This window comes from Bufo gargarizans, chromosome 9 (genome assembly GCF_014858855.1).
Source record: "Bufo gargarizans isolate SCDJY-AF-19 chromosome 9, ASM1485885v1, whole genome shotgun sequence".
Classification (NCBI taxonomy): Eukaryota; Metazoa; Chordata; class Amphibia; order Anura; family Bufonidae; genus Bufo; species Bufo gargarizans.
The window spans coordinates 20,397,249-20,519,144 of NC_058088.1; the positions used below are offsets into that span (position 1 = coordinate 20,397,249).

A 121,896-nucleotide genomic window follows, 5' to 3' on the forward strand; every position below is an offset into this window, starting at 1 on the left:
GATCGGACCCTGGAATAAGAGTCCTGGAAACACTGGAAGAGTCCAGTAATCTCCTGCTGATAAGTTGAGAAGTAGAGAAAACCAGGCCCTTCTTGGCCAATAATGAGCGATCATGATTACCTGCGTCTGTTCCTCTGCCACTTTCATAAGAGTTCTTGGAATTAAGCTGTAAGGGGGGAATGCGTATAGCAGCCCTTTTGGCATTGGGCGAGATAGGGCATCCAGAATCTCTGGTTGATCCTGTGGGGATAGAGAACAAAATCTCTGTACCTTCTTGTTGCCCCGATATGCAAACAGGTCCAGGATTGAAACTCCCCATCTTACTGTTATCTGATGGAAGACATCGGGATCCAAGGCCCATTCTCCTTCTTTTATTGTCTGCCTGCTCAGAAAGTCGGCCACAAGATTCTTGCTTCCTTTTAAATGGACTGCTGACAAGGAAGTCAGATGCTTTTCTGCCCAGAGAAAAATTTTCGCTGCAGTTGCGGCAAGAATCTTGCTTCAAGTGCCCCCCTATCTGTTTATGTAGGCAACTGTAATTGTGTTGTCTGATAGGATTTTTACATGACTTAGAGTTATCTTTGAATGGAATGCCAGAAGAATCAGAATCTTGAGAACTGCCGTAAGTTCTTTTTTGTTTGACGAGGCATTTGTCATGGAATTGTCCCAAACTCCTTGAACTATTAGGTCCACGGCGTGACCACCCCAGCCTCAGTTGCTGGCGTCTGTAGTGACTACTAGCAGATCTTCTTGATGCCAGTAGACCCCTGTCTATAATTTTTTTCTTATTTTCTACCAGGTTAGGGACTGCAATACTTTTGATGGAAGACCTAACCTTTTGTCTAAGGAGGTCTGAGTACCGTCCCAGGAATCTGGGAGAAAGGACTGTAGAACCCTCGTATGGCTCTGTGCCCATCTGACTGCGGGTATTAAAGATGTCAGATGACCCAGAACAGTCATAATATTCCTGATGGTTGAGGTTTTTAACCTGAAAAACTGAGAGATTTTCTGATACATGGTCGATTGTTTTTCCTCTGGGAGAGAAGACATCAGCAGACGTGAATCGAGAAGAACGCCTAAGAAGACTTTTTGTTGACTCGGGATGAAATCAGACTTTTTGAGATTTATTATCCTAAATCGAGGAAGGTCTTTTTTACCAGGTCTAGATGGAGTAGGAGAAGCTTTTCTGTTCCGGACGTAATTAAAAAGGTCGTCTAGGTAGGGTATTATAAGAATTCCCTGTAGATGAAGGTAGCCTGTTACCTCAGCTATTACTTTTAAGAAGATCCTTGGAGCATAAGAGAGACCAAAGGGAAGAGCTTGGAATTGAAAGTGACAAAGGCGACTTCCTATGTACTGTAGGTGGCAATTCTCAAACACTTTTGGTTTTCTCTGAGGATGGGCACATGATAATAAGCATCCTGTAAATCCATAGTTACCATATAGCAGTTCTGGTGAAGGAGGTTTATGGTCGATTTGATGGTTTCCTTTTAGAATTTCTTGTGGGTTAGCCATTTGTTTTATCTCTTTAGATTTATATAAAAGTAAAGAGACACCGCGCTCAGCCTATTAATCCTGACCCTTATTAGGCTGAGCGCGGTGTCTCTTTACTTTTATACAAGTGATTTGTTTAGCCCCTAATAACAGTTATTGCGGAGCTGTTTTGGACACTGCTGCTTATTTTGTGTAATTAGCGCCGGTGGTGTATTCTTTATAGTCTCTCTTTAGATTTATATTGAGCCTGAATGATCCCTCTGGTTTTTTGATCAGAAACACTGGAGAATATAAATACTTTTTGAGTTGGTCTTCTGGGACCGGAAGTAATACCTTTTTCTGGAGAAGAATGGAGATTTCTGACTCCAGGGACAGTTGCTTTTCCCTCTGAGGCAACAGCTTGTTGATTTTAAAGTAATCTGTTAGACAGGTATCGAATTCTAGACTGAAACTGCTTTGAATGGAAGCCAGAACCCATGGTGAGGTTCCTATTTATTTCCATTCTGGAACAAAAAAATGTAATCTTGCTCCAACTTGATATCTGGCGCCATTGAGAGGATTTTGCAGGATTGTCCGTATTGAAGAGAAATCCTTTCTCTCTTCCTCTTGAGGTCTGTCACCTTTCTGAGTAATCACTTCTCTTCCGGTCTGTCTTCTGCTTGTTCTTTTGATTCTGAAAGGACCGCCTCTGATGAAAAAATCTGCTCTCTGTAGGGAATCCTTTTTTCTTATCATAAGCCTTCTCCAAGATGTCAAGGACTGATCCAAAAAGTTGATCCCCTTCACAGAGGATGGAACAAAGGCAGTTTTTAGATGCTTGTTTCAACCTTGGTAAAGATGTAAAAATTTCCTCCCTAGAGGTTCCTGCTGCCAGATGATCCTCTAATTGACCCAGCCATACTGACAAGGACCTAGCTGTGCATGTGGAAGAAATACTGGGCCTAAACATAGCGTATTTGTCTCCCATGCCTTTTTAAGTAAGCTTTCGTATTTTTTTCCATGGGGTCACATAGCACCCCAATGTCCTCAAACGGAAAGGAGATTATCTTTAAAATGCTGGCTACAGGTGCATCGATCTTTGGAGTCTTATCCCAAAGATTTGAATCAGAATCCGCAAAAGGATATTTTCTCTTAAAAGAGCTTGTGACATTGGCTCTTTTCTCAGGAGCTCTCCATATGGTTTTTAGAAGACTTCCGAGGAGTCAGAGCTGTCATCAAGGATTTCTCCTTCATCTACATCAAATCCATATTGTGGAATTTTTGAGAGGTGGAGGATTGTGGAGATAAGGGAGGCAATCTTGATTCCACCGCTGCATTTACTTCCTCTCATCATGATTCTTCTGACACTTTTTCTGTGCACTTCACACATAGTGACTTCTTGGATTTAGATATAAAGGATTTCCTGCATATGGCGCACTTTTTGTGTCCTGAATCTCCCCCTGGTGTCTTGGAGGTGGAGGTTACTCTGTCCTAAAATAATCAAGATTATTTAAAAAAGGGCCTAGCAAAAAAATCTTTTTAAACCACCAGCACCAGACAACCTATGAGTGCATGAGAAAAGAGCCTCACACTAGAAAAAATATCTGACCAAATTTGCAGGAGAGGAGGCTTATCGGGCTAAGGGCGCTGGAACCAGGATCCACAGGCTTGCGGGCCGAGTCTGCGTCCTGAGGAGCCGACATGCTGCAGCAGGGAAACGCCACCAGACTCTGCTGTGGCCATCTTCTTTAATATCCCCTTACGGGCGCAGGGACACCTGGGTGCGTGCGCACATGACGTGCCGATGTCACTGTGCACTGACGTCCCACTCCGCCGGGAGCCTCCTCCGCCCCTGAGAAGGCCCCGCCTGCCGCATCGGATCCACAACCTCTGCATATAGGTAAAAGCCCGGGGCTGCCTTCATTTGGAAGGGCTTATGCCCAAGGACGGGGAAGGGAGGCACAGTGTCCCCGGAGCCCCCGACCTCTGCATTGGCCCTCCCAATCCTGGGGAAACATTGGTGAATATTTCGGCATACCAGCCAGAGCAGGAGCTTCTGCGCTCTCCGGGGACAGGAAACAACACTGGCTTAGGTAAGGAGAGGAGGCCTTTTAAATCTGGCGCTTCAATGTTGCTTCCTGTCCAGGGGCAGGGACCCCCTCCTGTCAGTGCCGTTGTGGAGGCGCCGGGGAAAAACACTGATGGATGAAGGGAAGAGGAGGGGTTTTAACTTCTCTGGATGTGTTTTTCCTGTCCCTAATAATGGAGGAGCAGCAATCTCAGGTGTGCTGATGTGGAGACGACGGGGAAATGTTATTGTAATAATCACAACAGTAAAAGTAACACAAAAAGACAATTGTGATGTTGGTGTAAATGGACTTTATTGATAAATCATCATCACATCAGTAATCAGGAAATACTGTAAGATTTACCCCCCCCCCCCCCCACCATAGAGGCTCTTACATTCTCATCCAGTTTATTTACACAGCGATAATTATTCTCTATGTGAATAACAAGCTCCTGGCGGCAGAAGATGAGGATGATACGTTTCTTCACAATTTAGCCTCTTCCATCTCATGCAGTGCTCCAGACAAAAAAAAATTACCAGGAGCCATTGGCTCCTAAACTAAAAAAGTTAGGAGCCAAATTACATTTTTTAGTCGCCAAATTTAAAATGCATATAATTTAAAAAAAAGGACTTTGAGAAGATGAGACGCAGGTCACAGTAGTGAGAAAGCACTACATATAGGAGAAAACAGCACCACATACCTCTCACATCCAGTGACATCTTCTGGGGGACAAGGTGACTTAAAAATGGCGAATTGCGTGGTTTAGAGTTTCTTTTTTTTTCTGTTACGGCCTTCACCGAGCGGAAATATTTTTTTATATTTTAATAGCTCACACTTTTTGGGACGTGGCGATATGTAATATGTTAATTCTTTATTGTTTGTAAATTTTATATGTAAAACTGGGAAGGGGGCCATTTAAACATTTAGTATTTTGGTGTTTTTTTTGTTTAACTTTTTATTTAATAACCATTTCTTCCCTTAGGACTAGAACCTGGATCTTTTCATCCCTTGTGCTATTCACCCTGATAGAGATCTATCAGGGTGAATAGGATCTCACACATCTCCCTGCTGCCCTGTGCTCTGTACACACAGCAGCAGGGAGCTGAACATGGCAGCCAGGGCTCCAGTAGCGTCCTGGCTGCCATGGTAACGATCTGAGCCCCAGCAGTGTAATCTGCCACTGCCACCAATGGAGGGGATGGGACCCTGTGGCCACCATATAACAATGGGGGAGGGGGGGGACTTGTGGCCAGTGATAATGGGGGGGATGAGGCTTTGGGAGGGCGCACTGCATCACCAATGAATGTACGGTAATTAAAGAGGACCGTTCATAGGTACAAAGAATATGAACTTATTAGTAGTAGGCTGCATAGAGCGGCGCCCAGGGATCTAAGTGCACTTACTATTAGTCCTGGGCGCCGCTCCGTTCACCCGCTGTGGCCCCCGGTAATTTCAACATTCAGAGCAAGGAGGAGGAGACGCCAGTGTCTGTCCTTCCCCCTGACAGCAGCGCTGACCAATCACAGCTCAGAGAGAGGAAGAAAAAAACAACTCCCTCTCTCTGAGCTGTGATTGGTCAGCGCTGCTGTCAGGCGGACGGACAGATACTGGCGTCTCCTCCTCCTTGCTCTGAATGTTGAAATTACCGGGGGCCACAGCGGGTGAACGGAGCGGCGCCCAGGACTAATAGTAAGTGCACTTAGATCCCTGGGCGCCGCTCTATGCAGCCTACTACTAATAAGTTCATATTCTTTGTACCTATGAAAGGTCCTCTTTAACTCCTGTCGGCAGCGGTATAACAGACCCGGCACCCGGCCTCAATAACAGGGCATGCGATCTGTGGCACCTGAGGGGTTAATTACCGCAGATCGCATGCCCTGTTATTGAGGCCGGGTGCCGGGTCTGTGATACCGCTGCCTATACTTATGTTTTACATTCATTGGTGGGGCAGTGGCGACAGCTCCTCCCCTCCTCCTCCCTGCTATCTGCCCATTGGTGGTAGTGGCGGCCGCGTCACAGTGGAGAGGGAGGGACTCCTTCCTTCTCCACTGACTGTGCTACGAGAACATAGGCTGCGCAGGATCGCGGCGGTACAGTCGCAAATGGCGACAAGACTAAAAAGTCTTGTCGCCATCTGCAAATTTTAAGGCGCATTGGCGACCGTTTTGGTCGCCATCTGGAGCCCTGTCATGACTGGAATACTATGTAGCGGTGTGATGTCATCTTTCTTAGTGCTGACTGCATTACATCCAGCTTAGAGCCCCACAGCGTCCATGGACCACAATGTGTCTGCTGACTGTGCTTATACATGTATAATATGGGATATAACGGCCTCTGACTTCCATTAGCCACAACTGCCCCTTCTATCTGACTGCTGTTTTCTAACACTGCAGCTACTTGGATGATTTCTCTGCATCCATCTATGAGATGACGATGAAACACTGCGGATGTGACAACTACAGGAGTAACAATGGCAAGTTGCCCGGTAGTCACCATTTGTGTTCATAGAAGCTTGTCTCCACTTTTGCACATGGCTCACGTTCTATCACCAAACTGCTCATCTCCTGCACAACCTGAGCTTGTTCCTCCATAGGAGACACACAATCCTGGTGTATGACTGAGTACAACTAATCAGTGGACATATCTCAGTACAAAAATTAAGTAACATTCCCACGTACTTGCTGTCAATATCCTCTGCACTATGATCGCAACCTAATCGCTCACTGGCATCAAATTCACTTTCTGATTCACTGAAATCTTTTACAAAATCATTCTTACACAGTGGATGGACCCAGTCTACCGGCATCACTAAGTACCCGACCCCCACTCATCCTCTTCACGCTGGGATCATATGAAGCAAACAGCGATGTGTCACTGTACTGTGAATGTGAGGTGACTAATCAGTGCGGAGCGGACAGTGGGGGGCGCTCTTGTATGGGGTCTCCACAGAGTCATGAGTGGAGGAAGAGGAACAGGTCTTCATTTGTCTATTTACACCAGACATTTACCTGTGTAATATGTAAGAACGGATAACTGCACCTCTAATTACCGTATTTTTCGCACCAAAGAGCGGGGGGAGAAATTATAGTGCATCTTATGGAGCAAATACTAATGACTCTGAAAGTGGACATCAGTGTGCAGGAGGCACGGGGAGCGGTGAGTGCAGTTCTGCTCTGGCTGGTCTTCTGGGCGCCACACTGCACGTGTCCGGACTGCTGGAGGAGCTTGGGAGTCTCATCTGAGGAGGAGTGGGGGTCTGAGGAGGAGGAATGGGGGTCTGATACAGAGGTCTGAGGAGGAATGGGGGTCTGATACAGAGGTCTGAGGAGGAATGGGGGCATAATAGGGGACTGACCTCAGTAGAAATGGGGTCTGATATGGTGGTCTGATGGAGCTTGAGATTTTTTTTTCTTATTTTCTTCCTCTATATCCTATGTGTATGTATATATCTAACAAACTTAGAATAAAACTTAAACTACAGTAAAATGAAATCCAAAACCTGACTGAAAGTATGAAGCGACTATAAATGTGAAAAGCATGAATTAAAGCGGCATAACGTTCTATAAACTGATTTTGTCCTTATATAATGCACTTTTTATTGCGAATAACTGTAAGATTGTAAAATGTAAAGCCTTAACCCCAAACCTTATTGTAATTATCCAGAAAATTTAAAGGAAAGTCAAAAGGTATGCAAACAATCCGATTATGTATTGAAGAAAACCTGCCATATAACAAAATTTACCGCTAATGCCAAAGCATTTCACTAAATTATTGGATCCGCTTAATATTTCAAGTGCCTCTTTTACGCTGCCATTGCCACTTTTCCAAAAGAGGGTGTAACGAGGATGGGAAAGTGTTGTGGCCAACACCTGAGACAAAGTTATTTTCATTTACACCAGTTTTCTGGAACAAATGAAGTCAAAAATCTACAGTAGCTCAAGGCTCCCGCAGATTTCTGTTTAGGCGCACAGACTGTCGGAGGAAGCACTTAATTTATGACGAGACCTGTGCCTTGTCATAAGTTAGGTGCATCCCCCGGCAGCACAGGAGATATCAAGGCTGACACAGAAAGCGCTGGTCTTGATAAATCTCCCCCTAGGTGCCTAATCTTTCTGCTCGTCTGTGGGTGAAATTGTCTCAGCAGCCATTTTATTCCAGGATTAGGCTGAATAGAAATCAGATGATTGTATGTGGCAGGTTTCTTCTACATTACACACAATGAAGGGAAGTGATGACAGATGGAAAGGTGAGATTCCTTGTCTTCTAGAAGAATGGAAGCTCATGGCCAATCGTCTGGATCTGTAGAGACAAAATACAAATGTTCTCATTAGAAGTCATTACACTGATCCAATAATATCCTAAAAACGATGACTAACCTTCTATGGCTGAGGACACTATAATGTATTTATATATTTGTTGCTATAGGAGTTTTATAACAACATAAAGTGAAAACCACATATTAAGTAAAGTGTGAGATCTCCTGTGAGCGCGGGTTTTATAGTAATAGAGACATTTACATAATTATAGATTTATTACTTTACTTATTCTGCACTGGTCCAGATTATGTTATAGCTAGTGATGAGCGAAGCAAGCTTCAGGTGTCACATCCGAATTCACTTTGTTCAAAACTTCGGATTAATACTATATGGAGATCCGTCCTCGTACAGTATTAAAATGTATGGGCTCCGATGAGCCGGAGTTAGTTATTCGCCCATACATTTTAACAGAAGGACCTCTGTACAGTATTAATCCGAAGTTTTGAATGATTCGTCTTCGGATGTGACATCTGAAACTCGCTTCGCTTATCACTAGTTATAGCCCTAAGATGGCTTTCACTGGAAACAGTCAGCACCTCAAACATCTCAGCTCCTATATACCGTAGGGGCAGATTTACTGATCCTATAGATCGGGGGGGGCACAACCTTTTCTGGTCTGGGGGCCGCATTGTCACATTCTGCTATTTCAAGAAACTGCAAAAAAAACATGTGGATCTGCGCTGGTTCATATCAGTCTATTACACAGGAAGATGGAAAGTGAATGGGGAGGAATGATCACTACGGCTGGGTTCACATCTACGTCCTTAATTCCGGCAGTGTGTTCTGTTGGGGGAGCAGACTGCCGGAATTCACTGTATCCGGTGTATATGCAGCATTTTCTGTCTGGTTGAAAGCCTGCGCATACGCCGGTAAGCATCCGGATCCTATTATGGTGGTATCCGGCGGAGGAACAGACTGCCGGAGACAAAACCGCAGATGTGAACCCAGCCTACTGCAGTTGTTCCTCCCTCGTTCAGTTCTACTGATTATCGGCAGCACATTCCGGATCACATCGGCGATGTGCTGCTGATAATCGGGCATCATTCACACTGATAAATGATGAAAATCTGCTGATAAACAAGCGTATGATGATTATACAGCCAGTTATCAGGAATGTGCGCTCCTATGAACACTTATTCCCAATAATTGGCCCAAATATTGTGCAGAGTAATAGCGGCTGAAGTGGTGACATTTCCTTCCTGCCTTCTATTCATAAATGAGCGATTTTCTCCACAGCAGAGGACGGCGCTCATCAGTCATTACTGTCTCCTACCCCTCATTTACAGCTTACATCTGTGCGGCAGGCGCCATGTAGTAACCACTTCCCCTTAGTAGCTCGGAAAGCGCTCATTGGTTAATGGCCAGGTCTGAAAAGGCCTTAAAGGGGTTCTACAACTTTGAGGGGGTTCGTAAACCCCCCTCCCGAGCAGGCCTGTAAAGGAAAGCATACTTAGCTGCTTCCTGGCACTGACTCCAGACTCCTTCGTCCTCCTGCCTCCTCTGCTCCAATCGGCTTCCTGGATGTAAACTTCCTGTTTGATGCCGCTTCAGCCAATGGTCACATGATACAAGGGGAGGAGGTCACCGCTGTGGCCAGCAATTGGCTGCAGCAGCATCAAACAGGAAGTTTACATCCAGGGACAGAGGAGGCAGAGAAAGAAGTAGCTGGGATGTAACTAAGTATGCTTCCATTTGCAGGTCTGTCTGTGAGAATGTGGAACAACTCTGCCTGTATAATGTTTGTGCCTAAATTGTATTGAAACTGTCATTTGGCATTCCGGGCACTAGAGGCCACTGTTTGCAGCTACAACCAGCACACTCTGGGATTTGCATATGTAAAGCAGGTGATGGCTTCTGAGTGAACCAGGAAGTCTGAGCTGATCTGACATGAGGGAAGGATTGTTCTGTGAGAGACTGAATCCAATTCCATCCTGGCTTGCGGATGTCCGGGAGTGAATGGACACGCAGAGGAAGGAGAGTAGCTGTTGTCCCCTTACTGGATCCAGCTCTTTGAAAGAGAGATTATCCCAGGAAGACCATTTACAGTGTGTGGACAGAAGCCTTATTATCAAGCAAGGCCGCACGGTTGCTGAGAGGTTGGTGGCCATCCCGGGTAAGCGGCATCCTCGGGCCCAGAACGGACGCAGGTCAGTACACCTGGATACTGATTGTATTATACTGTGTGGCGCCTGAAGTAACAGACTAGCCTAGGCCTTGTATTAGTTAGATAGTTAGGGTTATATCTTTTGCTAGGCCTTACTGTACTGGACTGCAGCGCAGTAATTGACTTGCAGGCTCTGCTGCGTCTGCCACCGGCTAGGTGTGTCCTCTGTAGCGGCACAGCACGACTTGCAGGCTCTGCTGTGTGCGCCATCGGGCTAGGCCTGTCCCTCGGACAGGGACGGCGACTGTGGGCCTGGGGGATAACTTAGTCTGTGTATACTTGTATTGTTGTGTTATTACTATTGTTAAAGTAAAGTTTCTGTTTTTGCATACAAAGCTGGTGTCAGTGTCGCTTTTCTTGTCTGTGACTTTGCTGTATCCTGGGGAGCCAACCCCGGTACACGGCTTACATGTCCAGGAGGGGCCAATATCAAACCTCCCCCAAATTTGAACAACTTCTTTAGTGAGCAGACACGTTTTTGTGATCTAGCACATGTGGTGGTTTAACAGTTGTAACTTTGTTATATGTTGCACTGCCCAAAAAATGTTTGCAACTTTTTTTCATTTTATGGGCGTTTTTATATGTCTTTTAGCAATTTTTTTCTTTTTTAACTTTTTTAAATTGCAAAGTAAGAAAGTCTTTTTTTTTTTTTCAAACTATAGCTGCTTATTCTTTAAATAAGCAAACTGACACAAAAATAAATTATTAAAATGAGTTCACTATTTTGTGACGGTCATTTTGATATAAAAATCTGTATAGATTCATGTAAATGGGGCAATTATGCGGTTTTGCTTTGTAAGGGCATTATTTTTTTTAATTTTATTTGTATTTTATTATATTTATATTTTATCTTTAATATGTCCCCCAATAGATTATTTAAAAGACCTCTGGGGGACACTAACTTTTTTTCTTTTTGCACCAAAAAGAACCCCAGTTACAGAGGAAAATAGCGCCCTGTGGGGCCATTGAACACAGGCAGAGCTGATCAGTGTCTACTAGGGCCCTGCAGCTCTTTTATACCAGAGACCCCTGGTGAACACGTTATCGCTGGGTCCGATAGAGGAAACGGTATACACGCTTCCTCTACTCACCGATTAGCGCTGTGCACTAAGGAAAGGAGACGGCAGAAGAGGTAATAAACAGCTTCTGTCTTCTCCTCGGGGTCCCCACTTACACTGACAATAGAGGACCCGACCTGCTCCTGCTAGATTGCAGGAACTTTAATCGTGAGCCATGCGGAGCTGTGGTCAGAAGCACAGCTGGTCACACAGGCAGAAGATCAGCTGTGTTTCTGTCCGAGCACGGAGAGACATTTATCTCTTTACTATTGGTTGGCTTATGTTGAGACATAATTTTCTGCCAGAATTGTGCCGCAAAACACGGGACCTTGGCCACGCCCCCTTCCTGCAAAGACCGACTTTTCCGTTAAACCACACCCCCTTTCACACCAGGCACATTAACTTTCTCTAAACGTAGATACGCCAAATTATGCCACTTTTTGGAGCAATTTATGCCAAACTCTGGGTGCACTCATATTAGTAAATGCGGGCCACAAATCCCTGGGAGCCCCAGCTTAGCATTAATAAAGTCACATATTCCCTTAACATACGAGGCAAGGGGAATGCCTGATCGATTTGATAAAATCTGGGGCCTTTGGGTCCAAGCTGAGGGTACGACTTGAAGTCATCGGCGTTGGCGACTGTATCACCCAATGTGTGTTTGAGAGTGTGTATGAGGTTTGAGTGAGTTCTAGAAGCAACTTAGTGATGACAGGGATACCTTGTATTAAAGTCGCTTTTCTGTCTTTTATGGTCAAGATATATGTTGACGGTGAACTTGCTAATGCGAGTGCGTGTGTCATGAGGAATTGTTCTTCTTTGTTCTCCCTTTGGGAGTGTTGTATTACATGCAAAAATGTCAAATAAACGCTATTAAAAAAAAATAAAAAAAAATGCGGGCCATAGCTTCTGGGATGTCCTGCACAGCAACGCATATATATGGAGACATTATCCCCTGCCATGTACTTGGACAGGTGACACAAGGGGTTAAGCCAACCAGAGTGACGGAGAGGTGGCAGCCGAGATGCTGGAATGGCAGATCTGTGCCACTAACATGGTGTCTCACCCCTTATCTCTCTCATCCCAGTAGGTTTCTCCTAATCTTTGTTCCCAGATTTCATTACATGGCGGAGTCACTTACATCAGACATAATCACTCACCGTTAGGCTTTAGCGGCATTAGCGGACGCGTCAGATGACGAAGTGTCTGAAGCTGTAAAAACAGGAAATTATTTAAAGCTAAATTTCACATTTTAACAAATTGTCGCTCGTGAAATGTGAATATAAAGTGGAGAATCTTTGTAAATTTGCTGCTTTACTGTTTTTCTATTTTCTGATTTTTAGTTTTTTCAGTTTTCCTCGTTCTTGTACACAGCGATATCAATACTCTCTCAAAATGTTTCTGGTTTGGCTTGGTTCAGACTTCCCATGAAAAGGGTCTCATAAACACAACCCCTGTCCACATATATTATTAGGTGCTATGGCATCACGAACAGGATACGGTCCGGTGCCAGCAGCGCAATGTGGAGGTACCGTTATCGTTTACCAGCCCAGTGTTCGGTGCGGTCCGGGTCAGCGTGCCAGTGAAAAACAAGGGGAGCGCCCAGCCCTACATGTCTGAGATCTGCGGCCTAATCACAGCACCTGCTATTCTGCTCTGCCCCAGTGGTGACCGGCGATGACCATTCTGACAACCACCCTGATGTCTGCTCATAACTATTCTGAGTGTGTCGGAGATGCCACAGTTAAGGGAGGGGAGAATGTAGTGCCCTGGAGCAGGGGTACATTGGACATTATGCTCCTACTGCTATTATACAAAGCCATCAACTCACAACTTTTTTGCATTTTGAAGGGTTAACTTGCCTGTGATTTATGCTGTTGTGTGCACTTATGCTGCCTCATATTGTTGAGCTGCATTTATATGTTTACTGCAATATTTCCTGTTCATTTGCACTGTTATTGCATTATATCTGCACTGCACTATGGAAAGGGTTAATACACTGCCAGCTAATAGTGAGAGACTATATGCAAAATTTTGGCAGGTAAAAAAACAAACACTGACCTTCTGTTTATTCATTCCCATAGACTTGCATTGAAACTCTATACAATTATGTGACAGAAACTGCAACATTGTATCTCTAGGCTGTGCTTCTCCACCCCACTCCTCCCAGGTTCTAGCTCAGTTAGCAACTGTATATAAACAGGGCAGTTAGCGCCCCTAGTGGTTTGCAGAAAGGGATGGGTGCTTAGTAGGAGAGACTCTGCCAAACTGCAAGAGTGACCAGAAGAAGACATTCAGATGGGGATACTCTCACAGATCCCGGATAAACACTAGTTTACTGCAGACCCTGACTCTCTGGATATATTTCCCATTGAGGTGCACCACGCCTTACAATCCTCTCCGGAGAGCAGCAACACGTGGTGGCACATTGACAGTGTCCAGGGGACCCAGTGTAGTGTTGGGTCCACCCCAAACTCACCCCCACTTTGATCCCATCCTCTATAAGCCATAATGGAGATCCGCTCTGTAATAGCACCCCGCCCTTGTGGTAGACTCAAGCTATCTATATATTTCCCTGATGCTAGAGGTAAATATGTGACTGGTCACAGCTTTACCCAAAAATTCTGTCAAGATGGCTCCTATATTAGAAGAGTTGTCTGTGTTGTGTGGTGACAGAACATTTTTAAACAATGAAAAATTTCACTTAAATCCTATAAACTAAATCACAGCGATCGCCTATACACAGAGTAGAGGGCTCACACTACATACATCACAGCCTCCTCTCATATACCGCCACATACTGTCCTCCATATTTACAGGACACCAGTCATCGTTACATCTAGTGACATCTCATCAGAGACACATATACAGAATACTCACTGCTGGTCGTCTTGTAGCCGGCTTTCTTCCCTAAATTAAGAAGAGGAGATGGAATTAGTAACAGGAGCCTGAAGATCCATCATCATTGGGTCTATATAAAGGAACATAATGGAGGACGGCTGAGGGGGGAGGACGTACAGACGGAAGGTCACCGGGTTATGTGTGTGGCAGCAGCTTTTCAGACAATTTTTATGGAACGTTCCAGTAAAATCATCGCCATGTCGGCTGATTAAAGCGCAGGTTTCACATTATTAGATTTTCTTATTTTGCTGGTTATTTTGGGCTATAATATCAGAAATGTTATCATGTTTTTGGTATTTCCCCGATTAGTGAGGAAATACAGAGAAAGATGAATAATGACTGGAAACCTTTTATACACCTCTGTTCACACTTAGTTTCTGTACTGCGCTCGGTGTATGGGCCGGTAAAGCTTTGAGAGGGTGAGGATATACCCTTAAGTGGACCTTCATGTGAATTGGAATTATTTGCAGGGTGCTCCTATAAAAAACACACAGGCTGCATCAGTTCAGCGTTAGGAACTTATAAACTGTTATTGCCAGCAGTACTAACTCCAGCCACCATATGCCGCTGTGTCCTTTGTGAGCTGGCTGGAACTGTGTTCAAAGAGACTCTGTCTGTGCTGCAGGAGTCAGAGAGATTATTCTGTGAAAAGGACTGTTTTTCTGAGGAGCTGTGCTGGAGTTCTGGATTCGTACAGTAACTAATACCAGTAGCAGTAGCTTCCCTGTGGTGACTTCAGGAAGGAAGGGTATCGCCAGCACTGTGAGCCATAGCAGATCCAGGGAGTAGTGAACAGCGTGCACGCTAAAGGTAGAGGATCAACTTGTTTCTGTGTAGGCCTACACCGGTGACTCAGCGGCACAGTATCGACTTGTAGGCTCTGCTGTGCACGCCACCGTGTTAGGTTCGTCCGGTCGGACATGAAAAGTGACTTTGCGTCTGGAGTATAAGGTACTCAGTGTATCTCTGTATTGCTGTGTGGCGTTTTGGTCTATAGAGGTTCCGGCAGGTCTGAGTCCGATACTCTGCTGGGTGATAAGATTGTGAACCCTGTGCTGTGCCACCGGCGGATGGTTCTGCAGACACTACAGCGGATCTATAACGCTAAAGGGAGATAATATAGTTCTGGCAGTCGTACACACGTTCTTGCCTATAGTTAAAGGGTCTATGTCATTATATGTATTAATAAAGGAGTTACTTACTTTCATACTACCATTTTTGTCGTGCACAATTAAATGGTGAGGCCTATAGTTAAAGGGGTTGTCCGGACATACCCTTATTTTCACCCCGGCAGCACCCCTGATGTTGGCATCAGAGGATCTCATGCTCCAATGCGCAGGGTACGGGCTCTTTTGTTTACAATAACATACTCCTGCCCGGCATGGTGTTCGGTGACGTCACTGGCTCTTAAGGCCCATCAGTGCCGGCGACGTCACTGGGCTTCCTGGCAGCCCCATGGAGAGCCTGGTACGTAACCGGAACTCTTGAAAATGCCTTTGCCCTGTGCAATTTAGCGCAAGGCAAAGGAGAGCATCGGAGCATGAACTGCTCGGATGCTCAAGTCAGGGGAGCTGCTGGGGTGAAAATGGAGGTATGTCCGGGTTCAGCTCTAAACCCGGACAACCCCTTTAAATTGGGAAACACCTTTGACTACATATTCCGGCGAGTGGCGCAGCACCAGGGTGAGTACTCCCAGAACTGTAAATACATTTATTGCCATACTGTTGTTTCCTAGGTTTGATTTGTTAGGAATAAAAGAACAACGTTTCCTCATTAACCCGCGTGGCCTTGCTGTATACTGGTGTATACTGGGGAGCCCTCACTGTTCACGACTTACAAAGCTCCTGCTGCATATGGGGAACATTTCCTGAGGCCTCATTCACCTCGTATCTGCCACAAATACCAGGATTTATGGTTTTCCTGGTGTGGCTATTCCGTACAGAGACACACCGTAAAGTCTATAGGGCTGTACACTGTTTATACTTCGGAGTCCTATGGGTGACGTATGATATTGGAGATCTATACAGGAGCAGATATCGCAGTCTTCTATCAGAGGTATATGCCGATGTCTACGTCTGATGAGAGGCCATAAGAACGTGCAGACAGTATATAATGTATTCCATACCAGGGCTGCTATACCCTCCTGCACTGACTCCATATACCACACCCAGGGCGGCCACATGCGGCCCACAGGCTTCTTCTGTGCGGTTCCTGACTCCTCAGCCCCATAACAGTAATGTCCAGGATTCAGTGACGTAGTCCTCAGTCCCCGGCATTGTCCCAGGACGTCAGACATCTGTCCTGATAGAGGAGATCAATCACAGATCACTTCTGACTGGTGGGAATCTCCAGCGCTGATCTCTGTAGAGCGACACGAGAAGTGACCACTGATCTAATGGACGTCCTGGTGGTAGAGAGCAGAGCAGGACACACAGGAGACCATGGCTGGTGTATTAAGGGCGCTGTGCCTGGCACATTTCTATGGGCGCTGTGTGATCCTGGTGATATGACGGGCACAGATTTATAGGCGATTCCCTGTAGGGGGCACAATGCTGTCAGCAGCTCCATGTGGAGTCATGACTGGAGGACACAGCAGTGCGGATTATATGTAACATGGCTCCGCTGTGGAGGGAATGTGTGACATCAGTCTGGAGAGAACCATACAATATGGAGGAAATCAGAGGACAAAGTGTAACAGCCGAACATATAACCTCTACATGTAATATCTATACACATACGTCCTGAGAGAAGCCGCGCTGTATTCCTGATACTTACTTCTGTATAGGACAAATCCACCAATGGCAGCAGCAAGAAGAATGAGGACCACCACAGCCACGACCACAGCGGTGACCCAGACACTCGGATTACTTGGTTCTGGTTAGAAAACAGAGAGGTGAGTATTATACTGAGAGCTTCATGTATCACAGACTCTACACATGTGCACGGTCCAGGCTGAGAAACATCTGCTCTAGACTTAGGTTCTCCTCAGGTTCATCTGACTTCATGCCTGGTGACCACTATGTGAATACATGGAGCTACGTGCACTGAACCCGTCACTACTTCTGACTACTTGTCTACATCGTGTTTTTGCTCCATGTTTGGCAAACACTTCTCCAAAAACGCAAGGAAAAACACAAATGTATAAAACCATCACTTTACTAATTCATAGGAAATACAAAGGAAAAATTAAAAAATTAGCAATGACAGGTAAATAAGAACACACAGGGGAGAAACCCGTGGTCTGAGGCCGGTCTTACATTATATATACACCCCTATAGTAAAGTATACATCGCCGTATATAACAGCCTATGTCCAAAGTGCCAATGTAACGTGATATTTTACCACAAAGGCCCAGGAGAAGCATAAAATGGCGCAGTGTAGGGGTACGACCACACAGCGTGGGGTGATCCGCACCTTCAATACCGCACAGCCAATAAGAATTCAGACCGCCTATACAGTTCATTAGCTTAATATCAGGCATCTGTGGCCTAATTGTTACGACACGACCGGATTACAACTGCGGCGTGTGGTCGTATCCTAACATGTAACTACACACAGAGGGGGAGATATAAAACAGTAAATACCGACCGGTGTGTCACCGCGCCCCGACGCGCTGCTCGTATCTAGCTAAGTCAGGGGGTCGCCTGATTTGTCCCCTGTGTGTTGTTATGCCTGTAATGGCTAATTTTTACATTTTTCTTTTGTATTACTTGTGAGTTAGTGAAGTGATGGTTTTATACATTAGTGTTTCCCTGTATATACATTTTTGGAGGAATGCTTGATATGTATTCTATATATTCGGGGTAGTGTCGTTTTCTAGTTACCCTTTCTATTTTGATAGGTGATATCTATGCTTAGTGCGTACAGTATCCGTCTGGCCGCTATATGCAGGACTTTTTTCCCGTCTAAAATGACGGATGTCAGACAGAAATGACTAAAAACGGATGTCAAATGTGAATAACGGAGGCTTTAACTACAGGATCTTTTTTTTCTGTTCTTCTGATGGATCAGAAAAACTGAAAAATAAATGGTGATGTGAACAATAGGTCATCGTCTGGTGACACATTCTCTTTAACGGATTGTTCTAGATATACTCCATAGTCTTACTCCCATCATCCGCCCAGTACGGATACAACTCACCCCACACAACGTTCAGCGGCTCGTCCAGGCTGCTGTGATCCACATAACAGGAGTAACTCTCGCCCTCTTTGGGGATCACTTCCGCACTGACCCTGATCTGATAGGTGCCGTCAGGATTGGGGAGGGTCCGTGTGGTCTCATAGTCGGGAACGTCGTCCCCGTTCTTCATCCACTTCACGTGCACAGCTCGGGGGTGAAATCCGTACACCTGGCAGTGAAGCATCATGGTGTCACCTTTCTTCTGACCGGAGACCTTCACCTGCGGCTGAACTGAGAGGGAAGAAGAAGAAAATATAAATGGACTCCGTGTACCGGATCTGATCTGTCCTATACTCCGGCAGTCTGTACAATCAGCAGAGCCCCCTGTACTGTGTATAACACTAAGGAGACCCCTGTGCTCCTCACATAGAAGAATAGACCTCCATGACTGAGACCTGTCACTGCGGACTGGAATAGCAGAGGGGAACCGGCTCTGTGTCCTTCTCCATAACGTACAAATACTGTTCTAATACTTCCTATTACAGACACATCATAGGGCGTTATCAGATATCGCTCGCATACGCCATAACCCTGTGATTGCTGGGGTGTGACCTCTGGTCCCCGCGGGTCTGGACACAGGGAATGGGGCTGTGTTATAGTAGTGGATGGTCGGGGCATCGCTGTGAAGGAACCATAACCCTGAGCTAATGCTATTGCCCCCTCCTTGTGAGGATCAGTGGGGGTCCCGCCCGATCAGTGTAGCAGTACATGTCCAATGAGCAGGACCGTGGTACGGTTACACTGACGCCAAATTATGCAGTGGGTCAGGATATGGGTTTAATAGTCTATTGTTTGTTCGTGACGCCAATTGCAGCGTGCGCAGGGTACGGTCACAGGGCCCTTTAAAGTGTTGTAACTCACGCACCAGGTTAGGAATGCCAGAGTGGTGTAATGTCTCTGCATGGTAGTAATAATGGTGTCAACGGTGTCTCCTACCTGGGTACGAATGGCTCACTTGCAATAAAATTTGTGTGGTGCTAGTAGGAGTAATAGAGGGATTTGCAGCAGTAAACGAGATCCAGACCCTTGGTAAAGTTCAAACTTGTCTTTACTGGTTGTAGCTTTTTTGATCCAAGCAAGATACAGCTTTAGTCTTAGGTCCCAGCAGGTATTGGCAATGGTTGGCAGGAACTTATCTTCTGCTCTCTCATGTACCTGGAGCTTGCAGGAAAGAACGTCTGCTTTGTAGCTCTATACTATGGCAGGAATTTGGCTTCTGCACTCTCTATCTTCTGCTGTCTGGGGACTGACTAGCTGAGGAGGAATGGCTTCTCCTGGGGTCTCTGGACTTTACTCACAGCGATCTTCTCAGGGTATGGTTCTTAATGGAACTGGAGTTGCCTGCTTGCATCTTCCAGCTGAGGCTGAAGGGCTCAGGCTGGGGATGATGATCAATGTCTCAGCCGAAACAAGATCCTGGCTTGATTCTCTATATCTGGGAGCTCCTACATGCACACAGCCTTTCCCTAGCAGGGGACAGGGGTGGCTGGCACACTGACTCTAACTTCCTTCTCCACCCATGAGGCAGGATGTGGGTGCAACCCACAGAGGGGGGAGCTGAACTGTAATAAACTATTCCAGCCTAGAAACACTAAACTGAACCTAAGTCCTTGCCAGAACATTGCTGCCACCTGCTGGTGAACATGAAGAATGACAACAATATACATTTAACAAGGCTTACAATACACATTTGTGAGGATGTTATGTGAAATTACATGAGATGACAAGGTTAAGGCTCTTAACAGATTGTAGCGGGGTAAAAGAGTTTAGTAACACAACTCTAGGGTGTTACACATGCACCATCACTTACTACAGTGGGAGATCCCTTTAATCCATAGTAATATAGAGGGAAAGGAATCGAGGCCCTTGTTACACTTACAGCAGACATGGAGGAAGTTACATGTATTTATCAGCGTCTTCTGTAGATTTATGTAGAAATTACATTAAAGTAGAAATAATTAACTTAACCCCATAGGGACACAGCCTTATTTCACCTTAAGGACCAGGCCATTTTTTGCAAATCTGACCACTGTCACTTTAAGTGATGATAACTTTAAAACGCTTTGACTTATCCAGGCCGTTCTGAGATTGTTTTTTCGTCACATATTGTACTTCATGACACTGGTAAAATGTAGTCCAAAAATTTTTTTTTCTTGCACAAAATAATACCTAATTTACCAAAAATTTTGAAAAATTAGCAAATTTAAAAGTTTCAGTTTCTCTACTTCTGTAATACATAGTAATACCCCTAAAAATTGTGATGACTTTACATTCCCCACATGTCTACTTCATGCTTGAATTATTTTGGGAATGATATTTTATTTTTTGAGGCTGTTACAAGGCTTAGAAGTTTAGAAGCAAATCTTGAAATTTTTCAGAAATCCAATTTTTAGGGACCACTACAGGTCTGAAGTCACTTTGTAAGGCTTACATAATAGAAACCACCCAAAAATGACCCCATTCTATAAACTACACCCCTCAAGGTATTAAAAACTGATTTTACAAACTTCTTTAACCCTTTAGGTGTTGCACAAGAGTTATTGGCAAATGGGGATGAAATTTTAGAATTTCATTTTTTTGCCAAATTTTCCATTTTAACCCATTTTTCCACTAACAAAGCAAGGGTTAACAGCCAAACAAGACTGTATCTTTATTGCCCTGACTCTGCCGTTTACAGAAACACCCCAGTTGTGGTCGTAAACTACTGTACGGCCACACAGCGGGGCGTAGAGTGAAAGGTGCGCCGTTTTGATTTTGGAGGGCTGATTTTGCTGGACTGGTTTATTTACACCATGTCCCATTTGAAGCCCCCTGATGCACCCCTAGAGTAGAAACTCCATAAAAGTGACCCCATCTAAGAAACTACACCCCTCAAGGTATTCAAAACTGATTTTACATACGTTGTTAACCCTTTAGGTGTTGCACAAGATTTAAATTAAATAGAGATACAATTTCCAAATTTGACTTTTTTGGCAGATTTTCCATTTTAATATTTTTTTTCCAGTTACAAAGCAAGGGTTAACAGCCAAACAAAACTCATTATTTATGGCCCTAATTCTGTAGTTTACAGAAACACCCCATATGTGGTTGTAGACCGCTGTACGGGCACACGGCAGGGCGCAGAAGTAAAGGAATGCCATACGGTTTTTGGAAGCAGATTTTGCTGGACTGGTTTTTTTGACACCATGTCCCATTTGAAGCCCCCCTGATGCACCCCTAGAGTAGAAACTCTAAAAAAGTGACCCCATTTTAGAAACTACGGGATAGGGTGGCAGTTTTGTTGGTACTAGTTTAGGGTACATATGATTTTTGGTTGCTCTATATTACACTTTTTGTGCGGCAAGGTAACAAGAAATACCTTTTTGGCACAGTTTTTTTTGTTATTTACAACATTCATCTGACAGCTTAGATCATGTGGTAATTTTATAGAGCAGGTTGTCACGGATGCGGCGATACCTAATATGTATACAATTTTTTTAATTTATGTAAGTTTTACACAATAATTTCATTTTTAAAACAAAAAAAAGTTTTAGTGTCTCCATAGTCTAAGAGCCATAGTTTTTTCAGTTTTTGGGCGATTATCTTAAGTAGGGTCTTATTTTTTGCGGGATGAAATGACGGTTTGATTGGCACTATTTTGGGGTGCATATGACTTTTTGATCGCTTGCTATTACACTTTTTGTGACGTAAGATGACAAAAAATTGCTTTTTTTACACCGTTTTTATTTTTTTATGGTGGTCACCTGAGGGGTTAGGTCATGTAATATTTTTATAGAGCCGGTCGATACGGACGCGGCGATACCTAATATGTATACTTTTTGAAATTTATGTAAGTTTTACACAATGATTTCATTTTTGAAACAAAAAAAATTATGTTTTAGTGTCTCCATAGTCTGAGAGCCATAGTTTTTTCAGTTTTTGGGCGATGATCTTAAGTAGGGTCTCATTTTTTGCGGGATGAGATGACGGTTTGATTTGCACAATTTTGGGGTGCATATGACTTTTTGATTGCTTGCTTTTACACTTTTTGTGACGCAAGATGACAAATAATGGCTTTTTTTACACCATTTTTATTTTTTTACGGTGGTCACCTGAGGGGTTAGGTCATGTGATATTTTTATAGAGCCGGTCGATACAGACGCGGCGATACCTAATATGTATACTTTATTTTTATTTATGTAAGTTTTACACAATGATTTTATTTTTGAAACAAAAAAAACATGTTTTAGTGTTTCCATAGTCTAAGAGCCATAGTTTTTTCAGTTTTTGGGCGATTATCTTGGGTAGGGTATGATTTTTGCGGGATGAGATGACGGTTTGATTGGTACTATTTTGGTGTACATGCGACTTTTTTGATCACTTTTATTACCTTTTTTGGGAAGTAAGGTGGGCAAAATTTCTATTTTCTCATAGTTTTTATTTTTATGGCGTTCAAAAAAATCATGTTTTAGTGTCTCCATAGTCTGAGAGCCATAGTTTTTTCAGTTTTTAGGCGATTGTCTCATGTGAGGGGTCATTTTTTGCAGGATGAGGTGACGGTTTGATTGGCACTATTTTGGCGTACATGCGACTTTTTTGATCACTTTTTATTTTTTTATTTTTATGGCGTTCACCGTGCGGGGAAAGTAACATGACCGTTTTATAGATCAGGTCGTTACGGACGCGGCGATACCCAAGATGTGTAGTGTATTTTATTTTTTTAATTTTTTTTCACTGATAAATGTGTTTTTTTTTATCTTAACTTTTTTCACTTTTTTTAAATTTTTTTGACCCAGACCCACTTGGTTCTTGAAGATCCAGTGGGTCTGATGTCTGTATAATACAGTACAGTACACTATATAGTGTTTTGTACTGTATTTTACTTACACTTTGAACAGATCTCTGCCTTTAGCACAGATCTGTTCAGCACCATGGACAGCAGGATGCCTGAGAAGGCGTCCTGTTGCCATGGGAACCTTCCCCGTCTGCTCAGTTGTGGCCACAACTTCGCAGAGGGGGAAGGGTAAGGACGGGGCTGTCGGGGGGCTCTCTCCCTCTCCATCGGGGGGCTGCAAAGGCACAGCAGCCCCCCGATGGGAGAGGGAGGGAGCTCCCTGACAGTTAACCTTTTCCATACTGCGGTCCTTACGGACCGCGGTATGGAAAGGGTTAAATGGCTGATATCTGTACAGATGTCAGCCGTTTATACCAGAGTGTCAGCAATGTGCTGACACTCTGGTATAACCACTGGCCACCAATGAATTTTCAAGATGAGGCGGGCGGGGGATCGCGATCCCGCTTGCCGCACCGCCCGCCTCCCGCACCGCCCACAACCCCCCCCCTGCACCACCCGCCGGCATAAAATCATGCAGGGGTGCAGGGGGGGTGAAAAATCTTTATTTTAGGCACACTAAAGTTTCTAATCCCCGCGGTCCCTGATCAGAAACTGCAGAAAGCGTAGGTCTGAATTGACCTGCGGTTTGCGGCGATCGCCGATACGGGGGGGTCACATGACCCCCCCCCCGGCGTTGTGACAGGATGCCGGCTGAATGATTTCAGCCGGCATCCTGTTCGGATTAACCCCCGGGGCGCCGCAATAGCGATTTAAACTTAGGTACGCCCTGAGTCCTTAAGGACTCGGGAAATAGGGCATACCGTTACACCCTAAGTCCTTAAGGGGTATAGAAAGAACCAGGTCCTGGCCGGCCGCCTTCCCCAGCATTCCTCCTGTGATGTCCTGTGTGGTAGGCTGTCAGCACACATATCCCTCAGTCATGAGTAAAAGGGGCGATTTATCAGAGTTGCAAAAATTATGATTATTGGCTTTTGGGTTGAGGGTGGCGGTATTTCTGAACTGTTCGCATGCTGCAGTGAAATTTATAATGAATGGACAAGTGGCACCATTATGAATAAGTGATGTGGAAACTGCGGAGCACCACGTGTCACTGATGTGAGAGGTGAACGTCAGCTATGAAGGTGCACAAAGGCGGACAGACACTACAGGAGCAGCTCACCCCCATAATGACCCACGGGGCGACCAGACGTTTTTAATACAACAGTTCAGCGAACCCTACTGCAAATTACCCTGAAATGAGTCAGAGCTTGAAAATATGACTCTTCTCTGGTCACACACGTAAGATATGATTCTTTTATGTTAATTTGCATATGTATCAAATCGTTTTTTTTACACAATAAAAGCACACAGAGCTATGGGGACTGGGTATTGCGGATGTACTACCGACCATCTAGCAACCCATGTCCTCAGCTCTATACACAAAATCCCGGTGACAGGTTCCCTTTAAGCTGTTTTACAGGCTAGGGCAGCGCTATAGACTGCCCATTAGTGCGGTGACGTCACCGTGCTCACGGCAAGCAGGGGCCTCCACCCTAGCATAGCCCGGTACGTCACCGGATCCGCAGAAAAAGCCCTTGCCTTGTGCAATTCAGTGCAGGGCAAGAGACAGCATCAAAGCAAGAAATGCTCCACTCATAAGGGCTGCATGGGGGAAGAAGGGGTTATGTCCGGGCTCAGGTCTGCCTTTAAGAACTGCCTTGTTACATCTCTGCAATAAAGGGACAGTGTTACTGGGTGGGGGGCACGATCTCTGCTGGGGCAAAATGGGACACTCTCCCAGTGTGAGGCTAAAGAGGGGCACTATTTTCAAGGAGATCATAGTCATACCAAATAATAGACTGCTATTAAATTTAAGTAACAGTATTTTTGGACTATTAAAAATGTATTAGGGTCTATGAGAAAATAAAGTTCCCTTTGAGAAGAACTATTAAAAAGTGTAAAAAAAAAAAAAACATTTTAAATCACACAATTTCCCTAAAATTAAAACAAAAATACATAAACAATAAATAAAAAATGGTATAAACAAAACCAGTCCTGCAAAATCTGCCTGGCCCAACCCATATGGTGTTCCCCTCCTTCTATGTCCTCCCGTTTGGCCAAACAGTAGTTTACGACCACATATGGGGTGTTTTTGCAAAACTATAGAATCAGGGCAACCCATATTGAGTTTTGTTTGGCTGTTAACCCTTATTTTATTGCTGGAAAAAATGGGTTAAAATGGAAAATTTCCCCAAAAATAGAAATTTCAAAATTGTTTCTCCATCTGCCATTAACTCTTGTGGAACACCTAAAGGGTTAACAAAGTTTGTAAACCCAGTTTTGAATACCTTGAGGGGTGTACTTTCTCAGATGGAGTCACTTTTTTGAAATTTCTATTCTAGGGGTGCAAGGGGGGGGGGGGGGGGGGAGGGGAGGGGGGGGCTTGAAATGGGACATGGTATAAACAAAACCAGTCCTGCAAAATCTGCCTGGCAAAACCCATATGGTGTTCCCCTCCTTCTATGTCCTCCCGTTCGGCCAAACAGTAGTTTACGACCACATATGGGGTGTTTCTGCAAACTACAGAATCAGGGCAACCCATATTGAGTTTTGTTTGGCAATTAACCCTTGTTTTTTTCCAGGAAAAAATTGATTATATTGGAAAATTTTCCCCCCAAAAATCGAAATTCTTAAAATGTATGTCCATTTGCCATGAAATCTTGTGGAAAACCTAAAGGGTTAACAAAGTTTGTAACAAAAGTTTTGAATACCTTGAGGGGTGAAGTTTCTAGAATGGGGTCATTTTTGGGAGGTTTCTATTATCTAAGCCTCACAAAGTGACTTCAAACCTGAACTGGTCCATAAAAAGTGGGATTTTGAAGATTTCTGAAAAATTTCAAAATTTGCTTCTAAACTTCTAAGCCTTGTAACATCCCCAAAAAATAAAATATCATTCCCAGAATGCTACACACATAAAATAGACATATGGGGAATATAAAGTCATCACAATTTTTGGGGGTATTACTATGTATTACAGAAGTAGAGAAACTGAAACTAAAAAATTTGCAAATTTTTAAAAATTTTGGGTAAATATGGTATTTTTTTATGCAAAAAAATTAACTTTTTTGACCCAATTTTAGCAGTGTCATGAAGTAGAATATGTGACGAAAAAACAATCTTAGAACGGCCTGGATAAGTCAAAGCGTTTTAAAGTTATCAGCACTTAAAGTGACACTGGTCAGATTTGCAAAAAATGGCCTGGTCCTTAAAGGGAGTCTGTCACCACATTTGACCATATTAGACAGATCCTATAGCGTTATATGTGCCACCCAGCAGTTAAAAACTGTACCTTTGTTGCATATAACCGAGTCTTCTTTCTGCCAAAAATGAACTTTGAAGATTGTGTAAACGAGCCCTCTCAAGTGCCCAGGGCGGTGTCTCAATCGTCCGAGCCCAAGACCGGACCTCCCTAACGGCTCATAACCCTGCCCTCCTTGTGCCTGTGCCCGCCCGTTTACTCCCCTCCCCTCGCCTTTTCCATCGAGACTCGTAGCTGGCGCATGCGCAATGCGATGCCCGGTCCTGGCAGGGCATCGCAATACCTACTGCGCATGCGCCGGCTACGAATTTGTCCGCGCAGCCGCAATGGAAAAGGCGAGGGGAGGGGAGTAAACGGGCGGGCACAGGCACAAGGAGGGCAGGGTTATGAGCCGTTAGGGAGGTCCGGTCTTGGGCTCGGAAGATTGAGACACCGCCCTGGGCACTTGAGAGGGCTCGTTTACACAATCTTCAAAGTTCATTTTTGGCAGAAAGAAGACTCGGTTATATGCAACAAAGGTACCGTTTTTAACTGCTGGGTGGCACATATAACGCTATAGGATCTGTCTAATATGGTCAAATGTGGTGACAGACTCCCTTTAAGGTGAAATAGGGCTGTGTCCTTAAGGGGTTAAATGATGGGGCAGAGCGCTCACACCGCACTTTGCTGGATCAGTGAGAGGTGTGTGTCTCCCTGCCCGACACTGATCTATGTGACCGCTGCAGGCAGGAGAGGAGGCCGAGCGACCGTTCAGCACATGGAGAGGCCAGTGAGGAACACAGCCGTCTCCATCCTGAAGGTCCTCAGGCTAAAGTCAAAGGAGATGATAGCATACCTCCCAACTTTGAAAACAAACAAAGACTAGAGGCCACGCCTCTAACTCCGCCCAAAACATAACTATACACCTAATCCCAACCAGTCCCCTATATGCCCCCACATAGTAGTTATTCCCCCTTCATGCCACCCCACAGAATTTATGCCCACATTGTGCCTACTTCACAGAATTATGCACAGTTATATGCCCCCAGTAATATGCCGTTAGGTGCCCCCAGCCGTGGCGTACCTCCAATAGAGGCAGACCACGCAGCTGCTATAGGGCCCCTGGGGGAAGGGGGCCCACAATGGAGGATAGGCCCCTCTCACTAATTACACTTATATAGCTACTACCTGGATACCTGCTAAAAGAGGATGTAAGAAGTGGAGAAGGACCTTTGGTGATGTCATCAACCATGTGACCAGTGCAGGAAGCCAAGAAGTCTGAAGGACCTTTGGTGATGTCATCAACCATGTGAACAGTGAACAGGACTGGTGAAAGACCTGTGAGATGTGGCTGTGAGGGGGCGGAGCTTCTGTGTTTTGCCAGGAGGAGAGGTTAGTTATGTCCTGGGATGACCCATATAACAGCCTATAAAAGCTGGGAGTTGTAGTTCTGTTCTATTATATCCCTCTCCATGTAATTTCAATGTATGCCCTAGTACAGTCTGGTAATTCTAGGAGTTGTAGTTCTCTCCTCTTATACCCCATCTCTGTAATGTATACTGATGCCCCATAATAAGTCTGGCCATATTGGGGGTTATAGTTATTTCCTTTTAAAGCTCTCAGCTAGTACAACTAGATTAGGGCTGCAACGATTAATCAAAGTTATCGATAATATTTGATAACGAGATTCGTTGTCGACGAATCCCGTTATCGAATAATCGGGCCGAATCCAGTTATCGAATAATCGCGCCTGCGTCATTCATAAAGTGGGCGGAACAGGCGCGTCATGTGAGTAAGTGACGTCACGCTGCCTCCGGCTCTGCCTGTTACCGGAGCTTCATTGTAAGGTAATAAAGATGCGCTGATTTAAAGTTCAAGTAAAAGTTACTGCCAGTTAAGCAATAGTCTACTGCTGTGAGTGGCGGGGCCGGGGGATCTGTACACTGTTATGGGGAGGGGGATCTGTAGATGACACACTGTTATGGGGGGGGAACTGTGGATGACACACTGTTATGGGGAGGGGGATCTGTGCACTGTTATGGGGAGCGGGATCTGTGGATGGCTACCATCCACAGATCCCCCCATAACAGTGTGTCATCCACAGATCCCCCCCCCATAACAGTGTGTCATCCACAGATCCCCCATAACAGCGCCAGCCATAATTTGTTTTAATATGGCCTTTGAACATAATTTTTCAAGTAAAATCATATAAACCCCTTTTTTTGTAATTTTGGTGTTTTTCCTAATTAATCGATGAAATTATCGACAACTAATCGATTATTCAAATAATCGTTAGCTGCAGTCCTAAACTAGATGATGCCCAATAATAATCTGGACATGCTGGGAGTTGTAGTCCTCTCTTCTTAGGCTGGGTTCACATCACCATTTAGTTTTCCGTTTTGCATGCAGGACTTTTTTCTGTCTAAGACAGGGTTCTCACCTCCGCTCCTCAGGACCCACCTACCGGTCATGTTTTCAGGATTTCCTTTGTATTGAGCAGGTGATATAATTGGCGTCAATGCATCAGCACTTACCACAGGTATTCATTCTGTTGGATATTCTCAAATCATGACCAGTAGGTGGGTCCTGAGGACCGGAGTTGAGAACCACTGGTCTAAAATAACGGATCTAAAACTCAGGAATGTGCAGAACTGATGCTTGAAATACAGGATCTGCTATTTTTTTTCTTTATTTTTCTGTTCTTATGACAGATCAAAAATATAGAAAACTAAACTGTGATGTGAACCCGGCCCTATACTCTGTGTGTAATATCACTTCTATCCAATAACAGCCTGGGCATGCTGGGAGTTGTAGTTCTCTCTACTTTTACCTCTCCCTTTGTTGCCCCCTAATTTCCAATAACAATAATCTGGTGATGATGAGACTTGTAGTTCCCTTGTCACTATTATAATTTACTGCAGCAGCTGAGGTGTGCATTAGGAGGTTCTGCAGCAGCTGAGGTGTGCATTAGGAGGTTCTGCAGCAGCTGAGGTGTGCATTAGGAGGTTCTGCAGCAGCTGAGGTGTGCATTAGGAGGTTCTGCAGCAGCTGAGGTGTGCATTAGGAGGTTCTGCAGCAGCTGAGGTGTGCATTAGGAGGTTCTGCAGCAGCTGAGGTGTGCATTAGGAGGTTCTGCAGCAGCTGAGGTGTGCATTAGGAGGTTCTGCAGCAGCTGAGGTGTGCATTAGGAGGTTCTGCAGCAGCTGAGGTGTGCATTAGGAGGTTCTGCAGCAGCTGAGGTGTGCATTAGGAGGTTCTGCAGCAGCTGAGGTGTGCATTAGGAGGTTCTGCAGCAGCTGAGGTGTGCATTAGGAGGTTCTGCAGCAGCTGAGGTGTGCATTAGGGAGGTTCTGCAGCAGCTGAGGTGTGCATTAGGGAGGTTCTGCAGCAGCTGAGGTGTGTATTAGGAGGTTCTGCACCAGCTGAGGTGTGTATTAGGAGGTTCTGCACCAGCTGAGGTGTGCATTAGGAGGTTCTGCAGCAGCTGAGGTGTGTATTAGGAGGTTCTGCAGCAGCTGAGGTGTGCATTAGGAGGTTCTGGAGCAGCTGAGGTGTGCATTAGGAGGTTCTGCAGCAGCTGAGGTGTGCATTAGGAGGTTCTGGAGCAGCTGAGGTGTGCATTAGGAGGTTCTGCAGCAGCTGAGGTGTGTATTAGGAGGTTCTGCAGCAGCTGAGGTGTGCATTAGGAGGTTCTGCAGCAGGTGAGGTGTGCATTAGGAGGTTCTGCAGCAGGTGAGGTGTGCATTAGGAGGTTCTGCAGCAGGTGAGGTGTGCATTAGGAGGTTCTGCAGCAGCTGAGGTGTGTATTAGGAGGTTCTGCAGCAGTCAGAGAAACATCAGTTGTGACTGGATTAAATCATTTAGTTTTCGGTGTCTGCACTTTGCAAAATGTCCCTGTCCTGTTCCTCTGCCGCACGCGTCGCACTGTGACCTGACTGACCAGTCCGGACCTGACCTGATCCAGAAGTGTCGCCAGTCCAGACTCCAGTCCAGCTCCATGAGGATCTGTCCTAGGCCCTGACCGCGCTCTGCCAGCAGCACAAACAGTAAGGGCTGTTTCACACGAGCGAGTCCATTGCGGGAATCCCGCTCCGTGTGTGAGTGTGATCCTCCGCTCTGGACTTGCAGGAGCGCACGGCATTATCATGATTTATAATGCTATGTGTCTCTGCAAGGCCTTTTTTCCACACAATCCTAGTGACATAAAGCTGTCAGTATAATTCTGTAGAAATACGGTCAAGCAGAGGCACATAGCACACACGGAGCGCGATTCCTGTAATGGACTGGCTCGTGTGAAACAGCCCTAAGTCAGCCTCGGGGCGGAGGTGAAGCAGCAGCGGGCACAGTCCACGGGGGAAGGATGACATTATATAAAGTAGCAGCAGCAGACAGTTCATCGGGTGAGGCTAGGTTAAGGTGTGTATTGTGAGCTTCTGCAGGAGCCGAGATGTGTATGTAGTAGTGCTGTGTATGTATACATATATGTCAGCTGTGCATGCAGCAGTGCATAATGTAATAAGTGTGCTGCAGAGCAGTGTCTGTACAATAAGTGTGCTGCAGAGCAGTGTGTGTACAATAAGTGTGCTGCACAGCAGTGTGTGTACAATAAGTGTGCTGCAGAGCAGTGTGTGTACAATAAGTGTGCTGCAGAGCAGTGTGTGTACAATAAGTGTGCTGCAGAGCTGTGTCTGTACAATAAGTGTGCTGCAGAGCTGTGTCTGTACAATAAGTGTGCTGCAGAGCTGTATGTAAAAAAAAGTGTGCTGCAGAGCTGTGTGTGTATAATAAGTGTGCTGCAGAGCTGTGTGTGTATAATAAGTGTGCTGCAGAGCTGTGTATGTATAAGTGTGCTGCAGAGCTGTGTATGTACAATAAGTGTGCTGCAGAGCAGTGTCTATACAATAAGTGTGCTGCAGAGCTGTGTCTGTACAATAAGTGTGCTGCAGAGCAGTGTCTATACAATAAGTGTGCTGCAGAGCAGTGTGTGTACAATAAGTGTGCTGCAGAGCAGTGTGTGTACAATAAGTGTGCTGCAGAGCAGTGTGTGTACAATAAGTGTGCTGCACAGCAGTGTGTGTACAATAAGTGTGCTGCAGAGCAGTGTGTGTACAATAAGTGTGCTGCAGAGCTGTATGTATAATAAGTGTGCTGCAGAGCTGTGTCTGTACAATAAGTGTGCTGCAGAGCTGTGTCTGTACAATAAGTGTGCTGCAGAGCTGTATGTATAATAAGTGTGCTGCAGAGCTGTATGTATAATAAGTGTGCTGCAGAGCTGTGTCTGTACAATAAGTGTGCTGCAGAGCTGTGTCTGTACAATAAGTGTGCTGCAGAGCTGTATGTAAAAAAAGTGTGCTGCAGAGCTGTGTGTGTACAATAAGTGTGCTGCAGAGCTGTGTGTGTATAATAAGTGTGCTGCAGAGCTGTGTGTGTATAATAAGTGTGCTGCAGAGCTGTGTATGTATAAGTGTGCTGCAGAGCTGTGTATGTACAATAAGTGTGCTGCAGAGCAGTGTCTATACAATAAGTGTGCTGCAGAGCTGTGTCTGTACAATAAGTGTGCTGCAGAGCTGTGTCTGTACAATAAGTGTGCTGCAGAGCAGTGTGTGTACAATAAGTGTGCTGCAGAGCAGTGTGTGTACAATAAGTGTGCTGCAGAGCAGTGTGTGTACAATAAGTGTGCTGCAGAGCAGTGTGTGTACAATAAGTGTGCTGCAGAGCTGTGTCTATACAATAAGTGTGCTGCAGAGCAGTGTGTGTACAATAAGTGTGCTGCAGAGCAGTGTGTGTACAATAAGTGTGCTGCAGAGCTGTGTCTGTACAATAAGTGTGCTGCAGAGCTGTGTCTGTACAATAAGTGTGCTGCAGAGCTGTATGTAAAAAAAGTGTGCTGCAGAGCTGTGTCTGTACAATAAGTGTGCTGCAGAGCTGTGTCTGTACAATAAGTGTGCTGCAGAGCTGTGTCTGTACAATAAGTGTGCTGCAGAGCAGTGTCTGTACAATAAGTGTGCTGCAGAGCAGTGTCTGTACAATAAGTGTGCTGCAGAGCTGTGTATGTACAATAAGTGTGCTGCAGAGCTGTATGCATAATAAGTGTGCTGCAGAGCTGTATCTGTACAATAAGTGTGCTGCAGAGCTGTGTCTGTACAATAAGTGTGCTGCAGAGCTGTGTGTGTGTATAATAAGTGTGCTGCAGAGCTGTGTGTGTATAATAAGTGTGCTGCAGAGCTGTGTATGTATAAGTGTGCTGCAGAGCTGTATGCATAATAAGTGTGCTGCAGAGCAGTGTGTGTATAATAAGTGTGCTGCAGAGCTGTGTATGTACAATAAGTGTGCTGCAGAGCAGTGTCTATACAATAAGTGTGCTGCAGAGCTGTGTCTGTACAATAAGTGTGCTGCAGAGCTGTGTCTGTACAATAAGTGTGCTGCAGAGCTGTGTCTGTACAATAAGTGTGCTGCAGAGCTGTGTCTGTACAATAAGTGTGCTGCAGAGCTGTGTCTGTACAATAAGTGTGCTGCAGAGCTGTGTCTGTACAATAAGTGTGCTGCAGAGCAGTGTCTGTACAATAAGTGTGCTGCAGAGCAGTGTCTGTACAATAAGTGTGCTGCAGAGCTGTGTATGTACAATAAGTGTGCTGCAGAGCTGTATGCATAATAAGTGTGCTGCAGAGCTGTATCTGTACAATAAGTGTGCTGCAGAGCTGTGTCTGTACAATAAGTGTGCTGCAGAGCTGTGTGTGTGTATAATAAGTGTGCTGCAGAGCTGTGTGTGTATAATAAGTGTGCTGCAGAGCTGTGTATGTATAAGTGTGCTGCAGAGCTGTATGCATAATAAGTGTGCTGCAGAGCAGTGTGTGTATAATAAGTGTGCTGCAGAGCTGTGTATGTACAATAAGTGTGCTGCAGAGCAGTGTCTATACAATAAGTGTGCTGCAGAGCTGTGTCTGTACAATAAGTGTGCTGCAGAGCTGTGTGTGTATAAGTGTGCTGCAGAGCTGTGTGTGTATAAGTGTGCTGCAGAGCAGTGTGTGTATAAGTGTGCTGCAGAGCTGTGTGTGTATAAGTGTGCTGCAGAGCAGTGTGTGTATAAGTGTGCTGCAGAGCTGTATGTATAATAAGTGTGCTGCAGAGCAGTGTCTGTACAATAAGTGTGCTGCAGAGCTGTATGTACAATAAGTGTGCTGCAGAGCTGTATCTGTACAATAAGTGTGCTGCAGAGCTGTGTCTGTACAATAAGTGTGCTGCAGAGCTGTGTGTGTGTATAATAAGTGTGCTGCAGAGCTGTGTGTGTATAATAAGTGTGCTGCAGAGCTGTGTATGTATAATAAGTGTGCTGCAGAGCTGTGTATGTATAAGTGTGCTGCAGAGCTGTATGCATAATAAGTGTGCTGCAGAGCAGTGTGTGTATAATAAGTGTGCTGCAGAGCTGTGTATGTACAATAAGTGTGCTGCAGAGCAGTGTCTATACAATAAGTGTGCTGCAGAGCTGTGTCTGTACAATAAGTGTGCTGCAGAGCTGTGTCTGTACAATAAGTGTGCTGCAGAGCTGTGTCTGTACAATAAGTGTGCTGCAGAGCTGTGTCTGTACAATAAGTGTGCTGCAGAGCTGTCTGTACAATAAGTGTGCTGCAGAGCAGTGTCTGTACAATAAGTGTGCTGCAGAGCTGTGTATGTACAATAAGTGTGCTGCAGAGCTGTATGCATAATAAGTGTGCTGCAGAGCTGTATCTGTACAATAAGTGTGCTGCAGAGCTGTGTCTGTACAATAAGTGTGCTGCAGAGCTGTGTGTGTGTATAATAAGTGTGCTGCAGAGCTGTGTGTGTATAATAAGTGTGCTGCAGAGCTGTGTGTGTGTATAATAAGTGTGCTGCAGAGCTGTGTGTGTATAATAAGTGTGCTGCAGAGCTGTGTATGTATAAGTGTGCTGCAGAGCTGTATGCATAATAAGTGTGCTGCAGAGCAGTGTGTATAATAAGTGTGCTGCAGAGCTGTGTATGTACAATAAGTGTGCTGCAGAGCAGTGTCTGTACAATAAGTGTGCTGCAGAGCTGTGTCTGTACAATAAGTGTGCTGCAGAGCTGTGTCTGTACAATAAGTGTGCTGCAGAGCTGTGTCTGTACAATAAGTGTGCTCCAGAGCTGTGTCTGTACAATAAGTGTGCTGCAGAGCTGTGTCTGTACAATAAGTGTGCTGCAGAGCTGTATCTGTACAATAAGTGTGCTGCAGAGCTGTGTCTGTACAATAAGTGTGCTGCAGAGCTGTGTGTGTATAATAAGTGTGCTGCAGAGCTGTGTCTGTACAATAAGTGTGCTGCAGAGCTGTGTCTGTACAATAAGTGTGCTGCAGAGCTGTGTGTGTATAAGTGTGCTGCAGAGCAGTGTGTGTATAAGTGTGCTGCAGAGCGGTGTGTGTATAAGTGTGCTGCAGAGCTGTATGTATAATAAGTGTGCTGCAGAGCAGTGTATGTATAATAAGTGTGCTGCAGAGCAGTGTCTGTACAATAAGTGTGCTGCAGAGCAGTGTCTGTACAATAAGTGTGCTGCAGAGCTGTGTCTGTACAATAAGTGTGCTGCAGAGCTGTGTCTGTACAATAAGTGTGCTGCAGAGCTGTGTCTGTACAATAAGTGTGCTGCAGAGCAGTGTGTGTACAATAAGTGTGCTGCAGAGCAGTGTGTGTACAATAAGTGTGCTGCAGAGCAGTGTGTGTACAATAAGTGTGCTGCAGAGCAGTGTGTGTACAATAAGTGTGCTGCAGAGCTGTGTCTATACAATAAGTGTGCTGCAGAGCAGTGTGTGTACAATAAGTGTGCTGCAGAGCAGTGTGTGTACAATAAGTGTGCTGCAGAGCTGTGTCTGTACAATAAGTGTGCTGCAGAGCTGTGTCTGTACAATAAGTGTGCTGCAGAGCTGTATGTAAAAAAAGTGTGCTGCAGAGCTGTGTCTGTACAATAAGTGTGCTGCAGAGCTGTGTCTGTACAATAAGTGTGCTGCAGAGCTGTGTCTGTACAATAAGTGTGCTGCAGAGCAGTGTCTGTACAATAAGTGTGCTGCAGAGCAGTGTCTGTACAATAAGTGTGCTGCAGAGCTGTGTATGTACAATAAGTGTGCTGCAGAGCTGTATGCATAATAAGTGTGCTGCAGAGCTGTATCTGTACAATAAGTGTGCTGCAGAGCTGTGTCTGTACAATAAGTGTGCTGCAGAGCTGTGTGTGTGTATAATAAGTGTGCTGCAGAGCTGTGTGTGTATAATAAGTGTGCTGCAGAGCTGTGTATGTATAAGTGTGCTGCAGAGCTGTATGCATAATAAGTGTGCTGCAGAGCAGTGTGTGTATAATAAGTGTGCTGCAGAGCTGTGTATGTACAATAAGTGTGCTGCAGAGCAGTGTCTATACAATAAGTGTGCTGCAGAGCTGTGTCTGTACAATAAGTGTGCTGCAGAGCTGTGTCTGTACAATAAGTGTGCTGCAGAGCTGTGTCTGTACAATAAGTGTGCTGCAGAGCTGTGTCTGTACAATAAGTGTGCTGCAGAGCTGTGTCTGTACAATAAGTGTGCTGCAGAGCAGTGTCTGTACAATAAGTGTGCTGCAGAGCAGTGTCTGTACAATAAGTGTGCTGCAGAGCTGTGTATGTACAATAAGTGTGCTGCAGAGCTGTATGCATAATAAGTGTGCTGCAGAGCTGTATCTGTACAATAAGTGTGCTGCAGAGCTGTGTCTGTACAATAAGTGTGCTGCAGAGCTGTGTGTGTGTATAATAAGTGTGCTGCAGAGCTGTGTGTGTATAATAAGTGTGCTGCAGAGCTGTGTATGTATAAGTGTGCTGCAGAGCTGTATGCATAATAAGTGTGCTGCAGAGCAGTGTGTGTATAATAAGTGTGCTGCAGAGCTGTGTATGTACAATAAGTGTGCTGCAGAGCAGTGTCTATACAATAAGTGTGCTGCAGAGCTGTGTCTGTACAATAAGTGTGCTGCAGAGCTGTGTGTGTATAAGTGTGCTGCAGAGCTGTGTGTGTATAAGTGTGCTGCAGAGCAGTGTGTGTATAAGTGTGCTGCAGAGCAGTGTGTGTATAAGTGTGCTGCAGAGCTGTGTGTGTATAAGTGTGCTGCAGAGCAGTGTGTGTATAAGTGTGCTGCAGAGCTGTATGTATAATAAGTGTGCTGCAGAGCAGTGTCTGTACAATAAGTGTGCTGCAGAGCTGTATGTACAATAAGTGTGCTGCAGAGCTGTATCTGTACAATAAGTGTGCTGCAGAGCTGTGTCTGTACAATAAGTGTGCTGCAGAGCTGTGTGTGTGTATAATAAGTGTGCTGCAGAGCTGTGTGTGTATAATAAGTGTGCTGCAGAGCTGTGTATGTATAATAAGTGTGCTGCAGAGCTGTGTATGTATAAGTGTGCTGCAGAGCTGTATGCATAATAAGTGTGCTGCAGAGCAGTGTGTGTATAATAAGTGTGCTGCAGAGCTGTGTATGTACAATAAGTGTGCTGCAGAGCAGTGTCTATACAATAAGTGTGCTGCAGAGCTGTGTCTGTACAATAAGTGTGCTGCAGAGCTGTGTCTGTACAATAAGTGTGCTGCAGAGCTGTGTCTGTACAATAAGTGTGCTGCAGAGCTGTGTCTGTACAATAAGTGTGCTGCAGAGCTGTCTGTACAATAAGTGTGCTGCAGAGCAGTGTCTGTACAATAAGTGTGCTGCAGAGCTGTGTATGTACAATAAGTGTGCTGCAGAGCTGTATGCATAATAAGTGTGCTGCAGAGCTGTATCTGTACAATAAGTGTGCTGCAGAGCTGTGTCTGTACAATAAGTGTGCTGCAGAGCTGTGTGTGTGTATAATAAGTGTGCTGCAGAGCTGTGTGTGTATAATAAGTGTGCTGCAGAGCTGTGTGTGTGTATAATAAGTGTGCTGCAGAGCTGTGTGTGTATAATAAGTGTGCTGCAGAGCTGTGTATGTATAAGTGTGCTGCAGAGCTGTATGCATAATAAGTGTGCTGCAGAGCAGTGTGTATAATAAGTGTGCTGCAGAGCTGTGTATGTACAATAAGTGTGCTGCAGAGCAGTGTCTGTACAATAAGTGTGCTGCAGAGCTGTGTCTGTACAATAAGTGTGCTGCAGAGCTGTGTCTGTACAATAAGTGTGCTGCAGAGCTGTGTCTGTACAATAAGTGTGCTCCAGAGCTGTGTCTGTACAATAAGTGTGCTGCAGAGCTGTGTCTGTACAATAAGTGTGCTGCAGAGCTGTATCTGTACAATAAGTGTGCTGCAGAGCTGTGTCTGTACAATAAGTGTGCTGCAGAGCTGTGTGTGTATAAGTGTGCTGCAGAGCAGTGTGTGTATAAGTGTGCTGCAGAGCTGTGTGTGTATAAGTGTGCTGCAGAGCAGTGTGTGTATAAGTGTGCTGCAGAGCTGTATGTATAATAAGTGTGCTGCAGAGCAGTGTCTGTACAATAAGTGTGCTGCAGAGCTGTGTCTGTACAATAAGTGTGCTGCAGAGCTGTGTCTGTACAATAAGTGTGCTGCAGAGCTGTGTGTGTATAAGTGTGCTGCAGAGCAGTGTGTGTATAAGTGTGCTGCAGAGCGGTGTGTGTATAAGTGTGCTGCAGAGCTGTATGTATAATAAGTGTGCTGCAGAGCAGTGTATGTATAATAAGTGTGCTGCAGAGCAGTGTCTGTACAATAAGTGTGCTGCAGAGCAGTGTCTGTACAATAAGTGTGCTGCAGAGCTGTGTCTGTACAATAAGTGTGCTGCAGAGCTGTGTCTGTACAATAAGTGTGCTGCAGAGCTGTGTCTGTACAATAAGTGTGCTGCAGAGCTGTGTCTGTACAATAAGTGTGCTGCAGAGCTGTATGCATAATAAGTGTGCTGCAGAGCTGTATCTGTACAATAAGTGTGCTGCAGAGCTGTGTCTGTACAATAAGTGTGCTGCAGAGCTGTGTGTGTGTATAATAAGTGTGCTGCAGAGCTGTGTGTGTATAATAAGTGTGCTGCAGAGCAGTGTGTGTACAATAAGTGTGCTGCAGAGCTGTGTCTGTACAATAAGTGTGCTGCAGAGCTGTGTCTGTACAGTAAGTGTGCTGCAGAGCTGTGTGTGTATAAGTGTGCTGCAGAGCGGTGTGTGTATAAGTGTGCTGCAGAGCGGTGTGTGTATAAGTGTGCTGCAGAGCTGTATGTATAATAAGTGTGCTGCAGAGCAGTGTATGTATAATAAGTGTGCTGCAGAGCAGTGTCTGTACAATAAGTGTGCTGCAGAGCAGTGTCTGTACAATAAGTGTGCTGCAGAGCAGTGTCTGTACAATAAGTGTGCTGCAGAGCTGTGTCTGTACAATAAGTGTGCTGCAGAGCTGTGTCTGTACAATAAGTGTGCTGCAGAGCTGTGTCTGTACAATAAGTGTGCTGCAGAGCTGTGTCTGTACAATAAGTGTGCTGCAGAGCAGTGTCTGTACAATAAGTGTGCTGCAGAGCTGTGTATGTACAATAAGTGTGCTGCAGAGCTGTATGCATAATAAGTGTGCTGCAGAGCTGTATCTGTACAATAAGTGTGCTGCAGAGCTGTGTCTGTACAATAAGTGTGCTGCAGAGCTGTGTGTGTGTATAATAAGTGTGCTGCAGAGCTGTGTGTGTATAATAAGTGTGCTGCAGAGCAGTGTGTGTACAATAAGTGTGCTGCAGAGCTGTGTCTGTACAATAAGTGTGCTGCAGAGCTGTGTCTGTACAATAAGTGTGCTGCAGAGCTGTATGTAAAAAAGTGTGCTGCAGAGCTGTGTCTGTACAATAAGTGTGCTGCAGAGCTGTGTCTGTACAATAAGTGTGCTGCAGAGCTGTGTCTGTACAATAAGTGTGCTGCAGAGCTGTGTCTGTACAATAAGTGTGCTGCAGAGCTGTGTCTGTACAATAAGTGTGCTGCAGAGCTGTGTCTGTACAATAAGTGTGCTGCAGAGCTGTGTCTGTACAATAAGTGTGCTGCAGAGCTGTATCTGTACAATAAGTGTGCTGCAGAGCTGTGTCTGTACAATAAGTGTGCTGCAGAGCTGTGTGTGTATAATAAGTGTGCTGCAGAGCTGTGTATGTATAAGTGTGCTGCAGAGCTGTATGCATAATAAGTGTGCTGCAGAGCAGTGTGTGTATAATAAGTGTGCTGCAGAGCTGTATGCATAATAAGTGTGCTGCAGAGCTGTATGCATAATAAGTGTGCTGCAGAGCTGTGTCTGTACAATAAGTGTGCTGCAGGGCTGTACAATAAGTGTGCTGCAGAGCAGTGTCTGTACAATAAGTGTGCTGCAGAGCTGTGTCTGTACAATAAGTGTGCTGCAGAGCTGTGTGTGTATAAGTGTGCTGCAGAGCAGTTTGATTATAAGTGTGCTGCAGAGCGGTGTGTGTATAAGTGTGCTGCAGAGCTGTATGTATAATAAGTGTGCTGCAGAGCAGTGTATGTATAATAAGTGTGCTGCAGAGCAGTGTCTGTACAATAAGTGTGCTGCAGAGCTGTGTCTGTACAATAAGTGTGCTGCAGAGCTGTGTCTGTACAATAAGTGTGCTGCAGAGCTGTGTCTGTACAATAAGTGTGCTGCAGAGCTGTGTCTGTACAATAAGTGTGCTGCAGAGCTGTGTCTGTACAATAAGTGTGCTGCAGAGCAGTGTCTGTACAATAAGTGTGCTGCAGAGCTGTGTATGTACAATAAGTGTGCTGCAGAGCTGTATGCATAATAAGTGTGCTGCAGAGCTGTATCTGTACAATAAGTGTGCTGCAGAGCTGTGTCTGTACAATAAGTGTGCTGCAGAGCTGTGTGTGTGTATAATAAGTGTGCTGCAGAGCTGTGTCTGTACAATAAGTGTGCTGCAGAGCTGTGTTTGTACAATAAGTGTGCTGCAGAGCTGTGTCTGTACAATAAGTGTGCTGCAGAGCTGTGTCTGTACAATAAGTGTGCTGCAGAGCAGTGTCTGTACAATAAGTGTGCTGCAGAGCAGTGTCTGTACAATAAGTGTGCTGCAGAGCTGTATGCATAAGTGTGCTGCAGAGCTGTATCTGTACAATAAGTGTGCTGCAGAGCTGTGTCTGTACAATAAGTGTGCTGCAGAGCTGTGTGTGTGTATAATAAGTGTGCTGCAGAGCTGTGTGTGTATAATAAGTGTGCTGCAGAGCAGTGTGTGTACAATAAGTGTGCTGCAGAGCTGTGTCTGTACAATAAGTGTGCTGCAGAGCTGTGTCTGTACAATAAGTGTGCTGCAGAGCTGTGTCTGTACAATAAGTGTGCTGCAGAGCTGTGTCTGTACAATAAGTGTGCTGCAGAGCTGTGTCTGTACAATAAGTGTGCTGCAGAGCTGTGTCTGTACAATAAGTGTGCTGCAGAGCTGTGTCTGTACAATAAGTGTGCTGCAGAGCTGTATCTGTACAATAAGTGTGCTGCAGAGCTGTGTCTGTACAATAAGTGTGCTGCAGAGCTGTGTGTGTATAATAAGTGTGCTGCAGAGCTGTGTATGTATAAGTGTGCTGCAGAGCTGTATGCATAATAAGTGTGCTGCAGAGCAGTGTGTGTATAATAAGTGTGCTGCAGAGCTTTATGCATAATAAGTGTGCTGCAGAGCTGTATGCATAATAAGTGTGCTGCAGAGCTGTGTATGTATAACAAGTGTGCTGCAGAGCTGTGTCTGTACAATAAGTGTGCTGCAGGGCTGTACAATAAGTGTGCTGCAGAGCAGTGTCTGTACAATAAGTGTGCTGCAGAGCTGTGTCTGTACAATAAGTGTGCTGCAGAGCTGTGTGTGTATAAGTGTGCTGCAGAGCAGTGTGTGTATAAGTGTGCTGCAGAGCGGTGTGTGTATAAGTGTGCTGCAGAGCTGTATGTATAATAAGTGTGCTGCAGAGCAGTGTATGTATAATAAGTGTGCTGCAGAGCAGTGTCTGTACAATAAGTGTGCTGCAGAGCTGTGTCTGTACAATAAGTGTGCTGCAGAGCTGTGTCTGTACAATAAGTGTGCTGCAGAGCTGTGTCTGTACAATAAGTGTGCTGCAGAGCTGTGTATGTACAATAAGTGTGCTGCAGAGCTGTATGCATAATAAGTGTGCTGCAGAGCTGTATCTGTACAATAAGTGTGCTGCAGAGCTGTGTCTGTACAATAAGTGTGCTGCAGAGCTGTGTGTGTGTATAATAAGTGTGCTGCAGAGCTGTGTGTGTATAATAAGTGTGCTGCAGAGCAGTGTGTGTACAATAAGTGTGCTGCAGAGCTGTGTCTGTACAATAAGTGTGCTGCAGAGCTGTGTCTGTACAATAAGTGTGCTGCAGAGCTGTATGTAAAAAAAGTGTGCTGCAGAGCTGTGTCTGTACAATAAGTGTGCTGCAGAGCTGTGTCTGTACAATAAGTGTGCTGCAGAGCTGTGTCTGTACAATAAGTGTGCTGCAGAGCTGTGTCTGTACAATAAGTGTGCTGCAGAGCAGTGTCTGTACAATAAGTGTGCTGCAGAGCAGTGTCTGTACAATAAGTGTGCTGCAGAGCTGTGTCTGTACAATAAGTGTGCTGCAGAGCTGTGTGTGTATAATAAGTGTGCTGCTGAGCTGTGTGTGTATAAGTGTGCTGCAGGGCTGTGTGTGTATAATAAGTGTGCTGCAGAGCTGTGTATGTATAAGTGTGCTGCAGAGCTGTATGTATAATAAGTGTGCTGCAGAGCTGTATGTATAATAAGTGTGCTGCAGAGCAGTGTCTATACAATAAGTGTGCTGCAGAGCTGTGTCTGTACAATAAGTGTGCTGCAGAGCTGTATCTGTACAATAAGTGTGCTGCAGAGCTGTGTCTGTACAATAAGTGTGCTGCAGAGCTGTGTGTGTGTATAATAAGTGTGCTGCAGAGCTGTGTGTGTATAATAAGTGTGCTGCAGAGCTGTGTATGTATAAGTGTGCTGCAGAGCTGTATGCATAATAAGTGTGCTGCAGAGCAGTGTGTGTATAATAAGTGTGCTGCAGAGCTGTGTATGTACAATAAGTGTGCTGCAGAGCAGTGTCTATACAATAAGTGTGCTGCAGAGCTGTGTCTGTACAATAAGTGTGCTGCAGAGCTATGTCTGTACAATAAGTGTGCTGCAGAGCTGTGTCTGTACAATAAGTGTGCTGCAGAGCTGTGTCTGTACAATAAGTGTGCTGCAGAGCTGTGTCTGTACAATAAGTGTGCTGCAGAGCTGTGTCTGTACAATAAGTGTGCTGCAGAGCAGTGTCTGTACAATAAGTGTGCTGCAGAGCTGTGTATGTACAATAAGTGTGCTGCAGAGCTGTATGCATAATAAGTGTGCTGCAGAGCTGTATCTGTACAATAAGTGTGCTGCAGAGCTGTGTCTGTACAATAAGTGTGCTGCAGAGCTGTGTGTGTGTATAATAAGTGTGCTGCAGAGCTGTGTATGTATAAGTGTGCTGCAGAGCTGTATGCATAATAAGTGTGCTGCAGAGCAGTGTGTGTATAATAAGTGTGCTGCAGAGCTGTGTATGTACAATAAGTGTGCTGCAGAGCAGTGTCTATACAATAAGTGTGCTGCAGAGCTGTGTCTGTACAATAAGTGTGCTGCAGAGCTGTGTCTGTACAATAAGTGTGCTGCAGAGCTGTGTCTGTACAATAAGTGTGCTGCAGAGCTGTGTCTGTACAATAAGTGTGCTGCAGAGCTGTATCTGTACAATAAGTGTGCTGCAGAGCTGTGTCTGTACAATAAGTGTGCTGCAGAGCTGTGTGTGTATAATAAGTGTGCTGCAGAGCTGTGTATGTATAAGTGTGCTGCAGAGCTGTATGCATAATAAGTGTGCTGCAGAGCAGTGTGTGTATAATAAGTGTGCTGCAGAGCTGTATGCATAATAAGTGTGCTGCAGAGCTGTATGCATAATAAGTGTGCTGCAGAGCTGTGTATGTATAATAAGTGTGCTGCAGAGCTGTGTCTGTACAATAAGTGTGCTGCAGGGCTGTACAATAAGTGTGCTGCAGAGCAGTGTCTGTACAATAAGTGTGCTGCAGAGCTGTGTCTGTACAATAAGTGTGCTGCAGAGCTGTGTGTGTATAAGTGTGCTGCAGAGCGGTGTGTGTATAAGTGTGCTGCAGAGCTGTATGTATAATAAGTGTGCTGCAGAGCTGTATGTATAATAAGTGTGCTGCAGAGCAGTGTATGTATAATAAGTGTGCTGCAGAGCAGTGTCTGTACAATAAGTGTGCTGCAGAGCAGTGTCTGTACAATAAGTGTGCTGCAGAGCTGTGTCTGTACAATAAGTGTGCTGCAGAGCTGTGTCTGTACAATAAGTGTGCTGCAGAGCTGTGTCTGTACAATAAGTGTGCTGCAGAGCTGTGTCTGTACAATAAGTGTGCTGCAGAGCTGTGTCTGTACAATAAGTGTGCTGCAGAGCTGTGTGTGTATAATAAGTGTGCTGCAGAGCTGTGTGTGTATAATAAGTGTGCTGCAGAGCTGTGTATGTATAAGTGTGCTGCAGAGCTGTATGCATAATAAGTGTGCTGCAGAGCAGTGTGTGTATAATAAGTGTGCTGCAGAGCTGTATGCATAATAAGTGTGCTGCAGAGCTGTATGCATAATAAGTGTGCTGCAGAGCTGTGTATGTATAATAAGTGTGCTGCAGAGCTGTGTCTGTACAATAAGTGTGCTGCAGGGCTGTACAATAAGTGTGCTGCAGAGCAGTGTCTGTACAATAAGTGTGCTGCAGAGCTGTGTCTGTACAATAAGTGTGCTGCAGAGCTGTGTGTGTATAAGTGTGCTGCAGAGCAGTGTGTGTATAAGTGTGCTGCAGAGCGGTGTGTGTATAAGTGTGCTGCAGAGCTGTATGTATAATAAGTGTGCTGCAGAGCAGTGTATGTATAATAAGTGTGCTGCAGAGCAGTGTCTGTACAATAAGTGTGCTGCAGAGCAGTGTCTGTACAATAAGTGTGCTGCAGAGCAGTGTCTGTACAATAAGTGTGCTGCAGAGCTGTGTCTGTACAATAAGTGTGCTGCAGAGCTGTGTCTGTACAATAAGTGTGCTGCAGAGCTGTGTCTGTACAATAAGTGTGCTGCAGAGCTGTGTCTGTACAATAAGTGTGCTGCAGAGCTGTGTCTGTACAATAAGTGTGCTGCAGAGCTGTGTCTGTACAATAAGTGTGCTGCAGAGCTGTGTGTATAATAAGTGTGCTGCAGAGCTGTGTGTATAATAAGTGTGCTGCAGAGCTGTGTGTATAATAAGTGTGCTGCAGAGCTGTGTGTATAATAAGTGTGCTGCAGAGCTGTGTGTATAATAAGTGTGCTGCAGAGCTGTGTGTATAATAAGTGTGCTGCAGAGCTGTATGTATAATAAGTGTGCTGCAGAGCTGTATGTATAATAAGTGTGCTGCAGAGCTGTGTGTATAATAAGTGTGCTGCAGAGCTGTGTGTATAATAAGTGTGCTGCAGAGCTGTGTGTATAATAAGTGTGCTGCAGAGCTGTATGTATAATAAGTGTGCTGCAGAGCTGTGTCTGTATAATAAGTGTGCTGCAGAGCTGTATGTATAATAAGTGTGCTGCAGAGCTGTATGCATAATAAGTGTGCTGCAGAGCTGTGTGTGTACAATAAGTGTGCTGCAGAGCTGTGTCTGTACAATAAGTGTGCTGCAGAGCTGTATCTGTACAATAAGTGTGCTGCAGAGCTGTGTCTGTACAATAAGTGTGCTGCAGAGCTGTATGCATAATAAGTGTGCTGCAGAGCTGTATGCATAATAAGTGTGCTGCAGAGCTGTGTATGTATAATAAGTGTGTTGCAGAGCTGTGTCTGTACAATAAGTGTGCTGCAGAGCTGTGTCTGTACAATAAGTGTGCTGCAGGGCTGTACAATAAGTGTGCTGCAGAGCAGTGTCTGTACAATAAGTGTGCTGCAGAGCTGTGTCTGTACAATAAGTGTGCTGCAGAGCTGTGTGTGTATAAGTGTGCTGCAGAGCGGTGTGTGTATAAGTGTGCTGCAGAGCGGTGTGTGTATAAGTGTGCTGCAGAGCTGTATGTATAATAAGTGTGCTGCAGAGCTGTGTATGTATAATAAGTGTGCTGCAGAGCAGTGTCTGTACAATAAGTGTGCTGCAGAGCAGTGTCTGTACAATAAGTGTGCTGCAGAGCAGTGTCTGTACAATAAGTGTGCTGCAGAGCTGTGTCTGCACAATAAGTGTGCTGCAGAGCTGTGTCTGTACAATAAGTGTGCTGCAGAGCTGTGTGTATAATAAGTGTGCTGCAGAGCTGTGTGTATAATAAGTGTGCTGCAGAGCTGTGTGTATAATAAGTGTGCTGCAGAGCTGTGTGTATAATAAGTGTGCTGCAGAGCTGTGTCTGTATAATAAGTGTGCTGCAGAGCTGTATGTATAATAAGTGTGCTGCAGAGCTGTATGCATAATAAGTGTGCTGCAGAGCTGTATGCATAAGTGTGCTGCAGAGCTGTATGCATAATAAGTGTGCTGCAGAGCTGTATGCATAATAAGTGTGCTGCAGAGCTGTATGTATAATAAGTGTGCTGCAGAGCTGTATGTATAATAAGTGTGCTGCAGAGCTGTATGTATAATAAGTGTGCTGCAGAGCTGTGTGTATAATAAGTGTGCTGCAGAGCTGTATGTATAATAAGTGTGCTGCAGAGCTGTGTATGTATAAGTGTGCTGCAGAGCTGTATGCATAATAAGTGTGCTGCAGAGCAGTGTGTGTATAATAAGTGTGCTGCAGAGCTGTGTATGTACAATAAGTGTGCTGCAGAGCAGTGTCTATACAATAAGTGTGCTGCAGAGCTGTGTCTGTACAATAAGTGTGCTGCAGAGCTGTGTCTGTACAATAAGTGTGCTGCAGAGCTGTGTCTGTACAATAAGTGTGCTGCAGAGCTGTGTCTGTACAATAAGTGTGCTGCAGAGCTGTGTCTGTACAATAAGTGTGCTGCAGAGCTGTGTCTGTACAATAAGTGTGCTGCAGAGCTGTGTGTGTATAATAAGTGTGCTGCAGAGCTGTGTATGTATAAGTGTGCTGCAGAGCTGTATGCATAATAAGTGTGCTGCAGAGCAGTGTGTGTATAATAAGTGTGCTGCAGAGCTGTATGCATAATAAGTGTGCTGCAGAGCTGTATGCATAATAAGTGTGCTGCAGAGCTGTGTATGTATAATAAGTGTGCTGCAGAGCTGTGTCTGTACAATAAGTGTGCTGCAGGGCTGTACAATAAGTGTGCTGCAGAGCAGTGTCTGTACAATAAGTGTGCTGCAGAGCTGTGTCTGTACAATAAGTGTGCTGCAGAGCTGTGTGTGTATAAGTGTGCTGCAGAGCAGTGTGTGTATAAGTGTGCTGCAGAGCGGTGTGTGTATAAGTGTGCTGCAGAGCTGTATGTATAATAAGTGTGCTGCAGAGCAGTGTATGTATAATAAGTGTGCTGCAGAGCAGTGTCTGTACAATAAGTGTGCTGCAGAGCAGTGTCTGTACAATAAGTGTGCTGCAGAGCAGTGTCTGTACAATAAGTGTGCTGCAGAGCTGTGTCTGTACAATAAGTGTGCTGCAGAGCTGTGTCTGTACAATAAGTGTGCTGCAGAGCTGTGTCTGTACAATAAGTGTGCTGCAGAGCTGTGTCTGTACAATAAGTGTGCTGCAGAGCTGTGTGTGTATAATAAGTGTGCTGCAGAGCTGTGTATGTATAAGTGTGCTGCAGAGCTGTATGCATAATAAGTGTGCTGCAGAGCAGTGTGTGTATAATAAGTGTGCTGCAGAGCTGTATGCATAATAAGTGTGCTGCAGAGCTGTATGCATAATAAGTGTGCTGCAGAGCTGTGTATGTATAATAAGTGTGCTGCAGAGCTGTGTCTGTACAATAAGTGTGCTGCAGGGCTGTACAATAAGTGTGCTGCAGAGCAGTGTCTGTACAATAAGTGTGCTGCAGAGCTGTGTCTGTACAGTAAGTGTGCTGCAGAGCTGTGTGTGTATAAGTGTGCTGCAGAGCAGTGTGTGTATAAGTGTGCTGCAGAGCGGTGTGTGTATAAGTGTGCTGCAGAGCGGTGTGTGTATAAGTGTGCTGCAGAGCTGTATGTATAATAAGTGTGCTGCAGAGCAGTGTATGTATAATAAGTGTGCTGCAGAGCAGTGTCTGTACAATAAGTGTGCTGCAGAGCAGTGTCTGTACAATAAGTGTGCTGCAGAGCAGTGTCTGTACAATAAGTGTGCTGCAGAGCTGTGTCTGTACAATAAGTGTGCTGCAGAGCTGTGTCTGTACAATAAGTGTGCTGCAGAGCTGTGTCTGTACAATAAGTGTGCTGCAGAGCTGTGTCTGTACAATAAGTGTGCTGCAGAGCTGTGTCTGTACAATAAGTGTGCTGCAGAGCTGTGTCTGTACAATAAGTGTGCTGCAGAGCTGTGTCTGTACAATAAGTGTGCTGCAGAGCTGTGTGTATAATAAGTGTGCTGCAGAGCTGTGTGTATAATAAGTGTGCTGCAGAGCTGTGTGTATAATAAGTGTGCTGCAGAGCTGTGTGTATAATAAGTGTGCTGCAGAGCTGTGTGTATAATAAGTGTGCTGCAGAGCTGTGTGTATAATAAGTGTGCTGCAGAGCTGTATGTATAATAAGTGTGCTGCAGAGCTGTATGTATAATAAGTGTGCTGCAGAGCTGTATGTATAATAAGTGTGCTGCAGAGCTGTGTGTATAATAAGTGTGCTGCAGAGCTGTGTGTATAATAAGTGTGCTGCAGAGCTGTGTGTATAATAAGTGTGCTGCAGAGCTGTATGTATAATAAGTGTGCTGCAGAGCTGTGTCTGTATAATAAGTGTGCTGCAGAGCTGTATGTATAATAAGTGTGCTGCAGAGCTGTATGCATAATAAGTGTGCTGCAGAGCTGTGTGTGTACAATAAGTGTGCTGCAGAGCTGTGTCTGTACAATAAGTGTGCTGCAGAGCTGTATCTGTACAATAAGTGTGCTGCAGAGCTGTGTCTGTACAATAAGTGTGCTGCAGAGCTGTATGCATAATAAGTGTGCTGCAGAGCTGTATGCATAATAAGTGTGCTGCAGAGCTGTGTATGTATAATAAGTGTGTTGCAGAGCTGTGTCTGTACAATAAGTGTGCTGCAGAGCTGTGTCTGTACAATAAGTGTGCTGCAGGGCTGTACAATAAGTGTGCTGCAGAGCAGTGTCTGTACAATAAGTGTGCTGCAGAGCTGTGTCTGTACAATAAGTGTGCTGCAGAGCTGTGTGTGTATAAGTGTGCTGCAGAGCGGTGTGTGTATAAGTGTGCTGCAGAGCGGTGTGTGTATAAGTGTGCTGCAGAGCTGTATGTATAATAAGTGTGCTGCAGAGCTGTGTATGTATAATAAGTGTGCTGCAGAGCAGTGTCTGTACAATAAGTGTGCTGCAGAGCAGTGTCTGTACAATAAGTGTGCTGCAGAGCAGTGTCTGTACAATAAGTGTGCTGCAGAGCTGTGTCTGCACAATAAGTGTGCTGCAGAGCTGTGTCTGTACAATAAGTGTGCTGCAGAGCTGTGTGTATAATAAGTGTGCTGCAGAGCTGTGTGTATAATAAGTGTGCTGCAGAGCTGTGTGTATAATAAGTGTGCTGCAGAGCTGTGTGTATAATAAGTGTGCTGCAGAGCTGTGTCTGTATAATAAGTGTGCTGCAGAGCAGTGTCTGTATAATAAGTGTGCTGCAGAGCTGTATGTATAATAAGTGTGCTGCAGAGCTGTATGCATAATAAGTGTGCTGCAGAGCTGTATGCATAAGTGTGCTGCAGAGCTGTATGCATAATAAGTGTGCTGCAGAGCTGTATGCATAATAAGTGTGCTGCAGAGCTGTATGTATAATAAGTGTGCTGCAGAGCTGTATGTATAATAAGTGTGCTGCAGAGCTGTATGTATAATAAGTGTGCTGCAGAGCTGTGTGTATAATAAGTGTGCTGCAGAGCTGTATGTATAATAAGTGTGCTGCAGAGCTGTGTATGTATAAGTGTGCTGCAGAGCTGTATGCATAATAAGTGTGCTGCAGAGCAGTGTGTGTATAATAAGTGTGCTGCAGAGCTGTGTATGTACAATAAGTGTGCTGCAGAGCAGTGTCTATACAATAAGTGTGCTGCAGAGCTGTGTCTGTACAATAAGTGTGCTGCAGAGCTGTGTCTGTACAATAAGTGTGCTGCAGAGCTGTGTCTGTACAATAAGTGTGCTGCAGAGCTGTGTCTGTACAATAAGTGTGCTGCAGAGCTGTGTGTGTACAATAAGTGTGCTGCAGAGCTGTGTGTGTATAATAAGTGTGCTGCAGAGCTGTGTGTGTATAATAAGTGTGCTGCAGAGCTGTATGTATAATAAGTGTGCTGCAGAGCTGTATGTATAATAAGTGTGTCCGGTGTCCGCCGTGTGCAGGCGCCGGGGTCCGCTGTGTAGACGCCTGTGATGTCACAGCTCCGCACACACACACAGGACATGTGACAGGTGGTGATGAGCACTTACCTCTCCTCTCCAGATCTTCTCTCCCGTTCTCCACATGTTTCTTCAGCCAGTCTATACAGATATTCTCCAGATAATTCTTGTTTCTCTGCCCCACTTGTTCCTCCTGACTGTTCCATCTCTGTGCGGTGATCTGAGCCTGGGACATGGTGGGGATAAATGTCCACGTCTGTGTGTCCAGGGACATGAACTCTCCTCCATCATATCCGTACTGCATGTATCCTGTGACGCCGTCATCTCTCCGCTCACAGCCGTACATCCACTGGACAATATGGAAACCTGCAGACAGCAGAGGAACATGTCACACAGAGCACATGTATGTATCATGTATGTGCAGTGTATGTGTGTGACGTGTGTAATATATGAGGGAAATCCAGGCTACTGCCGGGGCCCGAGCCTCCAGGGGCCCATGAATCCCCCTCATGTCTCCTGACTACACAGGGTCACGTGGTGTGGAGCAGGTAATGATCAGTCATCTCATCCTAATGATGGGGTAGTGACTAGAATGGAGTTGCTCCTGGCAGGTATGATGTCATAGGAAGAGGCGGAGTCTTGTCATCCATGGGGCGGGGCCTCAGGATTTGCAGGAGACTCTACAGAGCAGATTGTTGGAGAAAGGAGCGGATTCTGCAGGAGAACAACCAGTGGTAGTTACTTGGGGCCTTTTTGCAGGGAATGAAGGGAGGAGGAAGGATCTCTGTACTGGAGACTGGGTCTGAGGGGGGGCTGGTATTATTTACATGGGACTGTATGCTGGGGGGATGAAGACATGGGAGTGATGTATTTTACTTGGGGCTGTAGACAGGGGTGTGATGTATCTTGTATGGGACTGTATATTGAAGGGGAGTGATGTTATTTAACATTTATTCAAAAATAAATATAAAACTAATACATGAAGACACAGTGTGTGCACCAACACACGGGCCACCAACACAACAACTGATTGCCAGATGTCCTCTATATCAACCAACAGTCACCAACCAACCAGAGACGTGAGGGTTTCCAAGTACAAAAAGGAACAATCTTACCGGTAGGTCGGAAACGTCTGGAGCCAAACTTGAAGCGTATTGGGTTTTAGGCAAAGCCCTAGGTACAAGTGGGGGCATATGGAGGCCTCCGCTATCACAGTGCAATAAGATGCCACACGCTCTCTTACTTTGGGCAATACCTTGAGCCCTGTGGGCAGTGGAAATTGGAGCCATATGCCCCCACTTATCACCACTGATCACTGTTTCTTAAAGGCCGCGGTCTTTCAGTGACGTCATAGGGGCCGGCGCGCTCTGACTGCTTGTAACACAGCGGTATGCCGCACAGTTAGGGGACTTTCACACTAGCGTTGTTGGATTCCACTGCCACCGCCTGCCGGATCCGGAAATCCGTATGCAAACAGATTTCATTTCTTTATGGATCCGTCTATCTAACAAATGCATTGAAATACAGGATCCGTCTCTCCGGGGTCATCCAGAAAAAGGGATCCGGTATTTATTTTTTTTAAATTTTTAAAGGTCTGCACACGCCGGAAGACCGGATCCATCAATGCGGTAATTTTAATGTCGGATCCGGCACAAATACATTTTAGTGGAAATTAATGCTGGATTCGGCATTCCGGCAAGTGTTCCGGAATTTTGGCCGGAGAAAAAACTGCAGCATGCTCCGTCCAAATACCGTAAAGGGACGGAACGGAAGACATCCTGATGCAACCTGAACTGATTGCTCTCCATTCAGAATGCATTAGGACAAACTGATGAGCCCCTAGGAGGGAACTCAATACCGGAAAACTATAACGCTAGTGTGAAAGTAGCCTAACATGGACTAGAGTTCAGTGCTGGGAGCCCGCACCTCCGCTATACCTGCTCGGCTTTCCCCAGCAGCCGTAGAACAGCGGGGGCGGGGCCAGAGCGGAGCCAATCAGGGAGAGGCCGGGAGGAGCCATGGCAACTGCACAGAAGAGCAGGTAAAGGCTGAGGCAGGGGCTGCTGGGAGGGAAATGTGGGGCAGGAGGGGGCGGAGCCTGGGAGCGGACAGTACTCCGACCATGTAGGCTGTGCTGTACAACATCTGTATACACTGACCCTGCACCCTGTATACACAGTGCTGTACATCTGTATACACTGACCCTGCACCCTGTATACACAGTGCTGTACTGTACATCTGTATACTCTGACCCTGCACCCTGTATACACAGTGCTGTACCCCATATACCTATATATACTGAGACTGCACCCTGTATACACAGTCATGTACCCCATGTAACTGAATACACTGAAGCTTTACCCCATATACCTTAATACACTGACCCTGCACGCAGTATACACAGTGCTGTACGCCATATACCTGTGTATACTGTCCCTGCATTCTGTATACATTGTGCTGTACCCCATATACCTATATATAGACTTTGCACTCTGTATACATTGTGCTGTACCCCATATAACTGTGTATACTGACCTTGCACCCTGCATACACTGTGTTGTACCCCATATACCTCTATATATATATAAAGATGAAATAACGAGGCAGCACTTCCAGCTTTTAGTGTACGGGTGTAGACCCCAAACTTTAATCCAAGCGACGTTTCGGCCTGCTCAATGAGGCCTTTATCAAGCTATCAGCTTGATCATTGAGCAGGCCGAAACGTCGCTTGGATTAAAGTTTGGGGTCTACACCCGTACACTAAAAGCTGGAAGTGCTGCCTCGTTATTTCATCTTTATATATCGTGGAGGAAGAGCCTACCTGTCACAACCAGACAGCTGAGAAGCTCTGACAGAGGCCTTTCAGAACCTCCTCCTTGAGTTTCTGTGTTGTGGTATTCAGCTCCTCCTCTCGTTAGCCTCTCTCAGCTGTCATGTCTTGGACTAATTGCTTCCCTTTAAATAATTCCCCAGAAGGCTTTTCTGGGCGGCTTATACTTCTTCCTGGAGTGTGTGTGCTGGCTGACTCTGTCCTCCTGTTTGCTTCAAAGCTAAGTGTGGTACCTTTATCTGTTATTTTCTGTTTGCTGGATCCCAGGTGACCCTGACTCCCTCCGTATCTTGTGTAGGGAGCCGGTGGTCGTGTCCCCTCACTATTGTAGGGTGCCCAGGGCTTTATAGTCAAGGTTCGTGGATATGCAAACCTCCACCATTCGGATCTTTGCATAGGCTGAGCAGCCAGGGAAAGTGCCAGGTCTTCTGCAGGGGTCTCCCTTGGTTCCTTAGTTTTGGGATCCAGCGAGTCGTTTATACATGTTGCTTTGCCTTGTTTCCTGTACACCGTCCGTGACATTATAAGCCGCCAAAACCGTCTCAAGCATGGATCCGGTTTCACTTTTGGCTGAACGCTTCCAGGGTCTTTCATTGGAGGTAGCTGACCTCCGTAAGACTTTTTCTCAGCTTCAAGTGACCGGTTCAGCTGGCGTTCATGGAGCTTGTTCTGAGCCTAAGATCTCGCTCCCGGATACGTTCTCCGGGGGTAGTGAGAATTTTGTGCGTTTTAGAGAGGCTTGCAAACTCCATTTTCGCCTTCTTCCCCACTCTTCTGGTGATGAGGAACGGAGGGTGGGGATCATTATATCGCTGCTCAGAGGTAACGCTCAGTCCTGGGCCTTTTCGCTGCCGGAGGGGGCACGGCCTCTCCGTTCAGTGGATGAATTCTTTTTAGCCCTGGGTCAGATATATGATGATCCGGATCATATTGCTCTGGCTGAGTCTAGACTACGTCTATTATGCCAGGGTAAACAATCCGCAGAAATATACTGCTCAGAATTTCGGAGATGGGCAGTTGATACTGGTTGGAATGATGCTGCGCTCCGAAGTCAATTTTGCCATGGTCTTTCAGAGGGATTGAAAGATGCATTTGCCTTTCATGAGAGGCCTATTTCTTTGGACTCTGCTATGTCTCAGGCCGTTCGTATTGACAGGCGTCTTAGAGAGAGAGGAGAGATGTCCCCTTCCTGTCATACTCAGTCCCAGGACAGTGCAGCGGTCCCGTTCTGTGCGCAGGGGTCTCAGTCGCCGTCAGCCCCTTCTGAGCAGGAGCCCATGCAGCTGGGGTTGATTGCTTCTGACAATAGAAGATTCAGCCCGCATGGGAGGGTTTGTTTTTGTTGTGGAGGTATAAATCATTTGGCAAATATTTGTCCCTCTAGGAGATTCAGGCAGTTTTCTGGGAGTAATAAAGAAACAAACAGGAAAAAATCTTTTAAAAATGTTCCGTCTGTTACTATTGGCAGGGTTGAGGCGGAAATTGAAGGTTTTCCATTTGCTTGTAGTTCCCGTTTTGTCCTGCCGGCTAGGGTGGCGCTAGAGAGCAAGAACATTTTTTGTGAGATTTTTGTGGATAGTGGAGCAGCGGTTAATCTCATTGATAATCAATTTGCGATAACTCATGGTTTCCAGGTGCGCACTTTGGGAAAGGATATTCCTGTTTTTGCTATCGATTCCGCTCCACTTTCTCAAAAATCATTAAAGGGCATAGTTCACAATATCCGTTTAATTGTGAGTGATGCTCATGTTGAGGATGTGTCATGTTTCGTCCTTAGTGGTTTACCCACCCCTCTGGTGTTGGGGCTGCCCTGGCTCACTAAGCATAACCCCACTATTGATTGGCAAGCGAGGCAAATAAATGGTTGGAGTGACTTTTGCAGAGAGAATTGCCTCACGACATCTGTTTCTGAGGTTGCTACTAAGACTGTACCATCTTTTCTCTCTGAATTTTCGGATGTCTTCTCTGAGAGTGGAGTTCAGGATTTGCCCCCGCACAGGGAGTACGATTGCCCTATTAATCTCATCCCAGACGCCAAGCTGCCTAAATCTCGTTTATACAATCTTTCCCAACCTGAGAGGATCGCTATGCGTGCTTATATCTCTGAGAGTCTGAGAAAGGGACACATACGACCCTCGAAGTCACCTGTTGCCGCTGGTTTTTTCTTTGTTAAGAAAAAAGATGGTTCTTTAAGACCTTGTCTGGATTTCAGGGAGCTGAACAATATCACAATTCGTGACCCTTATCCGCTTCCTCTGATCCCGGACCTATTTAACCAGGTTGTTGGGGCTAAAGTCTTTTCCAAATTAGATCTAAGAGGGGCATACAACCTGGTCAGGGTCAGAGAAGGGGACGAATGGAAGACGGCCTTCAATACCCCTGAGGGCCATTTTGAAAATTTGGTTATGCCTTTTGGTTTGATGAATGCCCCAGCCGTTTTTCAGCATTTCGTGAACAGCATTTTTTATCATTTGATGGGAAAATTAGTATTGGTGTATTTGGATGACATTTTGATTTTTTCTCCCGATTTCAAAACTCATAAGGAGCATTTACGTCAGGTCTTGCTCATCCTGCGGGAGAATAAATTATATGCGAAACTGGAAAAATGTGTGTTTGCGGTTCCAGAAATTCAATTTCTGGGGTTTCTTCTCTCCGCTTCTGGTTTTCGCATGGACCCCGAGAAGGTCCGCGCTGTGCTTGAGTGGGAGCTTCCTGAGAATCAAAAGGCGCTGATGCGTTTTTTGGGCTTTGCCAATTATTACAGGAAGTTCATTTTGAATTATTCTTCTATTGTTAAACCACTCACTGATATGACCAGAAAGGGGGTAGATTTTTCTTCTTGGTCAGTAGAGGCGCGTAAGGCTTTTTCTGATATCAAGGAGAGTTTTGCTTCCGCTCCCATCTTGGTGCAACCTGATGTTTCGTTACCCTTCATAGTTGAGGTTGATGCTTCTGAGGTGGGTGTGGGGGCGGTCTTGTCTCAGGGTTCCTCTCCTGCCAATTGGCGACCGTGTGCCTTTTTCTCAAGAAAACTCTCCTCCGCAGAGAGAAATTACGATGTGGGAGATAGGGAATTGTTGGCCATCAAGTTGGCTTTTGAGGAATGGCGCCATTGGCTAGAGGGAGCCAGACACCCTATTACCGTATTTACTGACCATAAAAATCTGGCCTACTTGGAGTCAGCCAAGCGTCTGAACCCGAGACAGGCCAGATGGTCGTTGTTCTTTTCTAGGTTTAATTTTGTTGTCACGTTCCGCCCTGGAGTTAAGAATGTGAAGGCAGATGCCCTGTCACGTTGTTTTCCGGGAGGCGGGAATTTTGAAGACCCGGGTCCCATTTTGGCTGAAGGTGTGGTGGTCTCTGCTCTTTTTCCTGAGGCAGAGGTGCAGGCAGCCCAGTCAGAGGCTCCTGATCTTTGTCCTCCTGGGAGGTTGTTTGTGCCTCTCGCTTTAAGACACAAGATTTTTAAAGAACACCACGATACGGTCCTTGCTGGGCACCCGGGGGTAAGAGCCACACTGGATCTCATCGCTCGGAGATTCTGGTGGCCTGCGCTTCGTAAGTCGGTTGAGGGTCTTGTGGCAGCCTGCGAGACTTGCGCTCGTGCCAAAGTCCCTCATTCACGGCCATCAGGTCCTCTCCTTCCCTTACCCATTCCTTCCCGTCCTTGGACACATTTGTCCATGGACTTCATAACTGACCTGCCTCGTTCCTCGGGGAAGACTGTGATTCTGGTGGTGGTGGACCGTTTTAGCAAAATGGTGAATTTCATCCCTTTTCCTGGTTTGCCCAATGCTAAGACGCTGGCGCAGGCATTTGTTGATCACATTGTCAAATTGCACGGTATTCCTTCAGACATAGTCTCCGATAGGGGCACGCAGTTTGTTTCCAGATTCTGGAGGGCTTTCTGTTCTCGCTTGGGGGTTCGGTTGTCATTCTCTTCTGCTTTCCACCCGCAGTCGAATGGCCAGACAGAGCGCGTCAATCAGAATCTGGAGACATATCTGCGTTGTTTTGTGGCGGAGAATCAAGAGGATTGGTGTTCTTTTTTGTCCCTTGCTGAGTTTGCTTTAAATAACCGTCGTCAGGAGTCCTCTGATAAGTCACCATTTTTTGGTGCATATGGGTTTCATCCACAGTTTGGGACTTTCTCGGGAGAGGGGTCTTCTGGTTTACCTGATGAGGACAGATTCTCCTCGTCTTTGTCATCTATTTGGCAAAAGATTCAAGTTAATCTAAAGAGCATGAGTGAGAGATATAAGCGTGTGGCAGATAAGAGACGTGTGCTTGGTCCGGACCTGAATGTTGGTGATCTGGTGTGGTTGTCTACCAAGAATATCAAATTGAAGGTTCCCTCCTGGAAGTTGGGTCCTAGGTTTATTGGGCCTTACAAAATCCTGTCTGTCATCAATCCTGTTGCATACCGTCTTGATCTCCCTCAGACTTGGAAGATCTATAATGTTTTTCATAAGTCCTTATTGAAACCTTATGTTCAACCCATTGTACCCTCGCCTTTGCCTCCTCCTCCGATTATGGTTGATGGGAATCTTGAATTTCAGGTCTCTAGGATTGTGGATTCTCGTCTTGTCCGCGGTTCTCTTCAGTACCTTGTTCACTGGGAGGGGTATGGTCCTGAGGAGAGGATGTGGGTCCCAGTGACGGACATTAAAGCCTCTCGTCTCATCAGGGCTTTCCATTGGTCCCATCCTGAGAAGGTGGGTTCTGAGTGTCCGGAGTCCACTCGTAGAGGGAGGGGTACTGTCACAACCAGACAGCTGAGAAGCTCTGACAGAGGCCTTTCAGAACCTCCTCCTTGAGTTTCTGTGTTGTGGTATTCAGCTCCTCCTCTCGTTAGTCTCTCTCGGCTGTCATGTGTTGGACTAATTGCTTCCCTTTAAATAATTCCCCAGAAGGCTTTTCTGGGCGGCTTATACTTCTTCCTGGAGTGTGTGTGCTGGCTGACTCTGTCCTCCTGTTTGCTTCAAAGCTAAGTGTGGTACCTTTATCTGTTATTTTCTGTTTGCTGGATCCCAGGTGACCCTGACTCCCTCCGTATCTTGTGTAGGGAGCCGGTGGTCGTGTCCCCTCATTATTGTAGGGTGCTCAGGGCTTTATAGTCAAGGTTCGTGGATATGCATACCTCCACCATTCGGATCTTTGCATAGGCTGAGCAGCCAGGGAAAGTGCCAGGTCTTCTGCAGGGGTCTCCCTTGGTTCCTTAGTTTTGGGATCCAGCGAGTCGTTTATACATGTTGCTTTGCCTTGTTTCCTGTACACCGTCCGTGACACTACCTCTGTGGGGATTTGCACCCAGTCCACCAACTCTGACTGTGCTGCTGCATTATCTGTGTTTTTACCTCTATATATATATATATATATATATATATATATATATACTGACCTTGCACCCTGTATACACTGTGCTGTAGATGCTGGTGAGTGAAAGCCCTGTTCACCGCTCGCTCCCTGGCCCGGGGCTCATTACATGGTGTGGACCACAAGGAGGCATTACTATAATGTATGGGGGCAACACGGAGACATTATACTGGACAAGCCCCATACAGTACAATGTCTCCATGTAGCCTTTATAGGACAGCAAGCCTGGGCGGCCCGAGGACGAGACAGGACAGTGGAAGTGGGCGGAGTCTGTCACCAAATGTCCAGCATGTCTTGAGTGTTTTTCCATCTAAATTGGGTATTTATCATATATATCGTTATCGCAATAAATTTCTTAATATCGATATCGTGGGATTATTTTTTATATCGCCCAACCCTAATGGGGGAGTGATTTATTTTACATGGGACTGTATGCTGAGGGGCTAAAGGAAGGGCAGTGATGTATTTTACATGGGACTGTATGTTGGAGGGGCCAAAGGCAGGGGGAGTGATGTATTTTACATGGGACTGTATGTTGAAGGGATAGTGGTGTTTTTGTAGTGGTGAAGGTAGGGTTGGGCGATAAACAGTCATCTATGATATACCGCGGTATTAATAAACAGCAATATCACTATTGCTTAATTACCACAGTATATTAGTGACGTCAGGCCCGCTTCTACCATGAGGAGGCCTGAAGCCCATGAGGCAGTAGAACGGTGCAGATGGTCGTGATAACATCATCACAAACTGCTGCGCCAGGTCACGGGCGGCGCAACAACGCGGTCACATGCCTATGTCATCACACTGCCTGTGACCTGGAGCAGGAGGTTGGGGTGATGTCATTGCGACCTCCTGAACCAGGAAGCACCTGCGTCTCAGACCGATACAGGTGAGTATAATCTTTGTGTATTTTAATATATCTATGTATGACACTACAGGGGGAGGACAGCATTATATATGGGGGCATTATACTAGAGGGGAGAGCATTATATATGGGGGCATTATACTAGAGGGGGAGAGCATTATATATGGGAGCATTATACTAGAGGGGAGAGCATTATATATGGGGGCATTATACTAGAGGGGGAGAGCATTATATATGGGAGCATTATACTAGAGGGGGAGAGCATTATATATGGGGGCATTATACTAGAAGGGAGAGCATTATATATGGGGGCATTATACTAGAGGGGGAGGGCATTATATATAGGGGGCATTATACTAGAGGGGGAGAGCATTATATATGGGAGCATTATACTAGAGGGGGAGAGCATTATATATGGGGGCATTATACTAGAGGGAAGAGCATTATATATGGAGCATTATACTAGAGGGGGAGAGCATTTATATATAGGAGCATTATACTAGAGGGGGAGAGCATTATATATGGGGGCATTATACTAGAAGGGAGAGCATTATATATGGGGGCATTATACTAGAGGGGGAGAGCATTATATATGGGGCATTATACTAGAAGGGAGAGCATTATATATGGAGCATTATACTAGAGGGGGAGGGCATTATATATGGGGGCATTATACTAGAGGGGGAGAGCATTATATATGGGGGCATTATACTAGAGGGGGAGAGCATTATATATGGGGGCATTATACTAGAGGGGGAGAGCATTATATATAGGAGCATTATACTAGAGGGGGAGAGCATTATATATGGGAGCATTATACTAGAGGGGGAGAGCATTATATATGGGGGCATTATACTAGAGGGGGAGAGCATTATATATGGGGGCATTATACTAGAGGGGGAGAGCATTATATATGGAGCATTATACTAGAGGGGGAGAGCATTATATATGGAGCATTATACTAGAGGGGGAGAGCATTATATATGGGGGCATTATACTAGAGGGGGAGAGCATTATATATGGGGGCATTATACTAGAGGGGGAGGACAGCATTATATATGGGGGCATTATACTAGAGGGGGAGGACAGCATTATATATGGTGGCATTATACTAGAGGGGGAGAGCATTATATATAGGAGCATTATACTAGAGGGGGAGAGCATTATATATAGGAGCATTATACTAGAGGGGGAGAGCATTATATATGGGGGCATTATACTAGAGGGGGAGGGCATTATATATAGGGGGCATTATACTAGAGGGGGAGAGCATTATATATGGGGGCATTATACTAGAGGGGGAGAGCATTATATATGGGGGCATTATACTAGAGGGGGAGAGCATTATATATGGGGGCATTATACTAGAGGGGAGAGCATTATATATGGGGGCATTATACTAGAGGGGGAGAGCATTATATATGGGGGCATTATACTAGAGGGGGAGAGCATTATATATAGGAGCATTATACTAGAGGGGGAGAGGTGTCACAGCCTTTGGTTTTCGCTGTGCCACTTTTTCCACACTTGTGGTTGCCCATGGCAACGTGTTGCTTTGAGAGCATGCGGTGGCAGTGTCTCGGCCTTCTGGGTGATTGCCACACATGCTGTTGCCGGTGGTAACGTGTGGTTTGGTATGCTTGTGTGTGCACTTCCCCTTTAAGTGGCTTCCTTCCTCTGTCTGGTGTTGGAAGGGTTAACTCCCTTCCTAGTGTGGTGTGAACACTGGGTTTATGTGTGTGGCTGCTTGGGCTATTTAGCCTCTGCTGGATGCCTGAAGCTCAGTGTTCCTCCAGCCTTGGTGTATGCTGGTGGTTCACTGTCCCTGGCTTTTACCATCTGTCCAGTGAGGGCCACCCTTGTGGTCATTGATGTTATTATGGTGTCTCTTTCCCTTCTTATCTTTTGGTTTGCGTGGGTTCTGTTCAGGGTGTTGAATGTCTGGTGTGGTGTTACACGGCTGGTGATGTTTGGGGTCCAGCATGTTTGATAGACATTCCCCTGTCTCACGTTTATTGCAGCTATGGTTATCCTGGGTTCCTGGGTGGTTGTAGTTTGTGCTGTGTCCTTAAGGGTTAACCCTTTCAGGACCAAGCCATTTTTCACCTTAAGGACCAGGCTATTTTTTGCAAATCTGACCAGTGTCAGTTTATGTGTGAATAACTTTAAAACGCTTTTACTTAGGCCCCATGCACACGGCCGTGTTTCACCGCCGTGTGCGGGCCGTGGAACCGCGGCCTGGATCCCTCCTGAGAGCAGGAGCACACGGCGTCACTGGTTGCTATGACGCCGTGCGCTCCCTGCTGCCGGCACAGTACAGTAATACACTGGTATAGATCATACCAGTGTATTACTGTATTGCGGCGGCAGCAGGGAGCGCACGGCGTCATAGCAACCAGTGACGCCGTGCGCTCCTGCTCTCAGGAGGGATACAGGCCGCGGTTCCACGGCCCGCACACGGCTGTGAAACACGGCCGTGTGCATGGGGCCTTATCCAGGCCGTTCTGAGATAGTTTTTTCGTCACATATTGTACTTCATGAGACTGGTAAAAAAAAAAAAAAAAAAAATTTGCACAAAAAAAATACCTAATTTACCCAAAATTTGGAAAAATTAGCAAATTTCAAAGTTTCTGTTTCTCTACTAACGTAATATATAGTAATACCCCCAAACATTGTGATGACTTTACATTCCCCATATGTCTACTTCATGTTTGTATCATTTTGGGAATTACATTTTATATTTTTTGGTGACGTTACAAGGCTTAGAAGTAGTGATGAGCGAACTTCTGTTTTAAGTTCGGCGTCTAAAGTTAGGCTTCCGGTTAGCGGAGAATCCCGATATGGTTCCCGATATGGATTCCGACTTCCGTTGTGGTCCGTGGTAGCGGAATCAATAATGGCCGATTATTGATTCCGCTACCACGGACCACAACGGAAGTCGGAATCCATATCGGGATTCTCCGCTAACCGGAAGCCGAACTTTAGACGCCGAACTTAAAACAGAAGTTCGCTCATCACTACTTAGAAGTTTAGAAGCATTTTACGGAAAATTTCCAAAACCTATTTTTTAAGGACCGGTTCAGGTCTGAAGTCACTTTGTGAGGCTTACATAATTGAAACCACCCAAAAATGACCCAATTTTGGAAACTACACCCCTCAAGGTATTCAAAACTGATTTTACAAACTTTGTTAACCCTTTAGGTGTTCCACAAGAGGTATTGGCAAATGGAGATGAAATTTCAGAATTTTAATTTTTTTGCAAATTTTCAATTTTAATCCATTTTTTCCAGTTACAAAGCAAGGGTTAACAGCCAAACAAAATTCATTATTTATGGCCCTGATTCTGTAGTTTACAGAAACACCCCATATGTGGTCAAAAACTGATGTACGGGCACACGGCAGGGCGCAGAAAGAAAAGGTGCGCCATATGGTTTCTCGAAGGCAGATTTTGCTGGACTGGTTTTTAGACACCATGTCCCATTTGAAGCCCCCTGATGCACCCCTAGAGTAGAAACTCCATAAAAGTGACCCCATCTAAGAAACTACACCCCTCAAGGTATTCAAAACTGATTTTACAAACGTCGTTAACCCTTTAGGTGTTCCACAAGAGTTATTGGCAAATAGAGATGAAATCTCAGAATTTCAAATTTTTGGCAAATTTTCCATTTTACTTATTTTTTTTTCCAGTTACAAAGCAAAGGTTAACAGCCAAACAAAACTCATTATTTATGGCCCTGATTCTGTAGTTTACAGAAACACCCCATATGTGGTCGCAAACTGCTGTACGGGCACACGGCAGGGCGCAGAAGGAAAGGAATGCCATACGGTTTTTGGAAGGCAGATTTAGCTAGACAGTTTTTTGGACACCATGTCCTATTTGAAGCCCCCCTGATGCACCCCTAGGTTAGAAACTCCAAAAGAGTGACCGCATTTTGGAAACTACGGGATAAGGTGGCAGTTTTGTTGGTACTATTTTAGGGTACATATGATTTTTGGTTGCTCTATATTACACTTTTTGTGAGGCAAAGTAACTAAAAATAGAAATTCTGAAATTTCATCTCCATTTGCCACTAACTCTTGTGGAACACTTAAAGGGTTAACAAAGTTTGTAAAATCAGTTTTGAATACCTTGAGGGGTGTAGTTTCCAAAATGGGGTCACTTTTTGGAGTTTCTACTCTAGGGGTGCATCAGGGGGGCTTCAAATGGGACATGGTGTCGAAAATACCAGTTCAGCAAAAACTGCCTGTCACGGCCATGCCCATGACCGTGACTCCTTGACCGCATGCGGTTGCCTGCGGTTTTGTATGGGTGTTCAACCATGGGTGAGGGCCGCTGGTGTGTGGCCTCACTTGTGGTTGCCGCGGGCAACTAGCGTTGTATTTAGCAGCAGAACAACCTGAGCGTCACTAGGCAGCTTGCTGCCCTGGCATGCGGTCTCTCCTGACGTCTTTTATGTGAGGTGTGTGTGTTGTGTGCACTGTATTTTTGTATTGTGTGCACTTCCCCTTTATGTGTGTTTTCCCTTCTGTGGTGCTGGAAGGGTTAACTCCCTTCCCAGTGTGTGTGATGTCACTGGGTGTGGTTGACCGGTGGGTGTGGCCACTTGGGCCTATATAGCCCCTCTCTTAAGCATGGCTCAGTAGGTTGCTTCAGCCTTGCTAGCTGGAGCAGCATCCTGTATTTTTCTATCTGCCTGTGAGAGCCACCACTGAGGTCTAGGTCTATGTTTAAGTTTGCCTGTGTGTTTATGTTGTATGTTATATTCTGTTGGGACTTTCCTTTGTATTTGGTGCAGCATACGGTTCTGGATTCCAGTCTTCTTAGGGATCCAGTCAGCAAGGCTGTGGCAGGTTGGTGAACTTGTTGTTCGCCTGCCATTTCCATATTGTTGTTTCTGTTCCCCTTTTCCCAACAGCTTGGCCGTTGAGACTCCTGCTCCTCCGTTCCCAGGAGGAGTAGGTCGTCTTACCCAGCTCCTAGCGCAGGTATCTGCGGAGGGTAAGACAAGGCTCCGAGGTTCCTGCGCATGGGTCCTCCTACCTTTTAAGGTCGGCCCATGCAGGTTAGGAGTTAGGGTCAGGGTAGGGACGCTGTAGGAGGTGACCTGCTCCCTATCCTGTTCGCATGGCCGAGTAGCCTGTACAACACCTGGCATCTCACGGCTGAGGGTTTCCCCCATTCTCAGTCGTGACACTGCCTTCCAAAAACCATATGGCGCACCTTTCCTTCTGTGCCCTGCCGTGTGGCCATACAGCAGTTTACGACCAAATATGGGGCATTTATATAAACTACAGAATCAGGCCAATAAATATTGAGTTTTATTTTGCTGTTAACCCTTGCTTTGTTACGGGAAAAAATGGATTAAAATGGAAAATTTGCCCAAAAATAGCTGTTTTGGCACTGTTTTTATTTTTTATTATTTACAACGTTCATCTGACAGGTTAGATCATGTGCTATTTTTATAGAGCAGGTTCTTACGGACGTGGCAATACCTAATATGTCTACCTTTTTTTAAATTTGTCTAGGTTTTACACAATATCATTTTTGAAACAAAAAAAATCATGTTTTAGTGTCTCCATAGTCTGAGAGCCATAGTTTTTTCAGTTTTTAGGCGATTGTCTCATGTGAGGGGTCATTTTTTGCAGGATGAGGTGACGGTTTGATTGGCACTATTTTGGCGTACATGCGACTTTTTTGATCACTTTTTATTTTTATGGTGTTCACCGTGCGGGGAAAGTAACATGATTGTTTTATAGATCAGATCGTTACGGACGCGGCGATACCTAATATGTGTAGTGTATTTTATTTTTTTAATTTTTATTCAGTGATAAATGTGTGTTTTTTTTTTTATCTTTACTTTTTTCACTTTTTTTTTTACATTTTTTTTTTTGACCCAGACCCACTTGGTTCTTGAAGATCCAGTGGGTCGGATGTCTGTATAATACAGTACACTATATAGGGTATTGTACTGTATTTTACTTACACTTTGTCTGAACAGATCTATGCCTTTAGCACAGATCTGTCCAGCACCATGCCTGAGAAGGCATCCTGTTGCCATGGGAACCTTCCCCGTCTGCCACAACTTCGCAGACGGGGAAGGGTAAGGTTGAGGCTGTCTGGGGGCTCTCTCCCTCTCCCATCGGGGGGCTGCAAAAAGGTACAGCAGCTCCCGATGAGAGAGGGAGGGAGCTCCCTGACTGTTAACCTTTTCCATACAGCGGTCCGTACGGACCGCGGTATGGAAAGGGTTAAACGCCTGACATCGCAGCACAGATGTCAGCTGTTTATACCAGGGTGTCAGCAATGTGCTGACACCCTGGTATACCCACTAACCACAAACGATTATTCATGGGGAGGCGGGCGGGGGATCGCGCTGAAAAATCTTTATTTTGGTAATTTTAAAGTCTCTGATCCCCGCGGTCAGGGACCGCAGGGATCAGAAACTACAGAAAGTGCTGCGAACCGCAGGTCTGAATTGACCTGCGGTTTTCAGCGATCGCCAATACGGGAAGGGGGTCACAGGACCCCCCCTCGGCATTGACCCTGGGTGCCTGGCTGTGTGTAACAGCCGGCACTCAGCGCTGTCACCATGTCTGCAGACATGGTGACAGTTTAACCACTTCAACCCCGCTAGCTGAAACCCCCTTAATGACCAGGCCACTTTTTACACTTCTGCACTACACTACTTTCACCGTTTATCGCTCGGTCATGCAACTTACCACCCAAATGAATTTTACCTCCTTTTCTTCTCACTAAAAGAGCTTTCATTTGGTAGTATTTCATTGCTGCTGACATTTTTACTTTTTTTGTTATTAATCGAAATTTAACTTTTTTTGCAAAAAAGACATTTTTCACTTTCAGCTGTAAAATTTTGCAAAAAAAAACGACATCCATATATAAATTTTTCACTAAATTTATTGTTCTACATGTCTTTGATAAAAAAATAATGTTTGGGCAAAAAAAAATGGTTTGGGTAAAAGTTATAGCGTTTGCAAACTATGGTACAAAAATGTGAATTTCCGCTTTTTGAAGCAGCTCTGACTTTCTGAGCACCTGTCATGTTTCCTGAGGTTCTACAATGCCCAGACAGTAGAAAAACCCCACAAATGACCCCATTTCGGAAAGTAGACACCCTAAGGTATTCGCTGATGGGCATAGTGAGTTCATAGAACTTTTTATTTTTTGTCACAAGTTAGCGGAAAATGATGATGATTATTTATTTTCATTTTTTTCTTACAAAGTCTCATATTCCACTAACTTGCGACAAAAAAATAAAAAAATTCTATGAACTCGCCATGCCCCTCACAGAATACCTTGGGGTGTCTTCTTTCCAAAATGGGGTCACTTGTGGCGTAGTTATACTGCCGAGGCAATTTAGGGGCCCATATGTGTGAGAAGTACCTTGCAATCAAAATCTGTAAAAAATGACCGGTGAAATCCGAAAGGTGCACTTTGGAATGTGGGTCCCTTTGCCTACCTAGGCTGCAAAAAAGTGTCACACATCTAGCATCGCCGTACTCAGGAGAAGTTGGGGAATGTGTTTTGGGGTGTCATTTTACATATACCCATGCTGGGTGAGAGAAATATCTTGGCAAAAGGCAACTTTTCCAATTTTTTTATACAAAGTTGGCATTTGACCAAGATATTTATCTCACCCAGCATGGGTATATGTAAAATGACACCCCAAAACACATTCCCCAACTTCTCCTGAGTACGGCGATACCAGATGTGTGACACTTTTTTGCAGCCTAGGTGGGCAAAGGGGCACATATTCCAAAGAGCACCTTTCGGATTTCGCAGGCCATTTTTTACACATTTTGATTGCAAACTACTTCTCACACATTTGGGCCCCTAAATTGCCAGGGCAGTATAACTACGCCACAAGTGACCCCATTTTGGAAAGAAGAAACCCCAAGGCATTCCGTGAGGGGCATGGCGAGTTCCTAGAATTTTTTTATTTTTTGTCACAAGTTAGTGGAATATGAGACTTTGTAAGAAAAAATAAAATAAAAAAAAAAACATCATTTTCCGCTAACTTGTGACAGAAAATAAAAAATTCTAGGAACTCGCTGTGCCCCTCACGGAATACCTTGGGATGTCTTCTTTCCAAAATGGGGTCACTTGTGGGGTAGTTATACTGCCCTGGCATTCTAGGGGCCCTAATGTGTGGTAAGTAGTTTGAAATCAAAATGTGTAAAAAAAAAAAAAAAAATGACCTGTGAAATCCTAAAAGTGCTCTTTGGAATGTGTGCCCCTTTGCCCACCTAGGCGGCAAAAAAGTGTCACACATCTGGTATCGCCGTACTCAGGAGAAGTTGGGGAATGTGTTTTGGGGTGTCATTTTACATATACCCATGCTGGGTGAGAGAAATATCTTGGCAAAAGACAACTTTTCCCTTTTTTTTTTTTTTTTATACAAAGTTGGCATTTGACCAAGATATTTATCTCACCCAGCATGGGTATATGTAAAATGACACCCCAAAACACATTCCCCAGCTTCTCCTGAGTACGGCGATACCAGATGTGTGACATTTTTTTGCAGCCTAGATGCGCAAAGCGGCCCAAATTCCTTTTAGGAGGGCATTTTTAGACATTTGGATCCCAGACTTCTTCTCGCGCTTTTTGGGCCCCTAAAAAGCCAGGGCAGTATAAATACCCCACATGTGACCCCATTTTGGAAAGAAGACACCCCAAGGTATTCAATGAGGGGCATGGCGAGTTCATAGAATTATTTTTTTTTTTTTGGCACAAGTTAGCGGAAATTTTTTATTTTTTTTGTATTTTCGCACAAAGTCTTTCCGCTAACTTGGGACAAAAATTTCAATCTTTCATGGACTCAATATGCCCCTCACGGAATACCTTGGGGTGTCTTCTTTCCGAAATGGGGTCACGTGTGGGGTATTTATACTGCCCTGGCATTTTAGGGGCCCTAAAGCGTGAGAAGAAGTCTGGAATATAAATGTCTAAAAAAATTTACGCATTTGGATTCCGTGAGGGGTATGGCGAGTTCATGTGAGATTTTATTTTTTGACACAAGTTAGTGGAATATGAGACTTAGTAAGAAAAAAAAAAAAAAAACAATTTCCGCTAACTTGGGCCAAAAAAAATGTCTGAATGGAGCCTTACAGGGGGTGATCAATGACAGGGGGGTGATCAGGGAGTCTATATGGGGTGATCACCACCCTGTCATTGATCACCCCCCTGTAAGGCTCCATTCAGATGTCCGTATGATTTTTACAGATCCACGGATACATGGATCGGATCCGCAAAATGCATACGGACGTCTGAATGGAGCCTTACAGGGGGGTGATCAGGGAATCTATATGGGTGATCACCCGCCTGTCATTGATCACCCGCCTGTAAGGCTCCATTCAGACATCCGTATGTGTTTTGCGGATCCGATCCATGTATCCATTGATCCGTAAAAATCATACGGACGTCTGAACGGAGCCTGACAGGGGGGTGATCAGGGAGTCTATATGGGGTGATCAGGGGTGATCATGGGTTCATAAGGGGTTAATAAGTGACGGGGGGGGGGGGGGAGTGTAGTGTAGTGTTTTGTGGTACTTTACACAGCTATCTGTGTCCTCTGGTGGTCGATCCAAACAAAAGGGACCACCAGAGGACCAGGAATATTAGACGCTGTTATCAAAACAGCGTCTAATATACCTGTTAGGGGTTAAAAAAAATCGCATTATACTAGAGGGGGAGAGCATTATATATGGGGGCATTATACTAGAGGGGGAGATGCGTTATATATGGGGGCATTATACTAGAGGGGGAGAGCATTATATATGGGGGCATTATACTAGAGGGGGAGAGCATTATATATGGGGCCATTATACTAGAGGGGGAGAGCATTATATATGGGGCATTATACTAGAGGGGGAGAGCATTATATATGGGGCCATTATACTAGAGGGGGAGAGCATTATATATGGGGAATTATACTAGAGGGGGAGAGCATTATATATGGAGCATTATACTAGAGGGGGAGAGCATTATATATGGTGAATTATACTAGAGGGGGGCAGCATTATATATGGGGGCATTATACTAGAGGGGGAGAGCATTATATATGGGGCATTATACTAGAGGGGGAGAGCATTATATATGGAGCATTATACTAGAGGGGGAGAGCATTATATATGGGAGCATTATACTAGAGGGGGAGAGCATTATATATGGGGGCATTATACTAGAGGGGGAGAGCATTATATATGGGGGCATTATACTAGAGGGGGAGAGCATTTTATATGGTGAATTATACTAGAGGGGGAGAGCATTATACAGTCAGGTCCATAAATATTGGGACATCGACACAATTCTAACATTTTTGGCTCTATACACCACCACAATGGATTTGAAATGAAACGAACAAGATGTGCTTTACCTGCAGACTGTCAGCTTTCCTACTACCCTCGGTTCCTCCACTGTCAGCACTCAGAGCTGCACTGAAGTACAGAATCTGATAAGAGCCTGACATATGTATTCCAGCATTGTCCCGCCCCCCAGGATTATACTGCCAGCATTGTCCTGCCCCCCAGGATTATACTGCCAGCATTGTGTCCCCCCCCAGGATTATACTGCCAGCATTGTGTCCCCCCCCAGGATTATACTGCCAGCATTGTGTCCCCCCCCAGTATTATACTGCCAGCATTGTGTGTCCCCCCAGTATTATACTGCCAGCATTGTGTGTCCCCAGTATTATACTGCCAGCATTGTGTGTGTCCCCAGTATCATACTGCCAGCATTGTGTGTGTCCCCAGTATCATACTGCCAGCATTGTGTGTGTCCCCAGTATTATACTGCCAGCATTGTGTGTGTCCCCAGTATTATACTGCCAGCATTGTGTCCCCCCCAGTATTATACTGCCAGCATTGTGTCCCCCCCAGTATTATACTGCCAGCATTGTGTCCCCCCCAGTATTATACTGCCAGCATTGTGTGTCCCCCCCAGTATTATACTGCCAGCATTGTGTGTCCCCCCCAGTATTATACTGCCAGCATTGTGTCTCCCCCAGGATTATACTGCCAGCATTGTGTCTCCCCCTGTATTATACTGCCAGCATTGTGTCTCCCCCTGTATTATACTGCCAGCATTGTGTGTCCCTTCCAGTATTATACTGCCAGCATTGTGTGTGTGTCCCCAGGATTTTACTGCCAGCATTGTGTGTCCCCCCAGTATTATACTGCCAGCATTGTGTCCCCCCCAGTATTATACTGCCAGCATTGTGTCCCACCCCAGGATTATACTGCCAGCATTGTGTCCCCCCCAGTATTATACTGCCAGCATTGTGTCCCCCCCCCCCCAGGATTATACTGCCAGCATTGTGTGTGTCACCCCCCCCCCTAGGATTATACTGCCAGCATTGTGTGTGTGTCCCCCAGTATTATACTGCCAGCATTGTGTGCCCCCCCAGTATTATACTGCCAGCATTGTGTCCCCCCCCCCCTCAGGATTATACTGCCAGCATTGTGTCCCCCCCCCCCCAGTATTATACTGCCAGCATTGTGTGTCCCCCCCCCCAGTATTATACTGCCAGCATTGTGTGTCCCCCCCAGGATTATAAGGCCAGCATTGTTGTGTCACTAATTTGATTTAAAAAGTGGCTTCAGTTTAAAGATTTATACTGTTAAAGAGCAGCTGTCAGCAGGTTCAACCCTAATTTTACTATATGTAACCCATGGTAGTGCAATGTGGCATTACCTAAGATTATTAAAACCGTCCCTCTTCCAAGAGCGCTTCCCCCTAAAAGGAGTCCGTGGACACGGTCTTGGACTATTATCTGCAGTAATATATCAGTAGTCCTGTAGATAAGGAGTCCAGATTTTCATTTTCCTACTACCCTCGGTTCCTCCGCTGTCAGCACTCAGAGCTGCACTGAAGTACAGAGTCTAGCCTGCTGTGCTAGCCCTAACAGGGGTCTTCTCGATTAGCATGGCATTGCAGTCCACGGTGTGTATTTCAGTGCAGATTTGAGCGCTCAGTGGCATAATGGGGAGCATTAGTAAAAACTGATCCTGAATCCTTATCTGCAGTACTACTCATATTACTGCACGTAATAGTCCAAGATCTTTCCGACAGATTCCTTTACCTTATATACTGCCTATTAGGGTTGATCAAGATGAGCCCTATGTTACTGCAATCTCATGTATGGTTGCAGCAAAATGTTTAATTTTGCAAATGAGGTGCTCAGAGCCCTGGGAGGCAGGCCTAGTCCCTCGGAGCACCACTTCACCTTCTCCTCTCCCCCCATTGCAAGTCCTGTCATGGCCTGTTTCACAGGGTCAGGCATCTCCATTGTTTGGAAGCCCAGCCCTGAAATCTTGTGCTTGCATCAATGAGATACTTTGGCACATGTATGGTTGATCTCACAAGGCTCTGCCAAATGAGACCTGTACTGCGCAAGCGCTGATGTTGGTTTCCTCCAAAAGGAAGAAGAGTCTTCTGAGAGCAGACAACATTATAGACACTTACCTAGTGCAGATCTCAGCAGGAAAAGCCTCGTGAGATCAGCCGCATATGTGCCAATGAAGTCTCACCGGTGCAAGTACAAGATTTCAGAGCCAGGCTTCCGAACAATGAGGATGCATGACCCTGTCAAATCAGACCATGAGGGAGAGAGGAGGAGGTGAAGTGGCGCTCCGAGACTAGGCTAGCTCACCAGTGCTCCAATCACCTAATTTGCATATGAATCACTTAGGGCAGGGGGGTTCCATCAGCTGTTTCTGGAAGCTGCTGCGCTCACCGCTCAGCTGGCAGCTCTCCAAGCACAGCTCCGTACATCGTATAGTGGCTGTGCTTGGTACTGCATCTCAGCCCCATTGACTTGAATGTCATTGGCCGAGGAAGAGGCTGCAGCACTCATGGACCGCCGGCTTCTTTTAACAGCTGACTGGCAGAGTCCTGGGCGTCGGACCCCCACTGATCTGATATTAATGACCAATCCAGAGGACAGGTCATCAATATAAATTCCCAGATAACCCATTTAAGTCACCATGATCAATTCTACCAGGCAGTATGAATGCTTTAGTGCGGTGATCACGGGGACAGATGCCTGTTAAGTTTTATATTTAAACATTTCTATCTTGTGTGATTTATGAAAATAAGAAATTCCGCAGCACATCCAGGTAGTAAGAAGGTAAAAAAAAGGCTTTATTCACCAAGCATGCGACGTTTCAATCCTCTCAATGGGATTTTCCTCAAGCAGTGACATAGTGGGCAGTGCAATGTGCATATTTAAACACTTTCACATCATTAAACAATCAATAATTCAAATACATTCATTAAAGAAAATACATTTAAAAATAGTGATACAGACAGTACTGTCAATATACTGATACAATCACATTATGTCTCCGATCTAAATACAGCGATACAGTGTTAATCATTCCCATGACCGATCCGACATATCATATATAACATGAAATACTTTAATTATAGCAATAATCAATTCAGGTGTATATCTTCCATAAAACTAAAATGTGCAGATGTACCTTCAGAAGGATGATGAACTAGATCACAGGAGTGTGCGATGGGGTAGATGCATGTGGGTCAGGATGATCATGTGATCGGAACCCCTAGGAAGGTCCTTTGACATGCGCAATGGTATACCTGGGACGCCGGGACCCACGTGCACCTACCCCATCGCACACTCCTGTGATCTAGTTCATCATCCTTCTGAAGGTACACCTGCACATTTTAGTTTTATGGAAGATATACACCTGAATTGATTATTGCTATAATTAAAGTATTTCATGTTATATATGATATGTCGGATCGGTCATGGGAATGATTAACACTGTATCACTGTATTTAGATCGGAGACATAATGTGATTGTATCAGTATATTGACAGTACTGTCTGTATCACTATTTTTAAATGTATTTTCTTTAATGAATGTATTTGAATTATTGATTGTTTAATGATGTGAAAGTGTTTAAATATGCACAGTGCACTGCCCACTATGTCACTGCTTGAGGAAAATCCCATTGAGAGGATTGAAACGTCGCATGCTTGGTGAATAAAGCCTTTTTTTACCTTCTTACTACCTGGATGTGCTGCGGAATTTCTTATTTTTATACATTTTTGGAGGTGGATCGCCTACTCAGCCGCTGGCACTCCGCATACACCTTACAGACAGTGGTGCTGCCCACACTTCCTTGTTTATATTGTGTGGTTTATGGTTATATATTTTAATAAAAAGTTGAATGAGAAAGTTTTGATATTTTTTTCCATTTTATTACAACAATAAAGCTGGAATTAAACTACTTTCACGTCTGCGGCACAAATTCAGACAGGCTATCCTGGCAGAGCCGACAACAGCCTACCGGAGTTCTCTGAATCCAGCACTGCCGGATAATACCTGAATGCCCGCCAGCCCAATTAAGGCCTCTTGCACACGACCATATGTATTTTACGGATGACGTCCGTGTGCATTCCGTATTTTGAGGAACAGAACAGCAGGCCCCTAATAGAACAGTACTATCCTTGTCCGTTATGTGGCCAATAATAGGGCAAGTTCTAACTTTTAGCGGAACTGATATACGGAAATGGAATGCACACGGAGTACATTCCATAGTTTTTTGCGGAACCATTGAAATGAATGGTCCTGCATACGGACTGCAAAAACTGAAAGAAAATACGTTTGTGAGGCCTAACATTAATAAACTGGAGAGGGATCTGGCAGGTAAGTAATCATTTATGGGGTCATTTATTAAACTGGTGTAGAGTAGAACTGGCTTAGTTGCCCATAGCAATCAATCAGATTCCACCTTTCATTTTTGATAGCTCCTTTGGAAAATGACAGGTGGAATCTGATTGGTTGCTCTGGGCAACTAGACAAGTTCTACACCAGTTTGATAAATGACCCCACTACTCTTTATTATGCTGTATGGAGGACCTCCCTATTACAACTACCATCTGCCCAGAAATAATGGACCTCCCTGCAGCAACTCCACTCATTTCAGAAGTGAACCAGCTAGAATGGAGTTGCTGTATGGAGGACCTGCTAGGCGTAGGGCTCATGCACATGAACGTATTTTTGGTCGACATCGCATCCATAATTTTTGTGGGTCGGATGAGGACCCATTCACTTCAGTGGGGCCGCAAAAGATACGGACAGTACATCCATGTACTATCTACATCCGTATGTCGGTTCCGCAGCCCCTCAACAAAATAGAACATGTCCTATTCTTGTCCGTATTACCTACAAAGGTAGGACACTTCTATAAATTGCGGAATGCACACGGCTGGTATCCGCAGTTTTAGATCCGCAATTCGTGAACCACAAAAACAGCAATGGCTGTGCCACTTCAATGGGTCCAGTGCAGTGCGGAACGTAGGCACGGACTGAAAGCCTACGGAAGCTCTACAGAGTGGTGGGATTTCTGTCTGTGCACCCACTACGCAAATAAGTAGTGCATGCGCTACCTTTTTGCGTTGCAGAACCTAGATGCAGATGGCAGACCGCATTCAAGCAAATGTGTCTGCAGACGGTGGGTACACAGATGGTGCCTGTGCACTGCGGACCGCAGCACGGATATGGCCGGCACACATTTGTATGAATATGGCCTTAACCTGAGACACAGCTTCATCGGCAGCCTGTCACAATCCTAGTCACTAGTAACAGACATCAGAAAATCTCAGTATAGGTCCCCTAAAAAAATTCAAGACACCCCCTTTCCTAATTCTACATATAAGAAACAATAATAAAATTTAACATAATGGGTATCTTCAAGTCCAAAATGTCCAAACCATTAAAATTAAAAAGAAAATACATTTACAAAGTGCTATTAAAAAGTAAAACCCGCAAAACACAGATCCGCAAAAAGCAATGGATGACATACGTATTGCATTCATTTTTTTGGGCAGATCCATTGTAACAATGCATGTTCTCGAATAGGACGTGTTCTATTTTTTTTTGTGGAACGGACATGCAGACATACGGAAACGGAATGTCATTTCTGGTTTTTTTTCCTTTGCTGACCCATTGAAGTGAATGGTTCCGCATACAGACCTGTACAAAAACGGACCAGAAATGGAAAAAAAATACGTTTGTGTGCATGAGCCCTAAGGGCTACGTGAAAAGAAAAGTAAAAAGATATGGATCTTGGAAGGCAGGAAGGAAAAAACGAAAACGCAAAAATGAAAAATTTACTTTAAATAAAATTCATGTAAACCAGAATAGAAATAAAAAAGGATGAAAAAGATAAAATTCCGATTATATGTAAAAAACATATACAGATATATAATTTATACCTATAAACTGCTCTGCAGCAATATTGATAAATGTGCTTCATTTTCTCCTTTCTCCAGGACCCTCCATACAGAAACTCCACTTTAGCCTTTTCTGTAGAGAACTGACTAGAATGGAGTCTCTATGAGCAGGTCCTGCCAGCAGCTCCATTCTAGTCCTGCAAGCAGTGATCTGTCTAGATTGGAGTGGTTCCTGGTAGATCCTGCCTCCAACTCAACTCACCAGTGATGTGTCTAGAATGGAGTTGCTGTAGGGTGGACCTGCCAGGAGCAACTCCAATCTAGCCGCAACCCTAATGCTGGGGATCGGGGAGGAGCCGGGGGAGGCTCAGGCTTCGAATGTCACCTGACCCTGTGACGTCAGGAGGTCCTTAAAGCGCAAAGGATTCATTACCTCATTATAATCTGCCCTGTGCTGACTAGTCTCTAGCAGGACCTTAATGACATTACAGTCACATGATATTCGTGGCCAATGAAAAAGAACTCGAGTCACATGACTGATGTCCGGAAGGTCCTTCTGACCGTCAGTGGCCCCGCCTATGAGGTAACTTGTTCTGTGCTCTGTGACTGACAGGTGACTAGGAAGGAAGGGGTTATGTGAGGCAGGTATTATAGGCGGCTGTGAGGACTGTATTAGTACAGGGATATGTACTGCAGACATTATAGGGGCCCCGGCAGAGGATGACGTGTGGCTGGGACCAGCACTGGACGCCTCGGGCTGGACTGGGACATGTGGATCTAGCGCTGGGGATTCATTTCTAATGGCTGCACAGGTAAGGCCTAGTTCACACATCAGTGTTCGGTCAGTGATTTCTATCAGTGATTTTGAGCCAAAACCAGGTGTAGATCTTCCCCTAAGGGCGCATTCTCTCGACCGTAGTGTTTTGCGGATCCGCAATACACGTATACCGGCTGTGTGCGTTCCGCAATTTGTGGGCCACAACTATAATAGAAAATGCTCTCTCTTTTTTTGCAGGGCCGCGGAACGGCACCGCGGATGCGGACAGCACACAGTGAAATGATTGGGTCTGCACCCATTCCGCAAAATTACGGAACGGATGCGGACTCATTCATACGGCCGGCTGAATGAGCCCTTATACCTGTCTGTGGAGACTTCCCTCCTGGTTTTGGCGCTCACAGTCACTGATGGAAATCACTGATCAAATAACTGAAGTGTGAATTCAGCCTAACGCACTGCTCCCCGGACTGAGATCTCCCTGCTGTAACAATCCGGCGTGGTCTGACACGTTAGGGCGCCCTCACACACGGCAGATTTTGTTACAGAAAATTCTGCGACTGAAAATCTGTTCCATTCACCTTAATGGAACTTACAGAAATCCATGTGCTCGCCGCTCCTATTAAAATGAATGGAACTGATTTTAAGTCGCAGAATTGTATGCCACAAAATCTGCCGTGTGTGAGGGCGCCCTTATCCGACACCTGCTCCCACCTCACATACTGATAAGCAGTGATGGTCAGTTTGCAGTGTTCGCCAGTGAACACATGCGGGCTGCCATCTTTAGTAAGGTAGACTCACCCGTCCGGCGATGCACAGGTAAGCTCTTACCTGTGCCGGGAGCCGGTCTGAAATCAAATGCAGTCACCGGGAGCAGGCAGTTCCGCTGGGGGCCTTCATCGGGCTGTTCTCGGAACTGCCTGCTCCCGGTGACTGCATTTGATTTCAGACCGGCTCCCGGCACAGGCAAGGGCTTACCTGTGCATCGCCGGACGGCTGAGTCTACCTTACTAAAGATGGCAGCCCGCATGTGTTCACTGGCGAACACTGCGAACTGACCATCACTGCTGATCAGTGCTGCATCCTCTTCTGGGTTTTCACTGCAGAGCAGCGCTCCCGGCTGTGCAGGATGATGCAGCACATTGCAGCAGCTCCTCTCATGGAGGTCAAAAAGGTAAGCCATTGTGGACCCCTTTACTAGGGCCCTCCTACCATTCACTACCTTGCAGGCCAAATATGATCTCCCACCTTCCTCCAACTTTTTCTATATCCAGATTAGGCACTTTGCCCAGTCCATCTTTTCGGGGGTAACGGTTTCCCTTCCGACCTCCTTTGAGCGCATATGCAGGGAAGGGGTACATGCGAAAGGTTTATTCTCTGAGATTTACTCTATATTGCTGACTCCCTTCCCTGACCGGGCCCAAAGGCATTCCTACATGGTGAAGTGGGAGGAGTACTTGGGGAGGGTCTTACCGGACTCGCTCTGGCACCTTATATGGAGGAGGGCAGCAAAATCATCTATGTCGGTACTTCATCAGGAGAACCAGGAGGATCCTAATGTACTGGTACCACACTCCTGACCTCCTCCATAGAATGAATCCAGTGGTCCCGGGTGATTGTTGGAGATGTGGCTTACATAGGGGTACATTGCCTCACATTTTCTGGGATTGTCCCAAGATAGGCCCTTACTGGTCTGAGGTAGGCGCTCTCCTGACCGACATTTTTGGAACCGAAATCCGACCGGAACCTATGTCCTTCCTGCTTAATGTGGTCCCCAAACAAGTCAAAAAACACGCACTCAAACTGCTGCTACTGATACTAACAGCAGCTCGTTGTCTAGTTTCCCGATCGTGGAAAAGCCCCGACCCACCACGGGTCTCTGACTTGTATGCCAGGGTAATGGAGGTCCGAACAATGGAGTATTCCACTGCTATGTATCAGGACAAAATGGCACTCTTCAACGCCATATGGGACACTTATTGGGCTAATAGGCAACCTTGAGGAATCATGGTGAAGGGTTGGGTTCCTCTCACCTCCCCTCCCTTCCCTCTCTGTCTTTGTTTGTGTCGTTTGTCCTGTCTGTTGGCTATTTGTTTAAGATATTTTGCACAGCAGTCTTTGTTTTCTTCTTCTTAGACTGGTTAGTGATGGACACAATCTCAGTTAGATCAATCCAACGCTTTATTTTTTGTCTGGTCTTTAATGCTCCGTCACTGAATATTGTCAAGTGTTACATATGCTCATCCAATATGTATGTGATGTGTTTTGTGTATTGCTCCTCCTTGGAACTTCTGTGCACTATGACATTGTAAGAGTGTATTCACGTTTTTTGTTTTATATACCATAATAAACATACAATTATAAAAAAAAAAAAAAGGTAAGCCAGCACTCCCCATATTACCTCTTATCCAAGGACTTGGTCCAGTCCGTAATATGATCCAGGAAAACAACAAAAAATGTCCAGCACTGAGATGAATAAAAAGTCTTCAATCTTTATTCCATAAATTTATAAGAATCCAATTTTTCACATGGACAGCGGTAACGCCACCAACGCATTTCAATCTATGAGATCTTAATCATGGTATGGGTAAAATGCAAGTATAGTATAGAACTCTTATATACCTGGAATGAAAGTGGCTCCACCAACCAGGTTGGAAATGCCATCACCACACAGGTGGTTGTAATATCAGCGATTCCTTGCATTTAACCCCTGCTGTTCACAATTACACATAAAAGCAACGTCATATAAAATAAAATAAATGTGCAGCAGAACATCTGACACCCGGTTGCGTATGTTTATAAACTTTGAGGCAAATCCAAACATGCACAACTCAATATAAAAAGGAAATTGCCCTTTATAAACGGGGATGGTACATGAGCGTATATAAACATGCTTAGCTATGGGAAATGACATTATTTCTCTGGCTCGGGCAGGATCCACTGAGGCACATAAGCATATCAGGGCAACTATATTGAAATTATTATGTGCCTCAGTAGACATGCTGGAGATTTTTCATTGTTTTCCAGCAGTTCCTCTCACCTGATGGCTCCTCGCTGTAGTCCCCGCACTGCTGGTGTCCAGGGGCCGCTGTGCAGGGGGAGCAGCACTGATCCAGCAGAGTGCCTCCTTCATGGTCATGATTAGTGTTGAGCGAACTTGTGTTTTAATTTCGGCGTTCAAGGTTCGGGTTATTTAAGAATTTGATCAAAATATTGAGGAATTCCGTTATGGATTCCGCTACCATGGACTATAAGTTATGGTCTGTGGTAGCGGAATCCATAACGGAATTCTTAGATAATCCGAACCTTGAATGCTGAATTTGAAACCCAAATTCGCCCAACAATAATCATGACCAATGTGGGGTCCTAGAGATCAGACCCCCACTGCTCATAGATTGATAGCATATCCCAGCCATGTGACAGGTGTACAGGGGGTCCGTCTGTACGGTGACTACTCGTCTCACCAGGAGACATTTCTACTTTAGCTATAAGGAGCCTCCCTCTGTGTCCCTTCTCTCTATTTAGGACAATGTTCCTCACCTCCAGTCCTCAGGGCCACCTACCAGTCATAATTTGAGAATATCCCACAGAATGAAAACCTGAGGTAAGTGCTCATGCATTGACACTAATTAGCAGTTCTACCTTCATCTCAGTGACCCGATAAATTTATTCCATAGACACCTCCGCACCTGTGTCCCCCGGTCCAGTTTAACCCATGTGTGACCCTGGTCCAGCTTAACCCATGTGTGACCCCGATACAGATTAACTCTTAAGGACACATGACGTACCGGTACGGCATGTTGTCCTGGTACTTAAGGACACATGACGTACGTCATGAATAGTTCCGATCACCGCCGCCCCCCAGGCGGTAATCGGAACCCGGTGCCTGCTCAAATCATTGAGCATGCACCTTGGCTAGATGCGCCGGGGGGTCCTGTGACGCCCCCATGTCGGCGATCGCAGCAAACCGCAGGTCAATTCAGACCTGCGGTTTGCTGCGTTTCCGGGTCATTCGGGTCTCTGGGGACCCGATAACCCGGAACAGGATGGTGATCGGGGGTGTGATAATACACCACCAATTACCATCCTGCAATCCTGAGAGGTGATGGTGACATCACCTCTCAGGATCGCCTCTGATTGGTAGGTGGGCGGGCCGGCGGGAGATTCAAATCATAGCAGCGCTCCTCTCCTCCTCCTTTTGTGTCCGGAGCCCGAGGAGAGAGGAGCGCTGCAGTGCACGTGTGGATCTGAGCCAGCATCACCCCATCTGTGCCCCAGCACCCATCCTTGCCCCAGGACTCTATCTGTGTCCCAGCACCCCCCATCTGATCAGCCAGGTAATTAGGGAAAGGTTGGGCTAGGCAGGGATATAAAAGAGAAAGTTAGTGGTAAAAAAAAAGTTTTATTGCATCACCCTAAGTAGGGTGTCTGGGGTCCACAGCACAGCTATGTGACCCTAGACCCCCCAGGGGTGCTGCCGCTTGCCCCCCTGCCCCCCCACAACTTTTTTGGGGCGCAGGCAGTTCTTTTTTATTGTGCGTACGCTGACTGTGACCGGCACTCTTAGCATCCGGCCACTGTTAGCGCATCGCACACCCCACCGTTGATCAACTTCGGACGGTTGATCAGCGGTTTTGAATTTTTTTATTTTTATTTTTTTCTCATTTTTTACCATTTAGTTAGTCTTTTTTTTTTTCTGTTAGTTTTAGGGATAAGTCCACGAACACCCGTGCCCCCACACACACGCACACCAAACAGATTTACACGCACTCACATACACACGCAGACACACACTCCCCTTTGGCCCGCAGGATGTTCTCGGCCGAGGAGGCATACGCCCAGCTTGCCTCCCGAGTTCGAGAGTTCCACTTTCCTGTTCTCATCCGCTTCCTCCTCATCATCTAGCGATGATGATGAGCCCCCAAGGCGGAGGAGCAAGGGGACTGCCATGTTAGGGACCCTGTGGCCCACCCTAGTACGAGCAGCTCTGGGGCTCGTACTAGTTTTCCGACCCACCAGTTAAATCCACCGGAGCCCCCTGCCGGTGAACTTGTCTGGTATACCCCAGAGCGATTTGAGCCCGTGATTCCTGATTTTGTAGGCCAACCAGGAATCCAGATTTCCACAGTGGGCTTCACTGAATATGACTTTTTTAGTCATTTTTTCAGTGACCAACTGGTAAATCTAATGGTGGAGCAGACGAACCTGTACGCCCAACAGTTCGTTGCTCAACACCCGGGCTCCTTTTTGGCTAGGCCCGGTGGCTGGGTGCTGCATATGGGCCTAGTCAAGAAACCTAGTGCCAGGCATTACTGCAGTGGGGACGTCCTCTACCAGACCCCACTTTACAGTACGGCCATGACACGCTCCCAGTTTGAGGCCATCCGGAAATGCCTGCATTATTCAGATAATGCAGCATGTCCCCCCTGAGGTGATCCTGCCTATGACCGCCTGTACAAAATCAGGCCGGTCATCGATCACAATGGGGGCAAATTTGTACAGGCCTATGTACCTGGAATGCAATGCGCAAAACCCGGGCATGGTACAGTTGCGGTCTACTTGGTACAGGTTGCCTTGTACAACTCTTTTGTGCTGTCCCGGAGCGCTGGCAACACAGGGAAATTCCTTTGTTTCTATGAGGCAGTCCTCAAGGCCCTGATCTTTTCGGACGGGAAAGAGCAGGCCAGAGTACCTCGGGAACTGGAGACGCCCGGATCGTCCCTGGCCAACATTTTCCAGGTGTGGTCCCCCATACTAGAAAGAAGGGATGGACCCAAAAAAGGTGCAGAGTGTGTCACAAGAGGGGGATACGGAAGGACACCACTACTCAATGTGACACGTGCCCCGATCATCCGGGCCTCTGCATTATTGGTTGCTTCAGGGAGTATCACACTTCCATGGAGTACTAAATTTATATCCCAATTTAGCCACCGACATCGGATAAAAAAAACTATGGTTCTCAGAATTTTTAAAAACTAAAATAATAAAAAAAAAGTATACAAATTAGGTATCTCTGTGTCAGTAATAATCTCCTCTATAAAAATACCCCATGACCTAACCCCCCAGATTAACACGGTCCAAAAAAAAAAAAAAAAGAAACGGTGCAAAAAAAGTTATTTTTTTGTCACCTTACATAACAAAAATTGTAATAGCAAGCGATCAAAAAGTCATATAGCCCCCCAAATAGTGCCAATAAAACTGTCCTTTCATCCCGCAAAAAATGGGATAATAGGCAAAAAAACAAAACAAAAAAAAGACTCTTAGGCCTCTTTCACACGGGCGTCATATTTTTGGCCCGGATAAGAGGCGGGTGCGTTCCGGGAAAATGCGCAATTTTTCTGCCTGAGTGCAAAACATTGTCATGCGTTTTGCACTCGCGTGACAAAAATCGCGCATGTTTGGTACCCAAACCCGAACTTCTTCACAGAAGTTCGGGCTTGGGATTAATGTTCTGAAGATTGTATTATTTTCCCTTATAACATGGTTATAAGGGAAAATAATAGCATTCTGAATACAGAATGCATAGTAAACCAGCGCTAGAGGGGTTAAAAAAAATAAAAAATAATTTAACTCACCTTAGTCCACTTGATCACGAAGCCCGGCATCTCCTTGTTTCTCCTCTGCGCTGAACAGGACCTGGCGTGAGCTGCTCCATTAAATACAGGTTAAGGACCTTCGATGACGTCACTCCGGTCATCACATGGTACGTCACATGATCTTTTACCATGGTGATTCACCATGGTAAAAGACCATGTGATGACCGGAGTGACGTCATCGAAGGTCCTTAACCTGTATTTAATGGAGCAGCTCACCCCAGGTCCTGTTCAGTGCAGAGGAGACACAAGGAGATGCCGGCTTCGTGATCAAGTGGACTAAGGTGAGTTAAATTATTTTTTATTTTTTTAACCCCTCTAGCGCTGGTTTACTATGCATTCTGTATTCAGAATGCTATTATTTTCCCTTATAACCATGTTATAAGGGAAAATAATAATGATCGGGTCTCCATCCCGATCGTCTCCTGCCATCCGATTTTCACACACCCCATTCACTTCTATGGGGCCTGCGTCACATCAAAATCGGACAATATAGAGCATGCTGCGATTTCAACTGAACACTGAACAAGTGATGCGTTAAAAACAACGCTCATGTGCACAGCCCCATAGAAATGAATGGGTCAGGATTTAGTGCGGGTGCCATACGTTCGCCGCACGGATCGCACCCGCACGGAAAACTCGCCCGTGTGAAAGGGGCCTTAGACTTTAGAGATACAAAAAATTATTTTTGGTATCAAAAAGGATAATATAGTCTAAAACCTAAATAATTGTAAAAAAGTAGACATATTAGGTATCGCCGCGTCCATAAGAATCTCCTCTATAAAAATACCCCATGACCTAACCCCCCAGATTAACACGGTCCAAAAAAACCTAAAAAAACAAACGGTGCCAAAACAGCTATTTTTGGCACTTTTCCATTTCAATCAGTTTTTTCCGGTAACAAAGCAAGGGTTAACAGTCAAACAAAACCTAATATTTATTACCCTGATACTGCAGTTTACAGAAACGCCACATTTGTGGCCGTAAACTGCTGTATCACTAAAAGGCAGGGCGCAAAAGGAAAGGACCGACATGGTTTCTGGAAGGCCGATTTTGATGGCCTTTTTTATTTACACCATGTCCCTTTTGAAGCCCCCCTGATGCCCCCCTAGAGTAGAAACTCCATTAAAAGTGACCCCATCTAAGAAACTACACCCCTCAAGGTATTCAAAACTGATTATGCAAACTTTATTAACCCTTTAGGTGTTCCTCAACAGTTAATGGCAAATGGAGATGAAATTTCAGAATTTCAATTTTTAGTAACCTTACCTCACAAAAATGGAATATAGAGCAACCAAAAATCAAATGTCGCCTAAAAATAGTCCCAACAAAACCGCCACCTTATCCCGTAGTTTCCAAAATGGGGTCACTTTTAGGGAGTTTCTACTCCAGGGGTGCCTCAGGGGGGTTGAAACAGGACACGGTGTAAATAAACCGGTCCATAAAAATCAGCCCTCCAAAAACCAAACGGCGCACCTTTCACTCTATGCCCCGCCGTGTGGCCGTACAGTAGTGTACGACCACATATGGGGTGTTTCTGTAAACGGCAGAGTCAGGGCAATAAAGATACAGTCTTGTTTGGCTGTTAACCCTTGCTTTGTTAGTGGAAAAAATTGGTTAAAATGGAAAATTTTGCAAAAAAATGAAATTCTCAAAATTCATCCCGATTTGCCAATAACTCTTGTGCAACACCTAAAGGGTTAACAAAGTTTGTAAAATCAGTTTTGAATACCTTGAGGGGTGTAGTTTTTAGAATCGGGTCATTTTTGGGTGGTTTCTATTATGTAAGCCTCGCAAAGTGACTTCAGACCTGAACTGGTCCTTAAAAATTGGGTTTTTGAAAATTTCTGAAAAATTTCAAGATTTGCTTCTAAACTTTTAAGGCTACTTTCACACTAGCGTTCGGGGCTCCGCTTGTGAGTTCCGTTTGAAGGCTCTCACAAGCGGCCCCGAAAGGATCCGTTCGGCCCCAATGCATTCTGAGTGGATGCGGATCCGCTCAGAATGCATCAGTCTGGCACCGTTTGGCCTCCGCTCAGCAGAGCGGATTCGTCCAGAGTTACAATGTAAGTCAATGGGGACGGATCTGTTTGAAGTTGACACAATATGGCTCAATTTCAAACGGATCCGTCCCCCATTGACTTTCAATGTAAAGTCTGGACGGATCCGTCTGAGCTACTTTCACACTTACAATTTTTTCTGAAATATAATGCAGACGGATCCGTTCTGAACGGATCCCATCGTCTGCATTATAGGAGCGGATCCGTCTGTGCAGACACCAGACAGATCCGCTCCGAACGCAAGTGTGAAAGTAGCCTAAGCCTTGTAACATCCCCCAAAAAATTTAATATCATTCCCAAAATGATCCAAACATGAAGTTGACATATGGGGAATGTAAAGCAATAACTATTTTTGGAGGTATTACTATGTATTATAGAAGTAGAGAGATTGAAACTTGGAAATTTGCTATTTAAAAAAAAGAATTGGTACATTTTGTATTTTTTTATAAATAAAAATTCTTTTTTTGGACTTCATTTTACCAGTGTCATGAAGTACAATATGTGACTAAAAAACAATCTCAGAATGGCCTGGATAAGTCAAAGCATTTTAAAGTTATCACCAATTAAAGTGACACTGGTCAGATTTGCAAAAAATGGCCTGGTCCTTAAGGTGAAATAAGGCTGTGTCCTTAAGGGGTTAAGGACTCATTCAAACGGCCGTAAGCTGTCTGCAAAAATGCGGATTCGTTCAGTCGTCACGGTCACCAGCGCCGTACATGTATGGCGGAGGTCCTCTACTGGTTAAAAAAATTAAAACAAAAAAGAGCACAGTGAAGAGTCGGGTAAATGTGTGAAGCTCTATGTTTGTCCTGGAAATCCTGAGCGAGACTAAATAGGAATAAAAGACGCATGTAAAATATGCGGCTGCTATATTTGTGGTAGTGTCTCAATCCCATGCGCTGTAAGGACCTTCTGATGTCATGGGGTCATGTGACATGGTAAAGTCATGTGGCTGTGAAGCAGACGCGGGATATAGGAGCGGGTAATGGCTACATCCCATGTGCAGTGGTAATAATGATTAGTAATAATCACTAGTGCTAAGGATGCTGTGTTCACTGAGGAGCAGGGTGAGTTTGGGATTGAGGCTTTAAATGACATGTGACCCTGTGATATCAGAAGGTCCTTAAGACGCATGGGATTTAAACAGTACCCTATATTTACTGCTTGCCTTAAAGGGGTTGTCTCACTTCAGCAAATGGCATTTATCATGTAGATGCAGTAAATACAAGCCCCTAATGTATTGTGATTGTCCATATTGCCTCCTCTGAATGCAGCGCTCCCTGTACTGGGTGTACTCGCCACTTCCTGCTCTTCTCCTGCAGGGCTCCGCACACTGTACTGTGTCCTACACATACCCCAGAAGAAGGCATTCCAGCCGAAACGCGCATCGGGGTACGTGGCTCTCCTGAGTTTGGACTGTTTCTTGTTATATAGGTATGTAACTTCAAAGTGTGAGGCTACTCTTTGCTCTGTAAACCAATGTCTTTGTAACATAATTTAGTTACTCTTGTACTTATTGCAGGGATCGATCTTTGTGATTTTTTTTATTCTATCTATTTAGATACAGCTATTTAGGTGATCGATTCCTGTGTGTATATGTATCTGTATATGCACATGTATCCGTACATGACTCTACTCTTGGGGCACTGGCAGTAACCTCATATGCCCCTAAGGTGATATGTACATATATGTTCACGCATCTCTATGGGACTCTGTTCCTGTATCTCTATTTTTTATAAATGGATGATAATATGCACATACGCACTTTTTTGCTGCAATTGAGGCACTAGTTCTTTTCTATAAGTGGATGGGACTTTTTGTCTATCCAGCTGCTATACACGTGTATGTCCCAAACTTAATGCATTGGCAGTCCCTCTCTTCCGGAGATACATACGTGTATATCAGTAAAATTGTGGATTTCTGTGATATAAAAAACTTTTTACATGTGAAATAGGTCCTATGTGCGTGTATATATGTGTACAAATTTAGATATGCATTTGCACTTTTTCTGGACATTTGGGAATCTTAGCTGAGTGTTAGGCCTCCTGCACACGAACGTTGTGTGCATCCGTGGCCGTTGTGCCGTTTTCCGTTTTTTTTCACGGACCCATTGACTTTCAATGGGTCCGTGGAAAAATCGGAAAATGCACCGTTTGGCAGCCGCATCCGTGAGCCGTGTTTCCTGGCCGTGAAAAAAATATGACCTGTCCTATTTTTTTCACGGCCAACGGTTCACGGGCCCATTCAAGTCAATGGGTCCGTGAAAGAACACGGATGCACACAAGATTGGCATCCGTGTCCGTGATCCGTGGCCGTAGGTTAGTTTCATACAGACGGATCCGAAGATCCGTCTGCATAAAAGCTTTTTCAGAGCTGAGTTTTCACTTCGTGAAAACTCAGATCCGACAGTATATTCTAACACAGAAGCGTTCCCATGGTGATGGGACGCTTCTAGTTAGAATACACTACAAACTGTGTACAAGACTGCCCCCTGCTGCCTGGCAGCACCCGATCTCTTACAGGGGGATATGATAGTGCGGCACCTGAAGGGGTTAATTGTACTATCATATCCCCCTGTAAGAGATCAGGGCTGCCAGGCAGCAGGGGGCAGACCCCCCCCCCCCCCCTCCCCAGTTTGAATATCATTGTGCGGCCCCCCCCTCCCCTGTTGTTAACTCGTTGGTGGCCAGTGTGCGCACCCCCCTCCCTCCCTCCCTCTATTGTTTTAATACATTGGGGCCAGTGTGCGCGCGCCCCCAACCCCCCCCCTCCCTCCCTCTATTGTTTTAATACATTGGGGCCAGTGTGCGCACCCCCCAACCCCCCCCCCCCCTCCCTCCCTCTATTGTAATAATAGCATTGGGGCCAGTGTGCGCACAACCCCCCCCCCCCCCGATCATCGGTGGCAGCGGAGTAGAAGATTTTCATACTTACCTGGCTGCTGGCTGCTGCGATGTCTGCGTCCGGCCGGGAGCTCCTCCTACTGGTAAGTGACAGCAATGCGCCGCACAGACCTGTCACTTACCAGTAGGAGGAGCTCCCGGCCGGACACAGAGATCGCAGCAGCCAGCAGCCAGGTAAGTATGAATCTTCTACTCCGCTGCCACCGATGATCGGGGGGGGGGGGGGGGGGGCACACTGGCCCCAATGCTATTATTACAATAGAGGGAGGGAGGGGGGGGGGTTGGGGGGGCGCGCACACTGGCCCCAATGCTATTATTACAATAGAGGGAGGGAGGGGGGGGGGGGTGGGGGGGCGCGCACACTGGCCCCAATGCTATTATTACAATAGAGGGAGGGAGGGGGGTGCGCACACTGGCCACCAACGAGTTAACAATAGGGGAGGGGGGGCCCACTGGCCACCAATGAGTTAAAAACAGGGGGGGGGGGGGTCTGCCCCCTGCTGCCTGGCAGCACCTGCCAGGCAGCAGGGGGCAGTCATGTACACAGTTTTTTTGTATATTCTAACCTGAAGCGTCTCCATCACCATGGGAACGCCTCTGTGGTAGAATATACTGTCGGAAATGAGTTTCACGATGTAGCTCATATCCGACAGTATATTCTAACATAGAGGCGTTCCCATGGTGATGGGGACGCTACAAGTTAAAATATACCATCGGATTGGAGAAAACTCCAATCCGATGGTATAACAGAACTCCAGACTTTACATTGAAAGTCAATGGGGACGGATCCGTTTGAAATGGCACCATATTGTGTCAACATCAAACGGATCCGTCCCCATTGACTTGCATTGTAATTCAGGACGGATCCGTTTGGCTCCGCACGGCCAGGCGGACACCAAAATGACTTTTTTTTCATGTCCGTGGATCCTCCAAAAATCAAGGAAGACCCACGGACGGAAAAACGGTCACGGATCACGGACCTACGGACCCCGTTTTTGCGGACCGTGTAAAAAAACGTTCGTGTGCAGGAGGCCTTAGCCTCACTGCCCTCTTTTTCTAACTGTATGTAATGTTATGTCCCCTCAGGTGTAGTCCACCTTTTTATCTGATGTGATACATCACATATAAATTAACTTTTTATGTATTGTCTAATAAAGTACATGTGTATTTTGCTACTATACCCGTCTAGTCTCAGTTTATCCTTTGTTCGTGTATGTGTCCTACACATAGTGCGGTCTGTAACCTCACGCTCTGCGACGTTGGGTCACAGCTATGGTTGAGCGAATCGGGTTCGGATTGCTGTATCCAAACATTATTCTTTTAAAAGCTACCTTAATAATATGGGCTCCGTCTTACTGTAAAATGTATGTCCTCCGCAGAGGTCAGAGGTCTTATGCCAATAAACAAACTGACGTGATAGAAGTGAGACAAAGTAAGGGCTCCTTCACACTTGCGTTGTCCGGATCCGGCGTGTACTCCATTTGCCGGAAGTGCCCGCCGGATCCGTAACACCGCAAGTGAACTGAAAGCATTTGAAGACGGATCCGTCTTCAAAATGCGTTCAGTGTTACTATGGCAGCCAGGACGCTATTAAAGTCCTGGTTGCCATAGTAGTAGTGGGGAGCGGTATACTTACAGTCCGTGCGGCTCCCGGGGCGCTCCAGAATGACGTCAGAGCGCCTCATGCGCATGGATGACGTGCCATGCAATCACGTCATCCATGCGCATGGGGCACCCTGACGTCACTCTGGAGCGCCCCGGGAGCCGCACGGACGGTAAGTATGCTGCTCCCCCGCTCCCCACTACACTTTACCATGGCTGCCAGGACTTTAGCATCCCAGCAGCCATGGTAACCATTCAGAAAAAGCTAAACGTCGGATCCGGTAATGCGCCGAAACGACGTTTAGCTTAAGGCCGGATCAATGCCTTTCAATGGGCATTAATTCCGGATCCGGCCTTGCGGCAAGTCTTCAGGATTTTTGGCCGGAGCAAAAAGCGCAGCATGCTGCGGTATTTTCTCCGGCCAAAAAACGTTCCGGTCCTGAACTGAAGACGTCCTGATGCATCCTGAACGGATTTCTCTCCATTCAGAATGCATTAGGATAAAACTGATCAGGATTCTTCCGGCATAGAGCCCCGACGACGGAACTCTATGCCGGAAAAGAACAACGCAGGTGTTGCGATATTTTTAGTCTTGCAATATTTTTAGAAACTTCGGAAAGACCTCCACGGAGGACATACATTTCACAGTAAGACGAAGTCAATATTATTAACAAAGTTTTTAAACTAATCTGGTTCGGATACAGCAATATGAACCCGATTCGCTCAACCCAAGTCACAGCACAGCGCAGCAGGGAGACCAGGATGAGCACTGGATCTCAGGAGCAGCGACCGGAACAGAGGTCTGATTAACATGGGGGTCATATTAACATTGGAGGTCTGATCTGAGTTCTGATTAGGGGTCTTATAAACATTGGGGGTCTGATTAGATTGGGAGTCTAATGAAAACTATTTTTTTATTTTTTCTTCCTTTAAAACCTAGGTGCGACTTATGGCAGGTGCATCTTCTATGTAAAAAAATATGGTCATTAAAGGGGTTGTCCGGGTTCAGAGCTGAACTAGGACATACCCTTATTTTCACCTCGGCAGCATCCCTGAGGCTGGCATCGAAGCATCTCATGCTCCAATGCGCTCCCTTGCCCTGTGCTAGATCTCGCAGGGCAAGGGCTCTTTTGTTTATCATAACACACGGCCGGGCGGAAACTCTGATGGGCGGGCTTTAGCGCTGCCCGAGCCAGTAAAACGGCTCGGGCAGCACTAAAGCCCGCCCATCAGTGCCGGTGACGTCACTGGACTTCCTGGCAGCCCCATGGAGAGCCCTGATACGTCACCGGAACTCCTAAAATTGCCTTTGCCCTGTGCGATTTAACGCAGGTCAAAGGAGAGCATCGGAGAATGAACTGCTCCGATGCTTAAGTCAGGGGGGCTGCTTGGGTGAAAATGGAGGTATGTCCGGGTTCAGCTCTGAACCCGGACATCCCCTTTAATTATACCAAAATAATAACAACAGATGATTCTTTAAAGCCGCAGTCGGACTCTGACTCCACCCAAAACTAGCTTTGACTCCGACCCCGCAGCCCTGCTCCTTTCTACACCAGCTCTTGAGCCACTTGTTTACCTCCCTAATCTCTCTCTTCTGGGGTGGCTCGTGGTACATGTACCATTTCAGAAAATACTACATTTGAGGTCCCTGCTCTGAGCTTGCCACATAAGTCCCTGGGATCCTTTTTAAGGACCCTCCACCTACCTCTAACGTTTTTATTGGCGCCAATGTGCACCATGACCGCTGGATCTACCCGATCCAGGATACATTGAACTGACATCCATTAAGACTATGGGAATATTATAGGTACTGGGGTAGGGCTGCAACGATTAATCAACGTTATCATATAATATTCGATAACGAGATCCCGTTGTCAATGAATCCCGTTATCGAATAATCGTCCGATTCGTTGCTATGCGGGCGGGAGGGGGCAGTCAGGCGCTATGTCTGCGGGTCCCGTAAATCCCGCACGCTACCCTATAGAGCTGCGGACATGCAGGGATAGATCTCCGCAAGCATGTCCGCAATATACCTGTCCCATAGCTCTGTGTGGTTTTATTTAGTTTAAAAAATAATTTTATATTTATGTAAATTAGCCAAGTAAGGTGCCGAAGGCGCGGTTACTTACGGTTAAAGAGCCCAGCACCGCCCCCTGTGAAGGAGCCCAGCACCGCCTGCATCCAGGAATCTCCTCCGTGCTCACAAAGTTACAGTGCCGTAATCTTGTGATGCGCGAGCTAGCGCATGCACAGTGCCGGCAAAGTGTTTGTTCCCTTTCCTGGCATCAGCCTCAGCGAACGAACTGTGCATCGCGAGATTACCGCACTGTAACTTTGTGAGCAAGGTGGAGTGTATATGGTGTAGTGTGTATATTAGCGTATACGGTGTAGTGTGTATATTAGTGTAGCGTGTATATTAGCGTATACGGTGTAGTGTGTATATCGGTGTAGTGTGTATATTAGTGTGTAGTGTGTATATCGGTGTATACAGTGTAGTGTGGGTGCTGGTCGGTGCTGACTGATTCACGCGCATATAAAAATATATAACGATGGGGTTAATGGCGTCAGGTACATGCTGGAGTTACTTGCTGTTAATATGAGGCACATTGTTTTATCAATTTGGACCTGCATGTGCCTCACATTACTAGTAAGTAACCTCATTATGTGTACCTCACATTAATGGTTAACCCAATGTTGCCCATAATTTAATGAGGTGCTTGGGGGCCACTTACTTTTAATCTGAGGTACATGGGGTACTAATGTAATAGCACCATGTACCTCAGATTAATAATAGGTGACCCCATCTTCTCAAATTATGGCTACTGGCAACATTGCGGTTAATGAGTCACATTAACCCCAACTCTTTCAGGCTGCCTGATACATGCTTTTTGCCTGCCTTTATGTGGAGACAGGCTAGTAATCTTGCAGTGTGTGGGTACCTGCGCCGGCTGCCTTTCAGAGTACTAATGGCCGGGGACTGGAGAACACAAGACTCAGGAGGAGGAGGCGGCTGCCGTTCGCAGAGTACACTAGCTGAGACGGCGCAGCGGTAAACCCTCCTCCGTCCCTTCTCCTACTTTAATATTAGCCACACATTCATTGGTGGCAGTGGTGCGGGCAGCGTCAGACTCCGCTCATTTTATTGGGCTCTGCGGCGGCCGCGTCATGGTCAGGAGGGATTACCTCCGTCCCTCCCTTCTTCTCCACTGACTCTGGCCACTCTGCTGTGTGCATCGGGTGCGCATGCGCCTGGCGTCTCCGATCCTCTCTCCTCTGCGGCCCGGCAAACAATCTTCCAGGGCCTGGGCCGCGGCCCTGCGGTTTGGGTCTGCTGGTGTAGTGTGTATACGGTGTAGTGTGTACATTAGTGTATATCAGTGTATACGGTGTAGTGTGTACATTAGTGTATATCAGTGTATACGGTGTAGTGTGTACATTAGTGTATATGGTGTATATCGGTGTATACGGTGTAGTATGTATTTTAGTGTATACGGTGTAGTGTGTATATTAATGTATACAGTGTAGTGTGTATATCAGTATATACAGTGTAGTGTGTATATCAGTGTATACAGTGTAGTGTGTATATCAGTGTATACGTGTAGTGTGTATATCGGTGTATACGGTGCAGTGTGTATATCGGTGTATACGGTGTAGTGTGTATATCGGTGTATACGGTGTAGTGTGTATATCGGTGTATACAGTGCAGTGTGTATATCGGTGTATACAGTGCAGTGTGTATATCGGTGTATACGGTGTAGTGTGTATATCGGTGTGCACAGTGTAGTGTGTATATCGGTGTATACAGTGTAGTGTGTATATCGGTGTATACGGTGTAGTGTGTATATCGGTGTGCACAGTGTAGTGTGTATATCGGTGTATACAGTGTAGTGTGTATATCGGTGTATACGGTGTAGTGTGTATATCGGTGTATACGGTGTAGTGTGTATATCGGTGTATACAGTGTAGTGTGTATATCAGTGTATACAGTGTAGTGTGTATATCAGTGTATACGTGTAGTGTGTATATCGGTGTATACGGTGCAGTGTGTATATCGGTGTATACGGTGTAGTGTGTATATCGGTGTATACGGTGTAGTGTGTATATCGGTGTATACAGTGCAGTGTGTATATCGGTGTATACAGTGCAGTGTGTATATCGGTGTATACGGTGTAGTGTGTATATCGGTGTGCACAGTGTAGTGTGTATATCAGTGTATACGGTGTAGTGTGTATATGGTGTATACAGTGTAGTGTGTATATCAGTGTACACGGTGTAGTGTGTATATCGGTGTATACAGTGTAGTGTGTATATCAGTGTATACGGTGTAGTGTGTATATCGGTGTATACGGTGTAGTGTGTATATCGGTGTATACAGTATATTGTCTCTCACCTCCGGTCTGGTTGAAGCGGCTCATCAGTGTCCTCACATTATATCTGAATACGGCCTCATTTCCTTTAGCGTTCTGTGTCTGTTCCTCCCAGTATCCTGGATCCACTTTTTCCATCCACTTCACGTTGGGTTTCATTCTTCCAATCTCTGAGTTATAATTCACAATCTCCCGATCATCCACGTATCCGACTTCAGAATATTCCGGCAGCCCGGACCCCGGAGCTGAGACCCCCGTCATATAATAGCGCAGAGAGTGACTGTCTGAGAGAGATACAGAGTGTTACATATCACACATACAGTACAGGAGAAGGGCACCATGTATGTACAGTGTGTAGGTGACAGGGTCCTGTATGTACAGCGTGTAGTGACAGGGTCATGTATGTACAGTGTGTAGGTGACAGGGTCATGTGTGTACAGCGTGTAGGTGACAGGGTCATGTATGTACAGTGTGTAGGTGGCAGGGTCATGTATGTACAGCGTGTAGGTGACAGGGTCATGTATGTACAGCGTGTAGGTGGCAGGGTCCTGTGTGTACAGCGTGTAGTGACAGGGTCATGTATGTACAGTGTGTAGGTGACAGGGTCATGTATGTACAGTGTGTAGGTGGCAGGGTCATGCATGTACAGTGTGTAGGTGACAGGATCATGTATGTACAGCGTGTAGGTGACAGGGTCATGTATGTACAGCGTGTAGGTGACAGGGTCATGTATGTACAGTGAGTAGGTGACAGGGTCATGTATGTACAGTGAGTAGGTGACAGGGTCATGTATGTACAGCGTGTAGGTGACAGGGTCATGTATGTACAGCGTGTAGGTGACAGGGTCATGTATGTACAGTGAGTAGGTGACAGGGTCATGTATGTACAGTGAGTAGGTGACAGGGTCATGTATGTACAGTGAGTAGGTGACAGGGTCATGTATGTACAGTGAGTAGGTGACAGGGTCATGGATGTACAGTGAGTAGGTGACAGGGTCATGTATGTACAGCCTGTAGGTGACAGGGTCATGTATGTACAGCCTGTAGGTGACAGGGTCATGTATGTACAGCGTGTAGGTGACAGGGTCATGTATGTACAGCGTGTAGGTGACAGGGTCATGTATGTACAGCCTGTAGGTGACAGGGTCATGTATGTACAGCCTGTAGGTGACAGGGTCATGTATGTACAGCCTGTAGGTGACAGGGTCATGTATGTACAGTGTGTAGGTGACAGGGTCATGTACGTACAGCGTGTAGGTGACAGGGTCATGTGTGTACAGTGAGTAGGTGACAGGGTCATGTATGTACGGCGTGTAGGTGACAGGGTCATGTATGTACAGCCTGTAGGTGACAGGGTCATGTATGTACAGCGTGTAGGTGACAGGGTCATGTATGTACAGTGAGTAGGTGACAGGGTCATGTGTGTAGGTGACAGGGTCATGTATGTGAGATGTAGCATGTCTTCTCCATGTAGTTGTCCTCATCTCACATTTCTCTTTCCTCCGCAGTCTCCTCTGTCCCGGATATAATGGACGCTCTGCTGTACATTATACTGATGTTCTATATAATACATTGCTCCATATAATACACGCCCCAGCTGCTGCAGAACCTCCTTGGGTAGAATGAGCCGGAGCGTTCTGTCAGTCACTTCCTCATTGGCTCATCCACAGGTCCGCCTCTGGGGGCGTTACCGATCCTCTGACCCCCGGTCCAGGCCGCTGCCTTCTCCACTGCAGTCTATGGGAGTTACAGAAAGAGCCGAGCCGGTGACTTACCTGTCACAAATATGGGACACGCTGTGGAGAAACCATGAATGTGTATGACCGAAATAGCCTCTTATGGTTCTCAAAGAGGTTCAGAAGCAGCTGGGGCTATGTACTGTACAGCGCACACTGCACCTGCTGCAGAACCTCTTTGTAAAGTGAAAGCTTTTTATCCATCTGTTAATAATTTACAGGAAGGCTCTGTTGGTCAGTCATTCATCACCCGGATGAGTCTCCTCTTCATCACAAAGATGTTCTGCATCAGCTGGGTCTGTATGATATGGCAGAGGTCTGTGAATTATATAGAAGGTGAGAGATGGTAGAGCCAAGAGGAAGGAGAGTGATGGAGGAGATGGGGGAGGGGGGAAAGAAGCTTGAGCCGGGCAGTAGGAGAGCAGAAGGGGGCGCTGTGTCACCTGTCAGAGGGCAGGAAGTAGCCCCAGTGTCCTGTCACCCGGCGGGCACAGTGTAGGGCACAGTTCAGCATAGTTGGCAACTGTCCCAAATTTGCTGTGACTGTCCTTACTTTTCAGAGTCAATTCCAGCAAATTCCTGATCTCCCGGGATAAAAATGGGCAGAGCTAATGTAAACCCCACCCATAAATGTGTCTTCCCTGGCGGGACGGGGGCGTTCCCAGGGGCGGGGCTTATAATGTGCTTCCAGCAAAGAGAAAGCACAAAAGACCCTTAACCCTTTCCGGACATGTGACATAATAGTACGGACCGGGCACCATAGCCGCAGGATGCCTGCTGTTTCACACAGCAGACACCCGGGACTAACATTTGCAGCCGGTGAAAATGCAGAATGCAGGCATTTAACCCCTCTGATCCCATGGTCAAAAGTGACCACAGCATCTGAGAGCACAAAACCTAGAAGCCCTGCGATTCCAGGCCTGGAACGGCTCCCCTGCACAGTGATCGCAGGGACCATTCGTTGTCTGTGAAAGGCTAGTGCCTGCTGAGGCTCCGATGCCTTCTACAGGTATATTCCAATGTCGGCCTGCAGGTGGCAGCAGTGTATTGGAATATACTGATCTCTGTATGTTGTAATGGATAAAATTATATTACTTTATACAAATTGTAATCGAATGTTTGCATGTTACAGTCACCTAAGGTAACTTAAAAAACGGGAAAAAAAAAGTAAAAAAAAATAGAAAATGATCAAATCACCCCCCTTTCCCCAAAAATAAAAATAAACAAATAATAATAATAATAAAAAAAATAAACATAGGTATTGCCATATCTGAAAATGCCTGTACTATTAAAATCTAAAAAACGTATCCCATACGGTGAATGGCGTAATGGAAAACAAAAATCTAAATGGCAGATTTTTCATTGCATTTTCTCCCCAAAAAATTGAATAATACATAATCAAAAAGTCATACACACCCCAAAATCTGTGATATCACTAAAAAGTGCAGATCTCCCCACAAAAAACAATCAATCGCACAGCTCTGTAGACATAACTATAAAAAAGTTATGGGTGTCAGAATATGGAGATGAAAAGAAATAGATATTTTTTTCACTATTGAAACACAAGAAACGCTATAAATATGTGGAATTGCTGCAATCAGACTGACCTGGAGAAAGAAGGGGACAGGTCAGTTTTACCGCATAGTGAATGCCTTAAAAACTGTGGTGGAATTGCTTTTTTTAATCAAAATTCAGCCCCCATTAGATCCTATGCCATATTAAATGTTGCCATTAGAAAGTACAAATTGTCCCGCAGAAAACAAACCTTCATTCGGCTATGTGAACGGAAAAATAAAAAAGTTATGGCTCCAGGAAGGCAGGTAGTAAAAAATGAAAACGCTAAAATTGAAAAGAGAAAGGGTTAATGTAACTCTATTTTGTAATTAATGTAATTCAGTTTTTCTTTGTGTGATTTGCTCTTTTCCCATTGCTGGAAGAAAACGCACCACAACCGCAGTTACGTTCTTGCAAAAACTGCATGTGGTTTTTTAAATGTGTTTTATTGCTACATTCAAAATGCAGCAGAACCGCGATGTGCGCCAGCGCCCGAAGGCACAGACGTGTGTTGTACGTTTTCTGGCACTTCACAGGGAACCTGCCACCCCTTTTATACCGCCCTCCGTGAGGCTCAGTAATGTGTTCATGTGCTGCAGGTTGGGAGGACTCGTATCTCATTCCTTACAGCTTGATGTGAGCGCTGACAGTGAGGAGTCCGTCTATTCATGATATGCAGGGTCCTCCGCCCTCCAGGCGCTGATTAACAGCCTGCTCACTATTAGAGTGTATTCACACAACCATATGTATTTTGCAGTCCACAAAACGCAGATCGGCAAAATACGGATGACGACCATGTGGCATCCGTGTGTGTGGACTCATTGACTTCAATGGCCTGTGGTCCACATCTGCGGGCAAAAATAGTACATGTTCTATTTTTGCGGAATGGACGTACAGTTATGGAAGGCCCACGTAACTGCCGTACTAATCTCCACTTAGAGACTTTCTCCATCTGGCAGACAAGCCTTCTCCTCAGCGCTGCACAGACTCTAAACCTCTGGTCATCACTCCACAGCCACAACTCCCAGTCTCCCTCCTCTCTACCAAGGGACCTGCTGCTCTCACTGGTGATCAGTCCTGGCCCATCACAGGCACAGATCTGGTCTAGAACCTCAGGAACCTTATTACTGGGTATAGACTGTGCACGGTCCCCTACCTACAGCAGTGGCGCAGTACATCAGTACATCAGCATTACTATGCATGTTAGCGACACCTAGTGTCCACACTGAGCACTGCAGCACTGCCACAACACCCAGTATATACACCGAGAATTGGATATTTCCAATTGCAGAAATTTGTCAATTTAAGAAACTATATATATATATAACGGAGGACACGTGAGCAGGTGATCAGCTGAAAATGGTGGGAATCTTCTTACAGGTTTCCTTTAGGCTACATTCACACGACGTATGAATGAGTCCACATCCGTTCCGTAATTTTTCAAATCGAATGCAGACCCATTCATTTCTATGGGGCCGCAAAAGATGCGGATAGCAATTGCGGACAAGAATAGGCATTTTCTATGATAACCGCGGCATGTGTGGTCCGCAAATTGCGGAAAGCACATGGTCCGGTATCCGTGTTTTGCGGATCCGCAAAACACAACGTTCGTGTGAATGTAGCCTTAGGCCCCTTTCACACGAGCGAGAATTCTGCGCAGGTGCAATGTGTGATGCGAACGCATTGCGCCCGCACAGAACCCGGACCCATTGATTTTAATGGGGCTGTGTGAATGTGCGTTGGTTTTAACGCATCACTTGTGCATTGCGTGAAAATCGCAGCATGTTCTATATTCTGCGGTTTTCACGCAACGCTGGCCGCATACAAGTGAATGGAGCTGCGAGAAAATCACATCCGCAAGCAAGTGCGGATGCGATGCGTTTTTCACGCATGGTTACTAAGAGATGTTGTTTGTATACATTCAGTTTTTTATAACGTGCGTGCAAAACGCATAACATCGCATTGCACCCGCGAACATCTGAATGCGATCGCAGGAAAAACTGTATGACTTTGCCTGCGAAATCGCGCCGTTATCACTGAACGCATCCGCAACGCATCCAGACCTAATCCGGACACACTCGTCTGCAACCGGCTTAGATTGAGAAACGTTTCTCTCTTTTTATGCAAATAAGGTTTTCCGTGCAGCATGGGCGGGGCCGCTCATTCAGTGACCTGACTTCTCCGGCCTCATTGATACCAGTTCTGCAATCTCAGGGACAGTTAACCTCGGTCCTGTAAGTTTGTGGTCGCGGCCTCCATGGATCAGACCATTCCTAGACAGTTTCTGCACTGTGATCGGGGATTACCCTCCTGGAAGAGGCCACTGCCACGAAGGAAGCACTTACCTGTGTAATCAGGGTTGGGAGTCACATTCTTACCAACAGGTTCCCTACTGACAGAAATCTGCCTGAGGAGCCGGTGGTGTTACTACTGTAATAGTCACATAGCAGAATAATACTCTGAACACACTATAATCTGTAGCAGACTGCACTCTACATATATTTCTGTACATTAGTACTCTGTGGACCCCCAGTATTAGCATTACTATATACACATAAGTACCTACCTGCGCTCACTCCATACAACTCATCTATTACGTATAGACCTATAGGTGCCCACACTGTGCTTTTAGTTACCACGTTTCACAGCTTTCCACCACATCCCCGCCAGGTTAACCCCTGCTATATAGCTTTTATACCTTCTGATACTAAAGCTCCTAATGTGATCAGAACAATGGTATGCTGGGAGTTGTAGTACCACCCAGAAGTAGATCCAGCACTGATTGTACTGTATGTAGTCACAGGCAGATAATAATGACAACTTCTCCCGGACATCGCTCATATCAGCAGATTATACTGGTCAGACATGTACGGCTCCTCTACCCTAAAAATAAGTGTCACAAACAATGACCGCTGAAAATATTACTGCCACCTACAGTACCCCATGAAAAATAATGCTGCCCCACACTGTGCCCCCTGAATATTACACTGACACTGTGCCCCCTGAATATTACACTGCCCAACACTGTGCCCTCTGAATATTACACTGCCCCACACTGTGCCCCCTGAATATTACACTGCCCCACACTGTGCCCCCCTGAATATTACACTGCCCCACACTGTGCCCCCAGAATATTACACTGTCCCACACTGTGCCCCTGTGAATTACACTGTCTCACACTGTGCCCCCTGAATATTACACTTTCCCACACTGTGCCCCTGTGAATTACACTGTCTCACACTGTGCCCCCTGAATATTACACTGCCCCACACTGTGCCCTCTGAATATCAACACTGTCCCACACTGTGCCCCCTGAATATCACACTGTCCCACACTGTGCCCCCTGAATATTACACTGCCCCACACTGTGCCCTCTGAATATCAACACTGTCCCACACTGTGCCCTCTGAATATTACACTGACACTGTGCCCCCTGAATATTACACTGCCCAACACTGTGCCCTCTGAATATCACACTGACACTGTGCCCCCTGAATATTACACTGCTCCACACTGTGCCCTCTGACTATTACACTGCCCCACACTGTGCCCCCTGAATATTACACTGCCCCACACTGTGCCCCCTGAATAATACACTGTCCCACACTGTGCCCCCTGAATATTACACTGTCCCACACTGTGCCCTCTGAATATTACACTGACACTGTGCCCCCTGAATATTACACTGCCCAACACTGTGCCCTCTGAATATCACACTGACACTGTGCCCCTTGAATATTACACTTTCCCACACTGTGCCCCTGTGAATTACACTGTCTCACACTGTGCCCCCTGAATATTACACTGCCCCACACTGTGCCCCCTGAATATTACACTGCCCCACACTGTGCCCCCTGAATATTACACTGCCCCACACTGTGCCCTCTGAATATCAACACTGTCCCACACTGTGCCCCCTGAATATTACACTGCCCCACACTGTGCCCTCTGAATATCAACACTGTCCCACACTGTGCCCCCTGAATATCACACTGTCCCACACTGTGCCCCCTGAATATTACACTGCCCCACACTGTGCCCTCTGAATATCAACACTGTCCCACACTGTGCCCCCTGAATATCACACTGTCCCACACTCTGCCCCCTGAATATTACACTGCCCCACACTGTGCCCCCTGTATATTACACTGTCCCACACTGTGCCCTCTGAATATTACACTGTCCCACACTGTGCCCCCTGAATATTACACTGCCCCACACTGTGCCCTCTGAATATCAACACTGTCCCACACTGTGCCCTCTGAATATTACACTGACACTGTGCCCCCTGAATATTACACTGTCCCACACTGTGCCTCCTGAATATTACACTGCTCCACACTGTGCCCCCTGAATATTACACTGCTCCACACTGTGCCCTCTGAATATTACACTGCCCCACACTGTGCCCCCTGAATATTACACTGTCCCACACTGTGCCCCCTGAATATTACATTGCCCCACACTGTGCCCCCTGAATATTACACTGCCCCACACTGTGCCCCCTGAATATTACACTGACACTGTGCCCTCTGAATATTACACTGACACTGTGCCCCCTGTATATTACACTGTCTCACACTGTGCCCCCTGAATATTACACTGTCTCACACTGTGCCCCCTGAATATTTCACTGTCCCACACTGTGCCCCTGTATATTACACTGTCCCACACTGTGCCCCTGTATATTACACTGCCCCACACTGTGCCCCCTAAATATTACACTGTCCTACACTGTGCCCCCTGAATATTACACTGTCCCACACTGTGCCCTCTGAATATTACACTGTCCCACACTGTGCCCTCTGAATATTACACTGTCCCACACTGTGCCCCCTGAATATTACACTGTCCCACACTGTGCCCCCTGAATATTACACTGTCCCACACTGTGCCCCCTGAATATTACACTGCCCCACACTGTGCCCCCTGAATATTACACTTCCCCACACTGTGCCCCCTGAATATTACCCTGCCCCACACTGTGCCCCCTGAATATTACAGCGCCCCACACTGTGCCCCCTGAATATTACACTGTCCCACACTGTGCCCTCTGAATATTACACTGTCCCACACTGTGCCCTCTGAATATCAAGACTGTCCCACACTGTGCCCCCTGAATATTACACTGTCCCACACTGTGCCCTCTGAATATCAAGACTGTCCCAGACTGTGCCCCCTGAATATTACACTGTCCCAGACTGTGCCCCCCTGAATATTACACTGTCCCACACTGTGCCCTCTGAATATCAAGACTGTCCCACACTGTGCCCCCTGAATATTACACTGTCCCACACTGTGCCCCCTGAATATTACACTGTCCCACACTGTGCCCTCTTAATATCAAGACTGTCCCACACTGTGCCCCCTGAATATTACACTGTCCCACACTGTGCCCTCTGAATGTTTACATTAACAGCATTGAGGATAGTGGCCTCGCCCATCAGCCGCCTGTTCTGCTGATATAGATCCGATGTGTATGGCCAGCTTTAGTGTTAGCACTGAGTGGCAGTGATGGCCAGTTCGCCGTGTTCGCCCGCGAACACATGGGAGCTGCCACCTTAACTCACAAGTCCGGCGATGCACAGGTAAGTCCTCACCTGTGCCTGTGCCTTCATCGGGCTGTTCTCGGAACTGCCTGCACCCGGAGAACGCATTTCATTTCAGACCGGCTCACGCACAGGCACAGGTGAGGACTTACCTGTGCATCGCCAGACTTGTGAGTTAAGATGGCAGCTCGCATGTGTTCGCGGGTGAACACGGCCAACTGGCCATCACTGCTGAGTGGTAAGAGGACCAGTGGGTGCAATTGTGCCGTCATCATAAGTAATAAGGAGAACCAGTTTGGAATTCTGTGTCTTCCCAAACTGATCCAGCTGTGGTTTAAACAAGGAAATCTTCAGCACTGGGGAGAAGCGGTTAAATCCCACCGCTCTGTACCGTGTTTGTGTAGGTGATACGTGTCACATCCACATGAATGCAAGGACCTAAGATTTCTTAGTAAAACACGGCCCAGAGCATCGCGTTCTAATGAGGAGCTCACATAGGGGCTTTCACTTTCCGCTATAGCATGCTTATAACGGAAAATAGCGTTATTAATATACCGGAAGCCAAATGGAAACCTTTCCGTTTTAATCCATCCTCATATAGTTCAATGGAGAATAAATAACAGAAGCTTTCTGTCTGGTTTCCATTATTTTGGACAGAATAAAAAAGTTCTGTAAACGAGATGCCGGTTTCTGTTATTTATTCTCCATTGTACTATATGAGGATGGATTAAAACGGAAAGGTTTCCATTTGGCTTCCGGTATATTAATAACGCTATTGTCCATTATATGCATGTCATAACGGAAAGCTATAACGCCTATGTGAAAATCGTTGTAAATTAGGGGAATCTACGGCAGTCCATGCCCGTGGCTGGAACAGTTTTTCGCCAACATTTACGCCTGTTTCTTGGTGTAATGTTAGTAACTTTGTCTCTGGCCGCTCATACGTCCCACTTCGCCCAGCTGTCGCACACGGCATGAAAATGGACGTGCGACTAAATATTGACGCACGGACGGTCAAAAATATTCAAACAAAATAGTTGAGGGTCCCTTGATAAATGACCCCCATAGTGTATTTCCTTCTAGTGCAGTCACCACCTGCGCAAAGTGAAACTAGCAGCGAGCGCTGATGAAGTGAAGCCGTGCAGCGTACCGCCGAGCGAGAGCGGTCTCCTGAGATTACACCGCAGCCAGTCTCTATACACCCGATCTCTCTGCATTTAACACATCGATGGTGGAGAAAATAATGTGGAGCCTTTTCTGACTTATAGCTCATCCAGGAGCGAATCGCTGTAACTGACACTTTATATAATAGCGAATCATTAGAATTGTTATCTCCGCACACTGATGAAATATCAGGACCACGTATCCCCCGGAACCGAGATCACACCTAGTGCCTCGATTTATTGGTTTCAAGTATTTTTATGTGTTTTATTATTTTCTATGAAATATAGTTTTTATGTATAATTTGGGTATATGATGTATATATATCTAGTGTGCGTATATATATATATATATATATATATATATATATATATCTTACTGTAACGTCCAATAAATTTCACATTATTATATCCATGTCTTTACGGTATTTTATTTACTTCTAAAGTCCTAAGGGTAAGGTCTCATGCACACGACCGTTGTTTGTTTCCGCGTCCATTCCGCCGATTTTAGCGTTTCAGATGCGGACCCATTTATTTCTATTGAGCCGTTGAAAATGCAGATAGTCCACCGTTTGCCGTCCGTGGTTCCAGTCCGTCAAAAAAATATAACCTGTCCTATTCTTGTCCGCGAAAAATGGTTTGCGGACCCATTCAAGTCAATGTGACTGCTAAAAAATGCGGAGGCACACCCGATTGTCATCCGCGTCTGTTTTATTCCTATCATTTGCATGGCAAACCTCTATTAGACTTTTTTTTACCTTCCTTTATTTCTGGTGGTCCACCCAAAAAAAAAGGAAGACACACGGAAACAAAAACGGAAATGGATCACAGAACAACGGAACCCCATTTTGCGGAACGGAAAACAACAACGGTCGTGTGCATGAGGCCTAAAGGACATAAATCAGTTCCTCGACCGTGCAGTAACCCGCCTTATCCCTGGTTGAGCCTTCCACATTTGATCTATGATGTAAATATACACCACTAATTTGTGTTACAAAATGGCGCACGTCTATAATAAATTTTGCGCATTTTATCCCTCCTCTTAGCCCCGCCCCTTTCTCTACATTTAATAACACATAATAAGTTTGACGTACATCATAATCTCCTCATTTTGCTCAGTAATCCTCCACTGTGTTCTCCACATTATGTCCATACAGCGGGGGGTTATACCGCCATACCGTCACACGATGATCGCACTGATCGGTAGTGACAGACAGAAGAACGCTGGAGCCGATCCAGCATTATGGCGCACACTACATAAACTGCACGGACAATACACAGCACACTACATAACACCACATAATAATCCTCTCATATAACATATAGAAACATAGAAGATGGCAGCAGAAGAGAGACCCCCTGGTCCATCCAGTCTGCCCTCATATTAGTACTTACCGTATCTCAGGACAGGCAGGGGTTTATTCCAGGCAGGTGTAAGGTCACTTACTGTAGATTTCCCAACCACATCGGCTGGTAGTTTGTTCCAAGCCTCTTTCGGTGAAATAATATTTCCTGACATTGCTCCTGATCGTCCCCCAGATAATTGTAGATTGTGCCCCTTGTTCTTGTTCTCCCTCCCGAAGCTTATTTATGCCTTTAACATATTTAAAGGTTTGGAGCATATCCCCTCTTTCCCTTCATTCCTCAAGGCTGTAATAACTGATCCCCCCCATACTCACCAGAACACACCGCAGACACATGGAGGAGAAGCACAACGAGGGGGAACATCTTCGTCATCTTCCTCTGATATATTGGGGGCCCCGAGTGACAAGAACCTAAGTGTCCCCCAGACGAGCGCAGCTGTAATAGAGGATCCCAGTCACTCTGTGCACTGGAGGAGCTCCGCTCTGATTGGACGGCGCTTACACTTCCCTCCAATAGGAAAATGATTCTGCAGAGGATCAGCAGTTGCCGGGCAGAGCGAGGCCGGAGAGGTTAGACGCCGGAGAAAGTGAAAGTGGAATCTGGGGATTTTCTAGAAACAATGAACATTTATAGAGAACCTGTGAAATATCAGGGAGGCCTGGATAAGAATTACCACAAACAAGAAAGCAGGAAAAAAATAGAAATCACACACATTCTCAAATACATGCAAAATATAGAATTTTACTAGAGACAGAAGACAAAACACTGTACAGGTACAAGACACAGTCCATGATAAGACCCACCGGCCCCTGGCTCTCGGGGACAATGGTCAGACACCTCTGGGTGCTCAGTGGTGTCACACGTGGGGCAGGGTGCTGTGTAAGCCTGACCTTATTATATCTGACTCCCTTCTATAGCGCTGACATATTCCGCAGCGCTGTACAGACGTTATCATCACGCTGTCCCCAGTGGAGCTCACAATCTAAGGTCCCGATCAGTATGTCTTTGGCGCGTGGGACCGGAGAACCCGGAGGAAACCCACAACCTGACAACCAGCCATCATTGACTCAACCAGTTTGGTAAAACCAGTGAGAGGCAGGAGCGTCCCAGCCCTGGTCAGTCCTACTCTGCCGGGCACATAACCTTCTTAGACCCGGTTCACACCAGGCCATACGATGAGGTGTTCAGTCAGTAACACAAATCCTGACAGTTCTCGCTCCGGACATTCATCAGGACTGATCATGGACTAATTACCAGAGATACAACATGCTGATTGAGGGGGGGTTTAATTTTGTGAAATGGAAAAACCCCTTAACTTTCAGATACAAGCTCCGGGACACTATAACGATGTGCGCTGTATCCACCTCTGTTATGGGGGCACTGCGGCCATATCTCTGCACGGTGGCCCCATTATGTGGACGCTACGTACCTCTACTACAGGGCAGAGGACAACTGACTTAATTCAGGGGTGTCAGCAACACTATAGTCCTGGGTGTGACAGACCTAGGAGGTTCTGCTGAAATGCAAAAAGACAAACTATAAAAACTGTATAAAAGGAAATGTCGGCCCCGAGTGTCTCATCTCATAGACTGTGGTACATGGACCGATGCTGATAGAGTCACACTGAGCGGTCAGACAGGGGCACATAGTGCACGGCATGTAAGGCTGCGTTCAGACCAGCAATCTACATAGCACTCACCCATGGACTCCTATAGGCCTGGATGCTGTGGCCCTGTATATCTGGCTGCTTTATAGCTGATTATTAGGATTTTGGAGGTGACGGACCGCCTGTAAGTTGCTGGGTGTGGCCCCCCATGGATCGGACTTGGTTTCCAGCACATCCCACAGATAATCAGACTGAGATCCGGGGAATTTGCTCCTCACAACATTCCTGAACAGTTTCTGCGCTGTGGACAGACATTACTCTGCTGGAAGAGTCCGCTGTCATAAAGGGGACACCTGTGTAATCAGGGTGGGATTCATATTCTTAACAATAGGTTCCCTCAGGGGCGTACATAGAAATTGAGGGGCCCCATAGCGAAACTCAGAAATGGGCCCCCACCCAAATATAAAGTACAGTGTATGTATATACATATAGATATATAACTATGGGGGAGGAGGTTAGCTGTATGGCTCTAATAGCAGCAACCCTCCTACAGATACTGCATGCCCCCCATAGACAAATGCTTCAAGTACTAACAAGATACTATACAGTACTCTCTCTCTCTCTCTCTATATATATATATATATATATATATATATATACATATATATATATATATATATACATACATATATATACACTGTATACACACACACACACACACATATACAACAGACAGAGGCTATGGTGAAACAAACAGCAGGGAGATCTCCATCTCGCCTGAATCAAGGACTTGACTCTGCCCGGACAGGTTTAGAGCTTTATTCGGATATTCAGTACAAAAGTGTGGCTACAAAAACCCCCATTAGTTCTGTTGACGCGTTTCGGATGTGTTCTCATCCTTAGTTATAACTAAAGAGTGGTGAAATGCGAACTCAATATAAGTAAGATAAATTAACAAAAAACACCTCCCTTCAAGAGACGGAGTTTGTTACCCAGGATAAATTCAGGAAAATGGCTGCACCTCGATATAGGAGTTCACATCGCACCAAGGGATATAAAATCACACACAAGTAAGTTAAAAACAATGATAAACATGTAAAGGGGTCAAGTAATGAACTACATAAATAACTTTTTAAATCCTATTTGTATGTACCCCAATTACTGTGTACAATACTATGGCAACAGACGCTATGATACATCAGCTCTTTCTGTAAATTCAAGCCGTTAGGATATCTGGTGTTGAGGCGAGAAATCCTAAAATCCTCTTTGTTGAGCACAAGGTGTTGGACACGTCCTCCCCGCGCCGAGTTTTAATTTGCTCAATGGCAAAAGCAGAAAAATATGGCACTGACCGAGCCTGGGTCTGAATAAAGTGTCAGCTGCATTGGAGACACCGAGTAATGAGGGGTCTCTGTATGACTAAGATGTTCCAAAATCCTTACTTTACATTTTCTCGCAGTGCTTCCTACATACAGGAGATTACAATCTGTGCACTCACTATATAGATAACATTCTCAGACTTGCAGTGGATATATTGCTGTATGTGGATTGCTGTCGTTCCCCTAGAATCCTGAAAGGGTTTGATAACATATGTACAAGTTTTGCCGGGATGCGATCCGCATTAGAAGAAACCTAGATGCTGCAGCCATGTGTTTTTATTATTATTTTGAAATGGAAAAAAACTAGGGTGACAACATATTGCCTAATGTGCGCGAGCGACGTGAAACAACCTACAACCACATTGTACAATATCAGCCAGGTTCTCATCATCATACAATACTGGCAAAAACGTATGAACTGCTTTTTAATTTCAGGAAATTGGCGTCTGTAGGTGAGCACTAATGAAGGCCTGTTATGTTCTAAGGGTGCAACATTATTTTTATTTTCTCTTTTATTTATTTATCTATTTTTATTTTTTTATAGTTTTTTTTATGATTAAATAGCAGTAAATGTCTGTCTTTTTGAATGGCGATATTTAATGCTCTATCATCCATAACGGATAGTCTTGCTTAATAAGACGTAAGCAAATCTTATCATATTCTTCATAAAACAGATCATCAGTACTACAGTGACGGCGGGCACGGATCATTTCTCCCACCGGAATCACTTTAATGGTTTGTAACAGATGATGACTATTTGCTCTGAGAATCGTATCGCCGGCAGTAGGTTTACGAAAGGTAGAGGTTTGAATAGTTTTTGTCCTGGGATGTCTAGGAAATAAATCCTTATATCCCAAAAAACGTAAACTGAATATTAAAGGGATTATTGTTAATACAATCCACTAAAAGTGGGATGGCAGACACCTCGCCCCCATATAAACAGGAGGTCATCGATGTATCTGCCATAACACTTCAGATTATCAATAAATGGATTATCAGGATTGAAAAGAAATTTCTCTTCCCAAAAAGACATCACAATATTGGCTAAAGAAGGAGGAAATGTTGTCCCCATCTAAACACCGCTAATAATATTAGCATTATACCTCAGAAGAAAAGGTGTAACTTCTTTCATATATTGTTTCAACTCAAGGGTATAATTACTGTAATGATATAAATGATGTTCCAAAGCTAATATGGCAATATCAAAAGGAACGCGTGTGTACAGTGACAGTGCATCACATGTAAGCCAGGCATAAGAACTGCCACATTTTACTGTAAAAACCCTAAAAATATCTGTAGTGTCCTTAATATAGGCTGGAACTCTCCTGACAAGTGGCTGCAATAGTGACTCTAGCCCCCCTCCCAGCCTTTCAGTGAGAGCCTATCCCTGAAACAATAGGACGCATAGGGGGATATAATGTTTTTATGAATTTTGAACTCCTATATCCAGGTGCAGTCATTTTCCTGAATTTATCCTGGGTAACAAACTCCGTCTCTTGAAGGGAGGTGGTTTTTGTTCATTTATCTTACTTATATTGAGTTCGCATTTCACCACTCTTTAGTTATGACTAAGGATGTGAACACTTCCGAAACGCGTCAACAGAACTAATGGAGTTTTTTGTAGCCACACTTTTGTACTGAATATCCAAAAAAAGCTCTTGGATTTTATTCAACCTGTGCTGGATTTTCCTACATCTTAGGGCGCGGTCCGCAATGCATAGGCACCATCCGTGGGGCAGGCGCATGGGGATCGCAGACCCATTCACTTGAATGGGTCCACGATTCTTCCGTAAAAAGATAGAGCAACTTTTTGCGGTGTGGAAGCACGGAACAGAACCCCAGAAAGCACTCCATAGTGCTTCCGTAGTGTTCCGTTCTTCCGTTCCGCATCTCTGGATTTGCAGCCCCATTGAAATGAATGGGTCCACATCTGTGATGCGGAATGGCCACCAAGCGCTGCTGGTGTATTGCTGATCCACAAATGTGGTCCGCAATATGCCAACGGGCATCACACGTTCGTGTGAACGAGCCCTTATCGAGAGGCTATGGTGCACAGCCACTGGGTCCCTTACTAAGGAACCTGCCTGAGGGAGCCGGTGGTGTTACTACTGTAATAGTCACATAAAATAATAATACTCTGAACACACTATAATCTATAGCAGACTGCACTCTACATATATTTCTGTACATTAGTACCCTGTGGACCCCCAGTATTAGCATTATTATATACACATAAGTACCTACCTGCGCTCACTCCATACAACTCATCTATTACGTATAGACCTATATGTGCCCACACTGTGCTTCTAGTGACCACACTTCTCAGCTTTCTGCCACATCCCTGCCAGGTTAACCCCTACTATATAGCGTGTATAACATGTGATACTACAGCTCCCACCAAAACAATGGTATGCTGGGAGTTATTGTACCACCCAGTAGTAGATCCAGCACTGATTATACTGTATTTAGTCACAGGCAGACAATGATGACGACTTCTCCTGGACATCGCTCATATCAGCAGATTATACTGGTCAGACATGTACGGCTCCTCTCCCGTGAAAATAATGAATGTCACAAACATTGACCACTGATAATATAACTGCCACCTACAGTACCCCATAAAAAACAATGCTGCCCCACACTGTGCCCCCTGAATATTACACTGTCCCACACTGTGCCCCCTGAATATTACACTGTCCCACCTGAATATTACACTGTCCCACACTGTGCCCCCTGAATATTACACTGTCCCACACTGTGCCCCCTGAATATCACACTGTCCCACACTGTGCCCCCTGAATATCACACTGTCCCACACTGTGCCCCCTGAATATCACACTGTCCCACACTGTGCCCCCTGAATATCACACTGTCCCACACTGTGCCCCCTGAATATTACACTGTCCCACACTGTGCCCCCCTGAATATCACACTGTCCCACACTGTGCCCCCTGAATATCACACTGTCCCACACTGTGCCCCCTGAATATCACACTGTCCCACACTGTGCCCCCTGAATATTACACTGTCCCACACTGTGGCCCCTGAATATTACACTGCTCCACACTGTGCCCCCTGAATATTACACTGTCCCACACTGTGCCTCCTGAATATTACACTGTCCCACACTGTGCCCCCCTGAATATCACACTGTCCCACACTGTGCTCCCTGAATATTACACTGTCCCACACTGTGCCCCCTGAATATTACACTGCCCCAGACTGTGCCCCCTGAATATTACACTGTCCCACACTGTGCCCCCTGAATATTACACTGTCCCACACTGTGCCCCCTGAATATTACACTGTCCCACACTGTGCCCCCTGAATATTACACTGTCCCACACTGTGCCCCCTGAATATTACACTGTCCCACACTGTGCCCCCTGAATATTACACTGTCCCACACTGTGCCCCCTGAATATTACACTGCTCCACACTGTGCCCCCTGAATATTACACTACCCCACACTGTGCCCCCTGATTATTACAATGCCCCACACTGTGCCCCCTGAATATTACAATGCCCCACACTGTGCCCCCTGAATATTACACTGTCCCATACTGTGCCCCCTAAATATTATATTGTCCCACGTTGTGATCAGTACTATGGTGAGGACCTGGTTACTGGCTCTCCCTGATGGAGGTGGTTTGCTGGAGTCTTCCTGCTGACCTGCTTTATGTTTGCATTAACAGTATTGAGGACAGCATCGCCCATCATCCGGCCTGTTCTGCTGATATAGATCCGATGTGTATGGCCAGCCTTAGTGTTAGCACTGAGTGGTAAGAGGACCAGTGGGTGGAACTGTGCCGTCATCATAAGTAATAAGGAGAACCAGGTTGGGATTTTGTGTCTCCAATTCACTGAACCAGCTGTGTTTTAAACAATCTGTAACACCCCAGCATGGTGTTACCACTTCTGCACCCTGCTACTGTCTTTATTGGTCTAAACTCATGTCATCTTATGCATTTATTCCAGGTCCTATACACTGTGCATTTCTAATATTATGTTCACATGTAATGTGGCTAGTTCACCAGCAGGTGGCAGCAAACACTGCAGAGCGATACTTAGATAGAATGGAACCTTCCATTCCATTTTAACCCCCCTCTGGAGAGAGGTGGGCGAGTCCTACTTCCTGCAGGAAGGGTGGGCAGACGTTCTAGACAGTCTAGTTTACCCTAGCTATGGGGAATGGTGTGCAGGGGCACATCTCCGCTGGGTGGGCCCACGCCAGCCAGAGCACCTTAAAGGGAGTCTGTCACCTCCATATGGCCATATACAGCGCTTACATGGCTCTGTAGCACACCTATACAGGATTATAACGGTACCTTTGTTCTTTTCTTTAGACTTGCACAAGCAGGAAAAATGAAGTTTAATTCATATGTAAATGAGCACTCGCAAGTGCCCAGGGGCGGCGTTCACTGTGTAGGTGCCCAGGCTGCTCTGCCTTCTTTTCACTTTACTCCTCCACAGCCTCTTCCTTTGCCCGCCCTCCGAGTCCTTTACGTCATCGCTAGGTCCGGCCAAGATCCCATACCTGTGCACTGCTTCGCCGGGCTGGGGCATGTGCACAGTGATGCCCATTGTGGGCACTGCATCGCTTCACCTAGTGCGCATGCCCTCGGCCGGACCTATCGATGAGGCAAGAGACTTGGGGGGCGGGGAAAGGCACATATTGGGGAGGAGTAAAGTGAAAAGAAGGCAGAGCAGCCTGGGCACCTACACAGTGAACGCCGCCCCTGGGCACTTGCGAGTGCTATTTTGCATATGAATTAAACGCTGTTTTTCTTGCTTGTGCAGGTCTAAAGAAAAGAACAAAGGTACCGTTACAATCCTGTATAGGTGTGCTACAGAGCCATGTAAGCACTGTATATGGCCATATGGAGGTGACAGACCCCCTTTAAGCTCTTCTGGCCATGGAGGCCAAAGCTTGAAGCCTCAGGAGCCAGGAGGAAAGTTCCCTGTCATAACCTAGAGTCAGACTACAAAGTGAGGTGCAGCATACAGAAGAAGCTGAGTTATACAGCCAGCCTGTCAGTACAGCACAGTCAGAGAGAAACAGATATAGCAGAGTGGAGTTTGCCTCCCAGTTTCATGCTAAAGCCTGCTGGGACCAAGACAAAGCCTGTAAACCGTTCTGGAGAACGTTTATGCGAAGTAAAACTACCATTGAACTTCATCTCAAGGTCACTCAACATGGATGCCAGGACTTAAGATTTCCTAGTAAAACACTGCCCAGAGCTTCGCACATTACCAGAAGACACAAGCTTCTTCAGGCTCTGACTGCCTGCATTTACCTCTGACTGAAAAGCCATTGCAACTCGCCTCTACCAGTCAGCTGTAAAATTCAAGAGGGAAGGATCTCCTAAACAGCTTGAGATCTCCTTTCATGAAATCCTTTCCATAGCAGCAAGATGATGCAAACACCATCAACTAAGTCCTGCTGTGGTCACAATCACAGATATAAACTTTTTGCATTACTATATGTCTGTATTAAAATGGCTTTGTGAGTACAGAGAATAAACCTTCTTACTTTTAAATGTGCCTATGGTCCACACTCTGTCTATTCCTCTCTCCTAGGTTTCCGGATCAAGACTTGTGGGGTCTATGGGGGTCATTTACTAAACAGAAATAAGCCTATATTAGATGTATTTCTGGTGCAGATTGCAGGGCAAAGGTTCTTTGCGCCGCAGTCTGTGACTTTTCCGCGCTCACGGCAGGTCTGGAAAGCGGCATGGGCGGTTAAAGCGTAGAAAATGGTCTAAATGTAAGACAGCAAGGAAGCTGGCTTACATTTAGAAGCGATGGTGGATCCACCAAAGTTCTGTGGAGGCCGGCGCTATAAGGGATATTAAGACCGGCGTCTAAAATGCCAGTCTCAACAAATGACCCCCTATATGTCTATACCAGTCTAAACTGGTATTACTGGCAAATTTGGTAATTGTAATATTTTCCCAATACAGGGAGTTGTGTGTTTCACACAGCGATCCATAAGCTTATAGGGGGTCATTTACTAAGACCGGCTTTTTACACTGATCTTAGACTCCCCTACACTGTCGTAATATTCGGCTAATTTATGACAAGGTGTGCGCCTCCGTGTAAATTAGTGAATCTATGGCAGTCCATGCAGCTGAGTGAAAGTTTTGCACCAGCATTTACACCCAGGTGTAAATGTTAGTAAATTTGCCCCCAACACTCCCCCGCTCCGTCCAGCTGTTGAACACAGACGGTCAAAAAAGGGACTTGTGACTAAAATAGTTGAGGGTCCCTTGATAAATGACCCCCATAGTGTATTTCCTTTTAGTGCAGTCACCACCTGCGCAAAGTGAAACTAGCAACGGGCGCTGATGAAGTGAAGCCGTGCAGCGTACCGCCGAGCGAGAGCGGTCTCCTGAGATTACACCGCAGCCAGTCTCTATACACCCGATCTCTCTGCATTTAACACATCGATGGTGGAGAAAATAATGTGGAGCCTTTTCTGACTTATAGCTCATCCAGGAGCGAATCGCTGTAACTGACACTTTATATAATAGCGAATCATTAGAATTGTTATCTCCGCACACTGATGAAATATTATATATATCAGGGATATATCATTGTACTGTGATGTCCAATAAATTTCACATTATTATATGCGGGTCTTTACGGTATATTATTTACTACTAAAGTCCTAGGGGTAAAGGACATAAATCAGTTCCTCCACCGCGCAGTAAGCCGCCTTATCCCTGGTTGAGCCTACCACATGTGATCTATGATGTAAATATACACCACTAATTTGTGTTACAAAATGGCGCACGTCTATAATAAATTTAGCGCATTTTATCCCTCCTCTTAGCCCCTCCCCTTTCTCTACGTTATATAACACATAATAAGTTTGGCGTACATCATGATCTCCTCATTTTGCTCAGTAATCCTCCGCTGTGTTCTCCACATTATGTCCATACAGCGGGGGGTTATACCGCCATACCGTCACACGATGATCGCACTGATCGGTAGTGACAGACAGAAGAATGCTGGAGCCGATCCAGCATTATGGCGCACACTACATAACCTGCACTGACAATACACAGCACACTACATAACACCACATAATAATCCTCTCATATAACATATAGAAACATAGAAGATGGCAGCAGAAGAGAGACCCCCTGGTCCATCCAGTCTGCCCTCATATTAGTACTCACCGTATCTCAGGACAGACAGGTGTTTATTCCAGGCAGGTGTAAGGTCACTTACTGTAGATTTCCCAACCACATCGGCTGGTAGTTTGTTCCAAGCCTCTTTCGGTGAAATAATATTTCCTGACATTGCTCCTGATCGTCCCCCAGATAATTGTAGATTGTGCCCCTTGTTCTTGTTCTCCCTCCCGAAGCTTATTTATGCCTTTAACATATTTAAAGGTTTGGAGCATATCCCCTCTTTCCCTTCATTCCTCAAGGCTGTAATAACTGATCCCCTCCATACTCACCAGAACACACCGCAGACACATGGAGGAGAAGCACAACGAGGGGGAACATCTTCCCCATCCTCCTCTGATATATTGGGGGCCCCGAGTGACAAGAACCTAAGTGTCCCCCAGACGAGCGCAGCTGTAATAGAGGATCCCAGTCACTCTGTGCACTGGAGGAGCTCCGCTCTGATTGGACGGCGCTTACACTTCCCTCCAATAGGAAAATTATTCTACAGAGGATCAGCAGTTGCCGGGCAGAGCGAGGCCGGAGAGGTTAGACGCCGGAGAAAGTGAAAGTGGAATCTGGGGATTTTCTAGAAATAATGAACATTTATAGAAAACCTGTGAAGTATCAGGAGGCCTGGATAAGAATTACCACAAACAAGAAAGCAGGAAAAAAATAGAAATCACACACATTCTCAAATACATGCAGAATAATAGAATTTTACTAGAGACAGAAGACAAAACACTGTACAGATAGAAGACACAGTCCATGATAAGATCCACCGGCCCCTGGCTCTCGGGGACAATGGTCAGACACCTCTGGGTGCTGCTCAGTGGTGACACACGTGGGGCAGGGTGCTGTGTAAGCCTGACCTTATTATATCTGACTCCCTTCTATGGCGCTGACATATTCCGCAGCGCTGTACAGACGTTATCATCACGCTGTCCCCAGTGGAGCTCACAATCTAAGTTCCCGATCAGTATGTCTTTGGCGCGTGGGACCGGAGAATCCGGAGGAAACCCACAACCTGACAACCAGCCATCATTGAATCAACCAGTTTGGTAAAACCAGTGAGAGGCAGGAGCGTCCCAGCCCTGGTCAGTCCTACTCTGCCGGGCACATAACCTTCTTAGACCCGGTTCACACCAGGCCATACGATGAGGTCTTCAGTCAGTAACACTGATCCTGACGGTGATCGCTCCGGACACTCATCAGGACTGATCATCGACTAATTGCCAGAGATACAACATGCTGATTGGGGGCGTTTTTAATTTTGTGAAATGGAAAAACCCCTTAACTTTCAGATACGAGCTCCGGGACACTATAACGATGTGCACTGTATCCACCTCTGTTATGGGGGCACCGCGGCCACATCTCTGCACGGGGGCCCCATTATGTGGACGCTACGTACCTCTACTACAGGGCAGAGGACAACTGACTAAATTCAGGGCTGTCAGCAACACTAGAGTCCTGGGTGTGACAGAACTAGGAGGTTCTGCTGAAATGTAAAAAGACAAAAAAACTATAAAAACTGTATAAAAGGAAATGTCGGCCCCGAGTGTCTCATCTCATAGACTGTGGTACATGGACCGATGCTGATAAAATCACACTGAGCGGTCAGACAGGGGCACATAGTGCACGGCATGTAAGGCTGCGGTCAGACCAGCAATCTACATAGCACTCACCCATGGACTCCTATCGGCCTGGATGCTGTGGCCCTGTATATCTGGCTGCTTTATAGCTGATTATTAGGGCGCTGTATATAATAGTTATTTGATGCAGTCCTGTATTTCCCATCTGAGAGGAGCAGTGCCAGTCTAGCTGCCCCCTCAGTAGATACAAAGGCTTAGAGGGAACATTGGCATGAGAAGGCCGCGGCTGGCACCCGTGAAGAGAAGCTGCACCTGGGGGGAAGGATGAACTTTTGCACCCGGGCCCATGAGCCTTTATCTACACCCCTTTATAAGGCTACTTTCACACTTGTGTAGCTAAAGGGAACCTGTCACCGGGATTTTGTGTATAGGGTTGAGGACATGGGTTGCTAGATCACCTCTAGCACATCCGCAATAGCCAGTCCCCATAGCTCTGTGTGCTTTTATTGTGTAAAAAAAAAAAATATTTGATACATATGCAAATTAACCTGAGATGAGTCCTGTACGTGAGATGAGTCAGGGACAGGACTCATCTCAGGTTAATTTGCATATGTATCAAATAATTTTTTTTACACGATAAAAGCACACAGAGCTATGGGGACTGAGTATTGCGGATGTGCTAGCGGCCATCTAGCAACCCATGTCCTCAGCTCTATACCCAAAATCCCGGTGACAGGTTCCCTTTAATTCCGGTACTGTGATCCGGCAGAGGATCTCAATACTGGAATAAAACGTATCCATTTTGATTTTGCACATCAGGATGCATCCGTTCCGATGCGGTTGTGTGAAATCAAAACGGAAAAAAACGGACCCGTCACTAAATACATTGAAAGTCAAAGGGTGACTGATCCGGTTTCTTATGCTCCTAAAAAAACAGATCATTCACCATTGACTTACATTGTTTTCTGTGCCTGATCCATTTTTTTCCCCGTTTTTATGACAAGACACAAAACCGCAGCTTGCAGCGGTTTTGTTTCCGGTCACAAAAACGGAATGCTGCCAGAACGGACAACATCCTGAACGTCTCTCTTTACATTCAGGATGCATGAGGACTAAATGGAAACGTTTTTTTCTGGTATTGAGATCTTCTGCCGGTTCTCAATACCGGAAAACGACAAGTGTGAAAGTCGCCTGGTATATACAGTGAAACCTCTCTGAGGCGACGACCAAAACTTTGCACTGAAAATTGGTCTTCTAGGAGGTGGTGTTCTTATAGAAGCTGGAATAATAAATGGTGGATCTGAAAATATGTCACAGTAATAAGGCAAAGACATACATGCCGACTCTCCCAGATCGTCCGGGAGGCCCCCAGAAATCAGGGAGGACTCCTGGACCCCCAGAAAGGTTGCTACGACTTCTGGGTGTCACATAGAGGGCTGATGTCTCTCAGAAAGCTGGCCTCCATGTACTAGAAATGGATGTGGCCCCGGGATGCTGCGTCATTATATGCAACCCCATAGAGGGGCACTGTACAAATGGGGGCGTTACACAAAAGCAGTGGCGGGTGGTGCCCGTTATAAGGGCAGGGCAATGGGACTTTATACACGGCAAACCTCTTCTCTCCTGGAGACTACATCCGCGTAGTTGGTAAGTGTGAGATAAGGGGGTGGCCTTCTCATGGAGGTGGTCTTTTGGAGAGGCTTCACTGTATGTATACGCCATGATAGAAGCAGTCTCCTGTCTGCTGTACACAACCTCTTTCCATGTACTCTATTAGGGGGACCGGAGATGCGCTGTAATAAACTGCTTTCTATAAAGTCACAGTCACATTGTGCGCTCCATTAGGACAGTCCCGGCATTCCCAGAAGTTACCGCATTGCCGTCCATCCCCATTAACTATAACGGGGAGATCCAGCTGCAACCCGGCAAATATGCAGAGAATCGGACGGACGAAAACCACTGCGCAGAGCTGTTTTCATCTGGCCGATTCTCAGCATGTTTGCCGGGTTGCGGCTGAATCTCCACCGGTCCCTATTATTGTGAATGGGTACGGAGGGTGTGCTGGATCCAGACGTCTCCACCAGGCTGCTCCCTGCCAGAACAGCCTGCTGGCGATGTCTAACGCTAGTGTCCAACAAGCCTAACACATCGGATGTCGGCAGCTTCCCAGTATATGATCGCCTGGGGTTTACCACAACTCAGATGTGACAACCCCTTTAAATAAATTGTCAGCTCTTTGGCTGGTGAGAAATTGCCTGATTATTGTATTTGAAGGTTGGCTGAGATATAAGGTTGATATGAGGCGCGTCCTACTGATGGAAGCTGATGAGAAGCTCCTCATAATGTAGAAGTCATTAATACAGATGTTTTAATGTGTTTCTGACTTTTTCCCACTTTTCTACCAACCTGAGGACAAATCCTGAGAGGAATCCTGAAGGATGAGGCTTCTCGGCTCCTCTGCAGGTCGTGCTCCCCCTATCACACAGACACGAATTACATGATGGGAGAAGAAACCCGCTGATTTCCAGGAAACGTCACCCAATAGAGAGCGTAGAGTTATACCGCCACCTGCTGGGGAGAAAAGGAATGTGAGGATGTATTTAATATTTAACATGGTTATAATGGGGGGAAGTGATCAAACCGATCAGAGGGGGTGCCGGGAGATGGACCCTCACCGATCAGATATTGGTGACCTATTCTGAGGACAGGTCATCAATATTTTACTCCCCTTTAGGTCTGTATTATAGACCAGAGCTGCAGTCACAATTTCTGCTCATTGTTATTGGAAACCGTCAACAAGTTGGTGATCAGACTCAGCAGTATAGCTCCGCCGCTATAAAGTAATGGAGTCGTGTCTCCTCCATCAGATTACTGTACGATGTAAATACATTTCCCAGAATGCAAATCACCGGAAAAGCTCGGTGGTAACCTCACGCCTTCGAGGCACGCTGGGAGATTGGATCTGTGCAGAATTATGAATGCAGCTCTTGGCTATTATACAGGTAACATCTCGGGATCAGTACAAGATAAGTAACGTGATGGATTCACAAGTAACTACAGCTTTTATGTAGATGACTCCTATGTGTAACACACGGACACGCGTCGTACACGTTGCCAGCCGGCAATATTAGGAGGCACTTTTTCTCCGGACAGAACAGCGCAGTCCGCACCTCTATTCTGTCAGGTATATGTCAGTAAGGAGTCCAAAAATGAGTCCTTTGAACTACGTTCAGTCCATTAAAGACCATATACCCATGGCGGTACACATCTATACGGGGTACTCAGACGTATACCTGGGGGGTCACTGGCTGCGGCGGAGCACTTCACCCTGTCTGTGTGGAAGCCGTCAGGTCAGTACCGGATATCCGGAGAACACAGCCCGGGAGCCATGAAGTCAGAATGGAGCAGGTAAGTACACATTTCTCCACAGCTTCTGCTGGGGGGGATTTAAAGTAAAAACTCCTGGACAACCCCTTTAAGATTTTAACCCTCTCTGAGGAGGATGTGGTATATAATTGTTCTATAACAGAGGCGCTCTCTTTCTTTATTTGGACTATTGGTTTCTTCAGGCCTGTGCTGTCAGTCTCTGCGCTCAGTATCTGTCTCTCAGGTTATTAATGGCCGCCTTCTGCTCTCTCCTGTCATACACTGACCTGTAGTATGGCTTCTGTCTGCTCAGACTGAGGTATATAATCGCCCAGTGACCATATACAGTTTATTTCCTCAGAGTTTCTCCTCACATTACGTAGCTGCTCCTCCATCTTGTCTCCTCAGTCCTCCATCACACTGCAGGCCGTCCTCCTCAGAACTGACCGTTGCTTCTGGAGGTGACTTATGGCGGTTAGTATTATCGGGGACGGCTCCTCACTCTCAGGAGCTCTCACCCCAAATATCTCAGTCTTTATCTCCTTCTTATATAATCCCACTTTCTGTCTTGTCTCCTGGGACACGTCTTCTTCCCAACCCCTGGACCACATCCTCCTTGTACCTCTGTAGTAGATGTGACTTGGATTATTAACCATCGCCTTCCATTGTCTCAGTGACATTCTCTCCATTTCTTAGTTCTGGTTCCCAATTCTTGAACACCCAGCATTATCCCAGTATCCAGTAGAGAAGAAGGTAGAGCAGAAATGCTGAGGATTGGCGGCCATATTGGATGTATATTACGGAATGGTGATCGGTCATGTGATGGACCATGTAATGATCGCAGTGACGTCACCACAGGTCTTTTTCCTCACAGATCATCAAAGAAGAAGACAGAAGAGAAGCCGGGCTGCGCGAACAAGTGGATGAGGTGAGTTAAAAATAAATTTTTTAACCCCTCCATCCCTATTTTACTAAGCATTCTGTATTAAGAAAGCTATTATTTTCCCTTATTACCATGTTATAAGGGAAAATAATAAAGATCGGGTCCCCATCCCGATCGTCTCCTAGCAACCGTGCATAAAAATCGCACCACATCCGCACTTGCTTGCGGATGCTTGCGATTTTCACGCAGCCCCATTCACTTCTATGAGGCCTGCGTTGCGTGAAAAACGCACAATATAGAGCATGCTGTGATTTTCATGCAACGCACAAGTGATGCGTGAAAATCACCGCTCATGTGTACAGCCCCATAGAAATGAATGGGTCCGGATTCAGTGTGGGTGCAATGCGTTCACCTCACATTGCACCTGCACGGAAAACTCGCCCGTGTGAAAGGGGCCTAACTCTGACACCATTTTAGAAGATAAGGTTCACTTATTTAAGGAGTTTCTTTCTTTCCTATCAAAACTGAATCCAATTTCGGTATCGTCTTCGCCAGGCAGAAATTCGGATTCGGATAGCATTAAAGATAATGAGCATATTTCCAGAAATATTTGCAAAATGGATAATTCAGGGATTTTAACCCCTTCCCGACATATGACATAATAGTACGTCATGGCGGCAGGTGCGTTTCCGCATTTTGACGTACTGTTACGTCATGGTGATCAGGTGGGCACTGGAGCAGTTCGTGCCAGATCACTGCAGGGGTCCGGCAGTCCCTTGTAGCCGGGCCCCTGCTGTATCCACTAGCATTGCTGTACAAGTTGACCGCGGCATAGAAGGGATTTGCGGCGGGTGAAGGAGCCCATCAGGTCCCCGCACTGCTGTGGCGGGGACCCGATGGGTGAGACGGCAGCCCGATGCCGTGCAGAGGCTGCCCAATGCCTTGCCTTCTACCGGTGCCCAGGAGATCCAGCCTCAGGCTCGTCTCCTAGGCAACCTGTTAGTGTATTACTCTGTGTAATACACTAACAGGCAATGCATTACAATACAGATGTATTGTAATGCATTGCAGAGGGCATCAGACCCCCAAAAGTAAAGTCCCAGAGTGAGACAGAAATAAAAGTTTAAAAAAAGTAAAAAAAGAGTTTTTAATTAAAAAAAATGACGTTTCAAGTAAATCCCCTGATTTTATATAAAAAAATTGAAAAAGAAAGAAAACACCCATTTTACGTATCACCGCGTCCGTAACGACCGGCTCTACAAATATATCACATTATCCACCCCGTCTGATAAACACCGTATAAAAAATAAAATAAAAACTATTTAAAAAAAGCTATTTTTGTC

General features: G+C 45.7%; 1 protein-coding gene across 2 annotated transcripts; it reads right to left on the reverse strand.

The window, feature by feature from the left end:
- Positions 1-6,610: 6,610 nt before the first annotated feature.
- On the reverse strand, positions 6,611-115,154 carry LOC122946248 (H-2 class I histocompatibility antigen, Q9 alpha chain-like). Of its 2 annotated transcripts, none has more exons than XM_044305729.1 (8): positions 115,006-115,154; positions 93,213-93,473; positions 49,687-49,962; positions 18,122-18,391; positions 16,757-16,855; positions 13,961-13,990; positions 12,241-12,292; positions 6,611-7,841 (listed from the first exon to the last, which is right to left on the reverse strand). In XM_044305729.1, the coding sequence occupies exons 1-7, from the start codon at positions 115,061-115,063 to the stop codon at positions 12,243-12,245; spliced, it is 1,044 nt and encodes a 347-aa protein (XP_044161664.1). In that variant the 5' UTR covers positions 115,064-115,154; the 3' UTR covers positions 6,611-7,841; positions 12,241-12,242. The 2 variants fall into 2 exon arrangements, with proteins under 2 accessions (XP_044161664.1, XP_044161663.1); XM_044305728.1 differs by lacking the exon at positions 115,006-115,154 and adding an exon at positions 104,867-105,025.
- Positions 115,155-121,896: the final 6,742 nt, after the last annotated feature.

What these genes read in the sequence shown, in the direction of transcription:
- LOC122946248 (XM_044305729.1), bottom strand. Translation starts at nt 115,063, where the DNA reads ATGGGGAAGATGTTCCCCCTCGTTGTGCTTCTCCTCCATGTGTCTGCG. An exon ending in TGTGTCTGCGGTGTGTTCTG is followed by an intron (nt 93,474 to 115,005) that starts GTGAGTATGGAG and finishes TATCTCTCTCAG; the next exon opens with ACAGTCACTCTCTGCGCTAT. An exon ending in CGGCTACAAGACGACCAGCA is followed by an intron (nt 12,293 to 13,960) that starts GTGAGTATTCTG and finishes CTGTTTTTACAG; the next exon opens with CTTCAGACACTTCGTCATCT.